Source organism: Neovison vison, chromosome 1 (assembly GCF_020171115.1).
Source record: "Neovison vison isolate M4711 chromosome 1, ASM_NN_V1, whole genome shotgun sequence".
In the NCBI taxonomy this organism is placed as follows: domain Eukaryota; kingdom Metazoa; phylum Chordata; class Mammalia; order Carnivora; family Mustelidae; genus Neogale; species Neogale vison.
The window spans coordinates 156,531,760-156,675,938 of NC_058091.1; the positions used below are offsets into that span (position 1 = coordinate 156,531,760).

The 144,179-nt window shown below is 39.5% G+C and overlaps 1 protein-coding gene across 1 annotated transcript; it reads left to right on the forward strand.

The window, feature by feature from the left end:
• Positions 1–12,697: 12,697 nt before the first annotated feature.
• Positions 12,698–76,602, forward strand: LOC122911534 (olfactory receptor 6F1-like). The gene is given in 3 exon segments (XM_044256339.1): positions 12,698–12,752; positions 75,642–76,007; positions 76,010–76,602. Coding segments are annotated over 3 exon segments (1,014 nt in total).
• The last annotated feature ends 67,577 nt before the right edge of the window (positions 76,603–144,179 follow it).

Sequence of the window (144,179 nt, forward strand, 5' to 3'; positions counted from 1 at the left end):
GGAATTCTACTGAGCATTTAAAAAAAGAAATGATAATTGACTCTCTCTGCTTGACTTATCATATGGTTTCACTTATTTGTGGAGCATAACAAATAGTATGGAGGACAAGGGGCGTTAGAGAGGAGTAGGGAATTTGGGTAAATTGGAAGGGGAGGTGAACCATGAGAGACTATGGACTCTGAAAAACAGTCTGAGGGGTTTGAAGTGGCGGGGGGGTGGGAGGTTGGGGTACCAGGTGGTGGGTATTATAGAGGGCACGGCTTGCATGGAGCACTGGGTGTGGTGAAAAAATAATGAATACTGTTTTTCTGAAAATAAATAAATTGGAAAAAAAATTAAAAAATGGGGTACCAGGTGGTGGGTATTATAGAGGGCACAGCTTGCATGGAGCACTGGGTGTGGTAAAAAAATAATGAATACTGTTTTTCTGAAAATAAATAAATTGGGAAAAAAAAGAAATGATACTTATTCTATGGAAGTTTTTTTTTTTTTTAATAGAAACAGAAGGAAAATTTCCAAACTCCTTCCGTGAAGCCTGCATTACTTTATCACAAAGTCAAAGACTCCATCAAAAAGTAGAATTAGAGGCTAAATTTCCTGATGAACATGGTTGCCAAAATGATCACAAGATCCTAGCCAGTAGGATCCAACAGAACATTAAAAGGGTTATTCACCAAAGGAAATTGGGATTTATTCTTGGGTTGAAACTGTGGTTTAACATTTACAAATAAATCATTGTGATACATCACATCACTAAAAGAAAGGACAAGAACCAAATGATCCTCTCAACTGATGCAGAAAACACATTTGACAAAATACAGCATCCTTTCTTGATTGACACTATTCAGAATATAGGGATAGAGGGGACACACCTCAAGGTCATAAAAGCCATCTATAAAATGCCTACACCCAATATCTCAGTAAGATATTCTCGGTAAGGAAAAGCTGTGAGCCTTTCCCTTAAGACTGGGAACATGACAGGGATCCCCACTCACTGCTACTGTTCAACACAGTACTAGAATTCCCAGTCTTAGCAGAAAACAAAAAGAAATGAAAGTCATTAAAATTGGCAAAGAAGAAGTCAAACTCTCTGTGAGATGACATAATACTTTATGTGGAAAAGCCAGAAGTTTCCACAAAAATTTTCTGGAACTCATACAATAATTCGGCAATGTGGTAGGATATCAAATCAATGCACAGAAATCAGTTGGACTTCCACACACCAACAAGATGACTGAAGAAAGGAAGGTGTCAATTTGATTTACAATTGCAACAACCATAAGATACCTAGGAATAAACCTAATCAAAGAGGTAAAGAGATGAACTTTAAGAAGTAGAGAACACTTATGAAAGAAATTGAGGAAGACACAAAGAGATGAAAAAACTTCCCATGATCCTGGATTATAAGAATAAACATTGTACAGATTCAAAGCATTGCCTATCAAAATACCACTGAGCATTTTTCACAGAAGTGGAACAAACAATCCTAAAATATGTATGGAACCAGAAAAAAACCCTGAATAGCCAGGGGAACATTGAAAAAGAAAACCAAACTTGGTGGCAACACAGTGCCTGATACTACAAATTTGTGATCATCAAGACAGTTTAGTACTGGCACACAGACATGTAGAAAAATGTAACAGAAGAGAGAGCCTGAAGTGGACCCTTTACTTTATGGTCAACTAATTGACAAATAAGGAAGGATTTTTCACTGGAAAAAGATAGCTTCTTCAACAAATGGTGTTAGGAATATTGGACAGCCACATGCAGAAGAGTTAAACTCTCTTACACCATACACAAAGGTAAACTCACAACGGATGAAAGAGCTCAATGTGAGGCAGGAATCCATCAAAATCATAGAAGAGTACAAAGGCAGTAAAATATTCTACCTTGACCACAGTAACTTTGTGTAAGACATGTCTCTAAAGGCAAGGGAAACTAAAGTAGAAACAAACTTTTGAGACTTCATCAAGATAAAAAGATTTGCATTACAAAGGAAACAGTCAACCAAACAATAGGCAGTCCTCAGAATGGGAGAAGCTACTTGAAAATGAGGTTTAAAATAAAGGGCTGTTATCCAAGATCTATAAAGAATATCCTAAACTCAACATCCAAAAAAAAAAATCCAGTCAAGAAATGAGGAGAAAACATGAATACGCAATTATCCAACGAAGACATAAAAATGGCCAACAGACTCATGAAAAATGCTCAACATCACTAGCCATCCTGGAAATTCAAATCAAATCCACAATGAGATAACACCTTACACCAGTTACAATAGCTAAAATTAACAAGACAGGGAAGAGCAAATGTTGGTGAGGATGTTGAGAAAGGGGAACATTCTTACACTCTTGGTGGGAATTCAAGCTTGTACAGCCAATCTGGAAAATAGTATGAAGGTTCCTCTACATGTCAAAAATAGAGCTACTCTACCACCCAAAAATTTGCACTATTAGGTATTTACCCCAAGAATAGAGATGTCGTGAAGTAATGTGCACATGCACCTCAATGCTCATAACAACAATGTTCATAATATCCAAACTGTGGAAGGAGTCAATATGCCCTTCAACGGATAAATGGATAAAGAATAAGTGTTTCATATATATACTGGAATATTTCTCAGCCATCAAAAGGATGAATATGCATTGACATGGATGGAATTGGACGGTGTTATACTAAGTGAAATAAATTAAGCAGATAAGGCAATAATCATGTTTTCACTCATAGGTGGAACATAAAGAACAGTGTGGAGGACCATAGGAGAAGGGAGAGAAATAACAGTGTGGAGGACCATAGGGGAATGGAGAGAAAACTGAATAATAAGAATTCAGAAAGGGAGTCAAATGAAGAGAGATTTTTTTCTCCAAAAAACAAACTGAGGGTTTTAGAAAGGGAGGAGTGTACAGGGATTGGTTAACTGGGTGACTGACATTTAGAAGAGCACATGATATGTTGAGTGCTGGGTGCTATATGCAACTAATGAATTACTGAACACTAAATATGAAATTAATGATGTACTATATGTTGGCTAATTGAGTTTAAGTTAAGAAAATGGAAGTGAAAAAATAATGGAAAACCTATGGCTATAATTAGACACAAGAAAATCATTTAAAAATATAGTATGGAACAGCTCTTACATAAAACGTTGGAGGGAGTAAAAACAAATGACAGGTAAAAAGAAAAGGAAAGAAATGGGAAGTTTTGTTTTTCATTCTTTAAGGAATATGAACTTAAAAGACCATCAAATATACATTAACTACTCTTTACTCGTATATATCATGGTAATAGCAATCACAAACCACAAACCTATGATAGATACAGAAAAAAATAATAGTAAATATAAAGGATGTCAAAACCTAATAGTATAGAAACTCACTGATCACAAAGAAATCCAGTAAAAGAAGAAGAAAGAAACAAAAATCTACAAAAAACCCAGAAAATAGTTCTTAATGACAATAAGTGCATATCTATCAATAACTACATTAAATGTAAAAAGCCTAAATGTCCCAATCAAAACATATAGATAGGATAGATATAAAAACAAATCCCATTCCATTGCTTCCTATGAAAGATGAACCTCAGATAGAAAGACACAGACATAATGAAATTGAATGGCTAGAGAAATATTCACCATGCCAATAGAAGTGAGAAGAAAAATTTAAAAATAAGGTTTCAATATTTACATCAGAGGAAAAAAAGAATGACTTTAAAACAAAGACTATAATGAGAAACAAAGAAAGATTACATAATGAAAGGGATCCATCTGACACAAAGATACAGCAATGAAAATATCTAGGCATTCCACACTGGAGCAACTAAAAATGTAAAGCAAACATAAATAGACATAATTAGAGAAATTGGTGGTGATGCAATAACAGCAGGGAGCATTAGCACTCCACTTTCATCAATGGGTAAATCATCCAGGTAGAAAATCATTGAGGAACAATGTCTGAATGTCACATTGCACCAGAAAGACATAACAAATATACACTGAATATGTCATTTGAAAACAACATAAAACACATTTTTTCAAGTGCACATGGTTATTCACTGGAACACATCTTGCAGTAGACCAATAAATACATAAATCAGTAAATTTATATACATTAAAATCATACCATATATGTTTTTTAAAATATTTTTTATTTAATTATTTGACAGAGAGAGATCACAAATAGGCAGAGAGGCAGGCAGAGAGAGAGAGAGGAGGAAGCAGGCTCCCTGCTGAGCAGGGAGCCCAATGCGGGACTCGATCCCAGGACCCTGAGATCATGACCTGAGCCGAAGGCAGCGGCCTAACCCACTGAGCCACCCAGGCACCCCCATATATGTTTTTTGATCATAGTGTTAGAAAGCTAGAAACAAGTCTCAAGAAAATAAATGGAAATATACAAACACATGGATAATGAACAGCATGTTACTGAACAACAAATGACTCAAAGAAGTAATCAGAAAATAATTTTATGATAGATGATAGATAGATTATATATGAGATAGATAGATAGATGATAGATGATTCATAAATAGATAATAGATGAGATAGATAGATGATAGATGATGTATAGGTGATAGATAATAGGTGATAGATACAGATAGATGATAGATCAAATAATTTTAAGATGGATGATAGATAGATGATGAAGATAGATAGATGATAGATAGGTGATATATAACAGATAGATTCAGAAAAAAATGAAAGCACAATAGTCCACAATCTATGGGACACAACAAAAGCAGTTCTAAAAGGGAATCATATAGCAATGAAGGCCTATGTCAAGAAACAAGAAAATACTCACCTAAACAATCTATTCTTATACCTCAAGAAACAAGAAAAGAACAAAAATAGCCCAGGGTGAATAAAATAAAGGGAATACTAAAGATCAGAATGGGAATAAATTATAGAGGTTAAAAAAGACCAACCAACCAATCAAACAAACAAACAAACAAACAAATAAAACAGAGAAATCCAAGAAACCAGAAGCTGGTTCTTTGGAAACATAAAAAAAATTGACAAATCCTTAACCAGACTCATTGAGAAAAAAATAGGAAGGATCCACTGAAATAATAAAGTCAGAATAAAGTCATAAAAGACTTTATTCTTTTAAAGAATAAATTATTATATTTTATATTTTATTTATATATTTATCTATTATAAAGAATAAATAAAGTCATAAACAAGAGAGGGAAAGTAACCATTCACATCATAGATATAAAAGCAGCATAAAAATACTATAGTTTCACTCATATGTGGAATACAAGAAACTGAACAGAAGATCATAGAGGATGTGAGAGAAACCTTAGTAGATCAACAGAGAGGGAGAGAAAGTATGAGACTCAATCTAGAACCAAAAAATTGAGGGTTTTGGAAAGGAAGGATGGGTTTTGGAAAGGTGAGGGGATGGGTGGTGTTCATTAAGGAGGGGATGTGAGGTGATAGGCACTGAGTATAACACACAATTGATGAATTATTGAACTTTACATGTGAAACTAATATTGTACTATACGTTGACTAATTAAACTAAAAAAAAAGAAGAAGAAGACTGAAAAATAACATGGAGGGCATTAGAAGAAGGAAAAGAAAAGTAAATTGTGGAAAATCAGAGGAGGAGAAGAACCATGAGAGGCTGTGCACTCTGAGAAACAATCTGAGGGTTTTGGAGGGTGGGGGGAAGAGGATTGGGAGGGCCTGGTAGTGAGTATTATGAAGGGCACTTATTGCATGGAGCACTCTGTGTGTGGTACATAAATAATGAATCTTGGATTACTGAAAAATAAAATAAAATTAATTAAAAAAAGAAAAATTCCTTGCTAACAAATGGGACAACCTGGAAGAAATCAATAAATTATTAGAAATTGACAATCTTCCAAACTTAACCATAAATAAATAAATAAATAACTCCAAACAAACTGATTATAAGTAATAAAATTGAGCTAGTTAACATTAACAAACACAAGAACAATGACAACAAGAAGAACAACCACAATAAAGATGGAGGAAGAGGAAGACAATGGCAAAAACAGGATTCTGGGCTTATCTTGCTCACAAACAAAACTAGTTGATTATCAAATTATCATAAATAACCCAGAAGTAGACCTGAGGACACACAAAACAAAGTCCATAATTAAAGTGAGAGGTAGGAAGCACAGAGGCCTACTGCACATCAAAGGAAGTAGGAAGCACAGAGAAATTGTTTAGGGGAGAAATGGACTATGGGTACAACAGAGGGGATGGATCCATGATCATAGAGAAGGGTGATATAGAGTGTACCGAAAACACACAAGGCATAGGCTTGGAAAATGAAAGGGGCTGACTTTCTTGAGTTCATACTATTAGCCTCGCCTAAAGCCTGGAGTTTTAACTGTCAGCAGGCTTAACTGGGATAGAGCAAGAGTGCACTGCATTAGGTTTGGAGAGAAGGCAGGCAAATATCCTGTGGAGAGAAAGCATGGAAACAGCAATTTGAAGAGTGTCTGGATGGAAACGTTAGATGATTATTTACATTTCTTGGAATGCTTTCCTAAAGGCAGCATTCAAGGAGGTACATCTTTGGAAACCAAAGATCTAGTGGGCTCTATTCCCCTGTTCTACTCCTTAGTATAAATGTAGAAGCACCTGCTGAAGCAGCACAAAACCTATTCTGGTTGTCTAATTTACACCAAGTCCCATATACTTGTGTAATGTCAGGACTGCCCTTCTAAAATATGCCTCAGTTTCAGTGCAGTAGGTCCCTCCCCATGAGAACCAGCACAGATCACTGCCTGTACCACATCTCCCAGCCAGAGAGTTCTGCAGTGCCTCAATTCACAAAGAAGAATTATCAGGTCAAAGCAGACCATAACACACCTAGTTAAAACATACCACATTCTGGTAAAGAGCCTAAATCTACCTACAGTAGGCAATGTGAGCCTCTGCAAACAATGAGCCTGAATGTCAGAGTAACCTCAGAGGGTATGCTTCACACATCAGAGAAAGTCCCTCAAACATCAGGCCTTGCACACTATATAACCTCTTCTTCATAGAGTCATTTCTTATAGTGCAGGAAGCACAACTAGCTTTTCTAACCCAACAAAGAAAGAAGAGAATTAGAAGAAAAATGACAAGATGGAGGAATTCATCCCAAATGAAAGAAAAAGATAAGGCAAAGCCCAGAGATCTAATGAAACTGATATAAGTAAGACACCTGAAGGAGAGCTTAAAGTAACAATCATAAAGATACTTTTTGGGCTTCAGAAAATAATAGAAGAATAGAAGACATCAAGAAGGCCCATACTACAGAAAAAAAGGAGTTTAAACACAAAAAAGAAAGATCAATCAGAAATAAATAAGGCAATAAATGAGATTAGAAGCCAGCTTGATGCAATGAACAGGAGGCTGGAAGAGCCAGAAGAATGAATGAATTATTGATATCAAAGACAAAATAATGGAAAAATAATGAAACCAAACAAAAGAGAAAATTTATGTAAAATGAGATTAGTCTTAGGGAACTTAGTGACTCCAAAAAAAAGTAATACTATTTATATTTTAGCAGTCCTAGAAGAAGAAAGATAGACGAGGGCAGAAGACATATATGAAGAAATAATAGCTGAAAACCTCTCTAACCTGGAGAAAGAAACAGACATCCAGATCCAGGAGACACAGAGAACTTCTATCAAAATCAACCAAAGCAGGCCAACATCAAGATTTGTTGTGATTAAATGTTCAAAACACAGTGGTAAAAAAAAAATCTTAAAAGCAGGAAAGAAAAAAAAAGTCCTAACTTAGAAGATAAAGCCCATAATGCTATCTGGAGATTTCTCAGCAGATACTTGGAAAGACAGAGGGAATGGCATGATGTATTTGAAGTGCTGAATGGGAAAAATCTGCAGTCAAGAATAACTCTATCCAACAAAGCTCTTGTTCAGAATAGGAGAGATAAAGAGTCTCTGATATAAACAAAAAATATAGGAATTTGTGAATACTTAATCAGCCCTGACAAAAATATTAAAAGTGCTCTTTGAGATAAAACGAATGACCAAAAGTGACAAAGACAAGATGTTATCAGAGAAAATCTTCAGAAACTGTGACTAAGTAAGAAATAAAATTGCAAAAAATATGTGCATCTACCAATGATTACTTTGTATATAAATGGACTAAAGACTCCAAAGAAAAGACATATGGTGTCAGGATCAAAAAATGAAAATGCAAGAGCCATCTATATGCTGCCTCCAAGAGACTCCCTTCAGACTTACGCACACCTTCCAATTGAAAGTGAGGGGATGGAAAAAATAATTACCACACAAATAGATGTCAAAGTAAGCCAGAATAGCAATGCATATATTGTACAAACTAGACTTTAAAACAAAGTCCAGTGGAGTCTAAGATGGTGATGGAAAGGGAGGACCCTAGGCTTTTTTTTTGTCCCTGAACACAGCTAGAAAATTATCAAATGATTATGAATACCCAATAAATCTACCTGAGGACTGACAGAACCAACTGCACCACTGCGATACTGAGGAAGGGTGGAAGTATGGGAATATGCTTTTTGGAGGGGTGTAAATGGGTCCTGCAGAGAGGAGGGAGCCCTGGACATAGGGAAAGGTGAGAGTGAGTGGAGTACACAAGGATATGCACAAAGAGAACTTCCCCAAAGCCATTGGCTAGGAAAATGGGAGGGTTTGATTTCCATGAGATTTTCAAACAGCAGGGCTTAAAGACTAGAGGTTTATTGCAGGAGCATTGGCTGTTGAATGTAAACAATGAATCTTGGTACACTGCTTCAAAAACTAATAATGTGTTTTGTGATTATTAACATAACGCAATAAAATTTTAAAAAAAGATTAGAGGTTTAGAGGTTCCTTGACTTGGCTGGATTAGAGACATGAAGGCAATGCTTAGACCTAGAGAAAAGGCAGAGGAGCAACCCCAGGGCAGAAGACAAGAACTTAGGATCAAATAAAGTGCACAGGGAAAGACTGTTCTTCTTGGAGCACAACTGTGAAAGACAGCATTGCCTCTCAGAGGAAAGAAGAACTGGCAGGTGGTCACCTAGGTGGCTCAGTTGATTAAACAGTTGGATTTGAGTCAGGTCATGATCTCAGGTTACTTGGATCAAGTCATTTGTAGCCTCTCTGCCCAGGAGGGAATCTGGTTCTCACTCTCACTTTTCCTCTGTGCCTTCTCTCTCTCATAAATAAATAAAATCATTAAAGAAGAAGAAATCCTGGCAGGTGTCATTTTCCTTCCCCACCCCCAGTATATTCATAGAGACACCTCCTGAATACTGGCTGTTCAATATGCTTTACTCCAAACCCCATTGCCCTGTGCTCTCATGAAATGGCCCCTGTGGTTCAAATCTGTATTAGTCCCAGTGAAGCAAGGCCTTCCCCCAGAAGACCAGCTAAGGTCTGTGGACTAGCACACCACTAAATTTGGAGTTTCAAAAGTCAGCAGGGCTAGCTGTGATAGAACCCAAAGTTCACCATGATGCTCTAACACAGAGGCTTATGGTTTGAAAACAGTGCTCCGAAAAATGACTAGAGTGTATAAAGAGAAATTGTTTGTTCTTCTGGGAGCAATGACCAGAAAACAGCAAGCATGGATTCCCCTTTCTGAGGAGTTGGGGAAGAGAGATGGTTACCATATTCCTTCAATGCCTTTCAACCTCCTTTAACAGCACAACACCAACACTGCCTGTATATCCTGTTTACAACAAGTCCCACCCCACTGCACTCTGCTGGAACTACTTTTCATGGATAAATGTGCCTAAGGACTAGAGCAGTGGGACACTTCCCCAGAAGACCAGCACAAATACCATCATCCACTATATGACAAAGGGTTCTGAACATCTTGAGTTCTAGTAGAAGGAGAAGATCTAATTTACCAAGAAGACCAAGCACATGCCAAGTTAAAACCTACCACATTTTGACCAAAGTCAAAATACTCCTCACTGCCAGCAAGCACTGCAGAGGATTGAGGAATACAGCAACCAAAACATAGAGGGCAGAATTCCAGCAACACACAGCAGAGACACTCACTGAAGAGTCAGGTGCTAGACTTTGTAAAACATCTTCACACAGCCATTACTCTCATAAGCAGGTAAACCTAACCAAAGAGGTAAAGGAACTATACGCAAGGAACTACAGAGCACACATGAAAGAAATTGAAGAAGACACAAAAATATGGAAGACCATTCCATGCTCTTGAATTCGAAGAATAAACATTGTTAAAATGTCTGTACTGCTTAGAGCAATCTATACTTTTAATGCCATTCCTATCAAAATTTCACCTGTATTTTTCAAAGAACTGGAGCAAATAATCCTAAAATTTGTATGGAACCAGAAGAGACCCCGAATCGCCAACGAAATGTTGAAAAACAAAAATAAAACTGGGGCCATCACATTACATGATTTCAAGCTTTACTGCAAAGCCGTGATCACTAAGACAGCATGGTACTGGCATAAAAACAGACACATAGACCAGTGGAACAAAGTAGAGAGCCCAGATATGGACCATCCACTCTATCGTCAAATAATCTTCGACAAAACAGGAAAAAATATACAGTGGAAAAAGGGCAGTCTCTTCAATAAATGGTGCTGGGGAAACTGGACAGCTATATACAGAAGAATGAAACTTGACCACTCTCTTACTCTGTACACAAAGATAAACTCAAAATGGAAAAAAGACCTCAATGTGAAACAGGAATCCATCAGAATCCTAAAGGAGAACATAGGCAGTAACCTCTTTGATATCAGCCACAGCAACTTCTTTCAGATATGTCTCCAAAGGCAAAGGAAACAAAGCGAAGGTAAACTTTTGGGGCTTCATCAAAATCAAAAGCTTCTGCACAGCAAAGGAAACAGTCAAAAAAACAAAGAGGCAACCCACGGAATGGGAGAAGATACTTGCAAATGACAGTACAGACAAAAGGTTGATATCCAGGATCTATAATGAACTCCTCAAACTCAACACACACGAAACAGGCAAACACATCAAAAAATGGGCAGAAGATATGAACAGACACTTCTCCAATCAAGACATACAAATGGCTATCAGACATATGAAAAAATGTTCATCATCATTAGCCCTCAGGGAGATTCAAATTAAAACCACATTGAGATATCACCTTACACCAGTTAGAATGGCCAAAATTAACAAAACAGGAAACAACCTGTGTTGGAGAGGATGTGGAGAAAGGGGAACCCTCTTCCACTGTTGGTGGGAATGCAAGTTGGTGCAGCCACTTTGGAAAGCAGTGTGGAGATTCCTCAAGAAATTAAAAATAGAACTTCCCTATGACCCTGCAATTGCACTCCTGGGTATTTACCCCAAAGATACAGATGTCGTGAAAAGAAGGGACATCTGTACCCCAATGTTTATACCAGCAATGACCACAGTCGCCAAACTATGGAACGAACCAAGATGCCCTTCAACGGATGAATGGATAAGGAAGATGTGGTCCATATACACTATGGAGTATTATGCCTCCATCAGAAAGGATGAATACCCAACTTTTGTAGCAACATGGACGGGACTGGAAAATTATGCTGAGTGAAATAAGTCAAGCAGAGAGAGTCAATTATCATATGGTTTCACTTATTTGTGGAGCATAACAAATAGCATGGAGGACAAGGGGAGATGGAGAGAAGAAGGGAGTTGAGGGAAATTGGAGGGGGATGTGAACCGTGAGAGACTATGGACTCCGAAAAACAATCTTAAGGTTTTGAAGGGGCAGGGGATGGGAGGTTGGGGGACCCAGGGGGTGGGTATTATAGAGGGCACGGATTGCATCGAGCACTGGGTGTGGTGCAAAAATAATGAATACTGTTACTCTGAATAAATAAAAAAAAATAAAAGAATGACTATACTTTGAGGACTATGTGGCTTAATAAAATAAGTGAAATCTTTTTCTTTTCAAATCTAAATTCCAATATAAATAAAATTTACTGTTTTGATCTCAAAACAAAACTGTGTAATTCTCACTAATACCCAGTTTCTATACACAGATAATTTAGATCAGAGCCCAGAACTGATAGGATAAGAGGAAGATCTACAGACACCCATAGAGGGCTTTGAATCTGTTCTCAATGAGACGTTTGGGAAAAGGAAACAGAAAGGGCAGACAATATTTCTTTCCATTGCAGAAAACTGTACAAAAAAGAGTGATCCCACTGGCTGGTTGAAATACAAAACGAGGGAGAACTTTTTTTTTTTTTAAAGACTTTATTCATCTATTAGACAGAGAGAGATCACAATAGGCAGAGAGGCAGGCAGAGAGAGAGGTAGGGGTAAGCAGGCTCCCCACTGAGCAGCGAGCCCAATGCGGGGCTAGATCCCAGGACCCTGAGACCATGAACCGAGCCAAAGGCAGAGACTTTAACCCACTGAGCCACCCAAGCGCCCCCAGGGAGAACTTTTTAAGCATAAAAATCCATTTAAAAATTTCTGGAGAGAGTAGCTACTGCAGTGCCTTCGCCATCTCCTCAGCGGCTTCAGCCCCAGGCGCCCTTCCAGGCCACCACGTCGCCGCTGGTGCTGCCACCCGACGCGCAGGCCGCCATGGGCCGAGGAGCCCATTAGGGCGCGGGCCCTGCCGCCGCCTTCAGGGCGTAGCCATCGTCCGAGAGCGTCCCAAGCCAGCGCGGACATGGCCGCAGCATAAGTGCCGAGCCGACGCCAGAGCCGGAGGAACAGAGGGCATCGGACCCCGCGGTGGTAGCCATGCCGGAGAAGCAACCGGGCGCGCAGACCGCCGGGGCATCTAGGGGCAGAAGACGCCAGTGGGCAGAAGTGTTCCAGGGTGCACCTTGACTGCACCAGAGTTGATACATCCAGCTACATCTGTTCAGTCATCTCCCACCAAAATGACTAGGAGGAGGAATGCCCAACAGAAGAAAAATACAGAAGATGGACCTTCTGCAACAGAGCTAACGGCTATCAATATAGACAATATGTCGGAAAGAGAATTCAGGCTAACAATTACCCAGACAATAGCTAGGTTGTAGAAAGCCATGGATGAACAAACAGAACTGATCAGGGCCGAACTGAAAGCGACCAGACAGCATGTTCACAAAGTTAGGGCGGAGCTTAAAGCTACCAGGGAGGAGGTTGACAATGCTCTCAATGAGTTCCAATCTAATCTAAACTCTCTCAAACTAGGGTAACTGAGACAGAAGATAGAATTAGTGATCTGGAAGACAAAAAGATAGAGAGAAAAGATCAGGAGGAAGCCTGGAACAAACAGCTTAGAAACAACAAAAACAGAATCAGGGAAATAAATGATGCCATGAAGCCTTCCAAAGTCAGAATTATTGGAATTCCTGAAGGGGAGGAGAAAGAAAGAAGTGTAGAAGATATAGTGGAACATGTCCTTCATGAAAAATTTCCCAATCTCGTGAATGGAACCAGCGTTCATGTACTAGAGTTCATGTACTAGAGGCTGAAAGATTATACATTCCAAAAAAAACACCACGACACCTGATAGTCAAATAGATGAATTATAACTGTAGGTATAATCTCTTGAAAGCAGCCAGGGCAAAGAGGCTCCTTACTTACAGAGGGAAGCCCATCAGAATAACGTCAGACCTGTCTACAGAGACCTGGCAAGCCAGAAGAGGCTGGCAAGATATATTCAGGGCACTAAATGAGAAGAACATGCAGCCAAGAATACTTTATCCAGCAAGACTGACATTCAGAATGGATGGAGAGATAAAGAGTTTTCAAGACTGGCAAGGCTTAAAAGACTAGGCAATCACCAAGCTGGCATTGCAGGAAATATTAAGGGGGGTTCTATAAAAGAGGAAAAACCCCAAGAGTAGCATTGAACAGAAATATAGAGACAGTCTACAGATAGAAAGACTTCAAAGGTAACTCGATGTCAATAAAAACATATCTATCAATAATCACTCTCAATGTGAATGGCCTAAATGCACCCAAAAACGGCACAGGGTTGCAGATTGGATAAAACGACAGGACCCATCCATATGTTGTTTACAAGAGACCCATTTTGAACCTAAGGATACACGCAGACTGAAAGTGAAGGGATGGAGAAGCATCTTTCATGCCAATGGGCCTCATAAGAAGGCTGGGGTAACGATTCTCATATCAGATAAATTGGACTTCAAACTAAAGACTGTAGTCAGAGATACAGAAGGACACTACATAATCCTTAAAGGGACTATCCACCAAGATGATCTAACAATTGTAAATATCTATGCTCCCAATATGGGAGCAGCCAATTACTTAAGAAAACTGTTAATCAAGATAAAGAGTCATATTGATATGAATACACTAATCGTAGGAGATCTTAACACGCCTCTTTCAGAATTAGACAGATCATCGAAGCAGAATATCAATAAAGAAACAAGAGCCTTGAATGACACATTGGAGCAGATGGACCTCATAGATATATACAGAACATTCCACCCTAAAACAATAGAATACTCATTCTTCTCAGGTGCACACGGAACCTTCTCCAGAATAGACCACATACTGCGTCACAAATCAGGATTCAACCGATACCAAAAGAATGAGATTATTCCCTGCATATGCTCAGATCACAATGCTTTGAAACTGGAGCTAAATCACAAGGAAAAGATCTGAAGGAACTCAAACACCTGGAAGCTAAAGACCACCTTGCTTAAGAATGCTTGGATCAACCAGGAGATCAAAGAAGAACTAAAACAATTCATGGAAAACAATGAGAATGAAGACACTTTGGTCCAAAACCTATGGGATACGGCAAAGGCGGTCCTAAGGGTAAAATACATAGCCAACCAAACCTCCCTCAAAGAAATTGAAAAATCTAGAATACACCAGCTGTCTGTACACCTTAAAGAACTGGAGGATCAAAAACAAATCAAACCAACTCCACACATAAGAAGGGAAATCATCAAGATTAGAGCAGAGATCAATGAGGTAGAAACCAGAGATACAGTAGAACGTATCAATGAAACTAGAAGCTGGTTTTTTGAAAGAATCAATAAGATCGATAAGCCACTGGCTACACTAATCCAAAAGAAAAGAGAGAAAGCCCAAATTCATAAAATTATGAATGAAAAAGAAGAGATCACAACTAACACCACGGAAGTAGAAACAATCATCAGAAGTTATTACGAACAGTTATATGCCAATAAGCTTAGCAACCTAGATGAAATGGATGCATTCTTGAAAAAATATAAACTACGAACATTGAACCAGGAAGAAATCGACAACCTGAATAGACTGATAACTAATAACGAGATTGAATCAGTAATCAAAAACTTCCCAAAAAACAAGAGCCCAGGACCTGATGGATTCCCTGGGGAATTCTACCAAACCTTCAAAGAAGAAATAACAGCTATTCTCCTGAAGCTGTTTCAAAAAATTGAAGCAGAGCAAAAACTTCCAGACTCTTTCTATGAAGCAAGCATTACCCTGATCCCCAAACCAGGCAAGGACCCTACCAAAAAAGGAGAATTTTAGACAAATATCACTGATGAATATGTATGCTAAGATTCTCAACAAGTTCCTAGCCAACAGGATCCAACAGCACATTAAAAAGATTATCCACCATGATCAGGTGGGATTCATCCCTGTGCTACAAGGATGGTTCAACATTCGCAAATCAATTAATGTGATACAACAAATTAATATGAGAAGAGAGAAAACCACATGGTCCTCTCAATTGATGCAGAAAAAGCATTTGACAAAATCCAACATCCGTTCCTGATTAAAATGCTTCAAAGTATAGGGATAGAGGGAACATTCCTGAACCTCATCAAATCTATCTATGAAAGACCCATAGCCAATATCATTCTCAATGGGAAAAAGCTTGCAGCCTTCCCACTGAGATCAGGAACAAAACAAGGATGCCCACTTTCGCCATTCTTGTTCAACATAGTATTAGAAGTCCTAGCAACAGCAATCAGACAACAGAGAGAAATAAAAGGTATCCAAATTGGTAATGAAGAAGTCAAACTCTCTCTCTTCGCAGATGACATGATTAATTATATGGAAAACCCAAAAGACTCCACCCCCAAACTACGAGAACTCATACAGAAATTCAGCAACGTGGCAGGATACAAAGTCAATGTGCAGAAATCAGTGGCTTTCTTATACACTAACAAGGAAAATAGAGATAGGGCAATTAGAGAATCGATTCCATTTACTATAGCACCAAGAACTATAAGATACCTGGGAATAAACCTAACCAAAGCGGTAAAGGATCTGTACTTGAGGAACTACAGAACACTGATGAAAGAAATTGAAGAAGACACAAATAGATGGAAGACCATTCCATGCTCTTGGATCGGAAGAATAAACATTGTTAAAATGTCTATACTGCCTAGAGCAATCTATACTTTTAATGCCATTCCGATCAAAATTCCACCGGCATTCTTCAAAGAGCTGGAGCAAATAATCCTAAAATTTGTATGGAATCAGAAGAGACCCCGAATCGCTAAGGAAATGTTGAAAAACAAAAATAAAGTTGGCGGCATCACATTACCTGAGTTCAAGCTTTATTACAAAGCTGTAATCACCAAGACAGCATGGTACTGGTATAAAAACATACATACAGACCAGTGGAACAGAGTAGAGAGCCCAGATATGGACCCTCAACTCTATGGTCAATTAATCTTTGACAAAACAGGAAAAATATACAGTGGAAAAAAGACAGTCTCTTCAATAAACGGTGCTGGGAAAACTGGACAGCTATATGTAGAAGAATGAAACTCGACCGTTCTCTTACACCGTACACAAAAATCAACTCAAAATCGATAAAATACCTCAACGTGAGACAGGAATCCGTCAGAATCTTAGAGGAGAACATAGGCAGAAATCTCTTTGATAATAGCCACAGCAACTTCTTTCAAGATACGTCTCCAAAGGCAAAGGAAACAAAAGCGAAAATAAACTTCTGCGACTTCATCAAAATCAAAAGCTTCTGCACAGCAAAGGAAACAGTCAAAAAAACAAAGAGGCAACCCACGGAATGGGAGAAGATATTTGCAAATGACAGTACAGACAAAAGGTTGATATCCAGGATCTATAATGAACTCCTCAAACTCAACCCACACGAAACAGACAAACACATCAAAAAATGGGCAGAAGATATGAACAGACACTTCTCCAATCAAGACATACAAATGGCTATCAGACACATGAAAAAGTGTTCATCATCATTAGCCCTCAGGGAGATTCAAATTAAAACCACATTGAGATATCACCTTACACCAGTTAGAATGGCCAAAATTAACAAAACAGGAAACAACATGTGTTGGAGAGGATGTGGAGAAAGGGGAACCCTCTTCCACTGTTGGTGGGAATGAAAGTTGGTGCAGCCTCTTTGGAGAACAGTGTGGAGATTCCTCAAGAAATTAAAAATAGAACTTCCCTATGACTCTGCAATTGCACTCCTGGGTATTTACCCCAAAGACACAGATGTTGTGAAAAGAAGGGCCATCTGTACCCCAATGTTTATAGCAGCAATGGCCACAATCACCAAACTATGGAAAGAACCAAGATGCCCTTCCACGGATGAATGGATATGGAAGATGTGGTCCATATACACTATGGAGTATTATGCCTCCATCAGAAAGGACGAATACCCAACTTTTTAGCAACATGGACGGGACTGGAAGAGATTATGCTGAGTGAAATAAGCCAAGCAGAGAGAGTCAATTATCACATGGTTTCACTTATTTGTGGAGCATAACAAATAGCATGGAGGACAAGGGGCGTTAGAGAGAAGTGAATTTGGGTAAATTGGAAGGGGAGGTGAACCATGAGAGACTATGGACTCTGAAAAAGAATCTGAGGGGTTTGAAGGTCGGGGGGGTGGGAGGTTGGGGTACCAGGTGGTGGGTATTATAGAGGGCACGGCTTGCCTGGAGCACTGGGTGTGGTGAAAAAATAATGAATAATGTTTTTCTGAAAATAAATAAATTAAAATAAAATACAAAAAAAAATTCTGGATAAGTGATAATATTATCCGTTTTGTCATCTTCAGTAGATTACCTCAAGAAAATGCACAAAATCATAGAAATACATAGGTTCTCGAAATGTTTATAGATTCAACTAGAAAACTAAAGTAAGATTAAAAAAGGGAAAATTGTTTCCTTTATGACATAACACTTACCTTGATTGTATTTAACATATGCCATAACAGTTTCATTTCAGTGATGTCAGAAGTCTATTCTTCTGACCAAAACAACAACAACAAACTTCACAAACAAATCCAAAGTTTCAGATTGTTTAAAATGTGTTTGTATTATGCTCAGTTGCCTAATAAAATGATTCTCTTCATACTAGGGATAAGAAGCAAACCATTCCTTCCTTTTCTTAGTGATGAACTAACTTGAAAGTGAGAAAGGGCTTTTCTAGATCTGATAATATTTAGAATAATTAATTATAAAAAAATAAAAGCCCTCAGAAGTATTTGTGAATTGTGGGCTTCTGTATGTGGATTGCAATGTTGTGTAAAGGAAAGAAATACTTCATCCATCATTGTTTGTCAATAATCCAGAAATAGCAAAGTTCATCTCCTTGGATGCCTGTAATAAATGTTCTATACAAATATATTTTCCTATCTTGGCAATAATCAAGGAAATTAGGTTTTGATTTTCTAGTGAAAGGGGAGAAACAACGCAAAAGAATTTGAAGAGTCGTCCCTTTAAGGAAGTATATAAAAAAGATGTAACAGAGATGATGGCTTAAAAAAATAGTGAGGAATGATCAGTGAAAGTTTAAAATTTTAAATGAAAGAACGGAAGATAGAGATGCTTTTTGTAAACTAAACATGTGGCTCTAATTGTTGTATAGAGTTGAAATCAATAAGTATGTAGATAACGAAGAATCAATATATGAATGAAGTCAGGACAAAGAGATGCTGATTTTGTTCTGTGTGTGGATATTTACCAAAAATGTTTCAAAACTCTGCTTTTCACAGGTCAACAGTGACTTCTTCAGAGATTTGCATCTTCAACTCTTGACTTTATTTTCTCTGGATCTCAGTATCTCCTTAGAGAGGACAGCCTGTTAAATCACAGGGCATGCATTTATCATATTCCTTGCTGGAAGGGGTTTAATAAGAGCTGGATATCAAAGTAAGAGAATACCAAGTCATTTCAGAATAAAAAGTAACTTACCCTCAAGACAATGTTGGAAATGGGACAGATCTCAGATCCAATGTCCTCTGTCACCACTTAATCCCCAAACATTTCACCATCACAAGAACTCACCAGAGACCCTAAAGGTTATCACATTATTCTGATTAATAAACCTATTTACTGATTTGTTCTGGACTGAGAGCTGTGGGAAGTGAAGGTCTGAACCTACACATATGGAAATTCAAGGGGTAAGAGCTGGAAAAGGAAAAGTTGCAGAGCAGACCACTAACTCGGGTTTAAATCAAGTAGCAGAATCAAACATAAAATGCAAGCACCATGACCAAATCTAATCTGCCTGTGTTGATCATATCATATTGGAGCCTAACAGAAATGATTGATTTGTATGACAATTATAAATAGGATAGTTATCAAAAAATATATCAAGACATAGGGAAAAAGGGTAAATAATGATGCATATATTTACAAATCTCTATTCAAGACTTAAGGGCTGCCTGTGGATATTATTTAAAGGTGTAGATATTTTAAAGTTCTATGCACATATAAAATTTGTAAATGTATACAATTGAAGTACAGTAATACTAAGGTATTGTTTACATGATAAATATCCACATGTAAACTATAACAAACTATTAATTTAAAAGGTAAAATTGGTTATATGGATGGTTTTCTAAACATCCCTTCATAGCGCTTATTCATGAGAGGGAATTTTATACTGAATTAGATTATGTTTAGTTTTTCCCTAAGGGTTCTATAAGTAAAATAATTATTGTGAAAAAGTTGAAAATAACTCAAGAAATAATTTATAGTAAGTTTCTGCATGTAGTCAAGAAAATCAAAATAATAGTGGACCTGGGTATAGTTCCTTCGTTGTTAAATACCTGAATGATCTGGGAATAACCATTTAAATTTTCTAAGCTGTAATTTCTTCATCCCTGAAGTAAAAGGGAGATAAAAAATACTGGGGTAAGAGCAAAGTAGATTTTTTCTTTTTTTTATTTATTTATTTGACACACAGAAAGAGAAATCACAAGTAGTCAGAGAGGCAGGCAGAGAGAGAGGGTGAAGCAAGCTCTTCGATGAGCAGAGAGCCCAATGCAGGGCTCAATCCCAGGACCCTGAGATCATGACCTGAGCTGAAGGCAGAGTCTTAACCCACTGAGCCATCCAGGCACCCACGTACAACGTTTTTGTTTGTCTGTTTGTTTTAATTTATTTTTATTTATTTTTAGCATAACAATATTCATTATTTTTGCACCACACCCAGGGCTCCATGCAATTTGTGCCCTCCCCAATACCCACCACCTGGTTCCCCCAAACTCCCACCCCCCACCCCTTCAAAACCCTCAGATTGTTTTTCAGAGTCCATAGGCTCTCATGGTTCACCTCCCCTTCCAATTTCCCCCAACTCCTCCTCTCTAACTCCCCATATCCTCCCTGCTATTTGTGAAACCATATGATAATTGACTCTCTCTGCTTGACTTATTTCACTCAGCATAAATAGATTTTTCTAAAGTATCTTCTAACTCTAAAATTCAAAGTTACAAAAGCAATACAATAAACTTGGAAAATCTTTGTGATAGGCAAACATCTGGTCCCAATGATCCTTGCCTGCCAGAATTCATGACCTTGTGTGTTCTGCTCTTGAGCAAGAGCTGAATCTTATCACTTACTACTTCTGATATTAGATTAAAGAAAGACCAATTTCCGTCTTATTCTGACTCTCTACCTCTCTCCCTCCTTCTTCTTCCTCCCCTCTTTCTTGGAGTAAGCTAGCTACTTGCTATGAGATACCTCATGGAAAATTACAGAAGTGAAGGAAGCTCCCAAGGAACAGCCATCAAGAAATTGAAATCTTCAGTCCAGTAACCCAGGAGGACTGAACTGAACTCTGCTGACAACACCTGAGTGAACCTGGAAAAAGGTCCTCTCCCAGTGGAGAACTGATGAAGCTGTAGCACCAGCTAGCACTTTGATCACAACCTTGTTGGAACAATTTAGCCAGCCAAGCTTCACTCAGATTGTTGATGGGAAGAGCTGTGAGGTAATAAATGTTTCCTGTTCTATCTTGAAAGAATTGCTACACAGTAGTAGATAACTAATGTGGTCTCCAAATAAAGATCACTTCTATTCTGAAAGGGCCAAGAATCAGATTCATGGAAGGGGAATGAGGAACTGCCATCCCAAGCAAAAGGTTTGTTCAATTCAACAAATACCTTTAATACCACTATATGTTCAAGTGAAATGGTAAAGGAATACAAAAGAGTATTCCCACTGGGAACCAACTTATAGGCTTTATGCCAACTAATTTAAATGTGACAGGACAATTTACCACCTCTATTCTCTCTTATCCCCTTTTCACTGAGCTAAACATACTTCCCAGCCTCTCCTGTAGTGATCTCTTGCTATGTGACTGGACTCAAATTTATATAGGGGAAGGTCAATGAAACACTTTCAGAGTTGGCCCACTATCATTTCCACATCCGTCCTGTGTCCTGCTTGATGCAGATGAAAAGAATGAACTTAGAAGGACTAATTATCTATGATACAGTGGCTAAATGTTCATAAATAAATATAAAAAGAATAAGATAACTTTGTTCTTTAAGCAGAGAAAACCAATTAATAATAATAATAATGAAATCAGTGTTGAATATTATGAGTCACAAGGTGTCAGGAGCTTGGGGACCTGAAACGTCACTCAAAAGAGAGCTATCTGTCTATCAGCAATCTATTTTTTACTTAATCAAACAAGAAATACAGTTTTTTTATTGTAGCCATTAAGCCATTGAGATTTGGAAGACATCTATTAAAGCAACTAGCATTATCCTAATAGAGAAGAGAAAAACACAAGTATTTATTTATTTATTTATTTATTGGAAACAGTATGCATTATTAATAGACTTTTGTATTAAATAACAAATTTCCATTAAATGTGATCATATTCTTAAATTTAATATTATAAATATTTCATCTGTTTCTTCTAAATATCAATTATTTTTTTATTACAGTGTGAACATTTTATGACTCTTACATTGCTGGTGGGAATGCAAGTTGGTGCAGCCACTTTGGAAAACAGTGTGTAGATTTCTTAAGAAATTAAAAATAGAGCTACCCTATGACCCTGCAATTGTGCTACTGGGTATTTACCCTAAAGATACAGATATAATGAAAAAGGGGTCATCTGTAACCCAATGTTCATAGCAACAATGGCCGCAATCACCAAACTGTGGAAAGAACCAAGATGCCCTTCAATGGACAAATGAATAGGAAGATATGGTCTATATATACAATGGGGTATGATACTTCCATCAGAAAGGATGTATACCCAACTTTTGTATCAACATGGACTTGACTTTAGGAGATTATGATGAGTGAAATAAGTCAAGCAGAGAGAGTCAATTATAATATGGCTTCACTTACTTGTGCAGAATAATGAATAACATGGAGGACATTGGGAGTAGGAGAGGAGAAGGGAGTTGGGGGAAACTGGAGGGAACAGGGACCTTGAGAGACTGTGGACTCTGAGAACCAAATTGAGGGTTTAGGAGTGGAGTGGGTGGGGTGTTTTGTGAGCCTGGTGGTTGCTACTAAGGAGGGCATATATTGCATGGAGCACTGGGTGTGATGCATAAACAGTGAATCTTGGAACACTAAAAAAAATAAAATAAAGTTAAACAAAAAGTAAACCTTTCAATAAAAGGACTTATAAAATTCATAAAGTGTTCACACAAGGCTTTATTTAATAAGAACTCTAATATTAATATATTTAATAAGGATCTGGAGGTGGACTATGATTGTGAAAAATGTCAGGGATGTTACTTTTAGTCATTTCTCTTCAACGTTCAGTAATAATATGAACTTGGACAAGTCACATTACTCTTCTAGGCTAGGCAATCTCTGAGAAAGTTTTCCTTTCTAAATGCCTAGAGAGTTAATGCCTCAGTTCTAGTTTTAGTTTTTGCTTTTGTTTCTTAAAGTCTACATGAGGTTAGACTTTCTTCATGCATCTCCTCTAGATTTTAAAATTGAAGAATACTTTCCATCTCCATTGTACAATGTATCATATATATTTCCACTCTTTTGTGGGAAATAGGAATTTCTTTTTCTTTTTTACCATAAACATTTTTATTATGTTCAGTTAATTAACATTAGTCTTTGATGTAGTGTTCAATGATTCATCCATTGTGTATAACACGCAGTGCTCATCACAACAGTTTCCCTCCTTAATAGCAATCCTCTGGCTACCCCATCCCCACAGCACCCTCCCCTCTGAAACACTCAGTTTGTTTCCCAGAGTCCAGAGTCTCTCATAGCTTGTCTCCCTATATGATTTCTTCCCATTCAATTTTCCCTCCATTTCCCTATGGTCTGCCGTGCTATTGCTTATGTTCCACCTATGAGTGAAACCATATGATAATTGTCTTTCTCTGCTTGACTTATTAACTTAGCATAATTCTCACTTGTTCCATCCATGTTAATGTAAATGGTATGCATTCATCCTTTCTGATGGCTGAGTAATATTCCATTGTGTATATATACCACATCTTTATCTGTCCATCTTTTGAAGGACACTTTAGCTCCTTCCACAGTTTGCCTATTGAGAACATGCTGTTATGAACATTGGGATGCGGGGGGGGACAAGATGGCGGGGTAATAGGAAGAGGCGTCTTTTCAGCTGGTACCCCAAAGTGAGCTGATTACCTACCAAAGAACTCTGATCACCCATGAAATCAGCCTGAGATCAGAATTATACACATCTGGATCTCTACAGGGGCAGAAGACGCCAGTGAGCAGGTAAAGTGGAATGGGAACGGCGGACTGATATCGGAAGATAAACAAAAGGGGGAGGGAGCCACCAGAGGTGACCGGTGCAAAAGTAATACCCCGATATGAGCGAGAGTGCGCTGCATCTGGGGACCAGCATTAACTTGGAGACTGGTTGAAAGCATTCCAAAAGAGCAAAGGATCACGGGGGCAACTTGTGGGAATCGGGGCGGCTAGGGACAGGGGCTTAAGTCCCCGGTCCCAGACGGCCTCCCCGGGGCGGAGGCAGAGAGAGTGCGGCGGAGAAACCGGCTCCTGGTCCCTAAGCCACCAGCGCGCCCCAGAGCGCGGGGGTTCCGGCTCCTGTGAGGGGACTGGAGCCACGCCGGTCTGCAGAACGCGCGGTAGCCCTACCACAAAGCTTGAGATGCGCGCGCACGTCCCTCCACCTCTCCTGGGTTTCTAAGGCCCGGGGGCGCTTCTTGATCTGGGCCATTGTTTCAAAGTCTAAGCCGCGCGCCGGCGAAACTCTTCCCCGGACAGAGGCGCGCAAAAGCCCAGCCTGTGGCTTACGGACCAGCGCCCCGTTCTCAGTGCCCCAGACGCACGCCCGACCCACAGCCGCCTCTGAAAAGAGGTGCGCGCAAGCCGGGCACTCCCAGCCCCGGCCGGCGGCAAAATCTCAGTGTGCGATCACTGCTTGGAACCTCTCTGGCGGTCAGGAGCTCCCAGACAGCTGCCACTGCCTTGGCTTTGGGGACGAGCAAAAGATCCTGCGCCCCCAGGGTCTTTAACTTGGAACCTGCACTGCCAGCGTCCAAGGGGGAATTTATTCAGCTTCTGCACCCAGACTGAGGCTTCTCTCTGAGACGGAGATCAGGAAGTGTTCCAGGGTGCACCTTGACTGCACCAGAGTTGATACATCCAGCTACATCTGTTCAGTCTTCTCCCACCAAAATGACTAGGAGGAGGAATGCCCAACAGAAGAAAAATACAGAGGATGGACCTTCTGCAATAGAGCTAACGGCTATCAACATAGACAATATGTCGGAAAGAGAAATCAGGCTAACAATTATCCAGGCAATAGCTAGGTTGGAGAAAGCCATGGATGACCAAACAGAATTGATTAGGGCCGAACTGAAAGCGACCAGACAGGATGTTCACAATGTTAGGGCGGAGCTTAAAGCTACCAGGGAGGAGGTCCACAATGCTCTCAATGAGTTCCAATCCAATTTAAACACTCTCAAAGCTAGGGTAACTGAGACAGAAGATAGAATTAGTGATCTGGAAGACAAACAGATAGAGAGAAAGGATCAGGAGGAAGCCTGGAACAAACAGCTTAGATCCCACGAAAGCAGAATCAGGGAAATAAATGATGCCATGAAGCGTTACAACGTCAGAATTATTGGAATTCCTGAAGGGGAGGAGAAAGAAAGAAGTCTAGAAGATGTCGTGGAACAAGTCCTTCATGAAAACTTTCCGAATCTAGCGAATGAAACCAGCGTTCATGTACTAGAGGCTGAACGGTCTCCACCCAAGATTATACACTCCAAAAAAACATCACGACACCTGATAGTCAAATTGAGAAATTATAATTGTAGGTATAATCTCTGGAAAGCCGCCAGGGCAAAGAGGCTCCTTACTTACAGAGGGAAGCCCATCAGAATAAAGTCAGACCTGTCCACAGAGACCTGGCAAGCCAGAAGAGGCTGGCAAGATATATTCAGGGCACTGAATGAGAAGAACATGCAGCCAAGAATACTTTATCCAGCAAGACTGACATTCAAAATAGATGGAGAGATAAAGAGTTTCCAAGACCAGCAAGGCTTAAAAGACTATGCAACCACCAAGCCGATACTGCAGGGAATATTAAGGGGGGTGCTATAAAAGAGGAAAAATCCAAAAAATAGCATTGAACAGAAATATAAGGACAGTCTACAGAAAGAAAGACTTCAAAGGTAACTCGATGTCAAAAAAAATGTATCTATCAATAATCACTCTCAATGTGAATGGCCTAAATGCACCCATAAAACGGCACAGGGTTGCAGATTGGATAAAACGACAGGACCCATCCATATGTTGTTTACAAGAGACCCATTTTGAACCTAAAGATACACGCAGACTGAAAGTGAAGGGATGGAGAAGCATCTTTCATGCCAATGGGACTCAAAAGAAGGCTGGGGTAGCGATTCTCATATCAGATAAATTAGACTTCAAACTAAAGACTGTAGTCAAAGATACAGAAGGACACTACATAATCCTTAAAGGGACTATCCACCAAGATGATCTAACAATTGTAAATATCTATGCTCCCAATATGGGAGCAGCCAATTACTTAAGAAAACTGTTAATCAAGATAAAGAGTCATATTGATATGAATACACTAATCGTAGGAGATCTTAACATGCCTCTTTCAGAATTAGACAGATCATCGAAGCAGAAAATCAGTAAAGAAACAAGAGCAATGAATGACACATTGGACCAGATGGACCTCATAGATATATACAGAACATTCCACCCTAAAACAGCAGAATACTCATTCTTCTCAAGTGCACACGGAAACTTCTCCAGAAGAGACCACATACTGGGTCACAAATCAGGACTCAGCCGATACCAAAAGACTGAGATTATTCCCTGCATATTATCAGATCACAATGCTTTGAAACTGGAGCTCAATCACAAGGAAAAGATCCGAAGGAACTCAAACACCTGGAAGCTAAAGACCACCTTGCTTAAGAATGCTTGGATCAACCAGGAGATCAAAGAAGAACTGAAACAATTCATGGAAACCAATGAGAATGAAGACACTTCGGTCCAAAACCTATGGGATACAGCAAAGGCTGTCCTAAGGGGAAAATATATAGCCATCCAAGCCTTGCTCAAAAAAATTGAAAAATCCAGAACACACCAGCTGTCTCTACACCTTAAAGAACTGGAGGATCAACAACAAATCAAACCAACTCCACACATAAGAAGGGAAATCATCAAGATTAGAGCTGAGATCAATGAGGGAGAAACCAGAGATACAGTAGAACGTATCAATGAAACTAGAAGCTGGTTTTTTGAAAGAATCAATAAGATCGATAAGCCACTGGCTACACTAATCCAAAAGAAAAGAGAGAAATCCCAAATTCATAAAATTATGAATGAAAAGGGAGAGATCACAACTAACACCAAGGAAGTAGAAACAATCATCAGAAGTTATTACGAACAGTTATATGCCAATAAGCTTAGCAACCTAGATGAAATGGATGCATTCCTGGAAAAATATAAACTACCAATATTGAACCAGGAAGAAATCGACAACCTGAATAGACCGATATCTAATAACGACATTGAAGCAGTGATCAAAAATCTCCCAAGAAACAAGAGCCCAGGACCTGACGGATTCCCTGGGGAATTCTACCAAACCTTCAAAGAAGAATAACACCTATTCTCCTGAAGCTGTTTCAAAAAATTGAAGCAGAAGGAAAAATTCAGGACTCTTTCTATGAAGCCAGCATTACCCTGATCCCCAAACCAGGCAAGGACCATACGAAAAAGGAGAATTTCAGACCAATATCACTGATGAATATGGATGCTAAGAATCTCAACAAGATCCTAGCCAACAGGATCCAACAACACATTAAAAAGATTATACACCATGATCAGGTGGGATTCATCCCTGGGCTACAAGGATGGTTCAACATTCGTAAATCAATCAATGTGATACAACATATTAATATGAGAAGAGAGAAGAACCACATGGTCCTCTCAATTGATGCAGAAAAAGCATTTGACAAAATCCAACATCTGTTCCTGATTAAAACGCTTCAAAGTATAGGGATAGAGGGAACATTCCTGAAGCTCATCAAATCTATCTTTGAAAGACCCACAGCAAATATCATCCTCAATGGGAAAAAGCTTGCAGCCTTCCCGTTGAGATCAGGAACAAGACAAGGATGCCCACTTTCACCACTCTTATTCAACATAGTATTAGAAATCCTAGCAACAGCAATCAGACAACAGAGAGAAATAAAAGGTATCCAAATTGGTAATGAAGAAGTCAAACTCTCTCTCTTCGCAGATGACATGATTCTTTATATGGAAAACCCAAAAGACTCCACCCCCAAACTACTAGAACTCATACAGCAATTCAGGAGCGTGGCAGGATACAAAGTCAATGTGCATAAATCAGTGGCTTTCTTATACAATAACAATGAAAATACAGAAAGGGAAATTAGAGAATCGATTCCATTTACTATAGCACCAAGAACCATAAGATACCTGGGAATAAACCTAACTAAAGAGGTAAAGGATCTATACTTGAGGAACTATAGAACACTCATGAAAGAAATTGAAGAAGACACAAATAGATGGAAGACCATTCCATGCTCTTGGATCGGAAGAATAAACATCTTTAAAATGTCTATACTGCCTAGAGCAATCTATACTTTTAATGCCATTCCGGTCAAAATTCCACCGGCATTCTTCAAAGAGCTGGAGCAAATAATCCTAAAATTTGTATGGAATCAGAAGAGACCCCGAATCGCTAAGGAAATGTTGAAAATCAAAAATAAAGCTAGCAGCATCACCTTACCTGATTTCAAGCTTTATTACAAAGCTGTGATCACCAAGACAGCATGGTACTGGCATAAAAACAGACACATAGACCAGTGGAACAGAGTAGAGAGCCCTGATATGGACCCACAACTCTATGGTCAATTTATCTTCGACAAAACAGGAAAAAATATACAGTGGAAAAAAGACAGTCTCTTCAATAAATGGTGCTGGGAAAACTGGACAGCCATATGTAGAAGAATGAAACTCGACCATTCTCTTACACCGTACACAAAGATCAACTCAAAATGGATAAAAGACCTCAACGTGAGACAGGAATCCATCAGAATCTTAGAGGAGAACATAGGCAGTAATCTCTCTGATATCAGCCACAGCAACTTCTTTCAAGATACGTCTCCAAAGGCAAAGGAAACAAAAGCGAAAATAAACTTCTGGGACTTCATCAAAATCAAAAGCTTCTGCACAGCAAAGGAAACAGTCAAAAAAAAAAAAAAAAACAAAGAGGCAACCCACGGAATGGGAGAAGATATTTGCAAATGACAGTACAGACAAAAGGTTGATATCCAGGATCTATAATGAACTCCTCAAACTCAACCCACACGAAACAGACAAACACATCAAAAAATGGGCAGAAGATATGAACAGACACTTCTCCAATCAAGAAATACAAATGGCTATCAGGCACATGAAAAAATGCTCATCATCATTAGCCCTCAGGGAGATTCAAATTAAAACCACATTGAGATATCACCTTACACCAGTTAGAATGGCCAAAATTAACAAAACAGGAAACAACATGTGTTGGAGAGGATGTGGAGAAAGGGGAACCCTCTTCCACTGTTGGTGGGAATGCAAGTTGGTGCAGCCTCTTTGGAGAACAGTGTGGAGATTCCTCAAGAAATTAAAAATAGAACTTCCCTAAGACCCTGCAATTGCACTCCTGTGTATTTACCCCAAAGATACAGATGTCGTGAAAAGAAGGGCCATCTGTACCCCAATGTTTATAGCAGCAATGGCCACAGTCGCCAAACTATGGAAAGAACCAAGATGCCCTTCAACGGATGAATGGAGAAGGAAGATGTGGTCCATATACACTATGGAGTATTATGCCTCCATCAGAAAGGATGAATATCCAACTTTTGTAGCAACATGGACGGGACTGGAAGAGATGATGCTGAGTGAAATCAGTCAAGCAGAGAGAGTCAATTATCATATGGTTTCACTCATTTGTGGAGCATAACCAATAGCATGGAGGACAAGGGGCGTTAGAGAGTAGTAGGGAATTTGGGTAAATTGGAAGGGGAGGTGAACTATGATAGACTATGGACTCTGAAAAACTCTCTGAGGGTTTTGAAGTGGCGGGGGGGTGGGGGGTTGTGGTACCAGGTGGTGGGTATTATAGAGGTCACAGCTTGCATGGAGCACTAGGTGTGGTGAAAAAATAATGAATACTGTTTTTCTGAAAATAAATAAATTGGGGAAAAAAATGAACATTGGGATGCATGTGCCCCTTCTTTTCACTGCATCTGTAACTTTGGGGTGTATACCTAGTGGTGTGATTTCTGCGTGATAAGGTAGTTCTATTTTAACATCTTGAACCTCCATATTATTTTCCAGAGTTGCTGTTCCAGCTTGAATTCTCACCAACAGTGTAGGAGGGTTCTCCTTTCTCCACATCCTTACCAGGATTTGTTCTTTCCCACCTTGTTAATTTTTGCCATTCTAACTGGTGTAAGACAGGATCTTATTGTGGTTTTGATTCAGATTTCCCTGGTGGCTAATGATGATGGACATTTTTTTATGTGTCTGTTAGCCATTTGTATGTCTTCTTTGGAGAAGTGTCTGTTCATGTCTTCTGCCCATTTTTTTACAGGGTTATGTGTTTTTTGATTGTAGAGTTTGAGGAGTTCTTTATAGATCTTTGATACCAGCCCTTTATCTGTGATGTCATTTGCAAATATTTTCTCCCATTTGGTGGGTTGTCTCTTAGTTTTGTTGACTGTTCCCTTTGTTGTGCAGAAGTTTTTTATCTTGATGATGTCCCAAAAGTTTATTTTTGCTTTGGTTTCCCTTGCCTTTAGAAATGTGTATTGCAAACAGTTGCTGTGGCCAATATCAAAGAGGTTACTGTGCATGTTCTTCTCTAGGATTTTGATGGATTCTGGCCTCAAATTGAGGTCTTTCATCCATTTTGAGTTTATCTTTGTGTATGGTTTAAGGGAATGGTCAAGTTTCACTCTTTTACATGTGGTTGTCCAGTTTTCCTAGAACCATTTATTTTTTTATTTTTTTTTTATCACGGCATTTTTCAAAAAAATTATTTTTATTTATTTCAGCATAACAGTATTCATTATTTTTGCACCACACCCAGTGCTCCATGCAATCCATGCCCTCTCTAATACCCAGAACCATTTATTGAAAAGACTTTATTTTTTGACAGAGGGAGATCACAAGTAGGTACTGGCATATCCTTTCCTTATTTGCCATAGATTAGTATATTCTTCCATTATAACATCTTTCTTATTTTTTCATATGTACCTGTCCCTGATCATATTCTTCAATAAGGTTAAAGATCTTTAACCTACGTTAGCATGAGAAATTATATTTTATTCATCTTTGTCTTGCTAAGACTTAGCATCATGTATGGAACATAGTGGAGTGCAAAAACATATGGTTGAGTGAGGATTAAACATATATCATATACTTAAGCAAGGTTTGCATACAGCAGTGGGAGAGCATAGGGTGAGAGTGGAATAGGGTCACTTATCAATGACATAGAAAGAAAGGTATGTTGGTAATATTAGCTCTGAGCTAACACTAATAGATGCAACCTAGACATTAACTGTCCCACAAGGTAGCCATTTGTTCTGTGAGTAAAGAAGATAGGTAGGGAAATGAGAGATCCTACTTAGCCATGAAATTGGCTAAAATGTTATCATTTGCATAAATATCACAGCCTGCTGATGCTGATAAGGTTAATAAATGAAAAAAATGAAACAGCTTGGGAAACAGAATCCAACAAATTTTTGTGATATCTCCACATCTGGCTTGTTTCATGGTTGGTGACTCCTAACAAGATAGAAACATGAATAAAAGAAATGAGTCTTAGGGGAGACAAGATTGCGGGGAAGTAGGAGGAGGCGGCTTTTCAACCTGTACCCTAAAGTGAGCTGATTACCTACCAAAGAACTCCGATCACCCATGAAATCAGCCTGAGATCAGAATTATACACGTCTGGATCTCTACAGGGGCAGAAAACGCCAGTGGCCCAGCGTGGTACCCTCTGACCTGTGCCCTGCTCTCAGAGCCTGAGATGCGTGTGCACAACCTACAGCCTCCCCTGAGAGAGGTGCATGTAAGTCGGGCACTCTTAGACCCAGAAAGACCAGGCACTCCCAGCCTGGGGGAGCAGGAAAATCTCAGTGTGTGATCACTGCTTGGAACCTCTCTGGAGGTCTGGAGCTGCCCAGAGAGCTGACGCTGCCGTAATTTAAGGTACAAGCAGAAGGGGCACCTGGGTGGCTCAGTGGGTTAAGCCATTGCCTTGGGCTCATGTCATGATCTCAGGGTCGTGGGATCAAATCCCACATCGGGCTCTTTCAGCGGGGGGTCTGCTTCCCTTCCTCTCTCTGCCTGCCTCTCTGCCTACTTGTGATCTCCCTCTGTCAAATAAATAAATAAAATCTTAAAAAAAAAAGGTGCAAGCAGAGAAGATCCTTCATCTCCAGGGACCACGACTCGGAACCTGCTCTGCCAGCAGCCAAGGGGTTATTTACTTGGGCTCTGCAGCCAAAATGAGGCTTCTCTCTGAGAGGGAGATCAGGGTGCAGTTTGCTTTCCTCTACACCTACAAAAAACATCAAAATCGGTGAAGGCGAGAGAAAAAAAAAGTGAAGAAACAAAAAACCTCCAGAGAACAAAAGCCTGAAAAAAAAAACATTTTCCTCAGAGCACACCCCCTTGAGGGAGGTGGTGGGACTTAACTCAGGAAACATCATTGACGGAAAACCCACGTGGCAGGCCCCTCCCCGAGAAAACCAACAAGGAAAGAAAAAGGAAAAAAAAAAAAAGACTACAAGAAAACAACCACCACTACTTCATAGGACTACTTTTATTTTTAATTTGTTCCCACTATTCTGGCTCATTTTTTTTTTCATTCTGTACTATTTTTTGTCCAATTTATTTATTTTCAGAAAAACATTTTTTTAACTTTTGCTTAAATGTTAAGGTTTTTTTTTCAATTCATTTATTTTCAGAAAAACAGTATTCATTATTTTTTCCAACACCCAGTGCTCCATGCAAGCCGTGCCCTCTATAATACCCAAACCTGGTACCCCAACCTCCCACCACCCCGCCACTTCAAACCCCTCAGACTGTTTTTCAGAGTCCATAGTCTCTCATGGTTCACCTCCCATTCCAATTTACCCAAATTCCCTACTCCTCTCTCATGCCCCTTGTCCTCCATGCTATTTGTTATGCTCCACAAATAAGTGAAACCATATGATAATTGACTCTCTCTGCTTGACTGATTTCACTCAGCATCATCTCTTCCAGTCCCGTCCATGTTGCTACAAAAGTTGGGTATTCATCATTTCTGATGGAGGCACAATACTCCATAGTGTATATGGACCACATCTTCCTTATCCATTCATCCGTTGAAGGGCATCTTGGTTCTTTCCATAGTTTGGCGACTGTGGCCATTGCTGCTATAAACATTGGGGTACAGATGGCCCTTCTTTTCACAACATCTGTGTCTTTGGGGTAAATACCCAGGAGTGCAATTGCAGGGTCATAGGGAAGCTCTATTTTTAATTTCTTGAGGAATCTCCACACTGTTCTCCAAAGAGGCTGCACCAACTTGCATTCCCACCAACAGTGGAAGAGGGTTCCCCTTTCTCCATATCCTCCCCTACACATGTTGTTTCCTGTTTTGTTAATTTTGGCCATTCTAACTGGTGTAAGGTGATATCTCAATGCGGTTTTAATTTGAATCTCCCTGAGGGCTAATGATGATGAGCAATTTTTCATGTGTCTGATAGCCATTTGTATGTCTTGATTGCAGAAGTGTTCATATCTTCTGCCCATTTTTTGATGTATTTGTCTGTTTCGTGTGGGTTGAGTTTGAGGAGTTCATTATAGATCCTGGATATCAAACTTTTGTCTGTACTGAGGTTTGCAAATATCTTCTCCCATTCCGTGGGTTGCCTCTTTGTTTTTTTGACTCTTTCCTTTGCTGTGCAGAAGCTTTTGATTTTGATGAAGTCCCAGAAGTTTATTTTCGCTTTTGTTTCCTTTGCCTTTGGAGACGTATCTTGAAAGAAGTTGCTGTGGTTGATATCAGAGAGATTTCTGCCTATTTTCTCCTCTAAGATTCTCGTGGATTCCTGTCTCACGTTGAGGTCTTTTATCCATTTTGAGTTGATCTTTGTGTACGGTGTAAGAGAATGGTCGAGTTTCATTCTTCTACGTATAGCTGTCCAGTTTTCCCAGCACCATTTATTGAAGAGACTGTCTTTTTTCCACTGTATATTTTTTCCTGTTTTGTTGAAGATTAATTGACCATAGAGTTGAGGGTCCATATCTGGGCTCTCTACTCTGTTCCACAGGTCTATGTGTCTGTTTTTATGCCAGTACCATGCTGTCTTGGTGATCACAGCTTTGTAATAAAGCTTGAAATCAGGTAAGGTGATGCCGCCAGCTTTATTTTTGTTTTTCAACATTTCCTTAGCGATTCGGGGTCTCTTCTGATTCCATACAAATTTTAGGATTATTTGCTCCAGCTCTTTGAAGAATGCCGGTGGAATTTTGAGCGGAATGGCATTAAAAGTATAGATTGCTCTAGGCAGTATAGACATTTTAACGATGTTTATTCTTCCGATCCAACAGCATGGAATGGTCTTCCATCTTTTTTGTCTTCTTCAATTTCTTTCATGAGTGTTCTGTAGAACCTCAAGTACCTATCCTTTACTTCTTTAGTTAGGTTTATTCCCAGGTATCTTATGGTTCTTAGTGCTATAGTAAATGGAATAGATTCTCTAATTTCCCTTTCTGTATTTTCATTGTTAGTGTATAAGAAAGCCACTGATTTCTGCACATTGACTTTGTATCCTGACACGCTCCTGAATTGCTGTATTAGTTCTTGTAGTTTGGGGGTGGAGTCTTTTGGGTTTTCCATATAAAGAATCATGTCATCTGCAAAGAGAGAGTTTGAATTCTTCATTACCAATTCGGATACCTTTTATTTCTCTCTGTTATCTGATTGCTGTTTCTAGGACTTCTAATACTATGTTGAACAAGAGTGGTGAAAGTGGGCATCCTTGTCTTGTTCCTGATCTCAACGGGAAGGCTGCAAGCTTTTTCCCAATGATGATGATATTGGCTGTGGGTCTTTCATAGATAGATTTGATGAGCTTCAGGAATGTTCCCTCTATCCCTATACTTTGAAGCGTTTTAATCAGTAACGGATGCTGGATTTTTTCAAATGCTTTTTCTGCATCCAGTGAGAGGACCATGTGGTTCTTCTCTCTTCTCATATTAATTTGTTCTATCACATTGTTGATTTACGAATTTTGAACCATCCTTGTAGCCCAGGGATGAATCCCACCTGATCATGGTGGATAATCTTTTTAATGTGCTGTTGGATCCTGTTGGCTAGGATCTTGTTGAGAATCTTAGCATCCATATTCATCAGTGATATTGGTCTGAAATTCTCCTTTTTGATAGGGTCCTTGCCTGGTTTGGGGATCAGGGTAATGCTGGCTTCATAGAAAGAGTCCTGAAGTTTTCCTTCTGCTTCAATTTTTTGAAACAGCTTCAGGAGAATACGTGTTATTTCTTCTTTGAAGGTTTGGTAGAATTCCCCAGGGAATCCGTCAGGTCCTGGGCTCTTGTTTCTTGGGAGATTTTTGATCACTGCTTCAATCTCGTTATTAGATATCGGTCTATTCAGGTTGTCGTTTTCTTCCTGGTTCAATGTTGGCAGTTTATATTTTCCCAGAATGCATCCATTTCATCTAGGTTGCTAGGCTTATTTGCACATAACTGTTCATAATATCATCTTATGATTGTTTCTACTTTTTTGGCGTTAATTGTGATCTCTCCCTTTTCATTCATAGTTTTATGAATTTGGGATTTCTCTCATTTCTTTTGGATTAGTGTAGCCAGTGGCTTATCGATCTTATTGATTCTTTCAAAAAACCAGCTTCTAGTTTCATTGATACGTTCTACTGTATCTCTGGTTTCTCCCTCATTGATCTCAGCTCTAACCTTGATGATTTCCCTTCTTATGTTTGGTGTTAGTTTGATTTGTTGTTGATCCTCCAGTTCTTTAAGCTGTAGAGACAGCTGGTGTGTTCTGAATTTTTGAATTTTTTTGAGCGAGGCTTGGATGGCTATATATTTTCCCCTTAGGACCGCCTTTGCTGTGACCCATAGGTTTTGGACCGAAGTGTCTTCATTCCCATTGGTTTCCATGAATTGTTTCAGTTCCTCTTTGATCTCCTGGTTGATCCAAGCATTCTTTTTTTTTTTTCCTTTCCTTTTTTTCTCTCTTTTTTTCTTTTTTTTCCAATTTATTTATTTTCAGAAAAACAGTATTCATTATTTTTTCACCACACCCAGTGCTCCATGCAAGCCGTGCCCTCTATAATACCCACCACCTGCTACCACAACCTCCCACCACCCCGCCACTTCAAACCCCTCAAACTGTTTTTCAGAGTCCATAGTCTCTCATGGTTCACCTCCCTTTCCAATTTATCCAAATTCCCTACTCCTCTCTAACGCACCTTGTCCTCCATGCTATTTGTTATGCTCCACAAATAAGTGAAACCATATGATAATTGACTCTCTCTGCTTGACTTATTTCACTCAGCATCATCTCTTCCAGTCCCGACCATGTTGCTACAATAGTTGGGTATTCATCCTTTCTGATGGAGGCATAATACTCCATAGTGTATATGGACCACATCTTCCTTATCCATTCATCCGTTGAAGGGCATCTTGGTTCTTTCCATAGTTTGGCGACTGTGGCCATTGCTGCTATAAACATTGGGCAAAGGATGGCCCTTCTTTTCACGACATCTGTATCTTTGGGGTAAATACCCAGGAGTGCAATTGCAGGGTGATAGGGAAGCTCTATTTTTAATTTCTTGAGGAATCTCCACACTGTTCTCCAAAGAGGCTGCACCAACTTGCATTCCCACCAACAGTGGAAGAGGGTTCCCCTTTCTCCACATCCTCTCCAACACATGTTGTTTCCTGTTTTGTTAATTTTGGCCATTCTAACTGGTGTAAGGTGATATCTCAATGTGGTTTTAATTTGAATCTCCATGAGGGCTAATGATGATGAGCATTTTTTCATGTGCCTGATAGCCATTTGTATGTCTTGATTGGAGAAGTGTCTGTTCATATCTTCTGCCCATTTTTTGATGTCTTTGTCTGTTTCGTGTGGGTTGAGTTTGAGGATTTCATTATAGATCCTGCATATCAACCTTTTGTATGTACTGAGTTTTGCAAATATCTTCTCCCATTCCGTGGGTTGCCTCTTTGTTTTGTTGACTGTTTCCTTTGCTGTGCAGAAGCTTTTGATTTTGATGAAGTCCCAGAAGTTTATTTTCGCTTTTGTTTCCTTTGCCTTTGGAGACGTATCTTGAAAGAAGTTGCTGTGGCTGATATCAAAGAGATTTCTGCCTATGTTCTCCTCTAAGATTCTGATGGATTCCTGTCTTACGTTGAGGTCTTTTATCCATTTTGAGTTGATCTTTGTGTACGGTGAAAGAGATGGTCGAGTTTCATTCTTCTACATATAGCTGTCCAGTTTTCCCCGCACCATTTATTGAAGAGACTGTCTTTTTTCCACTGTATATTTTTTCCTGTTTTGTCAAAGATTAATAGACCATAGAGTTGAGGGTCCATATCAGGGCTCTCTACTCTGTTCCACAGGTCTATGTGTCTGTTTTTATGCCAGTACCTTGCTGTCTTGGTGATCACAGCTTTGTAATAAAGCTTGAAATCAGGTAAGGTGATGCCGCCAGCTTTATTTTTGTTTTTCCACATTTCCTTAGCGATTCGGGGTCTCTTGTGGTTCCATACAAATATTAGGATTATTTGCTCCAGCTCTTTGAAGAATGCCGGTGGAATTTTGAGCGGAATGGCATTAAAAGTATAGATTGCTCTAGGCAGTATAGACATTTTAACAATATTTATTCTTCCGATCCAAGAGCATGAAATGGTCTTCCATCTTTTTGTGTCTTCTTCAATTTCTTTCATGCGTGTTCTATAGTTCCTCAAGTACAGATCCTTTACCTCTTCAGTTAGGTTTATTCCCAGGTATCTTATGGTTCTTAGTGCTATAGTAAATGGAATCGATTCTCTAATTTCCCTTTCTGTATTTTCATTGTTATTGTATAAGAAAGCCACTGATTTCTGCACATTGACTTTGTATCCTGCCACGTTGCTGAATTGCTGTATGAGTTCTAGAAGTTTGGGGGTGGAGTCTTTTGGGTTTTCCATATAAAGAATCATGTCATCTGCAAAGAGAGAGAGTTTGACTTGTTCATTACCAATTTGGATACCTTATTTCTCTCTGTTGTCTGATTGCTGTTGCTAGGGCTTCTAATACTATGTGAACAAGAGTGGTGAAAGTGGGCATCCTTGTCTTGTTCCTGATCTCAATGGGAAGTCTGCATGCTTTTTCCCATTGAGGATGATATTTGCTGTGGGTCTTTCATAGATAGATTTGATGAGCTTCAGGAATATTCCCTCTATCCCTATACTTTGAAGCGTTTTAATCAGGAACGGATGTTGGATTATGTCAAATGCTTTTTCTGCACCAGTGAGAGGACCATGTGGTTCTTCTCTCTACTCATATTAATTTGTTCTATCACATTGTTGATTTGCGAATGTTGAACCATCCTTGTAGCCCAGGGCTGAATCCCACCTGATCATGGTGGATAATCTTTTTAATGTGCTGTTGGATCCTGTTGGCTAGGATCTTGTTGAGAATCTTAGCATCCATATTCATCAGTGATATTGGTCTGAAATTCTCCTTTTTGGTAGGGTCCTTGCCTGGTTTGGGGATCAGGGTAATATTGGCTTCATAGAAAGAGTCTGGAAGTTTTCCTTCCTCTTCAATTTTTTGAAATAGCTTCAGGAGAATAGGTGTTATTTCTTCTTTGAAGGTTTGGTAGAATTCCCCAGGGAATCCGTCAGGTCCTGGGCTCTTGTTTTTTGGGAGGTTTTTGATCACTGATACAATATCGTTATTAGATATCGGTCTAATCAGGTTGTCGATTTCTTCCTGGTTCAATTTGGTAGTTTATATTTTTCCAGGAATGCATCCACTTCATCTAGGTTAATAAGCTTATTGGCATATAACTGTTCATAATAACTTCTGATGATTGTTTCTACTTTTTTGGCGTTAATTGTGATCTCTCCCTTTTCATTCATAATTTTATGAATTTGGGATTTCTCTATTTTTCGGATTAGTGTAGCCAGTGGCTTATCGATCTTATTGATTCTTTCAAAAAACCAGTTTCTAGTTTCATTGATACGTTCTACTGTATCTCTGGTTTCTCCCTCATTGATCTCAGCTCTAATCCTGATGATTTCCCTTCTTACGTGTGGAGTTGGTTTGATTTGTTGTTGATCCTCCAGTTCTTTAAGGTGTAGAGACAGCTGGTGTGTTCTGGATTTTTGAATTTTTTTGAGCAAGGCTTGAATGGCTATATATTTTCCCCTTAGGACCGCCTTTGCTGTATCACATAGGTTTTGGACCAAAGTGTCTCCATTCTCATTGGTTTCCATGAATTGTTTCAGTTCTACTTTGATCTTTTGGTTGATCCAAGCATTCTTAAGCAAGGTGGTCTTAGCTTCCAGGTGTTTAAGTTCCTACGGATCTTTTCCTTGTGATTGAGCTCCAGTTTCAAAGCATTGTGATCTGAGAATATGCAGGGAATAATCTCAGTCTTTTTGTATCGGTTGAGTCCTGATTTGTGACCCAGTATGTGGTCTATTCAGGAGAAGGTTCCGTGTGCACTTGAGAAGAATGAGTATTCTGCTGTTTTAGGGTGGAATGTTCTGTATATATCTATGAGGTCCATCTGGTCCAATGTGTCGTTCAATGCTCTTGTTTCTTTATTGATTTTCTGCTTCGATGATCTGTCTAATTCTGAAAGAGGCGTGTTAAGATCTCCTACGATTAGTGTATTCATATCAATATGACTCTTTATCTTGATTAACAGTTTTCTTAAGTAATTGGCTGCTCCCATATTGGGAGCATAGATATTTACAATTGTTAGATCATCTTGGTGGATAGTCCCTTTAAGGATTATGTAGTGTCCTTCTGTATCTTTGACTACAGTCTTTAGTTTGAAGTCTAATTTATCTGATATGAGAATCGCTACCCCAGCCTGCTTTTGAGTCCCATTGGCATGAAAGATGCTTCTCCAACCCTTCACTTTCAGTCTGCGTGTATGTTTAGGTTCAAAATGGGTCTCTTGTAGACAGCATATGGATGGGTCCTGTCGTTTTATCCAATCTGCAACCCTGTGCCATTTTATGGGTGCATTTAGGCCATTCACATTGAGAGTGATTATTGATAGATACGTTTTTATTGACATCGAGTTACCTTTGAAGTCTTTCTTTCTGTAGATTGTCTCTATATTTCTGTTCAATGCTATTCTTGGGATTTTTCCTCTTTTATAGAACCCCCCTTAATATTTCCTTCAGTGTCGGCTTGGTGGTTGCATAGTCTTTAAAGCCTTGCCGTTCTTGGAAACTCTTTATCTCTCCATCCATTTTGAATGTCAGTCTTGCTGATAAAGTATTCTTGGCTGCATGTTCTTCTCATTTAGTGCCCTGAATATATCTTGCCAGCCTCTTCTGGCTTGCCAGGTCTCTGTGGACAGGTCTGACGTTATTCTGATGGGCTTCCCTCTGTAAGTAAGGAGCCTCTTTGCCCTCGCGGCTTTCAAGAGATTATAACTACAATTATAATTTCTCAATTTGACTATCAGGTGTCGTGGTGATTTTTGGAATGTATAATCTTTGGTGGAGACCGTTCAGCCTCTAGTACATGAACGCTGGTTTCATTCGCGAGATTCAGAAAGTTTTCATGAAGGACTTGTTCCACTACATCTTCTAGACTTCTTTCTTTCTCCTCCCCTTCAGGAATTCCAATAATTCTGACGTTGGAACGCTTCATGGCATCCTTTATTTCCCTGATTCTGCTTTTGTGGGATCTAAGCTGTTTGTTCCAGGCTTCCTCCGGATCCTTTCTCTCTATCTGTTTGTCTTCCAGATCACTAATTCTATCTTCTGTCTCAGTTACCCTAGTTTGAGAGAGTTTAGATTAGATTGGAACTCATTGAGAGCATTGTGGACTTCCTCCCTGGTAGCTTTAAGCTCCGCCCTAACATTGTGAACATCCTGTCTGGTCGCTTTCAGTTTGGCCCTAATCAATTCTGTTTGTTCATCCATGGCTTTCTCTAACCTAGATAATGCCTGGATAATTGTTAGCCTGAATTCTCTTTCCGACATATTGTCTATGTTGATAGCCGTTAGCTCTATTGCAGAAGGTCCATCGTCTGTATTTTTCTTTTGTTGGGCATTCCTCCTCCTAGTCATTTTGGTGGGAGATGACTGAACAGATGTAGCTGGATGTATCAACTCTGGTGCAGTCAAGGTGCACCCTGGAACACTTCTGAGCAATCAGGATTCCCCACCCAAACGAGAGAAAAAAGAAAAGAAAAAGAAAAAGAAAAAAAGGAAAAAGAAGTAAAATAAAAACAAAAAAAGAGAGAGAGAGAGACAGGAAGAAAGGGAAGATGAAAGAGAAGGTTCAGCCCAGCTTTGCCCCAAGGTAAGATTTATGAAGTACACAAACAAAAAGAGATAAAAAACTGATACAATTATATGGCAAGAGAAAGAATATATATATATATATATATATATATATATATATATGCAAATAAAGGAAGAACCTCCTCAAAAAGAACCAGAAGTGTAAAATTTATATGCTATCAGGACAAACACAAAAAACACAAACACTGCTGGAAGAAGATGGGAGAGTTCTTATAAATTCTCAGTGTGTGCGAGGAATGTTGTTTTGAATTTTCCTGGATGTATCTTGATATCTTTGTTAAAGGACTCAACTTTCCTAAGATAAAGGGGATTAATAATTGGTTTACCTATAGGGGTAGTATTGATTGGGAAAAGGGGATTATTTTGAAGTTAACTCTATATGAATATTAGAGGATAAAAATAAAAAGCAATATACTAGACTAAACTAAACTAATTTTTTTTAAAAAAGGAATTCAAAAAATAAAAATGCAGAAGAAAAACTTAGGTGTATGTATCAAAAAGTTCAGGTTAGAAAGGTATTTGGAATTTGATGTACTGTACAGCTCGCTGTGATGGTAAATAGGTTAAAAAAATTACCTATGTGTAAAAAAAAAAAAAATATGAACCGGAATAGTGGAAAGGAGTGAACAATACAAGTTTTCCTATGAAGTAGTCTGTTTCTCTTGTGGTACCTCACTTTGGGGTACCAGCTGAAAAGACGCCTCTTCTTTCTCTGTTTGTTTTCTGGGGGAGGGGCCTGCCACGTGGGTTGTCAGTCAATGATGTTTCCTGAGTTGAGTCCCCCGCCCCCCTCAAGGGGGTGGGCTCTGGGGAAACTGTTTTTTTTTTTTTTGGCTTTTGTTCTCTGGCAGTTTTTTTGCTTGTTCACTTTTTTCCCTCTCACCTTGACCGCCTTTGATGGTTTTTGTAGTATTAGAAGAAATCAAACTGCACCCTGATCTCTGTCTCAGAGAGAAACCTCAGTCTGGGTGCAGAAGCTGAATAAATTCCCCCTTGGCCGCTGGCAGAGCAGGTTCCACGTTGCAGACCCTGGGGGCGCAGGATCTTTTGCTCATCCCCAAAGCCGAGGCAGTGGCAGCTGTCTGGGAGCTCCCGACCGCCAGAGAGGTTCCAAGCAGCGATCGCACACTGAGATTTTGCCGCCGGCCCGCGCTGGGAGTGCTCGGCTTGCGCGCACCTCTTTTCAGAGGTGGCTATGGGTCGGGCGCGCGTCTGGGGCTCTGAGAACGGGGCGCGGGTCCGTGAGCCCCAGGCTGGGCTTTTGCGCACCTCTGTCCGGGGAAGAGTTTCGCGCGCGCGCGCGCAGCTTAGGCTTTGAAACAATGGCGCGGATCAGGGAGCGCCGGCCGGGCCTCAGTAGTTCAGGGGAGCTCGAGGGACGTGCGCGCATCTCTAGCTTTGTGGTAGGGCTAGCGCGCGTTCTGCAGACTGGTGCAGCTCCATCCTCTCACAGGAGCCAGAACCCACGCGCTCTGGGGCGCGTTGCAGGCTTAGGGACCAGGATCGGTTTCTCTGCAGCTCTCTCTCTGCCTCAGCCCCGGGGAGGCCGTCTGGGACCGGGGACTTAAGCCCCTGTCCCTAGCCTCCCCGATTCCCACAACTTCCCCCTGCGATCCTTTGCTCTTTTGGAGTGCTTTCAACCAGTCTCCAAGTTCATGCTGGTCCCCAGACGCAGGGCACTCTCGCTCGTATTGGGGTTTTACTTTCCCACCGGTTGCCACTGGTGGCTCCCTCCCCCTTTTGTTTATCTTCCGATATCAGTCCGCCGTTCCCATCCCGCTTTACCTGCTCACTGGCGTCTTCTGCCCCTGGAGAGATCCAGACGTGTATAATTCTGATCTCAGGCTGATTTCATGGGTGATCGGAGTTCTTTGGTAGGTAATCAGCTCACTTTGGGGTACCAGCTGAAAAGACGCCTCTTCCTACTACCCCGCCATCTTGTCCCCCTCCCTCATTTATATCTATTTTGCTTAGCTCTCTAGTAATGGCTTTGTGTTCTTTCATTTAATATTAATTTCTCTGTCTTTTCATTTTGTTTAAGTCTTTCTTGTTTCTATGTATTAATAAAGTCAGCTGTATCACCTGTTCTTGAGGGTAATGACCTTATGGAGTAGAGGTTCAGTAATGCCCTACCATGTAGTGTCCTCTCTTTGTCAAGGACTAACACTTCTCGGAACATCTCTGATGTGTCATATCTATACTTTATTTCTTCTGGCCACCTTACTCTTCAGGCCAGTCATTTTCAGAGTCTCCCTTTACCTGTTGTAAGCAGTGTTTTTTTTTTTTTTCCCTTGGCTTAAAGGTGATGAGTTTTAAGTAGGTGAGCTTTGGTCTGTTTATGAATTGATACCTGTCACCACTACTGCTGAAACTGATACACTGAAAAACCCTGGGGTTGAGATATGTGGTATATTCAGGTGTTTGGGTTGGTTTTGTGGGGGCTGGGGCATATTGTACTGTGACTGAGGCAAGTATGGTGGGGAAAGTATACTCCACCAGCGAACTCGGGGGGGGGCAGAACTTGGTGGAAACAAGATAGGTAGCTAATGTCAGCACTTCACTGGTTCCCACAGGTAGTCCTGTGCTTGTGCTGAGTGGTGGGGGAGGAAATTGGTGCCTGCCAGTTCCCTTGTTCCCAGAGCGGTCTCTCAATGAATCATGTCTTTCTGGAACAGGCTCTTCAAGATGAGTGAATAACCCCACTTCTGAGTGCCCTAGGAACTCTACAGATTATTTTCATACTGTGTTTCTGCAGTTTCTTTTCCTGCCTTTTGTCCAAGAGTAGCCCCATTGCCGTTCAGACTTCATTTGTTTTCCCTGTATGTTCCCCTTTGTGTTGGTTTGTGTCCCGCCCATACCCACATCTGTCACTCTCTCTAAACTACAGCAAACATTATCTGTTTCTCTCCCAAACCATGTCTCCACACTTCCTAACATCTTCAGTGTAGTCTGTTTTTTAACTTTAATTGTGAAGTATATTCTTCCAGGTTGAAGGTTGATTTCTGGGATATTTAGGATGATTTGAAACTTATCTAGTCATATTTGTGGGGTGAGATAAACCTAGGGTCCCCCTCTATGCAGACATCTTTCAAACTTCTTGTAGGATATTACTATGAATGAAATGTCAGAGAAAGACAAAATTATATAATTTTATTTATGTGGAGAGTTGAAAACAAAACAAAATCATACTTAGAGAGAGCAGTTTGATGGAATAGGGAGAATGAAAGGAACAGATTTCACGGATGGTAAAAAAAAGAATGAATGCTATTAATTGTAAGGCAACAGATGATAATAAGCATGATTGTGCTGAACACTTTGTAGTGAATACAATCATTAACTTCTTATATTACACACCTGAAACTACTATAATATTTTACTCTCCTTTTACCTCAGTTATTAAAAAAAATATGTCAACAGTGACAAAGCGATAAGTTGACAGAATTAATTTGTATTTTACAAAATTTTCTCTATTGCTTGTCACAGATATTATTGTTAGGTCTGTTATCAAAGGAACAAGACTGAGACAAGGCAAAAGTTATTTAAAGCTTTATATTATGCCAAGCAGTAGAAGTCAGACTGATTGGCTAGGGGGATGAGACTGAAGGAAAGTTAAAGTTATGCAAAGCTTTATTCTGTGCCAAGCATTAGAAGTTAGACTGACCCACCAGGGCTGCCTCCAAAGAGAGCAATCGCCCCTGGCTTACAGGCTCAATAATTGACTGACTGACCAGCCAGGGCCAATTCTAAAGAAAGTGACCCCTCCCAGCCTCACAGACTAACTTTTACAGAGCAAAAACCTGGCCACACATAGGTGGCCAATGAGATTGTAACATGCATAGAAAGTTGCATAGTCATGTTAGGCCACACGCAAGTGACCGATTGAATGACATTTTAACCTAAAGAAGGAGTAGGGAATTTGGGTAAATTGGAAGGGGAGGTGAACCATGAGAGACTATGGACTCTGAAAAACAATCTGAGGGCTTTGAAGTGGCGGGGGGGTGGGAAGTTGGGGTACAAGGCGGTGGGTATTATAGAGGGCATGGCTTGCATGGAGCACTGGGATTGGTGAAAAAATAATGAATAATAATGTTTTTCTGAAAATAAATAAATTGAAAAAAAAAGAAAAAAAAAAGAAGATGTTTGAACTAACCTATTACTCTGGTCAGAATTGGCAAAAAGTGTGGCACCCTAAAGGTGGGGTTTACATTCTTTGGTGGTTAGGGAGACAGTATGTGTGCTTTTTCCTGATTGGATGTCTCCACCTTGCCTAACTCGTCCTTATATTCTGGGCTCTGTTAACAGGAACTGGTTGACCTGGCTTTGTATTCTGGGCTCTGTTATTAAGAACCAGCTGACCATATTTTACGTGTTTCCCAGATTTGCTTCTAAGTAAGGACATATGGTAGAGCAGGGTCAGTTTAAGTTTTACTGCACAAACAACAAAATGGCTTTTTTTTTAAATAACCAATACATTTTATTTTCCATCCCAATATAGTCACTGATTACGTTTTGCTGTATTTTATGCTGGATTTTTAAAAATTTATACATATCTCCCCACATATTTTCTTCTGCACTTTTCTTTCTTTTTTTATAATTTATTTTATTTTTTTTTTCAATTCTTTTTTTTTAAATTTTTTTTAATTAATTAATTATTTATTTATTTATTTACAGAAAAACAGTATTCATTATTTTTTCACCACACCCAGTGCTCCATGCAATCCGTGCCCTCTAGAATACCCACCACCTGGTACCCCAACCTCCCACCCCCCGCCCCTTCAAACCCCTCAGTTTGTTTTTCAGAGTCCATAGTCTCTCATGATTCACCTCCCTTTTCAATTTACCCCAACTCCCTTCTCTCTCTTACACCCCTTGTCCTCCATGATATTTGTTATGCTCCACAAATAAGTGAAACCATATGATAATTGACTCTCTCTGCTTGACTTATTTCACTCAGCATAATCTCTTCCAGTCCCATCCATGTTGCTACAAAAGTTGGATATTCGTCCTTTCTTTTTTTTCCCAATTTATTTATAATTTATTTTTTATTTATATTAAGCATAACAGTCTTCATTATTTTTGCACCACACCCAGTGCTACATGCAATCCATGCCCTCTATAATACCTACCACCTGGTACCCCGACCTCCCTCCCCCCCACCCTTTCAAAACACTCAGATTGTTTTTCAGAGTCCATAGTCTGTCATGGTTCACCTCCCCTTCCAATTTCCCCCAACTCCTTTCTCCTCTCTAACTCCCCATGTCCTCCATGCTATTTGGTATGCTCCAAAAATAAGTGAACCCATATGATAATTGACTCTCTCTGCTTGACTTATTTCACTTAGCATAATCTCTTCCAGTACCATCCATGTTGGGTATTCGTTGGGTATTCGTCCTTTTTGATGGAGGCATAATACTCCATAGTGTATATGGACCACATATTCCTTATCCATTTGTCCGTTGAAATGCATCTTGGTTCTTTCCACAGTTTGGCGACCGTGGCCATTGCTGCTATAAATATTGGGGTACAGATGGCCCTTTTATTCACTACATTGGTATCTTTCAGGTAAATACTTAGTAGTGCAATTGCAGGGTCATAGGGAAGTTCTATTTTTAATTTCTTGAGGAATCTCCACACTGCTTTTCAAAGTGGCTGCACCAACTTGCATTCCCACCAACAGTGGAAGAGGGTTCCCCTTTCTCCACATCCCCTCCAACACATGTTGTTTCCTGTCTTGCTAATTTTGGCCATTCTAACTGGCGTAAGATGATATCTCAATGTGGTTTTAATTTGAATCTCCCTTAGGGCTAGTGATGATGAACATTTTTTCATGTGTCTGATAGCCATTTTTAAGTCTTCATTGGAGAAGTGTCTGTGCATATCTTCTGTCCATTTTTTGATATGATTGTCTGTTTTGTGTGTGTTAAGTTTGAGGAGTTCTTTATAGATCCTGGATATCAACCTTTTGTCTGTACTGTCATTTGCAAATATCTTCTCCCATTCCGTGGGTTGCCTCTGTTTTTTGTTTTTTTTTTTTTAAAGATTTTATTTATTTATTTGTCAGGGATAGAGGTAGAGAGAGCGAGCGAGCACAGGCAGACAGAGAGGCAGGCATAGGCAGAGGGAGAAGCAGGCTCCCTGCCGAGCAAGGAGCCTGATGTGGGATCATGACCCGAGCTAAAGGCAGCCGCTCAACCAACTGAGCCACCCAGGTTTCCCGCCTCTTTGTTTTCTCAACTGTTTTCTCTACTGTGCAGAAGCTTTTGATTTTGATAAAGTCCCAAAAATTTATTTTTGCTTTTGTTTCCTTTGCCTTTGGAGACATATCTTTTTTTTTAAAAAAGATTTTATTTATTCATTTGACAGAGAGAGATCACAAGCAGGCAGAGAGGCAGGCAGTGAGAGAGGAGGAAGCAGGCTCCCCGCTGAGCAGAGAGCCCGATGCGGGGCTCGATCCCAGGACCCTGAGATCACGACCTGAGCTGAAGGCAGTGGCTTAACCCACTGAGCCACCCAGGCGCCCCATGGAGACATATCTTGAAAGAAGTTGCTGTGGCTGATATCGAAGAGGTTACTGCCTATGTTCTACTCTAGGATTCTGATGGATTCCTGTCTCACGCTGAAGTCTTTCATCAATTTTGTGTTTATCTTTGTGTACTGTGAAAGAGAATGGTCGAGTTTCATTCTTCTACATATAGCTGTCCTGTTTTCCCAGCACCATTTATTGAAGAGACTGTATTTTTCCCACTCTATATTTTTTCCTGTTTTGTCGAAGATTACTTGACGATAGAGTTGAGGATCCATATCTGGGCTCTCTACTCTGTTCCACTGGTTTACGTGTCTGTTTTTATGCCATACCATGCTCTCCTGGTGATCACAGCTTTGTAGTAAAGCTTGAAGTCAGGTAACGTGATACCCCCAGTTTTATTTTTGCTTTTCAACATTTCCTTAGTCATTCGGGGTCTCTTCTAATTCCATACAAATTTTTGGAGAATACCATTAGAATTTTCATTGGAATGGCATTAAAAGTATAGATTGTTCTAGGCAGAATAGACATTTTAACAATGTTTATTCTCCCGATCCAAGAGCATGGAATGGTCTTCCATCTTTTTGTGTCTTCTTCAATTTCTTTCATGAGTGTTCTGTAGTTCCTCGAGTATATATCCTGTATCTCTTTGGTTAGCTTTATTCCCACGTATCTTATGTTTCTTGGTGCTATAGTAAATGGAATCGATTCTCTAATTTCCCCTTCTGGATTTTCATTGTTAGTGTATAAGAAAACCACTGATTTCTGTACATTTTCTTTGTATTCTGCCAAGTTGCTGAATCATTGGATGAGTTCTAGTAGTTTGGGGATGGAGTCTTTTGGGTTTTCCATATAAAGAATCATGACATTTGTGAAGAGAGAGAGTTTGATTTCTTCATTACCAATTTGGATACCTCTTATTTCTCTTTGTTGTCTGATTACTGTTGCTAGGGCTTCTAATTGTATGTAGAACAAGAGTGGTGAGAGTGGGAATCCTTGTCGTGTTCCTGATCTCAAAGCGAAGGCTGCGAGCTTTGTACCTTTGAGGATGATATTTGCTGTGGGTCTTTCATAGATAGATTTGATGTAGTTCAGTAATGTTCCCTCTATCCCTATACTTTGAAGCGTTTTAATCAGGAGCGGATGCTGGATTTTGTCAAATGCTTTTTCTGCATCAATTGAGAGGACCATGTGTTTCTTCTCTCTTCTCCTATTAATTTGTTGTATCACACTAATTGATTTGGAATGTTGAACCATCCTTGTAGCCCAGGGATGAATCCCACCTGGTCATAGTGGATAATGTTTTTAATGTGCTGTTGGATCCTGTTTCCTAAGATCTTGTTGAGAATCTTAGCATCCATACTCATCTGTGATATTAGTCTGAAATTCTCCTTTTTGGTAGGGTCTTTGCCTGGTTTAGGGATCAAGGTAATGCAGGCTTCATAGAAAGTGCCAGGAAGTTTCCCTTCTGCTTCAATTTTTTGAAACAGCTTCAGGAGAATAGCTGTTATTTTTTCTTTGAAAATTTTGTAGAATTCCCCAGGGAATCCAAGAGACCCTGGGCTCTTGTTTTTTGGGAGGTTTTTGATCACTATTTCAATCTCGTTACTAGATATCGTTCTATTCAGGTTGTCAGTTTCTTCCTCTTTCAATTTTGGGAGTTTGTAGTTTTCCAGGAATACATCCATTTCATCTAGGTTGCTTAATTTATTGGAATATAACTGTTGATAATTATGGGGATTGTTTCTACTTCCTTGGTGTTCATTGTGATCTCTCCCTTTTCAGTCATAATTTTTTATGTATTTAAGCTTTCTCTCTTCTTTTGGATTAGTGTCACCAATGGTTTATCGATCTTATTAATTCTTTCAAGAAGCCAGCTTCTAGTTCCATTGATACATTCTACTGTATCTCTGGTTTCTACCTCATTGAGCTCAGCTCTAATATTGATTATTTCCCTTCTCATATGGAGCTGGTTGGATTTGTTGTTGATCCTCCAGTTCTTTAAGGTGTAGAGACAGCTGGTGTGTCTGCATTTTTCAGTTTTGGGGGGAGGCTTGGATGGCTATGTATTTCCCCCTTAGGACCGCCATTGCTGTATCTCATAGGTTTTGGACTGAAGTGTCTTCTTTCTCATTGGTTTAAATGAATTGTTTCAGTTCTTCTTTGATCTCCTGGTGAATCCAAGCATTCTTAAGCAAGGCGGTCTTTAGCTTCCAGGTGTTTGAGTTTCTTCCGAACTTTCCCTTGTGATTGAGCTCCAGTATCAAAGCATTGTGATCTGAGAATATGCAGGGCATAGTCTCAGTATTTTGGTATCGGTTGAGTCCTTATTTGTGACCCAGTACATGGTCTATTCTGGAGAACATTCCATGTGCACTTGAGAAGATGAGTATTCTGTTGTTTTAGGTTGGAATGTTTCATATATATCTATGAGTTCCATTTGGTCCAATGTGTCACTCAATTCTTTTGTTTCTTTATTGATTTTCTGCTTTGATGATCTGTCTATTTCTGAGAGAGGTGTATTAAGACCTCCTACTATTAATGTATTCATATCAATATGACTCTTTATCTTGATTAACAGTTTTCTTATTTAATTGACTGCTTCCTTATTGGGGGCATAGATATTTACAATTGTTAGATCATCTTGGTGGATAGTCCCTTTAAGAATGATGTTGTGTCCCTTTGTCTGACTGACTACAGTCCTTTAAAATCTAATTTGTCTGATATGAGAATCAGTACTCCAGCCTTCTTTTGAGGCCCACTGGCATGAAAGATTCTTCTCCTTCCCTTTACTTTCATTCTGGGTGTATTTTTAGGTTCAAAATGAGTCTCTTGTAATCAACATATGGATCGGTCCTGTCGTTTTATCCAGTCTGCCACCCTGTGTCATTTTCTGGGTGCATTTAGGCCATTCACATTGAGAGTGAACAATTGACATTGTATTACCTTTGAAGTCTTTCTTTCTGTAGATTGTCTCTATATTTCTGTTCAATGCTAATCTTATGTTTTTTTTTTCTTTTATAGAACCCCTCTTAATATTTCCTGCAGTATCGGCTTAGTGGTGGCATAGTCTTTCAAGCCTTGCCGGTCTTGGAAATTCTTTATCTCTCCATACATTTGAATGTCAGTCTTGCTGGATAAAATATTCTTTGCTGCATGTTCTTCCATTTAATATCCTGAATATATCTTGCCAGACCTTTCTGGCTTGCCAGATCTCTGTGGACAGGTCTGATATTATTCTGATGGGCTTTCCTCTGTAGGTAAGGAGCCTCTTTGTCATAGCGGCTTTCAAGAGATTGTAGCTACATTTATGATTCCTCAATTTGACTATCAGGTGACTTGATGTTTTTCTGCAATCTATAATCTTGGGTGGAGAATATTCGGCCTCTAGTACATGAATGCTGGTTCCATTTGCGAGATCTGAAAATGTTCATGAAGAACTTGTTCCACTGTATCTCCTGGACTTCTTTCTTCTCCTCTCCATCAGGAATTCCAATAATTCTGACATTGGAATGTTTCATGGCATCATTTATTTCCCTGATTCTGTTTTCGAGGCTTCTAAGCTGTTTGTTCCAGGTTTCCTCCTGATCCTTTCTGTCTATCTGTTTGTCCTCCAGATCATTAATTCTATCTTCTGTCTCAGTTACCCTAGCTTTCAGGGAATTTAGATTAGATTTGGACTCTTTGAGAACATTGTGAACCTAGCCCTGGTAGCTTTTAACTCCTCCCTAATATTGTGAACATCATCTCTGGTCGCTTTCAATTCAGCCCTAATCAATACTGTTTGGTCATCCACGACTCTATCCAACCTAGCTATTGGCTGGATAATTGTTAGCCTGAATTCTGTTTAAAACATATTGTCTAGGTTGATAGACATTAGCTCTGTTGCAGAGAGTCTATCCTCTGTATTTTTCTTCTGTTGGGAATTCCTCCTCCTAGTCCTTTTGGTGAGATATGGCTGAATGAATGTAGCTCGATGTATTGACTCTGGTGCAGCCAAGGTGCACCCTGGAACGCTTCTGAGCAATCAGAATTCCCCATCCACACAAGAGAAAAAAGAAAAGAAAAAGAAAAAGAAAAGAGAGAGCGAGAGATACAGGAAAGAAACGGAATATAAAATAGAAGGTTCAGGTTCTCAGTGCCACAGAGGCGCGCCCGACCCACAGCCGCCTCTGAAAAGAGGTGCACGCAAGCCGGGCACTCCCAGCCCAGGCCGGCAGCAAAATCTCAGTGTGTGATCGCTGCTTGGAACCTCTCTGGAGGTCAGGAGCTCCCAGACAGCCGCCACTGCCTTGGCTTTGGGGACGAGCAAAAGATCCTGTGCCCCCAGGGTCTGCAAATTGGAACCTGCACTGCCAGCGTCCAAGGGGGAATTTATTCAGCTTCTGCATCCAGACAGAGGCTTCTCTCTGAGACGGAGATAAGAAGTGTTCCAGGGTACACCTTGACTGCACCAGAGTTGATACATCCAGCTACATCTGTTCAGTCTTCTCCCACCAAAATGACTAGGAGGAGGAATGCCCAACAGAAGAAAAATACAGAGGATGGACCTTCTGCAACAGAGCTAATGGCTATCAACATAGAAAATATGTCGGAAAGAGAATTCAGGCTAACAATTATCCAGGCAATAGCTAGGTTGGAGAAAGCCATGGATGAACAAACAGAATTGACTAGGGCCGAACTGAAAGCGACCAGACAGGATGTTCACAATGTTAGGGCAGAGCTTAAAGCTACCAGGGAGGAGGTTGACAATGCTCTCAATGAGTTCAAATCTAATCTAAACGCTCTCAAAGATAGGGTAACTGAGACAGAAGATAGAATTAGTGATCTGGAAGACAAACAGATAGAGAGAAAGGATCAGGAGGAAGCCTGGAACAAACAGCTTAGATCCCACGGAAGCAGAATCAGGGAAATAAATGATGCCATGAAGCGTTCCAACGTCAGAATTATTGGAATTCCTGAAGGGGAGGAGAAAGAAAGAAATCTAGAAGATATCGTGGAACAAGTCCTTCATGAAAATTTTCCGAATCTCGCGAATGAAACCAGCGTTCATGTACGAGAGGCTGAACGGTCTCCACCCAAGATTATACACTCCAAAAAAACATCACGACACCTGATAGTCAAATTGAGGAATTATAATTGTAGGTATAATCTCTTGAAAGCCGCCAGGGCAAAGAGGCTCCTTACTTACAGAGGGAAGCCCATCAGAATAACATCAGTCCTGTCCACAGAGACCTGGCAAGCCAGAAGAGGCTGGCAAGATATATTCAGGGCACTAAATGAGAAGAACATGCAGCCAAGAATACTTTATCCAGCAAGACTGACATTCAAAATGGATGGAGAGATAAAGAGTTTCCAAGAACGGCAAGGCTTAAAAGAGTCTGCAACCACCAAGCCGATACTGCAGGAAATATTAAAGGGGGTTCTATAAAAGAGGAAAAATCCCATGAATAGCATTGAACAGAAATATAGAGACAGTCTACAGAAAGAAAGACTTCAAAGGTAACTCGATGTCAATAAAAACGTATCTATCAATAATCACTCTCAATGTGAATGGCCTAAATACACCCATAAAACGGCACAGGGTTGCAGATTGGATAAAACGACAGGACCCATCCATATGCTGTCTACAAGAGCCCCATTTTGAACCTAAACATACACGCAGACTGAAAGTGAAGGGTTGGAGAAGCATCTTTCATGCCAATGGGACCCAAAAGAAGGCTGGGGTAGCGATTCTCATATCAGATAAACTAGACTTCAAACTAAAGACTGTAGTCAGAGATACGAAGGACACTACATAATCCTTAAAGGGACAATCCACCAAGATGATCTAACAATTGTAAATATCTATGCTCCCAATATGGGAGCAGCCAATTACTTAAGAAAACTGTTAATCAAGATAAAGAGTCATATTGATATGAATACACTAAACGTAGGAGTTCTTAACACGCCTCTTTCAGAATTAGACAGATCATCGAAGCAGAATATCAATAAAGAAACAAGAGCATTGAATGACACATTGGACCAGATGGACCTCATAGATATATATAGAACATTCCACCCTAAAACAGCAGAATACTCATTCTTCTCAAGTGCACACGGAACCTTCTCCTGAATAGACCACATACTGGGTCACAAATCAGGACTCAACGGATACCAAAAGACTGAGATTATTCCCTGCATATTCTCAGATCACAATGCTTTGAAACTGGAGCTCAATCACAAGGAAAAGATCCGAAGGAACTCAAACACCTGGAAGCTAAAGACCACCTTGCATAAGAATGCTTGGATCAACTGGGAGTTCAAAGAAGAACTGAAACAATTCATGGAAACCAATGAGAATGAAGACACTTCGGTCCAAAACCTATGGGATACAGCAAAGGCGGTCCTAAGGGGAAAATATATAGCCATTCAAGCCTTGCTCAAAAAAATTGAAAAATCCAGAACACACCAGCTGTCTCTACACCTTAAAGAACTGGAGGATCAACAACAAATCAAACCAACTCCACACATAAGAAGGGAAATCATCAAGATTAGAGCTGAGATCAATGAGGGAGAAACCAGAGATACAATGGAACGTATCAATGAAACTAGAAGCTGGTTTTTTTGAAAGAATCAATAAGATCGATAAGCCACTGGCCACACTAATCCGAAAGAAAAGAGAGAAATCCCAAATTCATAAAATTATGAATGAAAAGGGAGAGAACCCAACTAACGCCAAGGAAGTAGAAACAATCATCAGAAGTTATTACGAACAGTTATATGCCAATAAGCTTAGCAACCTAGATGAAATGGATGCATTCCTGGAAAAATATAAACTACCAAAATTGAACCAGGAAGAAATCGACAACCTGAATAGACCGATATCTAATAATGAGACTGAAACAGTGATCAAAAACCTACCAGAAAACAAGAGCCCAGGACCTGACGGATTCTCTGGGGAATTCTACCATACCTTCCAAGAAGAAATAACACCTATTCTCCTGAAGCTGTTTCATAAAATTGAAGCAGAAGGAAAACTTCCAGACTCTTTCTATGAAGCCAGCATTTCCCTGATCCCCAAACCAGGCAAGGACCCGACCAAAAAGGAGAATTTCAGACAAATATCACTGATGAATATGGATGCTAAGATTCTCAACAAGATCCTAGCCAACAGGATCCAACAGCACATTAAAAAGATTATCCACCATGATCAGGTGGGATTCATCCCTGGGCTACAAGGATGGTTCAACATTCGCAAATCAATCAATGTGATACAACAAATTAATATGAGAAGAGAGAAGAACCACATGGTCCTCTCAATTGATGCAGAAAAAGCATTTGACAAAATCCAACATCCGTTCCTGATTAAAACGCTTCAAAGTATAGGGATAGAGGGAACATTCCTGAAGCTTATCAAATCTATCTATGAAAGACCCACAGCAAATATCATCCTCAATGGGATAAAGCTTGCAGCCTTCCCATTGAGATCAGGAACAAGACAAGGATGCCCACTTTCACCCCTCTTGTTCAACATAGTATTAGAAGTCCTAGCAACAGCAATCAGACAACAGAGAGAAATAAAAGGTATCCAAATTGGTAATGAAGAAGTCAAACTCTCTCTCTTCGCAGATGACATGATTCTTTATATGGAAAACCCTAAAGACTCCACCCCCAAACTTCTAGAACTCATACAGCAATTCAGCAACGTGGCAGGTTACAAAGTCAATGTGCAGAAATCAGTGGCTTTCTTATACACTAACAATGAAATTACAGAAAGGGAAATTAGAGAATCGATTCCATTTACTATAGCACCAAGAACCATAAGATACCTGGGAATAAACCTAACTAAAGAGGTAAAGTATGTGTACTTGAGGAACTATATAACACTCATGAAAGAAATTGAAGAAGACACAAAAAGATGGAAGACCATTCCATGCTTTTGGATCGGAAGAATAAACATTGTTAAAATGTCTATACTGCCTAGAGCAATCTATACTTTTAATGCCATTCCGATCAAAATTCCACCGGCATACTTCAAAGAGCTGGAGCAAATAATCCTAAAATTTGTATGGAATCAGAAGAGACCCCAAATCGCTAAGGAAATGTTGAAAAATAAAAATAAAGCTTGCGGCATCACCTTACCTGATTTCAAGGTTTATTACAAAGCTGTGATCACCAAGACAGCATGGTACTGGCATAAAAACAGACACATAGACCAGTGGAATAGAGTAGAGAGCCCTGATATGGACCCTCAACTCTATGGTCAATTAATCTTTGACAAAACAGGAAAAAATATACAGTGGAAAAAAGACAGTCTCTTCAATAAAGGTGCTGGGAAAACTGGACAGCTATATGTAGAAGAATGAAATCCGACCATTCTCTTACACCGTACACAACGATCAACTCAAAATGGATAAAAGACCTCAACGTGAGACAGGAATCCATCAGAATCTTAGAGGAGAACATAGGCAGTAATCTCTCTGATATCAGCCACAGCAACTTCTTTCAAGATACGTCTCCAAAGGCAAAGGAAACAAAAGCGAAAATAAACTTCTGGGACTTCATCAAAATAAAAAGCTTCTGCACAGCAAAGGAAACAGTCAAAAAAACAAAGAGGCAACCAACGGAATGGGAGAAGATATTTGCAAAAGACAGTACAGAGAAAAGGTTGATATCCAGGATCTATAATGAACTCCTCAAACTCAACCCACACGAAACAGACAAACACATCATATAATGGGCAGAAGATATGAACAGACACTTCTCCAATCAAGACATACAAATGGCTATCAGACACATGAAAAAATGCTCATCATCATTAGCCCTCAGGGAGATTCAAGTTAAAAGCACATTGAGATATCACCTTACACCAGTTAGAATGGCCAAAATTAACAAAACAGGAAACAACATGTGTAGGGGAGGATGTGGCTAAAGGGGAACCCTCTTCCACTGTTGGTGGGAATGCAAGTTGGTGCAGCCTCTTTGGAGAACAGTGTGGAGATTCCTCAAGAAATTAAAAATAGAGCTTCCCTATGACCCTGCAATTGCACTCCTGGGTATTTACCCCAAAGATACAGATGTCGTGAAAAGAAGGGCCATCTGTACCCCAATGTTTATAGCAGCAATGGCCACAGTCGCCAAACTATGGAAAGAACCAAGATGCCCTTCAACAGATGAATGGATAAGGAAGATGTGGTCCATATACACTATGGAGTATTATGCCTCCATCAGAAAGGATGAATACCCAACTTTTGTAGCAACATGGACGGGACTGGAAGAGATGATGCTGAGTGAAATAAGTCAAGCAGAGAGAGTCAATTATCATATGGTTTCACTTATTTGTGGGGCATAACAAATAGCATGGAGGACAAGGGGCGTTAGAGAGGAGTAGGGAATTTGGGTAAATTGGAAGGGGAGGTGAACCATGAGAGACTATGGACTCTTAAAAACAGTCTGAGGGGTTTGAAGTGGCGGGGTGGTGGGAGGTTGGGGTACCAGGTGTTGGGTATTATAGAGGGCACGGCTTGCATGGAGGACTGGGTGTGGTCAAAAATTAATGAATACTGTTTTTCGAAAATAAAAAAAATTGGAAAAAAAAATAGAAGTTTCAGCCCAAACGGGCCTTAAGGTAGGACTGATGATGTATACAAACAAAAAAGGACAAACAAAAAGACTGATAAAAGTATATGACAAGAGAATAAAAAATATATATATATAAGCACAAATAAAGGAATAACCTCATCAATAAGAACCTAAGTGTTTGATTTATATACTATCAAGACAAACACAAAAACACAGAAGCACTGGTCGAAGAAAAGGATCGGAGAGTGATTAAAAATTCTCAGTGTGGATGAGGAATGTTGTTTTGATTATTCCTGGACGTATCTTGATATCTTTGTTAAAGTACCAACTTTCCTAAGATAAAGAGGGATTAAGAATTGTTTTGCCTCTAGGGGTAGCATTGATTGAGGAAATGGGATTACTTTGAAGTTTAACTCTGTATGAATATTAGAAAATAAAAATTAAAAAGGAATAAACTAGACTAAACTAAACTATAATTAAAAAAATAAGTGAAACCATATGATAATTGACTCTCTCTGCTTGACTTATTTCACTCAGCATAAAAAAAATAAATTTAAAAAATAGAAATGCAAAAGAAAAACACAGGTGTATGTATCCAAAAGTTCAGGTTAGAAGGTAATTATGGAATTGGCTGTTCTGGACATCTCATTGTGATGGTAAATAGGTTAAAAATTATCTATATATTAAAAAAATGAGCCAGAATAGTGGGAACGAATTAAAAATAAAAGTTGTCCTATGAAGTAATGGTGGTTGTTCTCTTGTGTCTTTTTTTTTTTCCTTTCCTTGTTGGTTTTCTGGGCCTGGTCTTTCCGGGTCCGAGAGCACCTGCATGTGCACCTCTCTCACGGAAGTGTGCAGGGTGCGACTTTGACTCTGATAGCATGGAGCAGCACTCACATGGGGACTGCAAAAAGACTGTGCTTCTGCTGGCTGGCAAGGCTCCCAGCCCCTCCCGGGAGCCAGAGCCCACATGCTCAGGAGCGCTGGTGGCTCAGGGACCAAGACCTGGTTTCTCCGCCATACTCTCCCTGGTTCTGCACCAGGGGTGGGTGTCCTGGGTCCAGGGACTTAAGCCCCTTTTCCTAGCCACCCCAATTCCCACAATTTCCCCCCCGGGATCCTTTGCTCTTTTAGAGTGCTTTCAACTAGTCTCCTAGTTAATGCTGATCCCCAGATGCAGGGCACTCTCTTATTAGGGGTTGTTTTCCAATCGGTCACCTCTGGTGCCTCCACCCCCCTTTTGTTTATCTTCCAATATCAGTCCAATGTTCCCACTCTGCTTTACCTGGTCACTGGAGTCTTCTGCTCCTGTAGAGATCCAGACGTGTATAATTCTTATCTCAGGCTGATTTCATGGGTGATTGGAGGTCTTTGGAAGGTAATCAGCTCATTTCAGTGTACAGGTTGAAAGAGCACCTCCTCCTACTTCCCTGCAATCTTGTCTCCCCTCAGCCCATTTTAAATATAAGGACAAACAGTATAATATTCCTGAAAAAAAAATAGAAATTAATTACCATACGATTCAATAATTCCCCTACTGTTATTTTACACAGAGACGATGAAAATACTAATTTAAAAAGTTATATACATACCTATGTTTATTGTAGCATTATTTACAAGAGTCAATATATCGAAGCACTCCACATATTTATTAACAGATGAATGAATAAAGAAGGTGTGGTGTATATGAACAATATTATGAGAACACTAAAAGGACTGAAACTTGTCATTTGTGACAGTATGGATTGATATATAGAGTATGAAGCTAAGTAAAATAAGTCAGAATGAGCAAGACAAAACAATATACCTTCACTTATAAGTGGACTCTAAAAAAATCAAAGAAGAATAAATTAAAAAAGAATAAAATATAAATAAAGAAGAAAACCGAAAGCAGAATCAGACTCTTCAGTGGAGGGGAAAAAATTATGCTTGCCAGAAAGTCGTGAGATGAGAAAAATGAGTGAAGGGACATGATAGATACAAGTTTCCAGTTAGGAATAAACCAATTACAGCAATAAAATACACAGCATAGGGAATGTGGCCAATAATATTTTAATAGTAACAGATAATAGCTGCAGTTTTGCAAATATAGCATAATGTAAACAGATGTTCAATCACTATGTTGTACAACTGAAACAAATGTAACATGTGGCAATTGTACTTTAGAAGTGGCGGGGGGGTGGGAGGTTGGGGTACCAGGTGGTGGGTATTATAGAGGGCACGGCTTGCACGGAGCACTGGGTGTGGTGAAAAAATAATGAATACTGTTTTTCTGAAAATAAATAAATTGGAAAAAAAATAAAAGAGCTAAAAAGAAAAGAAAAAAAAAGAAGTGTATTTTAAAAAGTTAAAAAACATATGTATTGGAAAGACACAGATTAAACATGGATGGAATGGGAGATGAAGATTTATGCTAAGTGAAATAAGTCAAGAAAGACAACTATCATATGGTTTCACTCATATGTGGAACATAAGGAATAGCGCATAGGACCACAGGGAAGGGAGAGAATACTGAATGGAAAAAAATCAGAGAGGGATACAAACCACGAGAAACTCTGGACTCTGGGATGGTTACAGAAGGAACCACCCATTGTTACCCCACACAGTGGGGTAACAAAGTGATGAGTATTAAGGAGGGCACATGTTGTGATGAGACCTGGGTGTTATATGCAGCTAATAAATTGTTCAACACTACATCAAAAACTAATGGTGTACTATATGTTGGCTAATTGAATATCATCATCATCATCATCATAAAAAGGTAAATGGAAAGATAAATATATCAAACTCGAACTGAAGGAAAGAAAGGTATCTATGTTAATTTCAGACAGAATAGACCTCAAATGAGGATAGTTATCAGTGAAAAAAGAAGGATATTTTACAAGGATAAATGGTAATATCTCCAAGAACACATACTAATTGTTAATGTGCATGTTCTTAATGTAACATCAAATTACAGGAGGCAAAAACTAAAAGAAACACAAAGGAAATAGTTGAATTCACACTCAAAATTAGAGAGACTTCAACAATATCCATACTATGAATGGGCAGATGAAGGATTCAGAAAATCTGTAAAGACATAGTTGAACTCTACAACACCTCAATCATTGGTACATAATCAACATGCACAGACTTATTCCAAAACCAGTTGCATACACATTATTTTAAGCTTACATGGACTATACACCAAAATAGACCACATTTTGGCCCACAAAGCACACCTTCACAACTTTAATAGAATGGAAATCATAGAATATCTGTTCTCAGACAACAGTGACATTAAACTAGAACACAGTATCAGGATAAGAAAAAAAATTCCAATATATGTAAAGATTAAATGACACATTTTATTAAAACACATGGGAAAAAAAGCTAAATATCAACAAAAAAATTAAAATATTTTAAGTAGCTCAAAATAAAACACACCTTATCAAATTTGATGAGATGCTGGGGCACCTGTGTGTCTCAGTGGGTTAAATCCTCTGCCTTCGGCTCAGGTCATGATCTCAGGGTTCTGAGATCTAGCCAAGCATCAGGCTCTCTGCTCAATGGTGAGCCTGCTTCCCTTTCTCTCTCTGCCTGCCTCTTTGCCTACTTGTGATCTTTGTCAAATAAATAAATAAAATCTTAAAACAAACAAACAAATAAAAAATAAACTTTATGAGATGCAAATAAAACAGTGATTACAGGGGATTTTATTGTTTTGAATGCACAAATTAAAATAGAAAGATTTAAAATCAATACTTTATATTACTCTCTCAGGGAACTATAAAAACAAGAACAAATTACATCCAAAGTATAAAAGGAATGGAAGAAGAAAGGAAATAATAAAAATAAGATCAGGAAGCAGTGTAATTGAAAACAGAAAATGAATAGAGAAAATCAATAATATGGAAATTAGTTCTTTGCAAAGATTAGTATAATTGATAGAACTACAGCCAGTCTATTTGAGAGGGAGATGGGGAGAGGGAGAGAGAGAGAGAGAGAACACAAAATTATGCAAAGATTCCAAAGTCCATTGACTGATGACTGTGTAAAGCATATTCTGCTAAACATCAGGGTACATGTGCCCCTTCAAATCAGTAATTTTGAATTCTTTGGGTAAGTACCGAGTAATGTAATTGTAGAGTCACACCATGAGACGCTTTAGAAAACAAATGGAGGGTTACTGAATGGAAGATGGTCAGGGAATGAGCAAAATGGATGATGGATATTGGGATGAATATTGGGTGATATATGTAACTGACGAATCATTAAATACTACTCTTGAAATCAATATTGCATTATATGTTAATTAACTAGAATTTAAATGAAAATTAAAAGAATACCACAACCAAGTGAGATTTATTCCAGATATGGAATGTTGATTCAACATTCAAAACTCCTTTTTTTTTCTTTTTTGTAATTCATTACATCAATAGGCTGAACCCAAAAAACTCACATGTTCATGTCAATAGATGTAGGAAATGATTTTTTACACACTCTAATACACACTTGACAAGTAAAACTCTCAGTAAACAGAACAGAGGAACAACTCAACTTGATAAAAATACCTATAAGATATCTATAGCCATATTTATACTTAATGGTATGAAACTAGAAATTTTCCCTTTGAGATCAGAAATAAGTCTTACTATTGTTTACCAACATTGTGCTGAAAGTACTATCAAATGCAACTAGACAAGAAATGAAAATAAAATGCATACAAATTGCAAAGGAGAAAAGTAAAAATGCCTTTATTTATACATGAAATAGTTATTAGGTGTGAAATCCACAAAAAAACTCCTGAAAATACGTAATTTTAATAATAAAACAAGATATAAGGTTAATATATAAAAGCAAATCACTATGCTATACACCAGCAATGAAAAAATGTAATTTTCAATTGAAAACAAAATATCATTTATATTCCTGCCACCCCCACAAAAAAAAGAAAGAAAAAAATTTAGGTACAAATGTAACAAAATATGTATATCCAGAACACTACAAAATTCTGGTGAGTGCAATCAAAGAAGAAATAAATGGAGAGATGTTCCATGTTCATGGATAAGAAGACAATATAGTTGAAATATTATTTCTTCCTATTTTTATCTTTAGATGAAACGTCATCTTAAATAAAACCTATGAAACTGTTTTGTGGGTATTGATATAGTGATTATAAAGCTCATATGGAAGGGGAAAACAGAAAATCAGGAATAGCTCAAACAATATTAAGAAAGGAAATTAGAGTTTTGATACCATCCAATTTTAAGAATCACTCTAAAGATGCTCCAATCATGACTAGTATTTTGGTAAAAAGATAGTTGAAAAAATCAACTTACCCAAATAGATAATCTATAAATAACCCCACGTAAAAAAGGCAACTGATCTTTAACAAAGAAAAAGTCAACACACGAGCAAATATAGTCCTTCCCATAAGTGATGCTGGGAAAAGAACAACAACAGCAGCAACAGCAACAACAACAACAACAACAACAAAAAACTGTACATCCTAAAGAAAATAAATAAACAAATGAATAAATAAATAAATAAATCTACCCATAAACTTTACTTTTTTTTTGGTTTATGTGTTTTTTTTAACTTATTTTTTATTTATTTTCAGCATAAAAGTATTCATTATTTTTGCACCACACCCAGAGCTCCATGCAATCCATGCCTCTATAATATCCACCACATGGTACCCCAAACTCCCACCCCCCGCCACTTCAAACCCCTCAGATTGTTTTTCAGAGTCCACAGTCTCACATGGTTCACTTTCCCTTCTAATTTCCCTCAACTCCCTTCTCCTCTCTAACTCCCCATTTCCTCCATGCTTTTTGTTATGCTCCACAAATAAGTGAAACCATATGATACTTGTCTCTCTCTGCTTGACTTATTTCACTCAGCATAATTTTCCAGTCCCGTCCATGTTGCTACAAAAGTTGGGTATTCATCCTTTCTGATGGAGGCAGAATACTCCATAGTGTATATGGACCACATCTTCTTTATCCATTCGACCGTTGAAGGGTATCTTGGTTCTTTCCACAGTTTGGCGACCGTAGCCACTGCTGCTATAAACATTGGGGAACAGATGGCCCTTCTTTTCACTACATTTGTATCTTTGGGGTAAATACCCAGTAGTGCAATTGCAGGGTCATAGGGAAGCTCTATTTTTAATTTCTTGAGGAATCTCCACATTTTCTCCAAAGTGGCTGCACCAACTTGTATTTCCATCAACAGTGTAAGAAGGTTCTCCCCTTGCCACATCCTCTACAACACACCTTGTTGTCTTTTGATATTGGTTGAGTCCTGATTTGTGACCCATTATGTGCTCTATTCTGGAGGAGGTTCCATGTGCACTTGAGAAGAATGAGTATTCTGTTGTTTTAGGGTGGAATGTTCTGTATATATCTATGAGGTCCATCTGGTCCAATGTGTCATTCAATGCTCTTGTTTCTTTATTGATTTTCTGCTTTGATGAACTGTCTATTATTGAGAGAGGCGTGTTAAGATCTCCTACTATTAATGTATTCATATCAATATGACTCTTTATCTTGATTAACAATTTTCTTATGTAATTGGCTGCTCCCATATTGGGGGCATAGATATTTACAATTGTTAGATCATCTTGGTGAATAGAACCTTGAAGAATGATGTAGTGTCCTTCTGTATCTCTGACTACAGTCTTTAGTTTAAAATCTAATTTATCTGATATGAGAATCGCTACCCCAGCCTTCTTCTGAGGCCCATTGCCATGAAAGATGCTTCTCCATCCCTTCACTTTCAGTCTGGGTGTAACAAACAAACAAACAAATAAATAAATCTACCCATAAACTTTGCATTCTTTACCAAAATTAAATCAAAATCAGTCATAAACCTGTATATAAAATGCATACCTACAAGGTTGCTAGAAGATAATATAGAATAGACCTAGGTGGTCTTGGGTATCAAAATGATGTTATAGATACAATGCCAAGGCATACCGAATTTAAAAGAAATTTATAAGCTGGACTTTATTTAACTAAAAACTTTTGGTCTCGAAAGAATTCAAGAGAATGAAAACAGGAGCCCCAGACTTAAAGAAAATCTTTACAAAAGATACATCAGATAAATAATTAGTTTGTAAACATGCAATGACTTAAAACTCAATGCTGAAGGAAATAACCTAATTATGAAAATGGACCAATAAGCAAAGAACATAAGTAGATGGCAACAAGCATATAAAATGATGCCTCACATCATATTTCACTTGGGAAATGCTAATTAAAACAATAAGGTATCACTACATGCTTACCTGAATTGTGAAAATTCAGAAAACTGAAAAGGCCAAATCTTGATGAGGATATGACACAATAGAAATAAATTTTTGCTTTGGCAAGATTGTAAAATGGTACAACTTTTAGATGCATAGTTTGACAGTTATTTACAAAACTAAGCTTATCTAAACACACAATCCAGCAGTCATTAATTTGAAAGGATGTTCACACAGAAGTCTACACATAGGTGTTTATCACAGTTGTATTTATAATTCAGAAATTTGAAAGCAAACAATATGCTCTTCATTTGGTGAACTGATAAATTTCTAAACAATTGAACATTAGTCACTGATAAAAACATACATGCTGTCATTTCATCCCAAAGCAACAGAATACACATTCTTCTCTAGTGCACATGGAACATTCTCCAGAATAGACCACATCCTCGGTCCTAAATCAGGACTCAACTGGTATTAAAAGATTTGGATCATTCCCTGCATATTTTCAGACCACAATGCTCTGAAGCTAGAACTAAATCACAAGAGGAAGTTTGGAAAGAACCCAAATACATGCAGACTAAACAGCATCCTTCTAAAGAATGAATGAGTCAACCGGAAAATTAAAGAAGAATTGAAAAAAATCATGGAAACAAATGATAATGAAAACACAACGGTTCAAAATCTGTGGGACACAACAAAGGCAGTCCTGAGAGGAAAATATATAGTGGTACAAGCTTTTCTCAAGAAACAAGAAAGGTCTCAGGTACACAACCTAACCCCACACCTAAAGGAGCTGGAGAAAGAACAAGAAAGAAACCCTAAGCCCAGCAGGAGAAGAGAAATCATAAATATCAGAGCAGAAATCAATGAAATAGAAACCAAAAAAACAATAGAACAAATCAACCAAACTAGGAGCTGGTTCTTTGAAAGAATTAATAAAATTGATAAAGCCCTGGCCAGACTTATCTAAAAGAAAAGAGAAAGGACGCAAATAAATAAAATCATGAATGAACGAGGAGAGATCACAACTAAAACCAAAGAAATACAAACTATTATAAGAACATACTATGAGCAACTCTACGGCAACAAATTTGACAATCTGGAAGAAATGGATGCATTCCTAGAAACATATAAACTACCACAACTGAACCAGGAAGAAATAGAAAGCCTGAACAGACCCATAACCAGTAAGGAGATTGAAACAGTCATTAAAAATCTCCAAACAAACAAAAGCCCAGGGCCAAACGGCTTCCCGGGGGAATTCTACCTAACATTTAAAGAAGAACTAATTCCTATTCTCCTGAAACTGTTCCAAAAAATAGAAATGGAAGGAAAACTTTCAAACTCATCTAATGAGGCCAACATCACCTTGATCCCAAAACCAGACAAGGATCCCATCAAAAAAGAGAGCTATAGACCAATATCCTTGATGAACACAGATGCGAAAATTCTCACCAAAATACTAGCCAATAGGATTCAACAGTACATTAAAAGGGTTATTCACCACGACCAAGTGGGATTTATTCCAGGGCTGCAAGGTTGGTTCAACATCAGCAAATCAGTCAATGTGATACACACATCAATAAAAGAAAGAACAAGAACCATATGATACTCTCAACAGATGCTGAAAAAGCATTTGACAAAGCACAGCATCCCTTCCTGATCAAAACTCTTCAAAGTGTAGGGATAGAGGGCACATACCTCAATATCATCAAATCCATCTATGAAAAACCCACCGCAAATATCATTCTCAATGGAGAAAAACTGAAAGCTTTTCCGCTAAGGTCAAGAACACGGCAGGGATGTCCATTATCACCACTGCTACTCAACATAGTACAAGAAGACCTAGCCTCAGCAATCAGACAAGAAAAGGAAATTAAAGGCATCCAAATCGGCAAAGAAGAAGTCAAATTATCACTCTTCGCAGATGATATGATACTCTATGTGGAAAACCAAAAGACTCCACTCCCAAACTTCTAAAACTCGTACAGGAATTCAGTAAAGTGTCAGGATATAAGATCAATGCACAGAAATCAGTTGCATTTCTCTACACCAACAACAAGACAGAAGAAAGAGAAATTAAGCAGTCAATCCCATTTACAATTGCACCCGAAACCATAAGATACCTAGGAACCATGAGAGACTATAACTCTGAAAAACAATCTGAGGGGTTTGAAGTGGCGGGGTGGTGGGAGGTTGGGGTACCAGGTGTTGGGTATTATAGAGGGCACAGCTTGCATGGAGCACTGGGTGTGGTGAAAAAATAATGAATACTGTTTTTCTGAAAATAGATAAATTGAAAAAAAAAGACCTAAAATAAATGGAGCAGCACCTCCTTCATGGAAAAAAAATACTTAGGAATAAACCTAACCAAAGAAGCAAAGAATCTATACTCAGAAAACTATAAAGTACTCATGAAAGAAATTAAGGAAGACACAAAGAAATGGAAAAATGTTCCATGCTCCTGGATTGGAAGAATAAATATTGTAAAAATGTCTATGCTACCTAAAGCAATCTACACATTTAATGCAATTCCTATCAAAGTACCATCCATCTTTTTCAAAGAAATGGAACAAATAATTTTAAAAATTTATATGGAACCATAAACGACCTCGAATAGCCAAAGGGATATTGAAAAAGAAAGCCAAAGTTGGTGGCATAACATTTCCGGACTTCAAGATCTAATACAAAGCTGTCATCATCAAGACAGCATGGTACTGGCACAAAAACAGACACATAGATCAATGGAACAGAATAGAGAGCCCAGAAATAGACCCTCAACTCTATGGTCAACTAATTTTTGACAAAGCAGGAAAGAATGTCCAATGGTAAAAAGACAGCCTCTTTAATAAATGGTGTTGCGAAAATTGGACAGCCACATGCAGAAAAATGAAATTGGATCATTTCCTTACACCACACACAAAAATAGACTCAAAATGGATGAAGGACCTCAATGTGAGAAAGGAATCCATCCAAATCCTTGAGGAGAACACGGGCATCAACCTCTTTGACCTCAGCCGCATCAACATCTTCCTAGGAACATCGCCAAAAGCAAGGGAAGCAAAAGCAATAATGAACTATTGGGATTTCATCAAGATCAAAAGCTTTTGCACAGCAAAGGCAACAGTTAACAAAATGAAAAGACAACTGACAGAATGGGAGAAGATATTTGCAAACGACATATCAGATAAAGGACTAGTGTCCAAAATCTATAAAGAACTTAACAAACTTAACACCCAAAGAACAAATAATCCAATCAAGAAATGGGAAGAGGACACGAAGAGACCTTTCTGCAAAGAAGACATCCAGATGGCCAACAGACACATGAAATAGTGCTCCATATCACTCGGCATCAGGGAAATACAAATCAAAAGCACAATGAGATATCACCTCACTCCAGTCAGAATGGCTAAAATCAACAAGTCAGGAAATGACAGATGCTGGCGAGGATGCGGAGAAAGGGGAACCCTCCGACACTGTTGGTGGGAATGCAAGCTTTTGCAATCACTCTGGAAAACAGCATGGAGGTTCCTCAAAATGTTGAAAATAGAACTGCCCTATGACCCAGCAATTGCACTACTGGGTATTTACCCTAAAGATACCAATGTAGTGATCCAAAGGGGCACGTGCACCCAAATGTTTATAGCAGCAATGTCCACAATAGCCAAACTATGGAAATAACCTAGATGTCCATCAATAGATGAATGGATCAAGAAGATGTGGTATATATACACAATGGAATACTATGCAGCCATCAAAAGAAACGAAATCTTGCCATTTGCAACAACATGGATGGAACTAGAGTGTATCATGCATAGCAAAATAAGTCAAGCGGAGAAAGACAACTATCATATGATCTCCCTGATATGAGGAAGTGGTGATGCAACATGGGGGCTTAAGTGGGTAAGAGAAGAATCCATGAAACAAGATGGGATATGGTGGGAGACAAACCATACGTGACTCTTAATCTCATGAAACAAACTGTGGCTTGCTGGGGGGAGGGGGGTTGGGAGAAGGGGGGTAGGGTTATGGACATTGGGGAGGGTATGTGCTTTTGGGTAAATTGGAAGGCGAGATGAACCATGAGAGACTATGGACTCCGAAAAACATTCTGAGGGGTTTGAAGTGGCAGGGGAGTGGGAGGTTGGGGTACCAGGTGGTGGGTATTATAGAGGGCATGGCTTGCATGGAGGACTGGTTGTGGTGAAAAAAATAATGAATACTGTTTTTCTGAAAATAAATAAATTGGGAAAAAATAAAGTTAAAGGAAAAAAAAAAGACATACAACTGGCTATCAGACACATGAAAAAATGTTCATCATCATTAGCCCTCAGGGAGATTCAAATTAAAACCACATTGAGATATCACCTTACACCAGTTAGAATGGCCAAAATTAACGAAACAGGAAACAACATGTGTTGGAGAGGATGTGGAGAAAGGGGAACCCTCTTCCACTGTTGGTGGGAATGCCAGTTGGTGCAGCCTCTTTGGAGAACAGTGTGGAGATTCCTCAAGAAATTAAAAATAGAGCTTCCCTATCACCCTGCAATTGCACTCCTGGGTATTTACCCCAAAGATACAGATGTCGTGAAAAGAAGGACCATCTGTACCCCAATGTTTATAGCAGCAATGGTCACAGTCGCCAAACTATGGAAAGAACCAAGATGCCCTTCAACGGACGAATGGATAAGGAAGATGTGGTCCATATACACTATGGAGTATTATGCCTCCATCAGAAAGGATGAATACCCAACTTTTGTAGCAACATGGACGGGACTGGAAGAGATGATGCTAAGTGAAATAAGTCAAGCAGAGAGAGTCAATTATCATATGGTTTCACTTATTTGTGGAGCATAACAAATAGCATGGAGGACAAGGGGCGTTAGAGAGGAGTAGGGAATTTGGATAAATTGGAATGGGAGGTGAACCATGAGAGACTATGGACTCTGAAAAACAGTCTGATGGGTTTGAAGTGGTGGGGTGGTGGGAGGTTGGGGTACCAGGTGGTGGGTATTATAGAGGGCACGGCTTGCATGGAGCACTGGGTGTGGTGAAAAAATAATGAATAATGTTTTTCTGAAAATAAATAAATTGAGAAAAAAACATATATGCTGTCAAATCATTCAAGACACAGAACATGCTTAAATGCATATTTTAATTAAAGAAACCGTATATCCTGGATATTAATTCCAATCACATAATATCCTGGGAAAAATAAGCCTATGGAGAATTCAAACTTGCACTAGGTGCCAGAGTCATGAGTAGGGGAGGAATGAATTGGAAGAACACAGAAAAATTTAAAGCCAGTTAAACTATTTGCATGGTACTCTAATGACTGATATTAAGAAATAGTTGGTATAATATGGGAGAATATGTGTGTTTTCAAGTGTCTTTTTTTCAACAATAAGAACAAAAAATCACAAAGCTTACAAAGAAGTAGGAAAACATGGTTTCTGCATAAAAACAACTAATACTTACATAAAACTTCTGTGAGGACACAAGCCTTGGAATTACTAGACTAAAATTTAAACTTCCTTTAACATACTCTTATAGTTAAATAAAACACAAATACCTAAATATTTTTATTTTTTCCCAATATTTATTTATTTTTTTTCCAAGCATGCAAGCCTAAATATTTTTAAAAGGATGTCAAAACATAATGAGAATATAAAAAAGAGATATAAATTCTAAAAAAAAAGAAAACAGAAGTTCTAAAGCTGAAAATTACAAAAAATAAAATGAAAAATTTGCTAGAGAGATGCAACAGAAGTTTTAAACAGTCAGGTACAATAATACGTCAAAGAAAGTGAAGACAGGGCTATTGTAATTATTGATTTTGAGGAACAGAAATACAAAGGGATGAAGAAATGTGAATATAAGTGAAAGTACAGGTGGGAAATCATTAAATGGACCAGTATATGCATTATGGGATTCTCAGAAATTGATTAAAGTGAAAGGGACAAATATACTATTTGAAAAACAATGATGGAAACTTCTCAAATTTGATAAGACAGGAATATGAATTTAAAAATCTCAAAAAATTCCAAGCAGGATAACCTGAAAAAGACTGACCGTAAGACCCAAGTAAGCTGTCAAATACAGAGACTATACTGAAAGCAATAATAAATAAATATTTTTGCAAATCAGTTCAAGAACTTCCTTCTTTTTTTTATATTTTTATTTGTTATGTTAGTCACCATATAGTATATCATTATTTATTTATACAGTGTTCAATGAGTCATTATTTGTGTATAACACCCAGTGCTCATTACAAAATGTTGCTCCTTACAAATTGCTCATTACAAAATGCTATTACCGGGCTACCCCATGTTCTCTACCCCCCTCCCCTCTGAAACCCTCAGATTGTTTCCAGGAGTCCATAGTCTCTTGTGGTACATCTCCTTCTTTGATTCCCCACACCTTCATATTTCCCTTCCTTCTTTTAATGTCCTCCATGCTACTCCATATGATGATTACCTTACTCTGTCTGACTCATTTCACTTACCATAATCTCCTTCAGTTCCATCCATGTTGATGCAAATCATGGATATTCATCTTTTCTGATGGCTGAGTAATATTCCATTGGATGTATGTACCAGATCTTCTTTATCCATTCATCTGTTGAAGTGCATTTTGGCTCCTTCACAGTTTGGCTATTGTGGACATTGTTGTTATGAACATTGGGGTGCATCTGTATCTTTGTTACAGCCACTTTGAAAAACAGTGTGGAGGTTCCTCAAAAAGTTAAAAATAGAGCTACCCTATGACCCTGGAATTGCACTACTGATTATTTCCCTCAAAAGAGTTTCAATAAGATGTTGGAGACAAGATGGCAGGGAAGTAGGAGGCACTGTTTCAACCGGTCTCCTAAAGTGAGCTGATTATCAATCAAAGAACTCTGATCACTCATGAAATCAATCTGAGATTAGAATTATACACTTCCAGATCTCTAAGGGGGCAGAAGATGCCAGTGGACAGGTAAAGCAGAGTGAGAACATTGGGCTGATATTGGAAGATAAACAAAAGGGGGAGGGAGCCACCAGAAGCAACCCATTGAAAAGTAATACCCCAATACAAGAGTGCCCTGTGATTGGGGACCAGCATTAACTTAAAGTCTGTTTGAAAACATTCAACAAGAGCAAAAGATCTTAAGGGGAAATTGGTGGAATCAGGCAGTTGGGGACAGGGGCTTAAACACACAGACCCAGGACAGACACCGCTGTCACTGAGTTAGAGAGAGTGTGGCCAAGAAGTCAGGCATTGGTCCGTGAGCCACTGGCGCCTGTGAGAGCATCTGGGTGGTGGTGCACGTGAGAGAGTCTGGTGTGGATGCTGGCTGGCGCTCTCCAGAACCACAGCCTTTTGCATTCTGCACACGTGCTGTGCTACTGGGGTCTGAGTTGCACTCCACACCTTCCCCTGAGAGAGGTCCATGTAGGCGCTAGCTGGTGCTCTCTAGAACTGGCCAAGGGTCTGAACACTCCCAGCCCTGGCCTTCGGGAAAATCTAAGAGTGTTTTCTCTGGTTGGGATCTCTCTGGAGGTCTGGACTTGCACAGACAGCCACAAGGAGGACCGGTGGAAGCTAGCTCTCTGGACTAATAACTTCTCCTGGTTTTGGTATCACCAGAGTACAAGCTGGACCACCTGTGACCCCTGAGACTGTGAGTGGGGACATGGTCTGCTGGTGACAGAAGGGGTGTTTATGTGCTCTGGAGCACCCAGAGGAGAACAGACTGAGCCTTCTCTCTGAGACAGAGGTCTGGGTGTAGTTTGCTTTCCTATAAACATCCAAAAAACTGCAAAAAGCCACCAAGGGGAGAAAAACAGAAAAAAAATTTCAGAGAACAAAAGCCTAAAAAACCAGTTTCCTCAAGGCCCCAGTCACTTGATAGGGGGCAGGAGGACTCAATTCTAGCAAGACTGCCTGAAAAACCATGTGGCAGGCCCATCCCCCAGAAATCCAGATGGGAAAACAAAAACAACCAAACAAACAAAAACAAGAAGACAACTACCACTACTTCAGAGATACAAATTCTTTTTAATTCATTCCCACTATTCTCATTATTTTTGATATTTTAATAATTTTAACCTATTCACCATCACAATGAGATGTTCAGTACAAATTCCATAATAACCTTTTAACTTGAATTTTTTATACATTCCTTTGTTTTTCTTTGCTTTTCTATTTTTTAAAATATTTATGTAGAGATAAGCTTCAAGGTAATCCTCTTTCCACAGTCAGTACTACCAGTTTTAATCCCCCCTTATCTGAGGAAAGTTGAGTCCTTTAACAAAGATATCAAGATACAAGCAGGAAGTTTCAAAATAATCTTCATGCCCTCAATGAGACTTTATAATCACCCTCCCATCTTTTTCTTCTGTCATTGTTTCTGTCTATTTGTTTTTGTTCTGGTAGTATATAAATCTTATATGTGGGGTTTATTTTGGCTGGGTTACTTTTTTTTTTCTTTGTCATTAACTTTTGTTGACCTTTTTGTTTGTCTGGTATTTTTTCTATAATTTATAAATATTACCTTTGGGGCCCATTTGAGCAGGGTGTTCTTTTTTTTTTTATTTTCCTCTCCCTCTCTCTATCTCTTTTCTTTCTTTTTGGTGGGAACCCTGATTGCTCAGAAGTGTTCCAGGGTGCACCTTGCATGCACTCCGGTTGATACATTAAGCTACACATCCCCTCAACCATCTCTCACCAATGACTAGGAAGAGGAATGCCCTACAGATGTAAAATTCAGAAACTATCCTCTCCATCGGAGCTATTGGATATGAACATAAACAGTATGTCAGAAAGGGAATTCAGGCTAACAATTATGAGGCAATGGCTAGGTTGGAGAAAGCCTTTAATGACAAGGGCAGAAGTGAAAGGCACCAGGGAAGATGTTCACAATGCCCTCAAATGAGTTCTACTCTAATCTAAACTCTCTAACAGCTAGGGTAACTGAGGCAGAAGATAGACTTAGTGATCTAAAGGACAAACTGATAGAGAAAAAGGATCAGGAGGAGGCCTGGAACAAACAACTTAGAAGTCATGAAAACAGAATCAGGGAAATAAATGATGACAAAAAATGTTCCAATGACAGAATTATTGAAATCCTTGAGGGGGAGGAGAAAGAAAGAAGACCAGAGGATATAGTTGAATAAATTCTCCATAAAAGTTTTTTGAATCGTTGAATGGGACCAGCAGTCATGTCCTAGAGGCAAAAAAGTCTCCCCCAAAGGGCATAGAATCTAGAAAGATGTAGAGACATCTGATTGTGAATTATGAATCATAATTTTTTGCAGGAGCTATTGAAAGCAGCTAGGGGAAAGAGATTCCTTACATACAGATAAAGGCCATCAGAATATGTCAGACCTGTCAACAGAAAACCTAGCAAACCAGGAAAGTCTGGCAAGATGTATTCAGGGCACTAAATGAGAATAACATACAGACAAGAATACTTTATCCAGAAAGAATGACATTTAAAATGGATGGAGAGATAAAGAGCTTCCAAGACCAGCAAGGATTAAAAGAGTATGTGACCACCAAGCTGGTACTACACTAAATATTAAGGGGGGGTTCTATAAAAGAGGAAGAAAACCAAGAATATCATTGAACAGAAATTTTTGGAGACAATCTATAGAAACAAAGACCTCACAGGTAACAGTATGTCAATAAAAATTTCTCTCTCACAATCATCTCAATGTGAAAACATAAATGCACCCATAAAATGGTACAAGGTTGCACATTGGATAAAACTACAGGACCCATCCATATGTTGTCTATAAGGGACACATTTTGAACCTAAGGATACACCCAGACAGAAAGTGAAGGGATGGAGAAGCATCTTTCATGCCAATGGGCTTCAAAAGAAGGCTGGGGTGGCAATTCTCATATCAGATAATTTAGGTTTTAAACTAAAGACTGGGGGCGCCTGGGTGGCTCATTCATTGGGTTAAAGCCTCTGCCTTCAGCTCGGGTCATGATCCCAGGGTCCTGGGATCGAGCCCTGCATCGGGCTCTCTGCTCAGTGGAGAGCCTGCTTCTGCCTCTCTCTCTCTCTCTACCTGCCTCTCAGCCTACTTGCGATCTCTGTCAAATAAATAAATAAAATCTTTAAAAAAAAAAAAACTAAAGACTAGTCAGAGATACAGAAGGTCACTACATCATTCTTTTTTTTTTCTAAAGATTTTATTTATTTATTTGACAGAGAGAAATCACAAGTAGTCGGAGAGGCAGGCAGAGAGAGAGAGAGGGAAGCAGGCTCCCTGCTGAGCAGAGAACCCGATGCCGGATTTGATCCCAGGACCCTGAGATCATGACCTGAGCCGAAGGCAGCAGCTTAACCCACTGAGCCACCCAGGTGCCCTCACTACATCATTCTTAAAGGGTCTATTCACCAAGAAGATCTAACAAATATAAATATATATGTCCCCTAATATGGGAACAGCCAATTACATAAGAAAACTGTTGATCAAGATAAAGAGTCATATTGATAAGAATATATTAATTGTAGGAGATCTTTACATGCCACTCTCAGTAATAGACAGATCATCCTAGCAGAAAATCAATAAAGAAACAAGAGCATTGAATGACATATTTGACCAAATGGACATCATAGATAGATATGGAACATTCCATCCTAAAATAACAGAATACTCATTCTGCTCAAGTGCACATAGAACCTTCTCAGCAATAGACCACATACTAGTCACAAATCAGGACTCAACTGATACCAAAAGATTGACATTATTACCGGCATATTCTCAGATCACAATACTTTGAAACTGGAGCTCAACCACAAGGAAAAGTTTGGTAGGAATTCAAACACATGGAAGCTAAAGACCACCTTGCTTAAGAATGCTTGGATCAACCAGGGGATCAAAGAAAAACTTAAACCATTCATGGAAACCAATGAGAATGAAGACACTTTGGTCCAAAACCTATGGGATACAACAAAGGTATTCCTAAGGCAGAAATATATAGCCATCCAAGATGCCCTCAAAAAACGAAAAATCCAGAATACACCAGCTGTCTTCACAACTTAAACAACTGCAGAATCAACAGCAAATGAAATCAACACCACAAACACAAAGGAAATAATCAAGATTAGAGCACAGATCAATGAGATTGAAACTAGAAGTACAGTAGAACACATCAATGTGATATTTCTCACTGTGTATCTGCTCTCCCTCATGGGAAATACCCTCATCATTTTCATTGTTCTTATGGATATCACACTCCAAACGCACATGTACATTTTCTTAGGAAATTTGTCATTCCTAGAGATCTGGTACACCACAGCCACAGTGCCTAAATTGCTGGCCACCTGCATCTCACAGGTTGTTACCATCTCTGTTTCTGGTTGCATAACCCAGTACTACTTCTTTTTCTCCATGGGAGCTACAGAGTGCATCCTGCTGGCTTGATGGCCTATGACCCGTACCTGGCTATCTGCAGCCCTTTAAGGTATTCAATTCTCATGAGTCTTCAGCTGTGCCTGCGGTTTTCAGATGGATCTTGGATTGGGGGCTTTATTGCTCCTCTCCTACCAACCATACTCATCTCTCACCTAAACTTCTGTGGTCCCCAGAAGATCAACCATTTCTTTTGTGACTCAGACCCCATTTTTAAACTCTCCTGCTCAGATACATTTTTGGTAGAGGCTTTGGGGTACACATGTAGCTCTGTTGTGATTCTAAGTTCTTTCCTTCTTACTATGTCTTCCTATGGGCATATTGTGGTGACAATAATCAGACTGTCTTCCCCGGAGGCTCGGAAGAAAACTTTCTCCACCTGTTCCTCCCACCTCACTGTGGTCTCTATCTATTATGGCACCATTATCTTTGCTTATGTTCGCCCTCCAGCCAAGAACAATTTCACTATTGGCAAAGTCATCTCAGGTTTCTACTGTGTGGTTACCCCTTTGGTAAATCCTCTCATATACACCCTGAGAAACAAAGATGTGAAGAAAGCTCTCAGAAAAACTCTAGCACAAAAGAAATTGCTCTTAGCATGATATATGAATGTTTTGAGACATACTCTAAAATATTCAATTTATAATGGATTCCCAAATTTCACTTGTTAAAGGTAAGTATTGAAAATTATTATGAAATTGATACCAGCTAATATGGACCCTTCTCTGTACTTTACATTTTTGTTTGAATTCTACTACAATAGATATTCGTAATTACTATGTTTAAGAATATCAGTACAGGGGCACCTGGGTGGCTCAGTGGGTTGAGCCGCTGCCTTCGGCTCAGGTCATGATCTCACGTCCGGGGATTGAGTCCCGCATCGGGCTCTCTGCTCAGCGGGGAGCCTGCTTCCTCCTCTCTCTCTCTCTGCCTGCCTTTCTGCCTACTTGTGATGTCTCTCTGTCAAATAAATAAATGAAATCTTTAAAAAAAAAAGAATATCAGTACAATGCCATAATAATAAAGAGATAAAACACACCAGCTCCCTCCTCACAAGCCATTCACAATAGGAAAATAGGCTGGTTTAGGCCCATAGTTCAATTAGGTATTTTCATAATTATACCTCATTAACAATCATGCACCAAAGATTGTTTTTGTTGAATGTAGCAGTATTACTCCATTTGGTAGTTGTGCTATTATAAACATATCATTTTGACCCTGAATATAATTTTCTAAATTAACATGTGTTAAACACATATAATAAGACAGCACTCATTTTAAACTAGATTTTTAAAAATTATTCATATAAATAGAAGTAGAATATTTCATTGGAAAAATAGCAAAATACTAGATAATTCATATTTTTACTAGATAATTTTCAGATTTTAACTGAATTTCAAAATATTAGCAGAGGTGAGAAGATCAAGATGTGGAGAGAAAAAGAAAAGAAAAACCGAGAACTGGAGAGTACAGTAATGGGATACCTATCATAGTAAAACAAGTATCAGCTCTCTTAGATTTTTATAAAATACTCAAGCTAAATAAACTAATTTAACACACAGAGAAGAAAAAAAATAGAAAAAAGGGACCCAAACTAGATTTTCCTTCACTGTTTACCTTCTTATTTTAATTAAATATCTTTACATATTTCAAATATTAAAATACAGTTCAGTAAGAAATGGAATGACAAGAAAGCTAAGGTAAATACATATTTCTAAGTTTTTTAGCATGAGTGTATTCCTTTTGATCACCTCCTAAAATATTTTCATTCAAAGTGTGATCAGTGCACTAGAAGCATCAGAATAATGGTGCTTAGTTAGAAAGGCTTATTTAAGCACAAACCTCTTGAATGACAGTATGAAGCTCAACAAGATTCCTAGTTGACTGAAATGCAGATGATTATATTACTAGAGGCACTATTCTAGGCAACTGAAGTTTTAAATAATCTATTTTAATGGAAAAAGTATATAGCACAATCAAGAATTTCTTTAAAATGCCAGTGCTTGAATTTTTTCTTAAACTTTAATGTGCCATTTTCTAGTAATATCAAAAGTGTGTTTTTCTTGAATTCTTTTTTTTTAAATTTTTTTTAAATTTATTTATTTATTTTACAGACAGAGATCACAAGTAGGCAGAGAGGCAGGCAGAGAGAGAGGGAAGCAGGCCCCCCGCTGAGCAGAGAGCCCGACGCGGGGCTCGATCCCAGGACCCTGGGATCATGACCCGAGCCGAAGGCAGAGGCTTTAACCCTAATTAGTTTTTATTTTTAAAACAGAGCATATTGATGTAAAATATTGTCTAAGTTACCTGTACATATAAATGAAAAACTTGTGCCATACATCAACATTTTTTTCTAACCCTTACTTTTCCACAAAAATATCTAAAGCTGCATACGAACTCTCACAATAACAGAAAAACATTCTGTACCAATGCACTGCTGTTTTGTATGCCATCCTACTGTAGGAGAGGAGGAATTCCTTCTACCTTCCTAGGTTCTATGGCTAAGACTAAGTATTAAACTGACATGAGGCCTATTAACAGAAGAAAAGTATAAGCTAATTTCCATATGCACATAGGTGTCTTCAAAAGGTAAATGAATCTGAATAAGCATTTTGGCCCAAAAGCATATAAACCTTTTTAAACCAAGAATGACAAATAGTGGGAATGTGACAAGACAAATAGTCTTGATCAGTAGATTATTGGAAAGGGACACAAGTGTTATTTTGGTAAGTTTATTTTACTGGTGCATTTTGGCCTCAACTCCCATTCTGCAATGATAAGAATATTCTCTTCCTGGGACAGGGTGTGCACCTTTCATAGGAAGTGCTATCTCATTTGAGAGAGAAAGAGGGAAGTCAGAGAGCCCTTCCTGCATATTCTGCTTCTTAAGTGCCCTCAACTCAAAATAGGAAATATACCAAAGTGGTATATTTTCTGTGACATGTTCTTAACCATCCACAATTGCACAGATAGTGCTTTATCTTGTTAATATAGTAATATTTTCAAATCCAAATTTTTTGGCAGAATGTATAACTAAATCCTCTCTTTCTTTATTATGCTAGTTATCCCAAAACTCTTACTGGTTTTTTTTTTTTTTTTTTGTAATGCCATGTCAAACTGATGAAGTTCTAGAACCTAGGTGAGGTTCGGTGGGCTGATGTCCGGAGCCGATGACCAAGAAAGAATTCTTGAGACATCTTTGGTGCAAAATGGTGGTTGATTAAAGCACGGGGACAGGACCCGTGGGCAGGAAGAGCTGCTGCCCTGGGCTGTGAGGGTAGGCATGTTATATATCTTGCGGTTGGGGGGGGAGGTGGTGAAGGGATGGGAGATTTCAACAGAGTTTTCACATGCTAAGGACGGCCTATGAGGTGCCGGGGGAGGTAGTCCTTGCCCTTATGGCTTGATCAATGTCGTTTTTAGGTCAGGCATTAACATCAAGATAGTTGGGAGATTCTTAGTGGGGTATTATGACCCTGCTATCATTTACATTCCCTTCTACCTCAGTCTCCTCCAGTTTATGGTGGGGAGGGGGACATTAGGGCTTCAGGAAATGAGAGTTATTTGCCTCTGGAAATTTGTGTTATTGATAAGGTAACCTCCTGTTTAGATCTCTAGGATACCTGTAGAGCAAGAGAGATTCCTGTTTTGCAGGATTGCCATCCTTGCAAGTTAACTATTTATAGTTTTATGGCAGTCAGGGGTGTCTGAGGAATGCTACACATATGGAGGGGAGCGGGTGAAGAGGGGGTGCAAGGTGCCAGGTTTGCTCTGTCCTCAGCCAACCTCCTGCTCCCCCATCATTCCCCCCTGAACAATTTTGACCCTTAAATCTTTAAGGTGGTTGAAGGTGGAAGGTCTCATCTTCTGTAACTTCTTCCTGATGAATAGGGGCGTAGAGTTGTCCCTACCTGCTAGGGTCAATATTGATCAGGGTAGGAACGTATAAGGGAGTTACAAAAGGTGGAGGCAGCTGAATCCAGCGCTGACAGTGAAGAGGCGTCCTTGAGCGCGACAAGGATCATCTGTCGTGGTGAAGTCATTGCAGCGATGGAGTCTTGGCACCAAGTAGAGAATCATCGAACAAAGCAACATATTAAGGTTAATAAGGCAATAAGAATGAGAAGCCCGAAAAGGGAGATTTGGCCATAGTCCTCCTCTAAACCAGTAAGCTAACCAATTACTGAGAGACAGAGAAGGATCTTGAAGAGCATCCAATCTTTTATTAGTCCTGTGACATTTTTGTGATAGTCTGGGATGTACACACAACATTCTGTTTGATAATTGCACGTGTGCCACCCTGGGCTGCTTTCAGGACATGTAAGGCCATCCTATTTTGTAGGACTGCCTTGTGTATTTGTGAGACTTTGGTACTAAGGAGGAAGATGCCATTTGGTGAATCATTGAGTGCTTTTGTAGTATATTTATTAAGGGCTTCTACATGCCACATGACATACTCTAGTCCCGAAGATGGAACAAAAATGGATGCTAAGTGATCATACCATTTAAAAACAGATCGCGTCCATCTTTGTTTCAAGTTGGGGAGATTAGCTGGAGTTGTAATGGTTTTAGTAACGCGCCCATGAATCCAGGCAAATCCTAAAGTACAGCGACCTATCCACACTGGAGGAAGCCAGGGCCACAGGTTGGTTCCACATATCCAGTGGGTTCCATTTGGAGCTGATCATCTAATGCCAGGTTGCCTTGCCCAGTCAGTAACAAACCAGTCAGTAGCCTGGAGTACTATTACGTGGGAACACATTTCTAGTGATAGCCATCCCAAATATCGTGTGTTATTTGCCCAAGTACCACTTGTATGATTCCTTTGTTCCCAGCATAAAACTGCCTTTTGACTGAACCTTCCAATCAGTGTGGGTATGAACCACGAATATGTATCCCAGATTTGATATACACCATCTTTAGTATAGCGATAAGGAGGGTTTTGTAACTTAGGCCCATATTTGATTGGGGAGTAATGGCTTGATAGCTAGCAATCCCCTTTCCTTCCAAATAGCTCCATGGGCATGTAGTACCAGGAAAGCATATTTGGAGTCAGTATAAATGTTAATTCTTAGGCTTTGGCAATTTCAAAGTGCTAGTGAGCACTATAGCACACCTAGCTTTTCTTATTCCTTTTTATGAAAACTACTGTCATCAGAAAACCAACTGTCATTCGTGTTTTTAACAGGGGCATCTTAAATCTGGCCATATAGAGTAAGCAAGATCAATAATCTCTGAACATTTTTGCTCTATAGAGAAAGAAGCACAATAGTCAGGTTCAGGCATACAGGTAACTAGGTTTAAAGTTTGACGAGTTTTAAGTATTATTTCTGGCATATCTGTTAGTGTAGCCCAGTATTTAATAAGATAACCTCCATCATCCATTGGTGGCCTTTGGCTTCTAAGACAAATCTGGACCTGATGTGAAGTCATTACAGTCAGGGACTGTCCCATAGTGAGCTTTGAGGCTCTTTTTATGAGGGGGGCTGTTCTATGCTTAGCTAAAGCATCTGTTTGCAATTGCACCTCAACAGAGGTGGCCTCTAGGATAAATATGACTAAGGGATGAAACCAATAAGAAGCCTTTTGAGTGGTCCAGGCTTAACAATATCCTGATTATGGAGGATCACTGGCAAGTGAGAAAACTTGTCAAGAGATAAGGGGAGTCCCCCATGCATCATCCAATCCACTCGTAAAGAAAGTGGGGTCATCCATTGCCTCCACAAGTCCATAGTTAATCCTATGGAGTGTGGTATGCTGGCTTTTAGGCAATTTCATTATTCTAGCCACACACAAGGTGTTAGTTAAGTTATACAATTATAGGGGAATCAATACCATTTTTCCAGTTGTTTAATCATGTGCTACGGGCTTCTGCTAATATCCCCACAAAATAAGATCAACTAAAGAAGCTATTGTACAACTTCTCTGAAGTTTACCTCAAATTGTTTAGCTTAGGTAAACAAACATTTAAAGACAATCAAATCTAGAATTTAACATCCATAAAGGTGTGTTACTAAAACATAATTTTTCTCTCTAAAATAACCCTCATTTCCAGAGATAGCCAAATCAGGACTAATTCACTTGTGAAACAAGTCCAGTTTTAACAAACTTGGCCTGTTATTTACATAAGCTCAGCAAGAACAGTTGAGTGTGATCTTATACATCTTTTAGAATCTGCTTTGCTGGAACTTTTTATAAGGAATCTCTAAGTTGAACTTTTAGCAGCCTCTCCGGGCCAGAAGCCAAGCCACGTACTTGCCATCAGGCATGCCTCCAATACCTGTCGATTTGGGAAAATTCCTCTTCTGAGACTGCACCTACCAAGGAGTGACATTCTTTACTCACCTGGTGAGGCTGCTGGGAACTCTGTAAGCAAAGTATCAGGCCAACAGTTCCAAGGGGCTTTATGGCTCCAGGTTTCATAAAGTCAACCTTAGTTCCTTAAAGCTGTCTCTGGTCATATCTGAGTCTTTTCAAATATGAAATCCCAGTCAAAGCCTTGGTAAAATAACCAGTTTCCAATTCTTTCCTGTTACAAGGAGAACAGATTCTTATTGAACTTATGCAAATGACTGATTGCCATGGAAGAAAGAATACTTAACTGAGACCTTTTGGTTTCAGAGGGGTCAGATAGAGAGAAAAGTTGAATGCTTTGACTTGTTTACAAATCAATACTTTTACATCTCTGTAAGTTACAGATAACTAGGAGGGAGTATCCCTAGTCTGGAAGAGCAAACATCAGAGAACCAGTGATGTTTAAAGTAAGACAAAACATTAAGAGACACAACACTATAATCTTTTAGTTCATTTAGTTCGATGTTACTAATTCTGGTGAATGCACCTTTAGTTAGTTTTGGAAATTCTTACCCATTTCAGTTTTAGGATTTTCAAATATATCGGATATCTGTATTTGTCCTGAAAGTCCTTTATATGAATCTCCTTGAAGATAAAACTCATTTTACAAGAGAATTAAAACAATTATAAATGACAAAAACTCAGAATGGATATGGTTAGAGCTGAAGATATGGGAGTTTACAATTTAGCTGCAAGGAAATCAGGTCATTTCTGTGACACATAAAATTTCCATAATTACAATACCAAGTGATGATCTCTCAAAACATTAAAACTTTAGGAAGTGCGTAGAATCTCTAGAAGAGTTATAGCATTTTCCCAAATGTAATCCAAGGTTTATCATTGGTTCAGTAGTATTTCATGAGCAACTTCACATACCAAGGAAAAGCCTGAGTTAAAGAGATTTACAATTTAAATCTTGTCAACATTTGCTAAAATCTTATAAAGTTTTAAAGCACATGCCTAAGTATAATTAGGGGTGTTAAACACCTGATAAAACAAAACATAGGAACTGAGTTTTCTGGGCAGGCAAAGAGAAAACCATTTACATTTTCTTAACAGCAGATCAATTGATCTAAGAAAACATTGTCCTTTTGAACAGAGACAATTTCAGTCTTGTACCAATGTACCTTTAAAACCATTCATTTCAATCTTAGTCCATTCTTGACCATAGCTAAAATTCCTTTTCTGAAGATTTCCCTTCACAAACCTTCTACAACTTTCCTTTGCATTCAGGTTTTGTCCCAAGCCATTTCCTTCCAAACAACCATCTCATTTAGGACAAAATTATCTTCCCTTACCTTCAACAAAATGCATTTCCATTCCTTAAATCTTTCTTACATATCTCCTACTTTCCTACATACAGAGTTTCCCTTATTTCCATCAGTCTTAGTTACACTAAGCAGAACTTTGTATTCTTAGAAACACCTTTAGTTATTAACCAATTGTGAACTGTTACAACAGAATTCTTCAGGTGGCAATTTATGAATCAGTTAAGTGGAAAACACTTTTACCAGCAGATTTAAATACTCTTAGTTTCTTTGCAGTTAAGAAGTCAAAAATCCAACCCTGTATCCAGTAATTAACGACTTAGCATTTTATCCTGTTTGGTTAAGAAATAGATGTCCGCAATTCAATTCCATTTGTCATCCAAGCAAAACTTTAAAACTTTCAGGTTACCAAAGACTTTGAAAGCTACTTCACCAATTACCCATTAGAACTTTGAGACAGACAATTAACCATCAGTTTAGTCATTTCTTTGGTAACATTTTTTTTTTAAATGTAACACAAGCTTATTTGACCTTTAGTAAACTTCCAAGTTTCACATTTACTACTGTTAACTTAAAAGACAGGTATTATCTTAATTAAACCAACAAACTTAACTTAGTTCCAATAGTGATTTACGCTCCACCTGGGCCCACTCCACTTTGAATGTTTACCTGAGACTTGCATGGGAAGATCTGGAGTGGGGAGGTGTTAGGTCCAGGGGGTGCTCTTCTTGCTCCTTGACAGTAGAGAGAGAAGGAACCATGGTGCATGATCTAGAGGCTAGTCATGCAGGCTGCACGCACGTTGGTACAGAAACACGATAAAGGGGAAACAGAGGAAACAAAGTGCTGCCAGGAGGCAGAGAAAGGATTCCCGGTTTTAGAGCTCATAAGCCCCAACAGAGGAGCAGATGCCATGCTTTCCCACCAGCGAGGGGGGAGGGGTTAAGCAGTCCAAGTTAGGCCAGAGAACACAGGGAAACTTCCCAGAAACAAAGACAGTTTTGGCAGCTGCTTGGGAATATTCCTTATGGTCTCTGTCTTGAGTTAGACCAACCCCAGTTGGCTCCAGTTATAGCCATTAACACAGGAAGTGAGTGAGGGAGAAGCCCCCACATCTATTAGGAGAAACAGAGAAATAAAGCCAGAGTCCCTTTTGCTAGGGTTGGCCCAGCAACCTGGGTTTACTAGAAGAAGGCTTATTTACGTAATTATCATCGAATATGTCAGGAGGAAGTTTACTAGCTGACTCATTTGGGCAAACACATTCCACAAAAGCCCCTTATTTGGGGTCCTGGTGCAGAGCAATGAAGGCCTAGGTATGAGTGGTGAAGGTATCCTAGGTCCATTTGCCCTGCTTCCTGCAGAGGAGATCTAACTGATAGATCCCACTGAGGCCATGCAGTGTTACAGGAGCTCAGTCCTTTCCTAAGTTTTGCAATCCAAATTATTTCCAGTGGGTTAAAAGGCACCCCAAGTTTGAGTCCTTGGGAACTGAAGAAGCCTACTGAGGCCATGCTTCCAGAAAAGTAATGAAGGTCCATTACCAAATCCCCCGACTCCAAGTGGCATCCCACACAGGATATGTCAGAGGTTTTAGGTGTCAAAAGCGACCCAGAGGCGTCCCTCAAGATACGCTATTGATCACCATCCTTCCTTAAAAAGGCCCTGGAGGGGTGCCGGCGTCCCTCCACTTCCCCATCGCATCCTAGGCTTCAGATGGGTGCCTGGTGAATGGACTAGGAAACTGTGCCATGCCATGCCATTGTCTGTCCTGAAGACTGCATACTGTTTTGCCATATTAACCCATGGAAATACTAGAAAAGTTTGGCAAGGGAAAATTACCCAATTTCATAACTTTAGGCAGTTTGTAGAAGACACTGACAAGAAGCAGTAAAGACTGAAATCCATCATGGTCTATGAGACATTCCAACACATGTGGTCCTTACAGCCAACTTCCCTAGGAAATGGTCCCCGGTTGCATATTTTTTTTTTTTTTTTTTAGTATTAAGAGTATTGGTATTGTTTTTATTTATTTATTTTTCAATTTATTTATTTTCAGGAAAAATTATTCATTATTTTTTCACCATACCCAGTGCTCCATGCAAGCCGTGCCCTCTATAATACCCACCACCTGGTACCCCAACCTCCCACCCCCCCGCCACTTCAAACCCCTCAGATTGTTTTTCAGAGTCCATAGTCTCTCATGGTTCACCTCCCCTCTGGTGGTCGGGAGCTCCCAGACAGCCGCCACTGCCCCGGTTGCGTTTTAATTCAATCGGGTACTGGTTTCGGCCGGCTCCCAGTGGAGGTCTCACGGCCAGAAGTGGCTAGACCAGGGATGTGGAGGGGATCACATTAGATCAATCAGGAGGAAACCTCACACGGGAGTCTTAAGATTGGCAGCCATCCTGGTGACTTAGGTGGCTGTCCCAAGCTCAAGAGGGACAACTTTCTATAAGAAAAGGAATAAAGAGAGGCCATCAAGTTTCTGGGTCTTATTGCCATTCCGGCCAGGGTACTAACTTACAGCCAAAAGGCAGACGTTCTATTCCCCGTAGAGTAGCCACGGGCTAGAGGATTACAGCCTGAGCAATTTACATGCAAGTGTTCCAATAAGACCATACTCCTTGAAAATCCCTGGAATGAGAGTAAATTAAAAGGAGAGAAAGTACTCACCAATTTTGCACCGAAGCTCAGAGTCCAAATGTAAAGACTCACAAACCTCCTGGTTGGCTCAACAAAAATGATGAAGTTCTAGAACCTAGGTGAGGTTCTGTGGGCTGAGGTCCGGAGCCGATGACCAAGAAAGAATTCTTGAGACATCTTTGGTGCAAAATGGTGGTTGATTAAAGCACGGGGACAGGACCCGTGGGCAGGAAGAGCTGCTGCCCCGGGTTGTGAGGGTAGGCATGTTATATACCTTGCGGTTGGGGGGAGGTGGTGAAGCGATGGGAGATTTCAACAGAGTTTTCACATGCTAAGGACGGCCTACGAGGTGCTGGGGGGGTAGTCCTTGCCCTTATGGCTTGATCAATGTCGTTTTTAGGTCAGGCATTAACATCAAGATAGTTGGGAGATTCTTAGTGGGGTATTATGACCCTGCTATCATTTACATTCCCTTCTACCTCAGTCTCCTCCAGTTTATGGTGGGGAGGGGGACATTAGGGCTTCAGGAAATGAGAGTTATTTGCCTCTGGAAATTTGTGTTATTGATAAGGTAACCTCCTGTTTAGATCTCTAGGATACCTGTAGAGCAAGAGAGATTCCTGTTTTGCAGGATTGCCATCCCTGCAAGTTAACTATTTATAGTTTTATGGCAGTCAGGGGTGTCTGAGGAATGCTACACATATGGAGGGGAGCGGGTGAAGAGGGGGTGCAAGGTGCCAGGTTTGCTCTGTCCTCAGCCAGCCTCCTGCTCCCCCATCAAAACCAGAGCCCTTGGTGCTTTTGAGACAAGGAGGGTATATTACTTACTCCACTGCAATTTAAAGACATATAGAAGAAGCTTGCTTATTCAATTCATTCATTCTCATCCCATTGTTATATTTTCATAAATTCTTTGTTCTTACTTTTCAATAACTGCAACTAAGTTGGTTTCATTGGAAAGGTGTAATCCTAGTAATAATAGTAAGTGCCACATTTCCTTCCAGTAGGATGCATTAAAGCAAATTATCATGGAATCTCAAATTCTATCCTGCTGGTGATCTTCATCAAGCAGTATGACAGCATAATAAAACAAAATGCAGATGTGAGTTTCAGTCTAAAAATATCAGAAAATATCAAACTAAAAGTCAAATGATAATTATAATTTGAATATGTATTTCACATACTGACTCTATTGGATATATCATTTATAAATATTCAAAAAAGTTTAACTTTTTGTTTTGCTGATGGTTCCCTTCACTGTGTAAAATACTTTTGGGGTATGTGAGTGGCTCAGTTGGTTAAGGGTATGTGGGTGGCTTGTTTGTTTAAGCATCCAACCTTGCCTCATGTCCTGATCTCAGGGTCCTGGGATCATAACTCATCTTAGGCTCTGTGCTCAACAGGGAGTCTGTTTCTCCTCCTTGTTGTGCTCTCTCTTTCTCTTTTAAATAAATAAGTAATATCTTTAAAAAGACTTTTTATTAAGTGTTGCTGTCCCAATAGTTTATTTTGCCCTTGTATCCCTTGTCTGAAGACACATGTGTAGAATAATTTTTCTACAGACTATGTCTAAAAATTACTTCCTAATTTTTCTTCTAGGAGTTTGATGGTTTGAGGTAGCACATTTATATCTTTTTTTTTAAAGATTTTATTTATTTATTTGACAGACAGAGATTACAAGTAGGCAGAGAGGCAGGCAGAGAGAGAGGAGGAAGCAGGCTCCCTGCCGAGCAGAGAGCCTGATGCGGGGCTCGATCCCAGATCCCCGGGATCATGACCTGAGCCGAAGGCAGAGGCTTTAACCCACTGAGCCACCCAGGCGCCCCGCACATTTATGTCTTTAACCTATTCTGAGTTTATTTTGGTGTATGGCGTAAAAAAGCCCAGTTTCAGTCTTTTGCATGTAGCTGTCAGGTTTTCCCAATCTTTTGTTGAAAAGACTGTCATTTCTCCATTGTATACAGATAATGATTCTTCATTATTAGTATATAAAATTGAAACAGATCTCTCTATGTTATTATTATTCTTTTTTACCCTGTGATTTTACTGAAATCATTCATCATTGCTTGTAGTTTTTTGGTAGGGTACTTAGGGTTTTCTTTATATACTACCATATAATCCACAACTAGTTAAAGTTTTACTTTTTTTCCTTATTAATTTGGATGTCTTCTATTCTTCTCTAGTCTGATACTGTGGCTAGGAATTTCAGTACCACATTCAGTAAAAGAGGTGAAAATGGGGCACCTGGTTGGTGCAGTCAGGTGAGTACTGAGTCTTGGTTTTGGCTCAGGTCCTTATCTCAGGGTTGTGAGATTAAACCCCACATCAGGCTCTATGCTCATCAGGGAGTCTGTTGGAGATATTCTCCCTCTGTCCCTCCTTCCCACTCTCTCTCTAAAAATACACCTGAAGCTATGTTAACCATGTTAACTAACTGGTATTTATTTATATATAGTTTTTAAGATTTTATTTATTTATTTGACAGGTATCACAAGCAGGCAGAGAGGCAGGCAAAGGGGGTGGGGGAGGGAGCAGACTCCCTGCTGAGTAGAGAGCATGATGCAGGGCTTTCTTTTTCTAATGGATAAAGCAGATAAAATCATGCAAATTTTGACATCAAAAACTAAACATGTGAAGAACAAAAGTGCAGTGCTTTAGCATCCATTTGAAGTTATGTTGTTATTAGCTTAAAATGGACTGTTTAAGGGGTACTTGAGTGGCTCAGTTGGTCAAGCATCTGCCTTCAGCTCAGTCATGATTCTGGGGTCCAGAGATTGAGCCATCACCAGGTTCCCTGTGGCAGAAAGTCTGCTTCTCCCTCTCTTTCTGCTACTCCCCCCCACTCATTCTCTCTTTCACACTCTCAAATAAATATTTTAATGGACTGTTTAAATAAAATATCTTTTAAAATTCATAGTAACCATAAAGCAAAAATCTACATTATAACACAAAAAATAAAGGGACTCAAAACACACTATGACAGAAAATTATCAGATCACAAAGGAACAAAAGACACTTACAAAGGAATTACAAAACATCCAAAAAACAATTAACAAAATGGTAGTACTAATTTCATACGTATTCATAATTATTTTCTTTTAAATGGAATAGATTATTCAGAAGATGAAAAGTAGTTTTTTTTAGAAATGACCCATCTATATTATGCCTATTTGAGATTTTCATTTGCATTTAGAACACACACACACACACACACACACACACACTCACACACTAAGAATAAGGGGATAAAAATTATATTCAATGTAAATGGAAGGCAAAGAAAACAGAAACTAAAAACGTATCAACTGAATATGAAGAAAGAGAAGTCTGAATGGTCCAATTACATTTTAGATTAAATCAATTATCAGAAATTTCCAAGAAAAAAGAAAGAAAGAAAAGAAAAAATCCAAGATCTAAGAAATCCAAGGGCATTCTCAGTGAATTTAAGAGAACATGTAGAAAGAATTAATATCAATCTTTTCAAGCACTTCTTAAACAAATAAAAAAATAAAACTATCATATGATCTCTCTGATATGAGGAAGTGGAGATGCAACATGGGGGGTTAAGGGGGTAGGAGAAGAATAAATGAAACAAGATGGGATTGGGATGGAGACAAATTATAAGTGATTCTTAATCTCACAAAACAAACTGAGGGCTGCTGGGGGGAGGGGAGTTGGGAGAAGGGGGGTAAGATTATGGACATTGGGGAGGGTATTTGCTTTGGTGAGTGCTGTTAAGTGTGTAAACCTGGAGATTCACAGACCTGTACCCCTGAAGATAAAAATATATTATATGTTTATAAAAATTTTAAGAAAAAGAGAGAATAATTTCGTTTAACAAGACCAGCATTAACCTGAAATCAAAACCTGACAAGGATAGTTCAAGAAAATAGAAATAAAAACCAATACCCCTGATAAACACAGAAATAAAAATTTTCAATAAAGTTATAACAAAAAATTTAATAAGTACATTAAAAGGATCATCCACATGATCAAGTGGGATTTATTACGAGGATACAAGGATGGTTCAATATCCATATCCACATATTGATCAATGTAATACACCACATTAACACAATGAACAATAAAAATCATACGATTATCTCAATAGATGCAGAAAAATTATTTGACAAAATTCAATATCCATTTGCATAAAAACTCAATAAATTTGGTATAGAAGGAATATTCCTGTAACTAATAAAGGCCATATATTATAAGACTTCAGCTTATATCATATTCACTAGTCTCCCCACTTTTATTCAACATGAATAAACTGGCAGTCTTGTGCAAGGAATTTATTAAGAAAAATAGAGCTTCCCTACGACCCTGCAATTGCACTCCTGGGTATTTACCCCAAAGATACAGATGTCGTGAAAAGAAGGGCCATCTGTACCCCAATGTTTATAGCAGCAATGGCCACAGTCGCCAAACTATGGAAAGAACCAAGATGCCCTTCAACGGATGAATGGATAAGGAAGATGTGGTCCATATACACTATGGAGTATTATGCCTCCATCAGAAAGGATGAATACCCAACTTTTGTAGCAACATGGACGGGACTGGAAGAGATTATGCTGAGTGAAATCAGTCAAGCAGAGAGAGTCAATTATCATATGGTTTCACTCATTTGTGGAGCATAACCAATAGCATGGAAGACAAGGGGCGTTAGTAGTAGGGAATTTGGGTAAATTGGAAGGGGAGGTGAACCATGAGAGACTGTGGACTCTGAAAAACAGTCTGAGGGGTTTGAAGTGGCGGGGGGGTGGGAGGTTGGGGTACCAGGTGGTGGGTATTATAGAGGGCACAGCTTGCATGGAGCACTGGGTGTGGTGAAAAAATAATGAATACTGTTTTTCTGAAAATAAATAAATTGGGGAAAAAAAAAAGAAAAATAAAACTTGTTCAAGTCAGAAAGGAAGCAGACTTTCACTATTTAAAAATAACATAATATTATAGAAAATTCTAAAGACTCTACAAAATACTGGTAGAACTATAATTAAATTTAGTTAAATTGCAGGGTACAATAAATATTTGAAAATTTATTGTGTTTCTATACCCAAATGATGAAATTTCAGGGAGAAAAATTAATAAAACAATTTCTTAATTGAATCAGAAAAATAAAATATATATGAATACATTTAGGCAAGGACCTGAGAGACCTGTACACTGAAAACTATGACACTGATACAAGAAGTTAAGTCAAAAATAAATATACGTTTTTCCATGTTTATGAATTGGAAGCAAAATAATTGGTAAAATGTCAATAGTCAAAACAATCTATAGGGGCACCTGGGTGGCTCAGTGGGTTAAAGCCTCTGCCTTAGGCTCAGGTCATGATCCCAGAGTCCTGGGATCAAGATCTGCATTGGGATCTCTGCTCAGCAAGTAGCCTGCTTCCTCCTCTCTCTCTGCCTGCCTCTCTGCCTACTTTTGTCTGTCAAATAAATAAATAAAATCTTTTAAAAAATCTATATATTCGATACAATTACTGTCAAAATTGCAATGTCATTGGGGTGCCTAAGTGGGTTAGTCAGTTGGGCATCTGCCTTCAGCCTGGGTCATGATCTCAGTTCTCAGGATCAAATCCCATGCTGGTATCCCAGCTTGACAGGGAGCCTGCTTCTCCCTCTCCCTGCACCCAATTTGTGCTCTCTTGCACACTCTCTCTCAAATATATATATATATATATATATATATATATATATATATATATATTTAAATGCAATGTAATTTTTCATAAAAAAACAATCTTTTAAAACTTTTTAAAAAGATTTTATTTATTTATTTTACATGCAGAGATCACAATTAGGCAGAAAGGCAGGCAGAGAGAGAGGAGGAAACAGGCTCCCTTCCAAGCAGAGAGCCTGATGTGGGGCTCTACCCCAGGACCCCAGGATCACGACCTGAGCCAAAGGCAAAGACTTTAACCCACTGAGCCACCCGGGCGCCCCAACAATCACTAATTTTTAATGAATCCAAGAGAGATCCTGAATAGCTAAAAATATCTTGAGAGATAAAAAAGCTGGAAGCATCATATTTTTTTAATTTAACACTGTATTACAAACTATAGTAATCAAAACAGTAGAGATCTGGCATAAAAAGACAGACATTAATGGAACAAAATAAATAGTCCAGAAATATACTTACACTTAAAGTACACAACGAGGAAAAATAGTCTCTTTAATAAAGGGCTTTGGGAAAACAGGACTACCACATGCAAAAATTACCTAGCATCCTTATATTTCACTACCCACAAAAACTAACTTGAAATGGATCAAAGACAGACAACCTGAAACCACAAAACTCCTAAAAGAAAACATAAAGAAGAAAATACTCGACACTGATCTTGTTAATATTTCCTTTTTGGAAATATACAACAAATAAAATATGTTGTAATACATCAAATTAAAGAGATTTTAGATGGCAAATAAACAAACAACAAAATTAAAGGATGACCTACAAAATGGGAAGAAATATTTACAAATCATATACGTGATAAAAAGTTAGTATCCTGGGGCACCTGGGTGTCTCAGTGGGTTAAAGCCTCTGCCTTTGGCTCAGGTCATGATTCCAGGATCCTGGGATTGAGCCCTGCATCAGGTTCTCTGCTCAGCAGGGAGCCTGCTTCCACCTCTCTCTCTGCCTGCTTCTCTGCCCACTTGTGATCTCCATCTGTCAAATAAGTAAATTTAAAAAAACTTTAAAAAAAAGCTTGTATCCAAAATATATAAAGAATTTATACAACTGAAAAGCAAAAAAGAAAAAAAAATCCGATTGCAAAATGGATAGGAAAGTTGAATCGACAGATTTCCAAAGAAGATATACAAATGTGAAACAAGTACATGAAAAGGTGGTTCAACATTAATATTTAGAGAAATGTAGATAGGGTGACAAGATGGCGGGGAAGTAGGAGGAGGCGCCTTTTCAGCTGGTACCCAAAGTGAGCTGATTACCTAGCAAAGAACTCCGATCACCCATGAAATCAGCTTGAGATCAGAATTATACACGTCTGGATCAATACAGGGGCAGAAGACACCAGTGGGCAGGTAAAGTGGAATGGGAATGGCAGACTGATATCGGAAGATAAACAAAAGGGGGAGGGAGCCACCAGAGGTGACCGGCTGGAAAGTAATACCCCAATACGAGCAAGAGTGCCCTGCGTCTGGGGACCAGCATTAACTTGGAGACTGGTTGAAAGCACTCCAAAAGAGCAAAGGATCGTGGGGAGGAAATTGTGGGAATCGGGGAGACTAGGGACAGGGGCTTAAGTCCCCAGTCCCAGGACAGCCTCCCCTGGCGCTGAGTAAGAGAGAGTGTGGCGGAGAAACAAGCTCCTGGTCTCTAAGCCGCCAGCGCGCCCAAGAATGCGTGGGTTCTACTTCCTGTGAGGGGATGGGAGCCACGCAGGTCAGCAGAATGCACGAGCCCTACCACAAAGCTTGAGATACGCGCGCACGTCCCTCATGCTCCCCTGAGTTACAAAGGCCCCGCCGGCGCTCTTTGACCCACGCCATTATTTCAAAGCCTAAGCCGCGAGCCCGAAACTCTTCCCCTGACTGAGGCGCTCAAAAGCCCAGCCTGGGGCTTACGGACCAGCGCCCCGTTCTCAGTGCCCGAGACACGCTCTTGACCCATAGCCGCCACTGAAAGAAGTGTGCGCAAGCCGGGCACTACCAGCCCAGGCCAGCGACAAAATCTCAGTGTGTGATTGCTGCTTGGAACCTCTCTGGCAGTCGGGAGCTCCCAGACAGCTGCCACTGCCTTGGCTTTGGGTACAAGCAAAAGATCCTGTGCCCCCAGGGTCTGCAACTTGGAACCCGCTCTGCCAGCGGCCAAGGGGGAACTTATTCAGGCTCTGCACCCAGACTGAGGCTTCTCTCTGAGAGGGAGATCAGGGTGCGGTTTGTTTTCCTCTAAAACTACAAAAACCAACAAAGGCGCTCAAGGTGAGAGAGAAAAAAAAAAGTGAAAAAGCATAAAAACTGCCAGAGAACAAAAGCCTGAAAAAAACCAGTTTCCTCAGAGCCCACCCTCTTGAGGGGGGCGAGAGGACTTAACTCAGGGAAACATCATTGACTGACAACCCACGTAGCAGGCCCCTCCCCCAGAAAACAAACAAAGAAAGAGAAAAAAAAAGAGGAAAAAAAAGGACTACAAGAGAACAACCACTACTTCATAGGAAAACTTGTATTGTTCACTCGTTCCCACTATTCAAGTTCATTTTTTTTACACATAGGTAATTTTTTAACCTATTTACCATCACAGCGAGTTGTACAGTACATCAAATTCCATAATACCTTTCTAACCTGAACTTTTTTTTACATACACCTATGTTTTTCTTTTGCAATTTTATTTTTTGAATTCCTATTTTAAAATTTTAGTTTAGTTTAGTCTAGTATATTCCTTTTCATTTTTAGTATCTAATATTCATATAGAGTTAAACTTCAAAGTAATCTCCTCTCCCCAATCAACTACCCCTATAGGTAAACCAATTTTTAATCCCCTTTATCTTAGGAAAGTTGAGTCCATTAACAAAGATATCAAGATACACCCAAGAAGAATCAAAACAACCTTCCTCGCACACAATGAGAATTTGTAAAAACTCTCCCATCTCTTCCACCAGTGTTTTGGTGTTTTTTGTGTTTGTCCTGATAGCATATAAATTTTACACTTGTGGTTGTTTTTGACGAGGTTCTTTCTTTATTTGCTTATATATATATTTTTTTCTTTTGCTATATACTTGTATCAGTCTTTTTATCTCTTTTTGTTTGTCTAATTCATAAATCTTACCTTGGGACGCATCCGGGCTGAACCTTTTTTTTATCTTCCCTTTCTTTCCTATATCTCTCTCTCTCTCTTTTTTTCTCCTTCTTTTCTTTTTTTCTTTTTCTTTTTCTATTCTTTTGTCTCTCGTTTGGGTGGGGAATCCTGATTGCTCAGAAGTGTACCAGGGTGCACCTTGACTGCACCAGAGTTGATACATCCAGCTATATCTGTACAGTCATCTCCCACCAAAATGACTGAAGGGCATTCTGTTGGGCATTCCTAGGAGGAGGAATGCCAAACAGAAGAAAAATACAGAGGATGGACCTTCTGCAACAGAGCTAACTGCTGTCAACATAGAAAATATGTCGGAAAGAGAATTCAGGCTAACAATTATCCAGACAATATCTAGGTTGGAGAAAGCCATGGATGAACAAACAGAACTGATCAGGGCCGAACTGAAGGCGACCAGACAGGATGTTCACAATGTTAGGGCGGAGCTTAAAGCTACCAGGGAGGAGGTTCACAATGCTCTCAATGAGTTCCAATCTAATCTAAACTCTCTCAAAGCTGGGGTAACTGAGACAGAAGATAGAATTAGTGATCTGGAAGACAAACAGAGAGAAAGGATCAGGAGGAAGCCTGGAACAAACGGCTTAGAAACCACGAAAACAGAATCAGAGAAATAAATGATGCCATGAAGAGTTCCAACATCAGAATTATTGGAATCCATAAAGGGGAGGAGATAGAAGTCAAGAAGATATAGTGGAACAAGTCCTTATGAAAATATTACCAATCTCGAGAAGGGAACCAGTGTTATTTTACTAGAGGCTGAATGGTCTCCACCCAAGATTATACATCCCAAAAAATCATCACAACACCTGAAGGTCAAATTGAGGAATTATAATTGTAGGTATAATCTCTTGAAAGCCGCCAGGGCAAAGAGGCTCCTTACTTACAGAGGGAAGCCCATCAGAATAACGTGAGACCTGTCCACAGAGACCTGGCAAGCCAGAAGAGGCTGGTAAGATATATTCAGGGCACTAAATGAGAAGAACATGCAGCCAAAAATACTTTATCAGCAAGACTGACATTCAGAATGGATGGAGAGATAAAGAGTATTCAAGACCGGCAAGGCTTAAAAGACTATGCAACACCAAGCTGACACTGCAGGAAATATTAAGTGGGGGTTCTATAAAAGTGGAAAATGCCAAGAATAGCATTGAACAGAAATATAGAGACAGTATACAGAAAGAAAGACTTCAAAGGTAACTCGATGTCAATAAAAACGTATCTATCAATAATCACTACAATGTGAATGGCCTAAATGCACCAATAAAATGGCACAGGGTTGCAGATTGGATAAGACGACAGGACCCATCCATATGTCGTCTACAAGAGACCCATGTTGAACCTAAAGATAAACGCAGACTGAAAGTGGAGGGATGGAGAAGTCAAATAAATAAATAAATAAATAAATAAATAAAAATTTATAAAATAAATAAATAAAGTCACATTGATGAGCAAAAAAAAAAGTATAGATGGCTCTAGGCAGTATAGACATTTTAACAATGTTTATTCTTCCGATCCAAGAGCATGGAATGGTCTTCCATCTATTTGGGTCTTCTTCAATTTCTTTCATGAGTGTTCTGTAGTTCCTCAATACAGATCCTTTACCTCTTTAGTTAGATTTATTCCCAGGTATCTTATGGCTCTTGGTACTCTAGTAAATGGAATCGATTCTCTAATTTCCCTTTCTGTATTTTCATTGTTAGTGTATAAGAAAGCCACTGATTTCTGCACATTGACTTTGTATCCTGCCAAGTTTCTGAATTGTTGTATGAGTTCTAGAAGTTTGGGGGTGGAGTCTTTTGGGTTTTCCATATAAAGAATCATGTCATCTGTGAAGAGAGAGAGTTTGCCTTCTTCATTACCAATTTGGATACCTTTTATTTCTCTCTGTTGTCTGATTGCTGTCGCAAGGACTTCTAATACTATGTTGAACAAGAGTGGTGAAAGTGGGCATCCTTGTCTTGTTCCTGATCTCAATGGGAAGGCTGCAAGCTTTTTCCCAAAGAGGATGATATTTGCTGTGGGTCTTTCATAGATAGAATTGATGAGATTCAGGAATGTTCTCTCTATCCCTAAACTTTGAAGCGTTTTAATCAGGAACGGATGTTGGATTTTGTCAATTGCTTTTTCTGCATCAATTGAGAGGACCATGTGGTTCTTCTCTCTTCTCATATTAACTTGTTGTATCACATTGATTGATTTGCGAATGTTGAACCATCTTTGTAGCCCAGGAATGAATCCCACCTGATCATGGTGGATAATCTTTTTAATGTGCTGTTCGATCCTGTTGGCTAGGATCTTGTTGTAATCATAGCATCCATATTCATCAGTGATATTGGTCTGAAATTCCCCTTTTTGGTAGGGTCCTTGCCTGGTCGGGGGATCAGGGTAATGCTGGCTTCAAGGAAAGAGTCTGGAAGTTTTCCTTCTGCTTCAGTTTTTTGAAACAGCTTCAGGAGAATAGGTGTTAATTCTTCTTTGAAGGTTTGGTAGAATTCCCCAGGGAATCCGTCAGGTCCTGGGCTCTTGTTTTTTGGGAGGTTTTTATCACTGATTCCATCTCTTTATTAGATATCAGTCTATTCAGGTTGTCGATTTCTTCCTGGTTCAATTTTGGTAGTTTATATTTTTCCAGGAATGCATCCATTTCATCTAGGTTGCTAAGGTTATTGGCATAACTGTTCGTAATAACTTCTGATGATTGTTTCTACTTCCTTGGCGTTAGTTGGGTTCTCTCCCTTTTCATTCATAATTTTATGAATTTGGGCATTCTCTCTTTTTCTTTTGGATTAGTGTAGCCAGTGGCTTATCGATCTTATTGATTCTTTCAAAAAACCAGCTTCTAGTTTCATTGATACATTCTACTGTATCTCTGGTTTCTCCCTCATTGGTCTCAGCTCTAATCTTGATGATTTCCCTTCTTATGTGTGGAGTTGGTTTGATTTGTTGTTGATCCTCCAGTTCTTTAAGGTGTAGAGACAGCTGGTGTGTTCTGGATTTTTCAATTTTTTTGAGCAAGGCTTGGATGGCTATATATTTTCCCCTTAGGACTGCCTTTGCTGTATCCCATAGGTTTTGGACCGAAGTGTCTTCATTCTCATTGGTTTCCATGAATTGTTTCAGTTCTTCTTTGATCTCCTGGTTGATCCAAGCATTCTTAAGCAAGGTGGTCTTTAGCTTCCAGGTGTTTGAGTTCCTTCGGATCTTTTCCTTGTGATTGAGCTCCAGGTTCAAAGCATTGTCATCTGAGAATATGCAGGGAATAATCTCAGTCTTTTGGTATCGGTTGAGTGCTGATTTGTGACCCAGTATGTGGTCTATTCTGGAGAAGGTTCCGTGTGCACTTGAGAAGAATGTGTATTCTGTTGTTTTAGGGTGGAATGTTCTGTATATATCTATGAGGTCCATCTGGTCCAATGTGTCATTCAATGCTCTTGTTTCTTTATTGATTTTCTGCTTCGATGATCTGTCTAATTCTGAGAGAGGCATGTTAAGATCTCCTACGATTAGTGTATTCATATCAATATGACTCTTTATCTTGATTAACAGTTTTCTTAAGTAATTGGCTGCTCCCATATTGGGAGCATAGATATTTACAATTGTTAGATCATCTTGGTGGATAATCCCTCTAAGGATTATGTAGTGTCCTTCTGTATCTCTGACTACAGTCTTTAGTTTGAAGTCTAATTTATCTGATATGAGAATCGCTACCCCAGCCTTCTTTTGAGTCCCATTGGCATGAAAGATGCTTCTCCACCCCTTCACTTTCAGTCTGCGTGTATCTTTTGGTTCAAAATGGGTCTCTTGTAGACAGCATATAGATGGGTCCTGTCGTTTTATCCAATGTGCAACCCTGTGCCGTTTTATGGGTGCATTTAGGCCATTCACATTGAGAGTGATTATTGATAGATACGTTTTTATTGACATCGAGTTACCTTTGAAGTCTTTCTTTCTGTAGACTGTCTCTATATTTCTGTTCAATGCTATTCTTGGGATTTTTCCACTTTTATAGAACCCCCCCCTAATATTTCCTGCAGTATCGACTTGGTGGTTGCATAGTCTTTTAAGCCTTGCCGGTCTTGGAAACTCTTTATCTCTCCATCCATTTTGAATGTCAGTCTTGCTGGATAAAGTATTCTTGGCTGCATGTTCTTCTCATTTAGTGCCCTGAATATATCTTGCCAGCCTCTTCTGGCTTGCCAGGTCTCTGTGGACAGGTCTCACGTTATTCTGATGGGCTTCCCTCTGTAAGTAAGGAGCCTCTTTGCCCTGGCAGCTTTCAAGAGATTATACCTACAATTATAATTTCTCAATTAGTCTATCAGGTGTCGTGATGTTTTTTTGGAGTGTATAATCTTTGGTGGAGACCGTTTAGCCTCTAGTTCATGAACGCTCGTTTCATTCGCGGGATTCGGAAAATTTTAATGAAGGTCTTGTTCCACGATATCTTCTAGATTTCTTTCTTTCTCCTCCCCTTCAGGAATTCCAATAATTCTGACGTTGGAACGCTTCATGGCATCATTTATTTCCCTGATTCTGTTTCCGTGGGATCTAATCTTTTTGTTCCAGGCTTCCTCCTGATCCTTTCTCTCTGTTTGTCTTCCAGATCACTAATTCTATCTTCTGTCTCAGTTACCCTAGTTTTGAGAGTGTTTAGATTAGATATCAACTCATTGAGAGCATTGTGGACCTCCTCCCTGGTAGCTTTAAGCTCTGCCCTAATATTGTGAACATCCTGTCTGGTCGCTTTCAGTTCGGCCCTAATCAATTCTGTTTGTTCATCCATGGCTTTCTCCAACCTAGCTATTGCTTGGATAATTGTTAGCCTGAATTCTCTTTCCGACATATTTTCTATGTTGATAGCCGTTAGCTATGTTGCAGAAGGTCCATCCTCTGTATTTTTCTTCTGTTGGGCATTCCTCCTCCTAGTCATTTTGGTGGGAGAAGACTGAATAGATGTAGCTGGATGTATTAACTCTGGTGCACTCAAGGTGCACCCTGGAACACTTCCTGATCTCCGTCTCAGAGAGAAGCCTCAGTCTGGTTGCAGAAGCTGAATAAATTCCCCCTTGGACGCTGGCAGCACAGGTTCTAAGTTGCAGACCCTGAGGGCGCAGGATCTTTTGCTCGTCCCCAAAGCCAAGGCAGTGGCGGCTGTCTGGGAGCTCCTGACTGCCAGAGAGGTTCCAAGCAGCGATCGCACACTGAGATTTTGCCGCCGGCCCAGGCTGGCAGTGCCCGGCTTGCGCGCACCTCTTTTCAGAGGCGGCTGTGGGTCGGGCGCACATCTGGGGCACTGAGAACGGGGCGATGGTCCGTAAGCCACAGGCTGGGCTTTTGCGCGCCTCTGTCCAGGGAAGAGTTTCGTGCGCGCGCGGCTTAGACTTTGAAACAATGGCGCAGGTCAAGAAGCACCCCGGGCCTTAGTAACCCAGGAGCTGGATGGACGTGCACACTCATCTCAAGCTTTGTGGTAGGGCTATCGCGCATTCTGCAGGCCGGCGCAGCTCCCATCCCCTCACAGGTGCCGGAACCCACGCGCTCTTGGGCGCGCTGGCGGCTTAGGGACCAGGAGCTGGTTTCCCCACCGCACTCTCTCTGCCTCCACGCCGGGGAGGCCGTCTGAGACCGCGGACTTAAGCCCACGTCCCTAGCCGCCCCGACTCCCACAATTTCCCCCTGCAATCCTTTGCTCTTTTGGAGTGCTTTCAAGCAGTCTCCAAGTTAATGCTGGTCCCCAGACGCAGGCACTCTCGCTCATATTGGGGTATTACTTTCCCAGCGGACGCCTCTGGATTCTCCCTCCCCCTTTTATTTAACTTCTGATATCAGTCTGCCATTCCTATTCCGCTTTATATGCTCACTGGCGTCTTCTGCCCCTGTAGAGATCCAGACGTGTATAATTCTGATCTCAGGCTGATTTCATGGGTGATCGGAGTTCTTTGCTAGGTAATCAGCTCACTTTGGGGTACCAGCTGAAAAGACGCCTCTTCCTAGTACCCCGCCATCTTGTCCCCCCCCCCCGCCGTCTATACTTTTAATGCCATTCCGATCAAAATTCCACCGGCATTCTTCAAAGAGCTGGAGCAAATAATCTTAAAATTTGTATGGAATCAGAAGAGACCCCGAATCGCTAAGGAAATGTTGAAAAACAAAAATAAAGCTGGCGGCATCACCGTACCTGATTTCAAGCTTTATTACAAAGCTGTGATCATCAAGACAGCATGCTACTGGCATAAAAACAGACACATAGACCAGTGGAACAGAGTAGAGAGCCCTGATATGGACCCTCAACTCATGGTCAATTAATCTTTGACAAAACAGGAAAAAATATACAGTGGAAAAAAGACAGTCTCTTCATTAAATGGTGCTGGGAAAACTGGACAGCTATATGTAGAAGAATAAAACTCGACCATTCTCTTACACCGTACACAAAGATCAACTCAAAATGGATAAAAGACCTCAACGTGAGACAGGAATCCATCAGAACCTTAGAGGAGAACATAGGCAGTAATCTCTTCGATATCAGCCACAGCAACTTCTTTCAGGATACGTCTCCAAAGGCAAAGGAAACAAAAGCAAAAATAAACTTTTGGGACTTCAACAAAATCAAAAGCTTGTGCACAGCGAAGGAAACAGTGGAAAAAACAAAGAGGCAACCCACGGAATGGGAGAAGATATTTGCAAATGACAGTACAGACAAAAGGTTGATATCCAGGATCTATAATGAACTCCTCAAACTCAACACACACAAAACAGGCAAACACATAAAAAATGTGCAGAAGATATGAACAGGCATTTCTCCAATCCAGACATACAAATGGCTATCAGACACATGAAAAAATGTTCATCATCATTAGCCCTCAGGGAGATTCAATTTAAAACCACATTGAGATATCACCTTACACCAGTTAGAATGGCCAAAATTAACAAAACAGGAAACAACATGTGTTGGAGAGGATGTGGAGTAAGGGGAACTCTCTTTACTGTTGGTGGGAATGCAAGTTGGTGCAGCCTCTTTGGAGAACAGTGTGGAGATTCCTCAAGAAATTAAAAATAGAGCTTCCCTATGACCCTGCAATTGCACTCCTGGGTATTTACCCCAAATACACAGATGTCATGAAAAGAATGGCCATCTGTACTCCAATGTTTATAGCAGCAATGGCCATGGTCGCCAAACTATGGAAAGAACCAAGATGCCCTTCAACGGATGAATGGATAAGGAAGATGTGGTCCATATACACTATGGAGTATTATGCCTCCATCAGAAAGGATGAATACCCAACTTTTGTAGCAACATGGACGGGATTGGCAGAGACTATGCTGAGTGAAATAAGTCAAGCAGAGAGAGTCAATTATCATATGGTTTCACTTATTTGTGGAGCATAACAAATAGCATGGAGGACAAGGGGCATTAGAGAGGAGTAGGGAATTTGGGTAAATTGGAAGGGGAGGTGAACCATGAGATACTATGGACTCTGAAAAACAATCTGAGGGGTTTGAAGTGGCGGGGGTTGTGAGGTTTGGGTACCAGGTGGTGGGTATTATAGAGGGCATGGCTTGCATGGAGCACTGGGTGTGGTGAAAAAATAATGAATAATGTTTTTCTGAAAATAAATAAATTGAAAAAAAATAATGAATAATATTTTTCTGAAAATAAATTAAGATATATATATGACAAGAGAAAAAAATATATATTTATTTGCATATATATATGCAAATAAAGGAAGAACCTCATCAAAAACAACCCCGAGTGTAAGATTTATATACTATTAGGACAAATCAAAAACACAGAAATATTGGTTGAAGAAAAATTTGGGAGAGTGGTTGTAAACTCTAATTTTTGGTGAGGAAGGTTGTTTTAATTCTTCCTGGATGTATCTTGATATCTTTGTTAAAGGCCTCAACTTTCCTAAGATAAGGGGGTATTAGGAATTGGTATACCTATAGGGGTGGCATTGATTCGGTAAAGGGGTTTACCTTGAATTTAACTCTATATGAATATTAGAAAATAAAAATTAAAAAAAGGAATAAACTAAACTAAACTAAAATTAAAAAAGGAGAAATTTAAAAAATAGAAATGCAAAAGGAAAACTCCGGTGTATGTATCAAAATTTCAGGTTAGAAGGTTATTATGGAATTTGATGTACTGGACATCTCACTGTGACCTTAAGTAGGTTAAAAATTTATCTATATAATAATAAAAAATTAACTATATAAAAAAATCAGCCAGAATAGTGGGATCGAATTAAGAAAAAGAATGGTCCTATGAATTAGTGGTGGTTGTTCTCTTGCCGTATTTTTTTTTCCTTTCCTAGTTGGTGTTCTGGGGGAGGGGCCTGCCACGTGGGTTTTCAGTCACTGAAGTTCTCTCAGCTAAGTCCTCCTGCCCCCCTCAAGTGCGTGGGCTCTGAGGAAACTGGTTTTCTCAGGCTTTTGTTCTCTGGAGGTTTTTATGTTTGTTCACTTTTGTTTTTCTCTTGAAAACAAGAGACTTGTTGCTTGTCTCTTGACTGCTTTTGATGGTTTTTGTAGGTTTAGAGGAAAGCAAATAGCACCCTGACCTCCCTCTCAGAGAGAAGCCTCAGTCTGGCTGCAGAGCCCATATAAATCCCCCTTTGGCCTCTGGGAGAGCAGGTTCCCAGTTGCGGTCCCTGGGGACTCAGGATTTTTTGCTTATACCCAAAACTACAGCAGCGGCCACTGTCAGGGCAGCTCCAGACTGCCAGAGAAGTTCCAAGCAGCAATCACACACTAAGATTTTCCCTCTGGCCCAAGCTGGGAGTGCCTGGTCTTTCTGGTCCGAGAGCACCCAGCTGGCTTTTGTGTGCACCTCTCTCAGGGGAGGGCGCGGGGCACGACTCGGACTCTGATGGCACAGCAGGGCACTTGTGTGGGGACTGCAAAAAGGCTGTGCTTCTGTTGGCTGGCGAGGCTCCCAGCTCCTCACGGGAGCCGGGCGCCACGCACTCTCAGGCATGCTGGTGGTTCACGGACCGAGACCTGGTTTCTCTGCCGCACTCTCTCTGGCTTTGTGCCAGGGGTGGCTGTCCTGGGTCTGGGGACTTAAGCCCTGACCCTAACACCCCGATTCCCACAATTTCCCCCTGGTGATCCTTTGCTCTTTTTGAGTGCTTTCTACTAGACTCCTGAGTTAATGCTGGTCCCCAGGCACAGGGTACTCTAGTATTGGGATATTACTTTCCAAGGGGTCACCTCTGGTGGCTCCTTCCCCCTTTTGTTTATCTTCTGATATCAGTCCGACTTTCCCACTTGGCTTTACTTACCCACTGGCGTCTTCTGCTCCAGTAGAGATCCAGACGTGTATAATTCTGATCTCAGGCTGATTTCGTGGGTGATTGGAGATCTTTGGAATGTAATCAGCTCACTTTAGAGTGCAGGTTGAACGGGCACCTCCTCCTACTTTCCCGCCATCTTGTCTCCTCCATCTTTAATATAATATTTTAAGATTCATGCAACATCACTTTTACTTCAACAATGAAGTGCATTTCACAGAATCATCGTAGAAGGTGCTATTTTGTGTGAATTCCCTGAAAATGTTGTGCTATCATAATGCAGTTTTTAACAATATGGTAAATTTAAATCATTCATAATATTCACTCTAGTAAAACATTGTCATAAAATAAAAATAGGGAAGAGAACCATTTAATTAAACATTTTCAACACAGTAATAAATTACATAAGTAAAAGAGTAAAATTTTGGACGCCTGGGTGACTCAGTGGGTTAAGCCACTGCCTTCGGCTCAGGTCATGATCTCAGGGTCCTGGGATCGAGTCCCACATGGGGCTCTCTGCTCAGCAGGGAGCCTGCTTCCCTCTCTCTCACTCTCTGCCTGCCTCTCCATCTACTTTTGATCTCTCTTTGTCAAATAAATGAATAAAATCTTAAAAAAATAGAGTCACTTCTCCAATCAAGAAATACAAATGGCTATCAGACACATGAAAAAATGATCATCATCATTAGCCCTCAGGGAGATTCAAATTAAAACCACATTGAGATATCACCTTACACCAGTTAGAATGGCCAAAATTAACAAAACAGGAAACAACATGTGTTGGAGAGGATGTGGAGAAAGGGGAACCCTCTTCTACTGTTGGTGGGAATGCAAGTTGGTGCAGCCTCTTTGGAGAACAGTGTGGAGATTCCTCAAGAAATTAAAAATAGAGCTCCCTATGACCCTGCAATTGCACTCCTGGGTATTTACCCCAAAGACACAGATGTCGTGAAAAGAAGTGTCATCTCTACCCCAATGTTTATAGCAGCAATGGCTACAGTCGCCAAACTATGGAAAGAACCAAGATGCCCTTCAACGGATGAATGGATAAGGAAGATGTGGTCCATATACACTATGGACTATTATGCCTCCATCAGAAAGGATGAATACCCAACTTTTGTAGCAACATGGACAGGACTGGAAGAGATTATGCTGAGTGAAATAAGTCAAGCAGAGAGAGTCAATTATCATATGGTTTCACTTATTTGTGGAGCATAACAAATAGCATGGAGGACAAGGGGCGTTAGAGAGGAGATGGGAATTTGGGTAAATTGGAAGGGGAGGTGAACCATGAGAGACTATGGACTCTGAAAAACAGTCTGAGGGGTTTGAAGTGGTGGGGGGTTGTGAGGTTGGGGTACCAGGTGGTGGGTATTATAGAGGGCACGGCTTGCATGGAGCACTGGGTGTGGTGAAAAAATAATGAATAATGTTTTTCTGAAAATAAATAAATTGGAAAAAAAATGAAAAAAAAAGAAGAAAAAAAATAGAGTAAAATTTTTCCCTTGGACTGTTTTAGGAAACAAATTACTGAATTTTACATACTAGAAAAGGAGAATGGAGGTATATATTTTGAAATAATTATCATTAATAAAATAATTCACTTTACTGATATTTTGCATATTTAAGTTAAAAAGCTGCATATTTTCCCAATTATCAGTTTGCCCAAGGCTATTTTCATATCCCATTTCTCAGGCTGTAGATGTGAGGGTTTATGGTGGGGGAAACACAGTGTAAAACAATGATATCAATGCTTTCAGTGAAGATGAAGATTTAAAATTTTTAGCTAAATATATGATAATGCCATAAAAGTGGAAAAATATCACAATAATGATGTAAGTCAGGCTGGTTGAAAGACTTTTCACTCTTTCCTTAGCAGATGGGATTCTTAGAACAGTAGAAAAAAGATGTAAGCATAAGACACGACAAATAAAATAAACCATATAAAACCCAAACAACAACTACCAATTATAAATGCATATTCTAGAGTTTGCTCCCCAGAACAAGCAACTGTGTTGTTAATGTCATAACAACAATAACAACAACAACAATTTTTCATTTTCTTGACTTAGGAGTCTAGTGAAGATACACAAAACCTTTGGGACAAATCTGCCTAGAAATCTGTTAATATACATCATGGATGCAGCTGAAAATAACAAAAATAAAGTCATGTTCCATGATGACTGCTTCCAGAGACCATTGGTGAACCACTGCTCTTGACAAAATAAATAAAAATATAAATATTTATGTTTGTCAAATGAGCTCAGTTATGCAGAAGGCAGAATAAAAGAGAAAGATACTGTGATGCTAAATTCTTTTTGATATTAAATATACATGTTAGTAATAAAAATAGAAAATGTGCCATCTTGGGTATCCATAAGTCATTAAGGTGAAATTTCACTTACTCAATCACTATAACATAACACCACAACAGTGTCTTGCCTATGACCATAAAATTACTCTTTCAATAACAGCTTAATAATGAGTCAGGGTCACTTATGTAATCTTTTGTCTCCTTGAGTCATTTATTTAAATAAAACATAAGGGCCCTCATCACACGTAGACAGCAAGCAAGATAATCAGAACATTCTCTATTCCCCTTGCCTCTTGAAATTAGAATGTATGAAAAATACCCTCACCAATTATTACAGGTGATGCACAGCAATTTTATTTTTTAAAAGATTTTATTCATTTTATTCAACAGATAGAGATCACAAGTAGGCAAAGAGGTAGGCAGAGAGAGAGGAGGAAGCAGGCTCCCTGCCGAGCAGAGAGCCCGATGTGGGGATTTATCCCAGGACCCTGGGATCATGACTTGAGCTAAAGGCAGAGGCTTTAACCCCCTGAGCCAGCCGGGTGCCCCAGACAACAATTTTAAAATTCCTTTCTCCTAAGGACCACAGAAGAAAAATGCTTGAGTAAATTCCCCCCACAATATTTCTTTCCTTACCATACATTATATGTGCCAGTTATATATAAAGTGACAAGAAAAGATCAAGATAAGTACATATGGATGGGGCACATAATTTGGTTCCATCCTTCAATTCTGTGTTCTTATATGTGTAAAAGGAATAGTTTGTCTTAAGTGTTGTCCCTCAAAAGACCTTTAATTCAAGTACTGTTGTTTTTCCCATGGCCAACCTTGCTTAATTTTCACTACAAGTCTTGTGTAATTGCTGAATTGAAAGCTTTCTTTCAGTCTCTGGCATTAGTTCCAGATTAATAATCTTCTGCTGTCACATGAGGTCAAAGATACATACATGAAATTGGAAATAATTAGAAGAAATGGACAAGTTTTTCACGATGGAAAGTATCCCCTGAGGAACCAGAGAGCAACCTTAAATCCCTGGCCTAGGACAACTCATAAATATAATTTACTTGAGACAAGATGGCAGGGAAGTTAAAGGAGGCGTCATTTCAAACTATACCCTAAAGTGAGCTGATTACCAACAAAGAACTCCAATCACCCATGAAATCAGCCTGAGATCAGAAATATACACGTCTGGATCTCTACAGAGGCAGAAGATGCCCGTGGGCAGGTAAAGCAGAGTGGGACAATTGGACTGATATCAGAAGATAAACAAAAGGGGAAGGGAGCCACCAGAGGTGACCGATTGGAATGTAATACCCCTAATACGAGAGTGCCCTGCATCTGGGCACCATTATGTTGGAGTCTGGTTGAAAGCATTCAAAAAGGGCAAAGGATCACCAGGAGAAATTATGGGAATTGGGGCAGTTAGGGACAGTGACTTAAGTCCTGGGACCCAGGACAGCCTCCCCTATCACTGAGCCAGAGAAAGTGCAGTGGAGAAACCAGGTCTTGGCTCCTGAGCCAGCAGCGTGCCCGAGAACACCTGTGGTCTGGCTCCCATGAGAGCCTGGGAGCCTTGCCAGATGGCAGAACACCATGCCATGATATCAGAGCCTGAGACTTGCACACCCCACACACTCCCCTGGGAGAGGTGTGCGCAGGTGCCAGGCCAGTGCTCTTGGACCCAGAAAGACCAGGCACTCCCAGCCCTGGACAGCAGGAAAATATCAGTGTGTGATTGCTGCTTGGAACCGCTCTGGTGGTCTGGAGCAGCCCAGACAGCCACCGCTGCTGTGGTTTTGGGTACAAGCAGGAGATCCTGCATACCCAGAGACCGCGACCTGGAACCGGTTCTGCCAGTGGCCAAGGGGGAACTTATGTGCTCTGAAGCACCCACAGGGGAGCAGACTGAGGCTTCTCTCTGAGAGGGAGGTCAGGGTGCAGTTTGCTTTCCTCTAAACCGACAAAAACCATCAAAAGCTGTCAAGGCGAGAGAAAACAAATGAACAAACATAAATACCAACAGAGAACAAAAGCCTGAAAAAACCGTTTTCCTCAGAGATTCTTGAGGGGGGAGGGAGGACTTAACTCAGGGAACATCATTGAGTATAAACCCACGTGGCAGGCCCCTCCCCCAGAAAACCAATCAGGAAAGAAAAAAGAAAAGATGACAAGAGGACAACCATCAATACTTCATGGATACAACTTTTATTTTTAACTCATTACCATTATTCTGGGTCATTTTTTAATATATATAGATAATTTTTTAACCGATTTACCATGACAGTGAGATATCCAGTTCATCAAATTCCATAATAACCTTCTAACCTGAACTTGATACATACACCTGTGTTTTTCTTTTGCTTTTCTATTTTGTAAAATTTTTTGAAGTTTAGTTTAGTCTAGTTTATTCTTTTTTTTTATTTTTATTTTCTAATATTCATATAGAGTTAAACTTCAAGGTAATCCACTTTTCCCAATCAATGCGACCCCTATAGGTAAACCAAATTTTAATCCCCCTTTATCTTACAAAAGTTGATTCCTTTAACAAAGATATCAAGACAGATGCAGGAAGAATCAAAATAACCTTCCTCGCCCACACTGAGAATTTAATATCACTCTCCCATCTTTTTCTTCTGCCAGTATTTCTGTGTATTTGTTTTTGTCCTGATAGTATATAAATCATGTAATTGGGGTACTTTTTGACGAGGTTATACCTTTTTTGCTTTTATATATTTAATATATACAGATATATGTATATACGTGTATATATAATATATACATATATATGTATATATTAAATATATAAAAGCATATATACATATTTCTCTTGTCATCTACTTTTATCAGGCTTATTGTTTGTCTGTTTTTGTTTATATAATTCATAAATCTTACCTTGGGGCCCATTTGGGATGAGCCTTCTCTTTTATCTTCCCTTTTTATCCAGTCTCTCTCTCTCTGTTTTTTTTCTTTTTCTTCTCTTTTTTCTCTCCTTTGGGTGGAGAATCCTGATCACTCAGAAGCATTCAGGGTACACAGTGACTGCACCACAGTCGATACATTCAGCTACATCCAGTGAGAGATCTCTCACCAAAATGACTAGGAGGAGGAATGCCCAACAGAAGAAAAATACAGAAGATGGGCCTTTTGCAACAGAGCTAATGGCTACCGACATAGACCATATGTTGGAAAGGGAATTCAGGCTAACAATTATACAGGCAATATCAGGTTGGAGAAAGCCATGTATGACCAAGCAGAATTGATTAGGCAGAAATAAAAGCCACCAGGGATGTTCTTCACCATGTTATGGCAGAACTGAAAGCTACTGGGGATGAGTTCACAATGCTCTCAATGAGTTCCAATCTCATCTAAACTCTCTCAAAGCTAGGGTAACTGAGACAGAAGGTAGAGTTAGTGATCTGGAGGACAAACAGATAGAGAGAAAGGATCAGGAGGAAGCCTGGAACAAATAGCTTAGAAGCCATGAAAACAGAACCAGGGAAATAAATGATGCCATGAAACATTCCAACATCAGAATTATTGGAATCCCTTAAGGGGAGGAGAAATAAAGAAGTCTAGAAGATATAGTGGAAAATGTTGTCCATGAAAATTTTCCCACCTCACGAATAGAACCACCATTCATGTACTAGAGGCAGAACGGTTTCCCCGCAAGATCATAGATTCTTGAAAGTCCCCGAGGCACCTAATAGTAAGAATGAGGAATTATAATTGTAGGCAGACCCTCTTGAAAGCAGCCAGGACAAAGAAGCTCCTTACTTAGAGAGAAAAGCCCATCAGAACAACATCAGACCTGTCCACAGAGACCTGGCAAGGAAGAAAGGGCTGGCAAGATATATTCAGGGCACTAAATGAGAAGAACATGCAGCCAAGAATACTTTATCCAGCAAGACTGACATTCAAAATGGATGGAGAGATAAAGAGTTTCCAAGACCAGCAAGGCTTAAAGACTATGCAACCACCAAACCTATGGGATACAGCAAGGGTGGTCCTAAGGGGGAAATACATAACCATCCAAGTCTCACTCAAAAAAAAAAAAAAGAAAGAAAGAAAGAAAAATCCAGAATACACCATTTGTCTTTACACTTTAGAGAACTGGAGAATATACAAAAAATTAAGCCAGCTCCGCAGACAAGAAGGGAAATAATCAAGATTTGAGCACTGGTCAATGAGTTAGAAACTAGAGGTACAGTAGAACACATCAATGAAATCTGAAGCTAGTTCCTTGAAAGAATTAATATGATCAATAAACCACTGGCAAACCTAATCCAAAAGAAAAGAAAGAAGACCCAAATTAATAAAATTATGAATGTAACTGGGTATAGTTGAGAGTACATGGGTAACTGGGTACATGAGAGATCGTGACCAACACCAAGGAAATAGAAACAATCACCAGTAATTAGTATCAATAGTTATATGCCAATAAGTTACGTAACCTGGAGAAATGAATGCATTCCTGGAATTCTATAAACTTCCATCTACTGAAACAGGAAGAAATTGATAAATGGAATAGACCAATATCTAGTAATGAGATTGAAGCAGCGATCAACCTCCCCCCAAAAACAAGGACCTGATGGATTCTGTGGGCAATTCTATCGAACATTCAAAGAAGAAATAATACCTATTCTCTTGAAGCTGTTTAGAAAAAATAAAAACAGAAGGAAAACATCCATACTTTTTCTAGGAAGCCAACATTACCCTGATCCCCAAACTAGGCAAAGAACCCATCAAAGAGGAGTTTCAGACCAATATCCCTTATCAACATGGATGCCAAGATTCTCAGCAAGATTCTAGCTAATACGAACTAACTCTACATTAAAAGATTATCCGTCATGACCAGGTGGGATTTGTCTCTGGAATGAAAGTGTGGTTCAGCATAGTACTAGAAGTCCTAGCAAGATTAATCAGACCAAAAAAAAAAGTATTCAAATTGACAAATAAGAAGCCAAGTTCACTCTCTTTGCAGGTGACATGATACTTTACATGGAAAATACACAAGACTGTACCCCAAAATTACAAGAATTCAAACAGCAATTCAATAATGTAGCAGGATATCAAATCAATGCACAGAAACAAGTTGCTTTCTAATACACTAACAATGAAACTATAGAAAGGGAAATTGGAGAACTGATTTTATTTACTATTGCACAAAGAATCATAAGATATCTTGGAATAAACCTAACCAAAGTAAAGGATTTGTATTCAAAGAACTACATAGCACTCGTGAAAGAAATTGAAAAAGACACAAAAAGATGGAAAAATATTCCATGCTTATTAATGAGAAGAATAAACATTGTTAAAATGTCTATGCTACTCAGAGCAACCTATACTTTCAATGCCATCTCAATCAAAATTCCTTTGGAATTTTTCAAAGTGCTGGAACAATACCTAAAACTTTTGTGGAAACAGAAAAAACCCGAATTACTAAGGAAATATTGAAAAGGAAAAAAAATGAGGGGCATCACATTGCCTGATTTCAAGTTTTATTACAAATCTGTGATCATCAGGACAGTATGGTACTGGGACAAAAGCAGACACATAGACCAATGGAACAATGTAGAGAGCCCAGATTTGGACTCTCAACTTTATGGTCCAACAATCTTCAACAAATCAGGAAAAAGAAATCCAGTGGGAAAAAGGCAGTCTCTTCAATATATCATGCTGGGAAAACTGGACTGCTATGTACAGAAGAAAGGAACGACCATTCTCTTAAACCATACACAAAAATAAAATATCTATGGATAAAAGACCTCAAAGTGAGATGAAAATCCATCAAAATCCTATAGGAAAACATAGGTAGCAACCTCTTCAACATCGGCTGCAGTAAATTCTTTCAAGATAAGTTTTCAAAGGCAAGGGAAACAACAGTGAAACTGTCCTTTGGGATTTCATCAAGATAAAAAGCTTCTGCAGAGCAAAAGAAATAGTCAACAGAACAAAAAGGCAACCCACAGAATGGGAGAAGATATTTGAATATGACACTACAAAAAGCTAATATCCAAAATCTATAAGGAACTTCTCAAACTCAACACCCAGGAAACAAATAATCAAGTCAAAAAATGGGCAGAAGCCATGACCAGACACTTCTGCAAAGAACACATACAAATGGATAACAGACAGATGAAAAAATGTTCCACATTGTTAGCAATCTGGGAAATAAAACTCAAAACTACATCAAACTATCACCTTACACCTGTGAGCATGGCTAAAATTAACAAAACAGGAATACAGGAAACAAGTATTGGTGAGTATGTGGCGAAAGGGGAACCCTTTTACAGTGTTGGTGGGAAGGAAAATTGGTGCAGTCACTTTGGAAAGCAGTGTGGAGGTTCCTCAGAAAATTAAAAATAGAGCTAGACTATGACTCAGCAATTGCACTGTGGATATTTACCCCAAAGATACTGATGTAGTTAAAGGAAAGGCCATATACACACCAATGTTCATAAAAACAGTGGCCACAATTGCCAAACTCTGGAAAGAGCCAAGATGTCCTTCAACAGACGAATGAGTAAAGAAGATATGGTTCATATACACAATGGAATATTATGCCTCCATCAGAAAGAATGGATACCCAACTTTTGTATCAACATGGGCAGGACTGGAAGAGTTTTTGCTGAGTGAGATACATAAAACAGAGAGAGTCAATTATCATATGGTTTCACTTACTTGTGCAGTGTAAGGAAATATGTGGAGGATATTAGGAGAAGGAAAGAAAAAGTGAACTGGGGAAAATTGGAGGGGGAGATGAACCATGAGAGACTGTTGCCTCTGAGAAACAAACTGAGGGTTTTGGAAGGGAGGGGGTGGGGAGATGAGTAAACCTGGTGTTGGGTGTTAAGAAGGGTGTATATTACATGGAACATTGGTGTGGTGCATAAAAACATGAATCTTCGAACATTGAAAGTATAAGATTAAATTTTAAAAAAGTAAAATATTTGAATGGAAAGCAAAGACAATTGCTAAGAGTATGAAAATGACTTATCTATAAAAACAATCCAGGAATTAACAATATAAAAAGGTGTAAAATATGACACCATATACCTAAAACATTGTGGTGAAACAAGTAAAGAATGGGTCCAAACTTTAAAAACATTCACCTTAATATACACTGCCATATGAAGACAATGCTATACACAAACCTAGTGGTAACCACAAATCAAAACCTGATAATAGATAAGCAAGGAATAAAGAGAAAGGGATCCAAGTAATCATTTAAGAGAATTATAAAATCATGAAAGAGAACAAGATAAGAAAGGGTTAAAAAAAAACTACAGAAGTGACCAGAAAACAAATAACAAGAAACAAAATCACAGTAAATATATAACTTTCTTGGAATTACTTTAAATACAAATGTACTAAATGCCCCAAGCATAGATATAGGGTTTCAGAGTGAAGAAAAAAATCAAGACTCACTTATATGCTGTCTACAAGACTCATTGTAGTCCTACAAACTGTATACTGAAAGTGAAGGAATGGAGAAATATTTACCATGGAAATGGATGTCAAAAGAAAGCTGGGGTAGCAATATTTGTAATGGACAAAATAAACTTTAAAACAAAACCTATAACAGGAGACAAAGGGGGTCATTATATAATAGTAAAGGAGACAATTTAAAGACAGGATAGGACAATTGTAACTATTTATCCATCCAACATGGGAGCACTCAAATTCATAAAACATTTAATAGCAATAATAAAGGAACTTAGTGATAGAAATAAATAATAATAGGGGACCTTAACATCTGACTTATTCAATGGAGAGATATCAAAAACAGAAAATCAACAAGGAATCAGTGCCTTGGACCATACACATTTAAATGATATATTCATTCAGCATAAGCTCTTCCAAATACCTAGGAATAAAGCTAACCAAAGAGGTAAAGAATCTATACTCAGAAAACTATAAATTACTCATGAAAGAAATTGAGGAAAACACAAAGAAAATGGAAAAAAAAATCCATGCTCATGGACTGGAAGAAGAAATACTGTGAAAATGTCTATGCCACCTAAAGCAATCTACACATTTAATGCAATATCTATCAAAATCCCATCCATTTTTTTCAAAGAAATGGAACAAATAATCCTAAAATTTATATGAAACCAGAAAAGACCCCTAATAGCCAAATGAATATAGAAAAAGAAAGCCAAAGTTGGTGGCATCACAATTCCAGACTTCAAGCTCTATTACAAAGCTGTCATCATCAAGACGGTATGGTACTGGCACAAAAACAGACACATGGATCAATGGAACAGAATAGAGAGACCAGAAATAGACAATCAACTCTATGGTCAACTAATCTTCAACAAAGCAGAAAAGAATGTCCAATGGGAAAAAGACAGCCTCTTCAGCAAATGGTGTTGGGAAAATTGGACAGCCACATGCAGAAAAATGAAATTGGACCATTTCCTTACACCACACACGAAAATAGACTCAAACTGTATGATGGACCTGAATGTGAGAAAGGAATCCATCAAAGTCCTTGAGGAGAACACAGGCAGCAACTGCTGCGACCTCAGCCAAAGCAACTTCTTCCTAGGAACATTGCCAAAGGCAAGGGAAGCAAGGGCAAAAATGAACTATTGGGACTTCATCAAGATCAAAAGCTTTTGCACAGCAAAGGAAACAGTTAACAAAACCAAAAGACAACTGACAGAATGGGAGAAGATATTTGCAAATGACATATCGAATAAAGGGCTAGTATCCAAAATCTATAAAGAGCTTAGCAAACTCAATACCCAAAGAACAAATAATCCAATCAAGAAATGGGCAGATGTTTTTCTTTTGCATTTTTATTTTTTGAATTCTTGGTCCCTAAGCCTCCAGCAAGCCCGAGAATAGGTGGGTTCTGGCTCCTGTGAGGGGATGGAAACCGTGCTGGTCTGCAGAACGCGCACTATCCCTACCACAAAGCATGAGATACGTGTGCACATCCCTCATGCTCCCCTGAGTTACAAAGGCCCCGCCGGCGCTCTTTGACCCACGCCATTGTTTCAAAGCCTAAGCCGTGCACCCGAACCTCTTCCCCTGACAGAGGCACACAAAAGCCCAGCCTGGGGCTTACGGACCAGCACCCCGATCTGAGAACCCCAGACGCGCGCCCGACCCATAGCCGCATCTGAAAAGAGGTGTGCGCAAGCCGGCACTCCCAGCCCCGGCTGGCAGCAAAATCTCAGTGTGCGACTGCTGCTTGGAACCTCTCTGGAGGCCGGGAGCTCCCAGACAGCCGCCACTGCCTTGGCTTTGGGTACAAGCAAAAGATCCTGCGCCCCCAGGGTCTGCAACCTGGAACCTGCTCTGCCAGCAGCCAAGGGGGAATTTATTCAGCTTCTGCACCCAGACTGAGGCTTCTCTCTGAGAGGGAGATCAGGTTGCGGTTTGATTTCTTCTAATACTACAAAAACCATCAAAGGCGGTCAAGGTGAGAGGAAAAAAGTGAACAAGCATAAAAACCGCCAGAGAACAAAAGCCTGAAAAAAAAAAAAAACAGTTTCCCCAGAGCCCACCCCCTTGAGGGGGGCGGGAGGACTCAACACAGGAAACATCATTGACTGTAAACCCACCTGGCAGGCCCCTCCCCCAGAAAACAAACCAAGAAAGAAAAAAAAGGCCTACAAGAGAACCACCACTACTTCATAGTAAAACTTGTATTGTTGACTCATTTCCACTATTCCGGTTCATATATTTGTTTTTTGTTTTGTTTTACACATAGGTAATTTTTCTAACCTATTTACCATCACAGCGAGCTGTACAGTACATCAAATTCCATAACACCATTCTAACCTGAACTTTTTGATACATACACCTAGGTTTTTCTTTTGCATTTTTATTTTTTTAATTCCTTTTTTAAAATTTTAGTTTAGTTTAGTCTAGTTTATTCCTTTTTATTTTTATCTTCTAATATTCATATAGAGTTAAACTTCAAAATAATCTTCTTTCCACAATCAATACTACCCCTATAGGTAAAATAATTTTAATCCCCTTTATCTTAGGAAAGTTGAGTCCTTTAACAAAGATATCAAGATACATCCAAGAAGAATCAAAACAACCTTCCTCACACACACTGAGAATTTATAAGAACTATCCCATCTTCTTCCACCAGTGTTTCTGTGTTTTTTTGTGTTTCTCCTGATAGTATATAAATTTTACACTTGTGGTTCTTTTTGACGAGGTTCTTTCTTTACTTGCGTATATATATATTTTTTCTCTTGCCATATACTTGTATCAGTCTTTTTATCTCTTTTTGTTTGTCTACGTCATAAATCTTACCTTGGGGCCCATCTGGGATGAACCTTCTTTTTCATCTTCCCTTTCTTTCCTGACTCTCTCTCTCTCCCTTTTCTTTTTTTTTCTTTTTCTTTTTCTTCTTTTCTTCTTTTTTTTTCTTCTTCTTTTCTTTTGTCTCTCATTTGGGTAGGGAATCCTGATTGCTCAGAAGTGTTCCAAGGTGCACCTTGACTGCACCAGAGTTGATATATCCAGCTACATCTCATCAGTCATCTACCACTAGAATGGCTAGGAGGAAGAATACCCAACTGAAGAAAAATACATAGGATGGACCTTCTGCAACAGAGATAATGGCTATCAACATAGACAGTATGTCGGAAAGAGAATACAGGCTAACAATTATCCAGGCAATAGCTAGGTTGGAGAAAGCCACGGATGACCAAACAGAATTGATTAGGGCTGAACTGAAAGCGACCAGACAGAATGTTCACAATATTAGGGCGGAGCTCAAAGCTACCAGGGAGGAGGTCCACAGTGCTCTCAAGGAGTTCCAATCTAATCTAAACTCTCTCAAAGCTAGGGTAACTGAGACAGAAGATAGAATTAGTGATCAGGAAGACAGATAGAGAAAAAGGATCAGGAGGAAGCCTGGAATAAACAGCTTAGAAACCACGTAAACAGAATCAGGGAAATAAATGATGCCATGAAGAATTCCAACGTCAGAATTATTGGAATCCCTGAAGGGGAGGAGAATGAAAGATGTCTAGAAGATATAGTGGAACAAGTCCTTCATGAAAATTTTCACAATCTCGTGAATGGAACCAGCGTTCATGACTAGAGGCTGAACGGTCTCCACCCAAGATTATACATCCCAAAAAAACATCACGACACCTGATAGTCAAATTGAGGAATTATAATTGTAGGTATAATCTCTTGAAAGCCGCCAGGACAAAGAGGCTTCTTACTTACAGAGGGAAGCCCATCAGAATAACGTCAGACCTGTCCACACAGACCTGGCAAGCCGGAAAGGTCAGGCAAGATATATTCAGGATATTAAATGGAAGAACATGCAGCAAAGAATACTTTATAAAGCAAGACTGACATTCAAAATGGATGGAGAGATAAAGAGTTTACAAGACGGCAAGGCTTAAAAGACTATGCAACCACCAAGCCGACACTGCAGGAAATATTAAGGGGGGTTCTATAAAAGAGGAAAAATCCCAAGAATAACATTGAACAGAAATATAGAGAGAGTCTACAGAAAGAAAGATTTCAAAGGTAAATCGATGTCAAAAAAACGTATCTATCAATCATCACTCTCAATGTGAATGGCCTAAATACACCATAAAACGGCACAGGGTTGCAGATTGGATAAAACGACAGGACCTATCCATATGGTGTCTACAAGAGACCCATTTTGAACCTAAAGATACACGCAGACTGAAAGTGAAGGGATGGAGAAGCATCTTTCATGCCAATGGGACTCAAAAGAAGGCCGGGGTAGCAATTCTCATATCAGATAAATTGGACTTCAATCTAAAGACTGTAGTCAGAGATACAGAAGGACACTACATAATCCATAAAGGGACTATCCACCAAGATGATCTAACAATTGTAAATATCTATGCTCCCAATATGGGAGCAGCCAATTACTTAAGAAAACTGTTAATCAAGATATAGAGTCATATTGATATGAATGCACTAATCGTAGGAGATCTTAACACACCTCTTTCAGAATTAGAAAGATCATCATAGCAGAAAATCAATAAAGAAACAAGAGCATTGAATGACACATTGGACCAGATGGACCTCATAGATATATACGGAACACTCCACCCTCAAACAACAGAATACTCATTCTTCTCAAGTGCACACGGAACCTTCTCCAGAATAGACCACATACTGGGTCACAAATCAGTACTCAACCGATACCAAAAGACTGAGATTATTCCCTGCATATTCTCAGATCACAATGCTTTGAAACTGGAGCTCAATCACAAGGAAAAGATCCGAAGGAACTCAAACACCTGGAAGCTAAAGACCACCTTGCTTAAGAATGCTTGGATCAACCAGGAGATCAAAGAAGAACTGAAACAATTCATGAAAACCAATGAGAATGAAGACACTTCAATCCAAAACCTATGGGATACAGCAAAGGCGGTCCTAAAGGAAAAATACATAGCCATCTAAGCCTCTCTCAAAAAAATTGAAAACTCTAGAACACACCAGCTGTCTCTACACCTTAACGAACTGGAGAATCAACAACAAATCAAACCAACTCCACACATAAGAAGGGAAATCATCAAGATTAGAGCTGAGATCAAAGAGGGAGAAACCAGAGATACAGTAGAACGTATCAATGAAACTAGAAGCTGGTTTTTTGCAAGAATCAATAAGATTGATAAGCCATTGGCCACACTAATCCAAAAGAAAAGAGAGAAATCCCAAAAACATAAACTTATGAGTGAAAAGGGAGAGATCACAACTAACACCAAGGAAGTAGAAACAGTCTAACAGAAATAATCAGAAGTTATTATCAACAGTTATATCCGAATAAGCTTAGCAACCTAGAGGAAATGGATGCATTCCTGGAAAACTATAAACTCCCAACATTGAACCAGGAAGAAATCGACAACCTGAATAGACCGATATCTAATAACGAGATTGAAGCAGTGATCAAAAACGTCCCAAAAAACAAGAGCTCAGGACCTGATGGATTCCCTTGGGAATTCTACCAAAACTTCAAAGAAGAAATAACACCTATCCTCCTGAAGCTGTTTCAAAAAATTGAAGCAGAAGGAAAACTTCCAGATTCTTTCTATGAAGCCAGCATTACCCTGATCCCCAAACCAGGCAAGGACCCGGCCAAAAAGGAGAATTTCAGACCAATATCACTGATGAATATGGATGCTACGATTCTCAACAAGATCCTAGCCTACAGGATCCAACAGCACATCAAAAAGATTATCCACCATGATCAGGTGGGATTCATCCCTGGGCTACAAAGATGGTTCAACATTTGCAAATCAATCAATGTGATACAACAAATTAATATGAGAAGAGAGAAGAACCACATGGTCCTCTCAATTGATACAGAAAAAGCATTTGACAACATCCAACATCCGTTCCTGATTAAAACGCTTCAAAGTATAGGGATAGAGGGAACATTCCCGAACCTCATCAAATCTCTCTATGAAAGACACACAGCAAATATCATCCTCAATGGGAAAAAGCTTGCAGCCTTCCCATTGAGATCAGGAACAAGACAGGGATGCCCGCTTTCACCACTCTTGTTCAACAAAGTATTAGAAGTCCTAGCGACAGCAATCAGACAACAGAGAGAAATAAAAGGTATCCAAATTGGTAATGAAGAAGTCAAACTCTCTCTCTTCGCAGATGACATGATTCTTTATATGGAAAAACCAAAAGACTTCACCCCCAAACTACTACAACTCTACAGCAATTCAGCAACGTGGCAGGATACAAAGTCAATGTGCAGAAATCAGTGGCTTTCTTATACACTAACAATGAAAATACAGAAAGGGAAATTAGAGAATCGATTCCATTTACTATAGCACCAAGAACCATAAGATACCTGGGAATAAACCTAACCAAAGCGGTAAAGGATCTGTACTCAAGGAACTACAGAACACTCATGAAAGAAATTGAAGAAGACACAAATAGATGGAAGACCATTCCATACTCTTGGATCGGAAGAATAAACATTGTTAAAATGTCTATACTGCCTAAAGCTATCTATACTTTTAATGCCATTCCGATCAAAATTCCACCGGCATTCTTCAAAGAGCTGGAGCAAATAATCCTAAAATTTGTATGGAATCAGGAGAGACCCCGAATCGCTAAGGAATGTTGAAAAACAAAAATAAAACAGGGGGCATCACGTTACCTGATTGCAAGCTTTATTACAAAGCTGTGATCACCAAGACAACATGGTACTGGCATAAAAACAGACACATAGACCAGTGGAACAGAGTAGAGAGCCCAGATACTCTACTCTATGGTCAATTAATCTTTGACAAAACAGGGAAAAATATACAGTGGATAAAAGACAGTCTCTTCAATAAATGGTGCTGGGAAAACTGGCCAGCTATATGTAGAATGAAACTCGACCATTCTCTTACACCGTACACAAAGATCAACTCAAAATGGATAAAAGACCTCAACGTGAGACAGGAATCCATCAGAACCCTAGAGGAGAACATAGGCAGTAATCTCTCTGATATCAGCCACAGCAACTTCTTTCAGGATACGTCTCCAAAGGCAAAGGAAACAAAAGCGAAAATAAACTTTTGGGACTTCAACAAAATCAAAAGCTTGTGCACAGAGAAGAAAACAGTCAAAAAAACAAAGAGGCAACCCACGGAATGGGAGAAGATATTTGCAAATGACAGTACAGACAGAAGGTTGATATCCAGGATCTATAATGAACTCCTCAAACTCAACACACACAAAACAGGCAAACACATCAAAAATGTGCAGAAGATATGAACAGACATTTCTCCAATCCAGACATACAAATGGCTATCAGACACATGAAAAAATGCATCATCATTAGCCTTCAGGGAGATTCAATTTAAAACCACATTGGGATATCACCTTACACCAGTTAGAATGGCCAAAAGTAACAAAAGAGGAAACATCATGTGTTGGAGAGGATGTGGAGAAAGGGGAACCCTCTTACACTGTTGGTGGGAATGCAAGTTGGTGCAGCCTCTTTGGAGAACAGTGTGGATATTCCTCAAGAAATTAAAAATAGAGCTTCCCTATGACCCTGCAATTGCACTCCTGGGTATTTACCCCAAAGACACAGATGTTGTGAAAAGAAGGGCCATCTGTACCCCATTGTTTATAGCAGCAATGGCCATGTTCACCAAACTATGGAAAGAACCAAGATGCCCTTCAACCCATGAATGGATAAGGAAGATGTGGTCCATATACACTATGGAGGATTATGCCTCCATCAGAAAGGATGAATACCCAACTTTTGTAGCAACATGGACGGGACTGGAAGAGATTATGCTGAGTGAAATAAGTCAAGCAGAGAGAGTCAATTATCATATGGTTTCACTTATTTGTGGAGTATAACAAATAGCATGGAGGACAAGGGGCGTTAGAGAGGAGATGGGAATTTGGGTAAATTGGAAGGGGAGGTGAACCATGAGAGACTATGGACTCTGAAAAACAATCTGAGGGGTTTGAAGTGGCGGGTGGGTGGGTGGTTGGGGTACCAGGTGGTGGGTATTATAGAGGGCACGGCTTGCATGGAGCACTGGGTGTGGTGAAAAAATAATGAATAATGTTTTTCTGAAAATAAATAAATTGAAAAAAAAAAACAATCTGAGGGTTTTGAAGTTGCAGGGGGGTGGGAGGTTGTGGTACCAGGTGGTGGGTGTTATAGAGTGCATGGATTGCATGGAGCACTGGGTGTGGTGAAAAAATAATGAATACTGTTTTTCTAAAAATAAATAAATTGAAAAAAAAAGAAATTTGCAATCTTAAGAGATAGGTAAGTATTCCTGGTTTAGAAACTTACAACATCATAAAGCTAGTAAGGACCAGTATCAGGAGTCACACCTGGCAATCTGGCTCAAGAATACAAGCTCTTAGACTCTAAACCTTGAACGATGCAAAAGATACATCATCAAAACCAGAGGCCTGTCATTTCCAATCCCATCTATAAATCTATTAATTAACTGTGTGACCTAGTGCCAATCTTTGACTCAATGTCCACCACATAAGGATCCAGGCTCAGTGATTTGCTTCTGGTTATACAATGCTATAATGATGATGTAGGAACTCTTCATTAACAAATTTGACTTTCTGGATAAGTCAGGAGGTTTAAGACCTGAAAATAAAACATATCTCAGGGAATGAAAGAGGCAACGAATAATAACAAAGTCAATCTTCTAATAATTTTCCCACTTTGAATTTTGTGATGAAAGCATTAGATTTATACTTTACAGAGAAAAACACTGAGACTCAGAAATGAGGTGATTTTTCCAAGGTCACACAGAAAGTCAGGATGGACAGCTGGCAAGGGAATGCAGCTAATCCCCAGCCCTTCCTGTGGCACCACAATGCTTCTGTCCTCTCAGCAGAAGGGAGCAGAGATCAAAAAGGGAACCTATATAAGTCCCTAGCACGAAGTCTTGCAAAGAGCACGTACATAGTCAATTAATTTGGATGAGGGAATAGAAATAGGTGGATATCAACTGAAAAGTGCTAACAGATGGCAACTTCAAACAAAAGTGGAGACATTTCTGCATAACTTCTACAGGGTGGTACCTATCAAAACAAAACAAGTGGATTTCTGGAGGGAAACTTTGTATGACTTGAAACTCTGTATGACTTGAATCTCTCCCTGAGTAAACAATGAAGAAATATGATGAGAATCCCAATAAATGTGGTATTTCTAGATCATATACATGAGTTCTTGGGTTATTTTGCTGCATGGAAAAAAACTTCCTAACAATAACTCAGAGTCACTTTGTCAAAAGGTCTCTGCCTTTCTCCCTAGCCAGAATTTCACCAATAATACTGACGAAAAAGAAAGTCTCTCATGTGTTGATTACCTACAGGAGGGCAGGAAAGGCAGAAACTTAAGAAACTACTAAACTGTGCAAACTGACTAAGATATGTTCTGGTCTGGAAATGGACTCACTTATTCAGTCACCAATTCAGCCAACAAATTATAATTGAACATAAGTTATGTACAAAATGTCATTTTAATTGACAGGGACCTAAGAGTGAGCATGGCATAGATGGCGATGTCAATTCAGGGGCAGGAGTGCTTACAAAGAAATTCTCCAGAAGCCTGGATGTTATCTCTAATGGGTTAGATGCAGACCTGAAGGAAGTGACCACTGAGCCAACGTGAGAGTACAGTAGGCCCAGGACACTGCAAGGAGTTAAGAATGACTAGGATTCAGAGTATGCGTAAGGAAGTCTATGCACTGAATTTCACAAATCTTAATTATGTAGCCACAGAACTGGAGGTATAGGGTTTTATGAGATGATAAGTTCTACACACTCTCATTTTATGTTTAAGGAAACTAAGTCCTCTCATTAGGTGCCTAGTATGTTACCATGAGTATGCTAGCATATGAGGAGAGGCTGTTCTCAAAGACAGAACTGAAGCTGCTATGTTTGAGAGTAAAAGCTAAATGCAGCCACGTTGGAGAACCATGATGACACTTAACTAAAATAATTACTTACAGTAATCACCTCTAGCTGATCTGAATGGTATCCACATATAAAAAAGAGAAGTTAAAGATCTATAAACGACCCCTCCTTATGTAATGTAGGGGCTAATGCAAGAACACTGGAGATAACATTTCAAGCACAGCTAATTAACCAATTATCATAAGACTGCGGGTTATTTAAAACTAGCTGTTAGTGGGTGCTAAGGAGGACACGTATTGCATGGAGAACGGTGTGTAGTGCATAAGCAATGAATCTTGGAACATTGAAAAATAAAGTTAAAAAAAGTCAAGCAGAGAAAGTCAATTATCATATGGTTTCACTTATTTGTGGAGAATAACAAATAACATGGAAGCCATGGGGAGATGAAGCAGAGAAGGGAGTTGAGGGAAAATGGAAGGGGAGGTGAACCATGAGACACTATGGACTCTGAAAAACAATCTGAGGGTTTTGAAGGAATGGGGCTTGGGAGGATGGGGGAGCCAGGTGGTGGGTATTATGGAGGGCACACATTGCATGGAGCACTGGGTGTGGTGCATAAACGATGAATTCTGTTACACTTAAAATAAATTTAAAAATTAATTAATTAATTAAATATTAAATACAAAAAATAAAAAAGCATACTGTCTTATTAAAAACATAAATAAAATGAGATCTTATTCATTAAAATCAATAAAAATTGAGGTGTAATAGCTATTAAATGAAGTTATTCTTATAAATCACATGTGGATGTTTGTTAAACCTTGGACAAAAATTTTACAATCATTAATTATTAATCAACCCATTACTGGGAAACAACAGTAGAAACAGCAATACACTGTCACAAAGTCAAAATTAAGTAAGGTATAGTATAAGAAATATGCAATGTTATGGTGACTGAGTATTTAATTTAAGTAATATGAAGTGCTAGAGTACTCTATTTCTTTTTTTTTGAATTTTTAAATTTATTTTCAGCATAACAGTATTCATTGTTTTACACCACACCCAGTGCTCCATGCAATCCGTGCCCTCCCAACACCCATCACCTGGCTCCCCCAACCTCCAAACCCCCTTTCCTTCAAACCCTCAGATTGATTTTCGGAGTCCATAGTCTTTCATGGTTCACCTCCCCTTCCAATTTCCCCCAACTCCCTTCTCCTCTCTATCTCCCCTTGTCCTCCATGCTATTTGTTATGCTCCACAAATAAGTGAAACCATATGATAATTGACTGTCTCTGCTTGATTTATTTCACCCACCATAATCTCTTGCAGTCCCGTCCATGTTGCTACAAAAGTTGGGTATTCACCTTTCTGATGGAGGCATAATACTCGATAGTGTATAGGGACCACATCTTCCTTATCCATTCATCCGTTAAGGACATCTTGGTTCCTTCCACAGTTTGGCGACCGTGGCCATTGCTGCTATAAACATTGGAGTACAGATGGCCCTTCTTTTCACGACATCTGTATCTTTGGGGTAAATACCCAGGAGTGCAATTGCAAGGTCATAGGAAAGCTCTAATTTTAATTTCTTGAGGAATCTCCACACTGTTTTCCAAAGTGGCTGCAACAACTGGCATTCCCACAAACAGTGGAAGAGGGTTCCCCTTTCTCCACTTTCCCTCCAACACATGTTGTTTCCTGTCTTGCTAATTTTGGCCATTCTAACTGGTGTAAGGTGGTATCTCAATGTGGTTTTAATTTGAATCTCCCTGATGGCTAGTGATGATGAACATTTTTTCATGTGTCTGATAGCCATTTGTATGTCTTCATTGGAGAAGTGTCTGTTCATATCTTCTGCCCATCTTTTGATATGATTATATGTTTTGCGTGTGTTGAGTTTGAGGAGTTCTTTATAGATCCTGGATATCAACCTTTTGTCTGTACTGTCATTTGCAAATATCTTCTCCCATTCCGTGGGTTGCCTCTATGTTTTGTTGACTATTTCCTTTGCTGTGCAGAAGCTTTTAATCTTGAAGTCCCAAAAGTTCATCTTCGTTTTTGTTTCCTTTGCCTTTGGAGACATATCTTGAAACAAGTTGCTGTGGTTGATATTTAAGAAGTTACTGCCTATGTTTTCCTCTAGGATTTTGATGGATTCCTGTCCCACGTTGAGGTCTTTTATCCATTTTGAGTTTATATTTGTGTACGGTGTAAAAGAATGGTCAAGTTTCATTCTTCTGCATATAGCTGTCCAGCTTTCCCAGCCTGACTGTCATTTTTTCCACTGGATATGTTTTCCTGTTTTGTCGAAGATTATTTGACCGTAGATTTGAGGGTCCATATCTCGGTTCTTTACCTTGCTCCACTGGTCTATGTGTCGTATTTATGCCAATACCATGCTGTCTTGGTGATAACAGCTTTGTGTAAAGCTTGAAATCAGGTAACGTGATGCCGCCATTTTTCTTTCTGTTTTTCAACATTTCCTTAGTGATTCTGGGTCTCTTCTGATTCCATACAAATTTTTGGATTATTTGCTCCAGCTCTTTGAAAAACACTGGTGGAAATTTGATCAGAATGACATTAAAAGTACAGATTGCTCTAGGCAGTATACACATTTTAACAATGTTTATTTTTCTCATCCAAGAGCATGGAATGGTCTTCTTTCTTTTTGTGTCTTCTTCAATTTCTTTCATGAGTGTTCTGTAGTTGCTTGAGTACAGATTCTTTACCTCTCTGGTTAGGTTTATTCCCAGGAATCTGATGGTTCTTGGTGCTATAGAAAATGGAATCGATTCTCTAATTTCCCTTTCAGTATTTTCATTGTTAGTGTATAAGAAAGCCACTAATTTCTGTACATTGATTTTGTATCCTGCCACGTTGCTGAACTGTTGTATGAATTCTAGTAGATTGGGGGTGGAGTCTTTTGGGTTTTCCATAAAAACAATCATGTCATCTGTGAAGAGAGAGAGTTTGAATTCTTCAAGCCAATGTGGATACCTTTTATTTCTCTTGATTGTCTGATTGCTTTTGCTAGTACTTCTAATACTATGTTGAACAAGAGTGGTAAAAGTGGGCATCCTTGTCTTGTTCCTGATCTCAACGGAAGGCTGCAAGCATTTTCCCATTGAGGATGATATTTGATGTGGGTCTTTCATAGATAGATTTGATGAGGTTCAGGAATGTTCCCTCTATTCCTATATTTTGAAGCGTTTTAATCAGGAACGGATGCTGGATTTTGTCAAATGCTTTTTCTGCATCAATTGAGAGGACCATGTGGTTCTTCTCTCTTCTCTAATTAATTTATTCTATTACATTTACTGATTTGCGAATGTTGAACCATCTTTGTAGCCCAAGGATGAATCCCACCTGATCATGGTGGATAATCTTTTAAATGTGCTGTTGGATCCTGTTGGCTAGGATCTTGTTGAGAATCTTAGCATCCATATTCATCAGTGATATTGGTCTGAAATTCTCCTTTTTGGTAGGGTCTTTGCCTGGTTTGGGGATCAGTGTAATTCTGGATTCATAGAAAGAGTCAGGAAGTTTTCCTTCTGCTTCAATTTTTTGAAACAGCTTCAGGAGAATAGGTGTTATTTCTTCTTTGAAAGTTTTGTAGAATTCCCCATGGAATCTGTCAGGTCCTGGGCTCTTGTTTTTTGGGATGTTTTTTTTATCACTGCTTCAATCTCATTTCTAGATATCAGTCTATAGAGGTTGTCGATTTCTTCCTGGTACAATTTTGGTAGTTTATAGTTTTCCAGGAATACATAAATTTCATCTAGTTTGCTTAGCTTATTGGCATATAACTGTTGATCATAACTTCTGATGATTCTTTCTAATTCCTTGGTGTTAGTATTGATCTCTCCCTTTTTATTCATAATTTTATGAAATTGGGCTTTCTCTCTTTTCTTTTGGATTAGTGTGGCCTGTGGCTTATCAATCTTATTGATTCTTTCAATAAGCCAACTTCTAGTTTCATTGATACGTTCTACTGTATCTTTGATTTCTACCCCATTTATCTCAGCTCTAATTTTGATGATTTCCCTTCTTATGTGTGGAGTTGGTTTGATTTGTTCTTCTTTCTCCAGTTCTTTAAGGTGTTGAGAAAGTTGCTGTGTGCTGGATTTTTCAATTCTTTTGAGGGAGGCTTAAATGGCTACGTACTTCCCCCTTAGGACCGCCTTTGTTGTATCCCATAGGTTTGGACCGAAGTGTCTTCATTCTCATTGATTTCCATGAATTGTTTCAGTTCTTCTTAGATTTCCTGGTTGATCCAAGCATTCTTAAACAAGGTGGCCTTTAGCTCCCAGGTGTTTGAGTTCCTTCTGAACTTTTCCTTGTGATTAAGCTCTAGTTTCAAAACATTGTGATCTGAGAATATACAGGGAATCATCTCAGTCTTTTTTTTTTCCAATTTATTTATTTTCAGAAAAACAGTATTCATTAATTTTTCACCACACCCAGTGCTCCATGCAAGCTGTGCCCTCTATAATACCCACCACCTGGTACCCCAACCTCCCACCCCCCTGCCACTTCAAACCCCTCAGATTGTTTTTCAGAGTCCATAGTCTCTCATGGTTCATCTCCCCTTCCAATTTACCCAAAAGCACATACCCTCCCCAATGTCCATAAGCCTATTCCCCTTCTCCCAACCCCCCTCCCCCCAGCAACCCACAGTTTGTTTCGTGAGATTAAGAGTCACTTATGGTTTGTCTCCCTCCCTATCCCATCTTGTTTCATGGATTCTTCTCCTACCCACTTAAGCCCCCATGTTGCATCACCACTCCCTCATATCAGGGAGATCATATGATAGTTGTCTTTCTCCGCTTGACTTATTTCGCTAAGCATGATACGCTCTAGTTCCATCCATGTTATCGCAAATGGCAAGATTTCGTTTCTTTTGATGGCTGCATAGTATTCCATTGTGTATATATACCACATCTTCTTGATCCATTCATCTGTTGATGGACATCTAGGTTCTTTCCATAGTTTGGCTATTGTGGACATTGCTGCTATAAACATTCGGGTGCATGTGCCCCTTTGGATCACTACGTTTGTATCTTTAGGGTAAATTCCCAGGAGTGCAATTGCTGGGTCATAGGGCAGTTCTATTTTCAACATTTTGAGGAACCTCCATGCTATTTTCCAGAGTGGTTGCACCAGCTTGCATTCCCACCAACAGTGTAGGAGGGTTCCCCTTTCTCCGCATCCTCGCCAGCATCTGTCATTTCCTGACTTGTTTATTTTAGCCATTCTGACTGGTGTGAGGTGATATCTCATTGTGGTTTTGATTTGTATTTCCCTGATGCCGAGTGATATGGAGAAAATGTCTATGCTACCTAAAGCAATCTACACATTTAATGCAATTCCTATCAAAGTACCATCCATCTTTTTCAAAGAAATGGAACAAATAATTTTAAAATTTATATGGAACCAGAAAAGACCTCGAATAGCCAAAGGGATATTGAAAAACAAAGCCAAAGTTGGTGGCATCACAATTCCGGACTTCAAGCTTTATTACAAAGCTGTCATCATCAAGACAGCATGGTACTGGCACAAAAACAGACACATAGACCAATGGAACAGAATAGAGAGCCCAGAAATAGACCCTCAACTCTATGGTCAACTAATCTTCGACAAAGCAGGAAAGAATGTCCAATGGAAAAAAGACAGCCTCTTCAATAAATGGTGTTGGGAAAATTGGACAGCCACGTGCAGAAAAATGAAATTGGACCATTTCCTTACACCACACACAAAAATAGATTCAAAATGGATTAAGGACCTCAATGTGAGAAAGGTATCCATCAAAATCCTTGAGGAGAACACAGGCAGCAACCTCTTCGACCTCAGCCGCAGCAACATCTTCCTAGGAACATCGCCAAAGGCAAGGGAAGCAAAGGCAAAAATGAACTTTTGGGATTTCATCAAAATCAAAAGCTTTTGCACAGCAAAGGAAACAGTTAACAAAACCAAAAGACAACTGACAGAATGGGAGAAGATATTTGCAAACGACATATCAGATAAAGGACTAGGGTCCAAAATCTATAAAGAACTTAACAAACTCAACACCCAAAGAACAAATAATCCAATCAAGAAATGGGCAGAGGACATGAACAGACGTTTCTGCCAAGAAGACATCCAGATGGTCATCTCAGTCTTTTGATAGTGGTTGAGTCCTGATTTTTGACCCACTATGTGGTCCATTCTTGAGAAGGTTCCATGTGCACTTGAGAAGAATGAGTGTTATGTTGTTTTAGGGTGGAATGTTCTGTGTATATCTAGAAAGTCCATCTGGTCCAATGTGTCATTCAATGCTCTTGTTTCTTTATTGATTTTCTGCTTTGATGAACTGTCTATTATTGAGAGAGGCGTGTTAAGATCTCCAACGATTAGTGTATTCATATCAATATGACTCTTTATCTTGATTAACAGTTTTCTTATGTAATTGGCTGCTCCAATATTGGGGGCAGAGATATTTACAATTTTTAATTCATCTTGGTGGATAGTCCCTTTAAGGATTATGTAGTGTCCTTGTGTATATCTAACTACAGTCTTTAGTTTAAAATCTAATTTATCTGATGGGCGCCTGGGTGGCTCAGTGGGTTGAGCCGCTGCCTTCAGCTCAGGTCATGATCTCAGGGTCCTGGGATCGAGTCCCGCATCGGGCTCTCTGCTCAGCAGGGAGCCTGCTTCCTCCTCTCTCTCTGCCTGCCTCTCTGCCTACTTGTGACCTCTCTCTGTCAAATAAATAAAATCTTAAAAAAAATCTAATTTATCTGATATGAGAATCGCTACCCCAGACTTCTTTAGAGGTCCATTGGCATGAAAAATGCTTCTCCATCCCTTCACTTTAAGTCTGGGTGTATCTTTAGGTTCAAAATGCGTCTCTTGTAGACAACATGTGGATGGGTCCTTTCGTTTTATCCAATCTGCAACCCTGCCATTTTGGGTGCATTTAGGCCCTTCACATTGAGAGTGATTTTTGATAGATACGTTTTTATTGACATTGAGTTACCTTTGAAGTCTTTGTTTCTGTAGATTCTCTCTATATTTCTGTTCAATGTTATTCTTAGGATATTTCTTCTTTTATAGAACCCCCCTTAATATTTCCTGCAGTGTCAGCTTGGTGGTTCATAATCTTTTAAGTCTTGCCGGTCTTGAAAACTCTTTATCTCTCCATCCATTTTGAATGTCAGTCTTGCTGGATAAAGTATTTTTGGCTGCATGTTCTTCTCATTTAGTGCCCTGAATATATCTTGCCAGCCTTTCCTGGCTTTCCAGGTCTCTGTGGACAGGTCTGATGTTATTCTGATGGGCTTTCTTCTCTAAGTAAGGAGCCTTTTTGCCCTAGCAGCTTTCAAGAGATTATACCTACAGTTATAATTCTTTAATTTGACTATCAGGTGTCGTGATTTTTTTTGGAATGTATAATCTTGGGTGGAGACCGTTCAGCCTCTAGTCCATGAACGCTGGTTCCATTCGCGAGATTGGGAAAATTTTCATGAAGTACTTGTTTCTCTGTATCTTCTAGACTTCTTTCTTTCTCCTCCCCTTCAGGGATTCTAATAATTCTGACATTGGAATGTTTCATGGCATCATTTATTTCCCTGATTTTGTTTTCGTGGCTTCTAAGCAGTTTGTTCCAGTCTTCCTCCTGATGCTTTCTCTCTATCTGTTTGTCCTTCAGATCACAAATTCTATCTTATGTCTCAGTTACCCTAGCTTTGAGAGAGTTTAGATTAGATTGGAACTTATTGAGAGCATTGTGAAACTCCCCCCTGGTAGCTTTACACTTCGCCCTAACATTGTGAACATCCTGTATGGTCGCTATCAGCTCAGCCCTAATCAATTCTGTTCAGTCATCCATGGCTTTCTCTAACCTAGCTATTCCTTGGATAATTTTTAGCCTGAATTCTCTTTCTGACATATTGTTGATGTTGATAGCCATTAGCTCTGTTGCAGAAGGTCCATCCTCTGTATTTTTCTTCTGTTGGGCATTCCTCCTCCTAGTCATTTTGGTGGGAGATGACGGAACAGATGTAGCTGGATGTATCAACGGTGGTGCAGTCAAGGTGCCCCCTGGAACACTTCTTTGCAATCAGGATTCCCAACCAAAAGGAGAGACAAAAGAAAAGAAAAAGAAAGAGAGAGATAGAGAGAGAGACAGGAAAGAAAGGGAAGATGAAGAGAAGGTTCAGCTTCAATGTCCCCCAAGGTAAGATTGATGAAATAGACAAACAAAAACAGACAAACAAAAAGACTGATAAAAGTATGACAAGAGAAAAAAAAATATACGCAAATAAAAGAAGAACCTCATCAGAAAAACCCCAAGTGTAAGATTTATATACTATCAGGTAAAACACCAAAACACAGAAACACTTGTGGAAGAAAAAGTTGGAAGAGCAGATACAAATTCTCAGTGTGTGAGAGGAAGGTTGTTCTGATTCTTCCCGGATGTATCTTGATATCTTGATAAAGGACTCAACTTTCCTAAGATAAAGGGGGATTAAAAATTAGTTTACCTTTAGGGGTAGTATTGATTGGCAAAAGGGGATTACTTTGAAGTTTAACTCTATATGAATATTAGAACATAAAAATAAAGCTGGCAGCATCACCTTACCTGATTTCAAACTTTATTACAAAGCTATGATCACCAAGACAGCATGGTACTAGCATAAAAACAGACACATAGACCAGTGGAACAGAGTAGAGAGCCCTTATATGGACCCTCAACTCTATGGTCAATTAATCTTCGACAAAACAGGAAAAAATATACAGTGGATAAAAGACAGTCTCTTCAATAAATGGTGCCGGGAAAACTGGACAGCTATATGTAGAAGAATGAAACTCGACCATTCTCTTACACCGTACACAAAGATCAACTAAAAATGGATAAAAGACCTCAACGTGAGACAGGAATCCATCAGAACCCTAGAGGAGAACATAGGCAGTAATCTCTTCGATATCAGCCACAGCAACTTCTTTCAAGATACGTCTCCAAAGGCAAAGCAAACAAAAGCGAAAATAAACTTTTGGGACTTCATCAAAATCAAAATCTTATGCACAGCAAAGGAAACAGTCAAAAAAACAAAGAGGCAACCCACGGAATGGGAGAAGATATTTTCAAATGACAGTACAGACAAAAGGTTGATATCCAGGATCTATAATGAACTCCTCAAACTCAACACACACAAAACAGGCAAACACATCAAAAAATGGGGAGAAGATATGAACAGACACTTCTTTAATCCAGACATACAAATGGCTATCAGACACATGAAAAAATGCTCATCATCATTAGCCCTCAGGGAGATTCAAATTAAAACCACATTGAGATATCACCTTACACCAGTTAGAATCGCCACAATTAACGAAACAGGAAACAACATGTGTTGGAGAGGATGTGGAGAAAGGGGAACCCTCTTCCACTGTTGGTGGGAATGCAAGTTGGTGCAGCCTCTTTGGAGAACAGTGTGGAGATTCCTCAAGAAATTAAAAATAGAGCTTCCCTACGACCCTGCAATTGCACTCCTGGGTATTTACCCCAAAGATACAGATGTCGTGAAGAGAAGGGCCATCTGTACCCCAATGTTTATAGCAGCAATGGCCACAGTCGCCAAACTATGGAAAGAACCAAGATGTCCTTCAACGGATGATTGGATAAGGAAGATGTGGTCCATATACACTATGGAGTATTATGCCTCCATCAGAAAGGACGAATATCCAACTTTTGTAGCAACATGGACGGGACTGGAAGAGATTATGCTGAGTGAAATAAGTCAAGCAGAGAGAGTCAATTATCATATGGTTTCACTCATTTGTGGAGCATAACCAATAGCATGGAGGACAAGGGGCGTTAGAGAGGAGAAGGGAATTTGGGTAAATTGGAAGGGGAGGTGAACCATGAGAGACTATGGACTCTGAAAAACAGTCTGAGGGGTTTGAAGTGGCGGGGGAGTGGGAGGTTGGGGTACCAGGTGGTGGGTATTATAGAGGGCACGGCTTGCATGGAGCACTGGGTGTGGTGAAAAAATAATGAATACTGTTTTTCTGAAAATAAATAAATTGGGGGGAAAAAGAAGATAAAAATAAAAAGGAATAAACTATACTAAACTAAACTGAAATTAAAAAAAAAGAAGGAATTAAAAAAATAGAAATGTAAAAGCAAAACATGGGTGTATGTATCAAAAAGTTCAGGTTAGAAGGTTATTATGGAATTTGATGTACTGGACAGCTCGCTGTGATGGTAAATAGCTTTAAAAAATTACCTATATATAAAAAAATGAACCAGAATAATGGGAATAAATGAAAAATAGAAGTTTTCCTATGAAGTAGTGGTTGTTCTCTTTTAGTTCTTTTTTTTTTCTCTTCTTTTTTTCTTTCTTGGTTTGTTTTCTAGGGGAGGGGCCTGCCACATGGGTTTTCAGTCAATAATGTTCCCTGAGTTAAGTCCTCCCACCCCCCTCAAGGTGTTGGGCTCTGAGGAAACTGGTCTTTTTTTTTCAGGTTTTTGTTCTCTGGTGGTTTATATGTTTGTTCTTTTTTTTTTTTTCTCACTTTGACCGCTTTTGATGGTTTTTGTAGTTTTAGAGGAAAACAAACCACACCCTGATCTCCCTCTCAGAGAGAAGCCTCAGTCTGGCTGCAGAGCCTAAATAAGTTCCACCTTGACTGCTGGCAGAGCAGTTTCCAAGTCGTGGTCCCTGGGGACGCAGGATCTTTTGCTTGTACCCAAAGCCAAGGCAGTGGTGGCTGTCTGGGTAGCTCCAGACCACCAGAGAGTTTCCAAGCAGCAATCGCACACTGAGATTTTTCCGCTGGCCTGGGCTGGGAGTGCCTGGTCTTTCTGGGTCTAAGAGCACCTGGTTTGCATGCACCAATTTCAAAGGAAGCTAAGGTTCACAGATGGGTCTCAGGCTCTGAGAATGGGGCACAGGTCTGAGAGCACCAGGCTGGGCCTTCACGCACCTCTCTGGGGGGAGAGTTTGGTGCAGGCTCTGAAATAATGGCGCATATCAAAGGGCACCGGCTGGGCCTTTATAACTCTCTCAGGAGAGTATCTCAGGCTTTATAGCAGGGCTCTCACGTTCTGCCACCTGCCGTAGCTTCCATCCCCTCACAGGAAACGGACCCCACGCATTCTTGGGCACGCTGGCAGCTTAGGGACCAAGAATGTTTTCTCTGCCACACTCTCTCTGCCTCAGCGCCAGGGAGGCTGTCCTGGGACTGGGGACTTAAGCCCCTGTCCCTAGCCATCCTGATTCCCTCTACCCCCCTGGCCCCGGAGATCCTTTGCTCTTTTGGAGTGGTTTCAACCAGTCTCCAAGTTAATGCTGGTCCCCAGACACAGGGCACTCTCATTCATTTTGGGGTATTACTTTCCAACCAGTCACCTCTGGTGGCTCCCTCCCCCTTTTGTTGATCTTCTGACATCAGTCTGCCATTCCCACTCCACTTTACCTGCCTACTGGCGTCTTCTGCCCCTGTAGAGATCCAGACGTGTATAATTCTGATCTCAGGCTGATTTCATTGGTGATTGGAATTCTTTGGTAGGTAATCAGCTCACTTTGGGGTACAAGGTGAAAAGGCGCCTCCTCCTACTTCCCCACCATCTTGTCCCCCTTCTCTTAAAGTAATTTTAAGGGGCGCCTGGGAGGCTCAGAGGTTTAAGCCTCTGCCTTTGGCTCAGGTCATGATCCCAGCGTCCTGGGATTGAGCCCTGCATTAGGCTCTCTGCTCAGTGGGGTGCCTGCTTACTCCTCTTTCTCTCTGTCTGCCTCCCTTCCTACTGTTATCTCTCTCTGTCTGTCAAATAAATAAATAAAATCTTTAAAAAAATAAAGTAGTTTTAAAACAACTGATCATACATACCAGCTCTAGAAGTCTTTATTAGTCCCATAAAATACAGACCTTATTAAACAACATCAGCGCAGAAGTCATACTTTGTATTACTAAACAGATAATTTTGCTGTTGATAAAAAATAAGCAAACAAAAAAACTCACACATTAAAAAAAAAGAAAGAATGTACCAAATGTGTAAACCAAGACTATTCAATTACTTGGTACTTGGCCTTTTTTGTAGGACTTTATCCAGGATAAGAGATAGGGCACTCCTCCTCCTTTCTGCAAGTGTTTTCATTTTCTATTGAGAAATAAATAAATAAGTAAATGAAGACCATGTAACGTGTAAAGTGAGTAAGTGCCAATTTTGAAACCAATTCAACAAATTTTGTATTGCCTGCCCTTACCTCTCAAAGAGGCCCCAGTCTCACCGTAGAGATAACATAACATTTTGACTAGGATAGTAAGTGGTCGAAAGTGGTAGAGGCTTTAAATATTTTTTTTTTTATAGAGAGAGTGTGAGGAGGTTAAATGTTGATCAGAGTATTTGGGAAAAGTATTTTCATACCCATTAACATCAACTGTAGCTAATACATGTATTATTTACTATGTTCCAGTCCCTCTGCTAAAGACAGAAGTGGAGTATCTCATTTATATTCCAAAATGCTATCTGAGTAGCTCTATTATCTCTCTATCATAGGCAAGACAGACCCTAATCTGGGCCTCAAAGAAAGTCAGGATTTTAAGAGATCAAGTAAAGGAGAAAAAAAAGAAAAAAAATCTCTACAGCAAAAGAGACTATATCCTTAAATATTTAATAGACTTAAATATTTACATATTTAAAATCCCATCTTCTAAACAGATTTTTTTTTCTTTCTGTAACTTTAAAAAAGGGGGGGCATTTTTTTCTTTTCCTTAGTGGTATATAAACATAGGGTTAACTATAATTCAAGTACTTTGTTTCATAAGACCTATGACTTTTGGTAAATGGAGATTTATTCAACTTGTATGTTCCAGATAATCACTCTCTAAATTACACCTTATAGATTTACCATTCTAGATAGAGTCAGTGGGCCTGCCGCTGGAAGCAAATTAGTAAAATCACCAATATGTTCCTCAATGGACAGGACTGAAGTCCAGACTTTGGCCATTTTTCTTGCTCTACTCTCTCACCTTATACTGGCCAGAGGTCTCCCCTACCACCAGAGGGCCTAGGTCACCAATCCTGGGAACTGGGTGCTGCTTTAGGAGGAACTATAGAACACTAACTTGCTCAGGATCAGTACACATTACATTATTCATAAAGGAACTGCTTCTAGTAAAATCAAACCTAGATCCTAGCACAGGAACAGGAGAATAATCATTCCGTTGGAGAGGGATACTGGACTTCTTTGGCACAATTCTTATCTCCCAAATTCACTGTGTCCTCAGGATCTCTCCACAGTTACTGTCACCAGCATCCTGCCTCAGTGTTGCTCTTCCCAACTTAACCTTTTGGCTCACATGTAGAAACTCAATGTCCCAACCTCCTTAGTATAGCTAAGAGGGCAACTGACACAATTACATAAACCACAAGCAAAAGGCAGGAAGTAAATGGGGAGAAATAGACAATACCATACTTCTCGATCAGGACTTATTAACCAGGAATGAGTTTCAGGGATGGTTCAATTGTGTATTTCTCTTGTTTAGATGATATATACTTTTGCCTTCTTTCTGGAGAGAGAACCCACAGTTTTCATCAGATTCCAGAAAAGTCTGTGGTTTTGATAACCTATGTTCTATCTTACAGCTTGTCACCTCCATCCCTCTGTTGTCATTACTCACGTTTCTTGGGAACGCAACTCTCCTCAATCCTTCATTCTGAGGCTTGGGTGACTGCAGAGGTGGCGGAGAGAAGGAAAATCTGGGAGACAAGTACTTGAACTCTTTGTTCCAGTGGCTTGTCCCCATGTGAAGAATGTCAACCATAAAAGATGGGTTGACGTTCCTAAGAAGGGTAGTTTGTTTGTTCACAGGCACATATTCTGAGAATTCAGGGCTAGATTCCTCCCACCAATCCTCCAGACTCCCTTTATTCAGCATCTATGTACCATGCTTTGAACTTTGAAATGTGTAAATCCTTTAAGTCTTCCCTGGGCCCCTTACTCCACGTTGAGCTAAATTAAGTTGTGCCTAGTCTATCTTCTAGAACCACACTCCTGGATCTATCTCAGCAGCCATGCTTCTATGGCCCCTAACCCTCTGACATCATATGCAGCAGATCCACGCTCCTCACTGAAGCTTCATTCATAGAGGGTTTCTAATTCTGCACTCCTTGCCTTTCAGATTTTCAAAGAATTTAGAAATGTTCAAAAGACAACCATAAAACAAACTGAAAGTAGTGGGGGGAAGAAGAGTCTGTGAGAAACACTAACGTGATCTGAAATTCCTCATTCAGAAGGAGAAATAATCTTCACCTTAATGCCAGGTCATGATGTGGAAGATAGAAAATGTCTTCCAAATGTCTTCCACACAAAAATATCATTGTTAAACTGTAGACTGACAAATCACATTGTTCTTGGACAGAGGTTCTCTGAAAATTTTAAAAAGCTGTGAATTACATTGTGCACATAATTCCAAAGGGTTCAGAGACCTGCATAACATTGATTCCTTAGGGATTCATGGACCCAAAACTTGAAAACTTTTGACATAAATTTTCCTGAGAGTGATGACTGTTAAGCATGAGGATGAATAATCAAATAATGGTCACCAATCTTCTTCTGTAAAAGTGTTTTTAAAATGGGAATTTCTCATGGACTTTCTTATGGAGACCTAACACAGAGGTCCATATCCAGGCTGATTACACCATGTTTCCCTAGTTACAAAATTACCAGAAAAACGAGGAGTGAAATGAAGAGTGTACCTACCTCATCTGTTGGAGTCACATGCCACAGAATGTAATCAAACTACAGGAAGAATATTATTTTTATTTGAGATCCTACTGTTCATAGGATCTCACCACTATTGAGATATGCAACCCAAGGCAGTTCAGTCACTTCTCTGGGCTTTCATCTCCTAATCTAGGAAATGAGAAAATTTGGACTACACAGTCTCTTAGACTCCTTCTATTTTTGATATTCTCAAGTTGAATGTCCATCAAAGATATACCCTGGACATGCAAGAAAATAAATAAACATTATATGAGCCAATTTAAGATTCATGGAATTCATTCTTCTTTTTTTTTTTTGAAAATTATAGCATTTTATTTTGGTGATAGTTACATATGGTAAGGCAGGGAGATAACTTTTCTTTTTTTTTCCAATTTATTTATTTTCAGAAAAACAGTATTCATTATTTTTTCACCACACCCAGTGCTCCATGCAAGCCGTGCCCTCTATAATACCCACCACCTGGTACCCCAACCTCCCACACCCCCGCCACTTCAAACCCCTCAGACTGTTTTTCAGAGTCCACAGTCTCTCATGGTTCACCTCCCCTTCCAATTTACCCAAATTCCCTACTCCTCTCTAATGAATGGAGGAGGAATTCATTCTTCTTGTAGGTAATTAAAAGTTATAGCTGCACCTGGGTGGTTTAGTGGTTAAGCTTCAGAATCTTGATTTCAGCTCAGACCATGATCTCAGGGTCTTGAGATTTAGCCCTATGTTGGGCTCCATGCTGGGCATAGAGCCTGCTTAAGATTCTCTCTCTGCCTCTTCCCCTGCTTCCACTCCTCCATGACCAAATGGGCAATATAGTAGGAGGTTAAGAAAAGATTTACGTGTCGATTCATTAAAATTACACACAACTCTTTCTTTTGTTCAAAAGCATAGCAAAACAAAAGGACAATAGTCACTTCAAAACAAATTCACATATCTATCAAAGAGTCTGTTCTCTCACAACAAAGACTTGGATTTTACTTTTTGCTTATAACAACTCTGTGAAATACATTACATGGAAAGAGAAAGAGACTATTGATGTCTCTACAAATAGCTTACCCTGTATGCCTGTCAGGGCAGGTTGAGGATATGTCTGTACTAGCAACAACACATTTCAGTTGTTCAATGACAGTAAAAACTATGATTCTTTGCCTCACAGAGAACAGAGGCTAGGTTTGAAACACTGCTTCCTATTGTTGCTGTTAACTTAAAAATCACAATTTATAGTAAGATTTTTCAGAACACTCAGAAGCCAGATGACCTCACAAATACTAGATCCCATTCTGAAACTGAATATTTTTAAAGTGGCAATCTGTTTATTTTATTTTGTTTTGTTTTGCTTTATTTATTTTTAAAAATTATTTAGTTTTTTATTTGACAGACAGAGATCACAAGTAGGCAGAGAGGCAGGCAGAGAGAGAGGAGGAAGCAGGCTCCCTGCTGAGCAGAGAGCCTGATGTAGGGTTGGATCTCAGGAGCCTGGGATCATGACCTGAGCCGAAGGCAGGGGCTTTAACCCACTGAGCCACCCAGGCTCCCCTCTTTTTTTTTATTTTTTTAAGAGAGGGAGTGTGGAGGAAGAAAAGTGAGAGGGCCAAAGGTAATGGAAGAGAAAAAACCTCAAGCAGGCTCCATGCTCATGGCAGAGCTCAATCTCACGACCCTGAGACCCACTCCTGAGCCAGAATCAAGAATGCACTACTTAACTGACTCATCCACCTGGGTGCCCTAGTAATCTATTTTTTTCCTAAATGGAGAAACTCCATTTTATTTAAAAGAATTAATTGCATTGACCTTTTGGCAATGATTATCTTGATATTGCATCACTTATCTAGTCCTCAAGGACCCATAAAATGAAAGAAAAATTTTATATGATCTAAAAAACAAGCACGAAGTAAAATTTATTTACATCTCCCCTTCCAACTGGGAAAGATAAAAAGGACCTTGGAAGAAGTTGTAAAAGGGAATAAATGTGATTCCACTTTTAAAATGGCTGTGTTTTTACTAGCAGCAATTTATTAATGAAATGTAAGATAAACAGAAGAAAGTCATTTAGATCCTTGATTTTCTATGCTATCTCTTCTACAGCTACATTCAGTCATAAGGGCAAAGTCTTATTCTGCCAAAAAGTAAAATAGAGGTCATAATTGAACATGAGAACCAAATGCCTGAAATTATTTTTTAAAATACATCAATAATGACAAAATTGATGGACTATTACCAGATAATCTGCAAGTTGCTATCCACTTTGGCTTTTTTCTAAGTCAGTTATATTCATATAAGTTCATTTCCCCATGTTCCTCTCCTGATTCACATATTATGGCTCAGTTATAGCATTTCATATTAGATTATTTATCTTTCTGCCCATTATTAGAGAGCTGGGACTGTAACTTCTTTCCAACTTTCTACAGTCCTTTAAAGATTATTTACTGGAATTCTGCTCCATAGTAGGGCTCTCTTTGCATTCCCAAAACCTAGTACGATGCCTGGTACAAACTACATACTCAAGAAGTGAAGGGTTATGTGATTTTAAAAATCCACTATCCTCCATATCTATATCACTATCCACATACCAACCTTTCAGGGACTCTGGAATGCTGTTATTAAGGATACGTAAGCATTGCTATGGAACTGGGTGGGGAAGAGTCATCCTTGTATACTGCAGACTACAACTTCTAATATAATGCTTATTTATCACTTTGAACTACAGGGTAAACATCTGATGATTAAAGTTAATTACCTGCCAACAAATGGTGCAGGGACACCTGGATATCCACATGCAAAAGAATTGTTGGACTCCTATCTCATACCATATATAAAAATTAACTCAATATGAATCAAAGATATAAAATTAAGATCTATAATTTTAAAAATAGAAAAACAAACATACACAGGCTATTTGTTAATTGGGATTAGGCAATGGTTTCTTAGTTATGACACCAACAGCACAAGCAACCAAAAGAAAAGAATAGATAAATTGGACTCTGTGAAGATTAAAATCTTATACACTTAGAGGGATGCTATTAAGAAAGTAAAATGAAAACCCACATAATAGAAGAAAACTTCTGTAAATCATATATTTGACAAAGGATTTGTATATGAAGAATTGTTTTTGAATTGTCACAATTAAATAAGATAAATAAGCCAGTTTTTAAGTGTCTAAATGATCTGAATGGACAGTTCTCTAAAGAAAATCTACAAGTGGCCAATAAGCACAATAGAAGATATTAAACATCATTAGCCATCAGGGAAAGGCAAATCAAAACCATGAAATGTGACTTTATACTCACCAGGAGGGCTTTATTAAAAAAAAGACATAGAAAATGACAGCAAAGACATGGATAGACTCAACTGTCATAAACTGCTAGTGGGAATGTCAAATGGTGCTGTCACTTTGGGACCTAGTTCGGATGTTCTGAAAATGGCTAAACACAGAGTTACCTAGGATCCCACATTCACTCCCAGGTACATAAACAAGAAATATGAGCACATATCCAGAGAAAAACATGCACATTACAGTTCACAGCAGCATTATTTAGAAGAGTTAAAAAGTGGAAAACAAGCCCAATGCCCATCACCTGGTGAATGAATGAACACATCGTGGTATATCCACACAATGGAGAATTACTCGGCCATAAAAGACACACTGTTATGTGTAAAAACACCCATGAGGAACGGGGGGGACAAGATGGCGGGGTACTAGGAAGAGACGTCTTTTCAGCTGGTACCCCAAAGTGAGCTGATTACCTACCAAAGAAATCTGATCACCCATGAAATCAGCCTGAGATCAGAATTATACACGTCTGGATCTCTACAGGGGCAGAAGCCGCCAGTGAGCAGGTAAAGCGGAATGGGAACAGCGGACTGAGATCGGAAGATAAACAAAAGGGGGAGGGAGCCACCAGAGGCGACCGGTGGGAAAGTAATACCCCGATACGAGCGAGAGTGCCCTGCGTCTGGGGACCAGCATTAACTCGGAGACTGGTTGAAAGCACTCCAAAAGAGCAAAGGATCGCGGGGGCAAACTGTGGGAATCGGGGCGGCTAGGGACAGGGGCTTGAGTCCCCGGTCCCAGACGGCCTCCCTGGCGCGGAGGCAGAGAGAGTGCGGCGGAGAAACCGGCTCCTGGTCCCTAAGCCGCCAGCGTGCCCCAGAGCGCGGGGGTTCCGGCTCCTGTGAGGGGATGGGAGCCGGTCTGCAGAACGCCCGCTAGCCCTACCACAAAGCTTGAGATGCGCGTGCACGTCGCTCCAGCTCTCCTGGGTTTCTAAGGCCCTGGGGCGCTTCTAGACCCGGGCCATTGTTTCAAAGTCTAAGCCTCGCGCCCGCGAAACTCTTCCCCGGACAGAGGCGCGCAAAAGCCCAGCCTGCGGCTTACGGACCAGCGCCCCGTTCTCAGTGCCCCAGACGCGCGCCCGACCCACAGCCGCCTCTGAAAAGAGGTGCGCGCAAGCCGGGCACACCCAGCCCCGGCCAGCGGCAAAATCTCAGTGTGCGATCGCTGCTTGGAACCTCTCTGGCGGTCAGGAGCTCCCAGACAGCCGCCACTGCCTTGGCTTTGGGGACGAGCAAAAGATCCTGCGCCCCCAGGGTCTTTAACTTGGAACCTGCACTGCCAGCATCCAAGGGGGAATTTATTCAGCTTCTGCACCCAGACTGCGGCTTCTGAGACGGAGATCAGGAAGTGTTCCAGGGTGCACCTTGACTGCACCAGAGTTGATACATCCAGCTACATCTGTTCAGTCTTCTCCCACCAAAATGACTAGGAGGAGGAATGCCCAACAGAAGAAAAATACAGAGGATAGACCTTCCGCAACAGAGCTAACGGCTATCAACATAGACAATATGTCGGAAAGAGAATTCAGGCTAACAATTATCCAGGCAATAGCTAGGTTGGAGAAAGCCATGGATGACCAAACAGAATTGATTAGAGCCGAACTGAAAGCGACCAGACAGGATGTTCACAATGTTAGGGCGGAGCTTAAAGCTACCAGGGAGGAGGTCCACAATGCTCTCAATGAGTTCCAATCCAATCTAAACTCTCTCAAAGCTAGGGTAACTGAGACAGAAGATAGAATTAGTGATCTGGAAGACAAACAGATAGAGAGAAAGGATCAGGAGGAAGCCTGGAACAAACAGCTTAGATCCCACGAAAGCAGAATTAGGGAAATAAGTGATGCCATGAAGCGTTCCAACGTCAGAATTATTGGAATTCCTGAAGGGGAGGAGAAAGAAAGAAGTCTAGAAGATGTCGTGGAACAAGTCCTTCATGAAAACTTTCCGAATCTCGCGAATGAAACCAGCGTTCATGTACTAGAGGCTGAA